Here is a 141460-nt window from a genome sequence, read left to right on the forward strand (position 1 = left end):
GGAGTAGAAAACAGCTGGGGCAAATGACAGACCAACCAAAAAGCTTAAAATGAAAAGTTGGGGAATAGGATGTTTACAGGGGGCATTGAAAAGCTCTGAAATATTCCTGGGAATCAAGAAGGTCATGTTCTTGTGTAAGGCTGTGAGCATGCCCAGGATTGACCCGAAAAAAACCTGAGAAGGTCCTAAGCTCTCATCTCTGGCTCCCCTGAGACTCTGTGCAATCAGGAAGTGAAGGCTAAGGCAGAATTGTAAACTGCGTGGCTGAGGGTTGCAGGCACACCTAATGTACACACAGAGCCCCCCCAGCAAAGACTGGGAGACTTATTTGTTTCAGATGTTTCTAGGAAGTCTCTGTTCAATCATTAACCGATCACTAGGCTAAATGAGCAGAGACTTCATTGCTACATACAACAAAGAATACAGACTATGCAGAATTAGTTAGAATTAGTTAAAAAAAATACACTAAACAGGCTGGGTGCAGTGGCTCATATCTACAATCCCAGCACTTTGGGAGGTTGAGGTGGGTGGATCACCTGTGGTCAGAAGTTCAAGATCAGCCTTGCTAACATGGTGAAACCCTGTCTCTACTAAAAATACAAAAATTAGCCAGGCATGGTGGCACATACCTGTAATCCTGGCTACTCGGGAGGCTGAGGCACAAGAATTGCTTGAACCTGGGAGGTGGAGTTTTCAGTGAGCTGAGGTCATGCCATTGCACTCCATCCTGGGCAACAGAGTGAGACACCATTTCAAAAAAGAAAGAAACAAACAAAAACCCCCAAAACACTAAACAAAATGAAAACAACTACAAAAAACAACAAAAACCACAAACCTGGGAGAGAGAATTTGATTTTCAGAGCTGCCATAATATATTATTTAAAATGTCTAGTTTTCAACAAAAAATAAGAGCATGGAAAGAAATAAGAAAGTATGGGCCATTCACGGGAAAAAAACAATCAATAGAAACTGTCCCTGAGAAAGCCCAGATGTTGGACTTACTAGACAAAGACTTTAAATCAGCTACTTTAAATATGTTCAAAGGATTATATATACAAAAATATGCATTTTATACATATTTGGTTATATATAATATATACAATTATATTTTTTATACATATATAATATATATTATTTATATATATATTATATATACTTGGCTTTATAGATATAAAATCAAATAGAAATTATGGAGTCAAAAAGTACAATAACTAAGAAGAAAATTCCATCAGAAGGCCTCAACAGCAGATTTGAGCAGACAGAAAAAGAATCAATGCACTTGAATATATGTTAATTGAGATTATCTAGTCTGAAACATAGAAAGAAAAAAGAATGAAGAAAAATAAACAGAGCCCCTGCCAGGTGCAGTGGCTCATGCCTGTAATCCCAGCACTTTGGGAGGCCGAGGTGGGTGGATCACCTGAGGTCGGGAGTTCGAGACCAGCCTGACCAACATGGAGAAACCCTGTCTCTACTAAAAATACAAAAATTAGCCAGGTGTGGTGGTGCATGCCTATAATCCCAGCTACTTGGGAGACTGAGGCAGGAGAATTTCTTGAACCCAGGAGGCAGAGGTTGTGGTGAGCCAAGATCAGGCCATTGCACTCCAGCCTGGGCAACAAGAGCGAGACTCCATCTCAAAAAAAAAAAAAAAAAAAAGAAAAGAAAAAGAAAAAGAAACAGAGCCCCAGAGACTGAGACCTACGGGCGCCATTAAACACACCAATGTATGCATAATGGGAGGGAAAAGGGCAGGAAACATATATGAAGAAATATTGGGTGAAAAATTCCAACATTTGATGAATAATTGTCTATACATCCCAAATGCTCAACCAACATTAGAAAAAATTCAGAGTGAACCACAGCTAAACAAATCACGATCAAGTTGTTAAAAAACAAAGGGAAAAATCTTGAAAATGGTGAGAGAGAAATGACTCATCATGTGCAAGGGATTCTCATAAAATTAAAAGCTGATTTCTCATAAGAAACCATGGAAACCAGGAAGTAATGGGATGATATATGTAGAATGGTAAAACGAAAAAAAAACCTGTTAAACAAGAATTATATATTCAGCAAAACTATTCCTTAAAAATGAAAGGAGATGAAGACATTCCCAGATAAACACAGGGAATTCATCACTGGGAGAGCTGCCCTGCAAAAGATATTAATGGAAGTCTCTCAGGCTAAAATAAAAGAAACACTAGACAGTAACTTGAATCTATGTGAAGAAATAAGGAGCATTGGTAAAAGTAACTACATAGGTAAATATAAAAGACAGTATAAGTGTATATTGCTAGTAATTCTTTTTTCCCCGTCTCATCTGAAAGACAACTGCATAAAGCAATAATTAGAAATCTATGTAGAAATACTTTCAAATAATACAAAAAATATTTTCTCCCCCAAACAAAATAAAATTAAAATCAATAACAAATGAATTTGAGAAATGCAGAAATATGTAGAAATTAATCATATATGCTCAAATAAGCAATAAGAAATAAGTACAATCTATAGAGACATTGATTATTTAATCAATGGCTCAAAGAAGTAATTACAAGATAAATTAGAAATACCTTGAGATAAATGAAATAAAGATACACTATACCAAAACTTATGGGAAACAGTTAAAGCAGTGCTTAGGAAGAAATTTATAGCTGTAAACACCTATGTTAAAAAACATGAAAGATCTCAAATCAACAACCTAATCTTCCATCATAAGACACTGGAAAAAGAAGAGCAAACCAAACAAAAAGCAAGGAGAAGGAAGAAAGAAATTATAACAAAAATCATAAATACATAATGTTTTCAAGGTTCATCCATGTTGTTGTATGAATCAGTGCATTTTTATGGCTAAATAATATTCCTTGTATGAATATACCACATTTTGTTTATCCTTTTATCAGCTGATGGATATTGGGTTGTTACCGACTCTTGACTAATATAAATAATGGTACTATGAATATTCATGTAAAGGTTTTTGTCTGGGCATGCTTTCATTTCTCTTGGAGGCATGCCTAAGAGTGAAACTGCTGGGTAAAATAACTAATGTCTCGAGAAACTGCCAGACTATTCTAAAGCGGCTGCACCATTTTATGTTTCCACCAACAGTGTAAGAGGGCTTCAATTTCTCCACATCCTCATCAACACTTGTTATTATCTGCTTTTTAAAGTCTAGCTATCAGGATGGGTGTGGTGGCTCATGCCTGTAATCCCAGCACTTTGAGAGGCTGAGGCAGGTGGATCACCTGAGGTCAGGAGTTTGAGACCAGCCTGAACAACATGGAGAAACCCTGTCTCTACTAAAAATACAAAATTAGCCAGGCGTGGTGGTGCACGCCTGTAATCCCAGCTACTCGGGAAGCTGAGGCAGGAGAATTGCTTAAATTCGGGAGGCGGAGGTTGCAGTGAGCTGAGATCATGCCATTGCACTCCAGCCTGGGCAACAAGAGCAAAACTCCATCTAAAAAAAAAAAGAAAAACAAAAAGAAAAAAATCTAGCTATCCTATGTGGTTCAATTTATATGAAATATCCAGAATAGTGCCATCTATAGAGACACAAAACAGATCTGGAGCTACAGGGGATGGAGCGATTGGGAGGGGTACTGGGGATGGAGCGATTGGAGGTGGTTTCTTTTTGGAGTAATGAAAATGTTATAAAATTGATTGTGGTGGCGGTTGCACAATCGTGTGAATATACTAAAAGCCATTGAATTGTACACTTTAAATGGATGAATTGTATGGTATGAGAATGATGTCTTAATAAAGCTGTTAAACAATACATGTGAATACCTTTAGGAGAAAACTTGAAACTCCAGGAAACCCTGACCCTGTGGACGGCCCTGTCAATGTGCATGTCCCATGCTGGGACAGAAGTGAGTCCAGAAGTCCAGGCAAAGTTATCAAGATGAGGGTAAACTTTCTACTGCTATGCAGCCCTTGGGGGCCGTGGTCCCCCAAGCTGTCAGGATGCCTCAGCCCAGACCCTTGGAATTAAAGAGGCCTGTTGGCTGGACGCATTTCCAACTCGGGCACTCTCAGAAGAGGCTTCCTGGAGCCCCTCGGCTTTAATCCCCGGCTGCAATGTGAGCCGGGCTCACTTGCTAAGCTCAGGAACTAAGCAGGGCAGCACAGCTGAGGGGCCAGCTCATCTTTCCCCCAGGACGTGCAGCCACAGGGATCCTGGGTCCTCCCTGCATGGCATGCCACTAAGAATAGCGAGAGTACAGTATGTGTGTCTCTGAAGATCTTCCTGCGAGTCAGGAGTATTTACAGCCTTTCCTGGAATAGAGCTCCTCCATCTGCAGTACTGCTTGGGAGTGCCTTGTGGTCTCTCCCTTCAAAATCCAGCCTTAAATTCCCCTACTCCAGGAAGCATACCTTGACTTAACCAAACCTCCCTGGTTGAATTTTTTGAATGACTAAACCTGAATTAGGCTGATGAACAGGTCAGTGCCCTTTGAGAAGCAGGTTTGTTGGGCTGTGAGGAAGGGCTCCGGCCCCAGCATTTCCTCTCTAGCCTACCCATCCTCTTTTTGGACAACCTGATGCACACATAAGTATTAGTTACAACTCTTTGGTTGCAAGTGACAGAAACCCAAACCAAACCTGGGTAGTAGCCAGGGTGATGGAACCAGAAACAGTGCTACCAGCACACCATCTCCCCTGTGGCCTGGATGTTGCCTTCTCTTCCATGGCACACTGGGCTTTTCCATACAGCCAAGGAGACGGCTGTAGAAGCTGCTTTGCCTCCTCTTGTATTGGACGCCTAATGGGCTTTCTCTTGGCTCCCGAGCTGGAAAATCCCTGGGAAGAGCTCTAATTGGCCCTACCTGAGTAAGGTGCTCTCCTTTGAACCAATTGCTGAGCTCAGGAGGTGGGTCAGACTACCTGGTAGAGGGGAGGCCCAAACCCTCGCAAGAGGGACGCCTGGTAGAGGAGTGAGAGTGGGGCTGGGTGCACCGGCGACGGTATTGGTGTCTGTGCCGTGGAAGCTGTTCGGGATGTTAAACTCCTAGGAGATTAGGCTGAGGACGACAGTCACTACTCGTGCCTGCGCAGCATCCTCTTTGCCATAACAACAACCCCAGTTTCCTCTGGAGACAACCCTGTTGGCAGCCGTGTGTTCATGGGGCCTAGGAGTAGAACACGTGGCCTGGACCATCAGCCAGCACAGTCCCTTTCCTGTGACCACAGCCCCGGTTCGCAGCAGACTGCCAGCACCTTGAGGGCAGGGTCTGCATGCCACTCAGCTCTGGGTGCGGCACAATGGTGGCTCCCAGACCTGGCCTACCTGACAAACCCCCAGGGGCCCCTGCCCAGGGCTGGTCCCAGGCATTTATATTTTTAATAAGCTCTGTAGGGAATATGAATACTTAGTTTTGGGAATGGTTGCTCCATGGTTTTTGTATACAGTAGGTGCTTTATAGTTGCTGGGGTAATTGGAAAGACTGGAGTCAGCTTTCCAGGAGTGATCATCCTGGCTGTCTTTGAGTTGCCCGTGGACACAGAGCTGCCAGGACCCTCTTTGCATGTTTTGAGGTGATCCTGTCACTCTGGGCGGGCAGACCCTGGCCCTCCTTGTTGGTGAGATGGCACTTGCTGACAGGATCAAGACCTTCCAATTCCAGGAGCTGGAAGAACCCCAGAGGGTTGGGAGACTTGAGAAGACAGCCAGCTTGAAATGGGCTCACCAGATTAGTTCCAATCAGGCCACCTCAGGATGACTCAGTTAGAATGTCAGGGCCTTCTAAAATTAATCACAGCCACCTCTGAAATCAGCACCTTGCATGAAGTCCCCAGCCCCTCTTGGCCCCACAGAGGGCTTGGGAACTTGAAGGAGCTGGTTCTGGCCCAGCACCATCTCTCAGCCCCTCAGACATTCATCTGAATTTAGATTTGCTAACAGGCAGTTTTCCTTCTGCTTTTCCTTTTTTTTTCTTCTTCTAATCCTCTCCCTTCTAACTGCAAGCAAAGGCTATTTTTATGACAAGGGGTTTCATTTCTCAAAAGGAGGATGACAGGAGGTGGATATTTTAGTACAGTGTCCTAAGCTCTCATTAATGGAAGTTGGGTACAAATTTAATCCAATATATTCAGTTTTTTTTCCTCTCAAGATGGGTTTTTATTTCTTCTGAATAAAAAGGTTGACTATGAACATTGTAAATTCAGGCAATACAGGAAGTTCTACAGAAAAAAGGAATAATTGCTGGAAATCCCTTATCCAGAGAGAAACACTTGTTGGCATGTTGATGCATACTTTTAAAAAACCCTCCTAGTGCTTTTCAAAAAACCCCCTAAAAGTCCATAGACTTTGCAAAATAAAAATGCATAATTTGCATATATGGAAATAAATGGTAATTCCAAGAAAGTCTTTGGCTTCTTTTTGACAAGAAAGTCTGTTGGAGGAAAGAAATCAGCTATTTGGAGGCTCTACATCAATGTCACTTTTAACCTTTCTCTCTGTCTGATTGTTAGATTATAAATTTAAATTTAATTCTTCTGGAAGACAGTTGGATTCATGTATATACACAAAAAGACAAACTTGCCTCTGCTGCAGCAAATACAATGGTAGGAATTTATCTTAGAGCAGAGTTTCCCAAGCTTTCTTGGTTCTTGGTGCCTTCAGTGTTTCAGAAATGTTTTCATGGCTTTTCCTACGCCAAACGAAGCACCTAATAGTTCCATTTAAGTAGTTAGGTCCAAACAACAATTCAGTAGTTGTTTGAAAAAGTAATACACAGAATTTGAAAGAATTTTTTTAATTTCATACTTAAGTAACATCAGAAGGCAACAATGGCCAATAGGAGGCAATGGAACAATGCCTTCAGTATTTTGAGGGACAGAGATTTGCGGCTTGAAGGACTGTTCATCAGAGGGCAGTGCCTGCCTCATCTGCATGCTGCCAGCACTGCCCCAGGGCTTGGCTCAGCCAGAGTAGATGCTCAATGCATCTGTGTTGAATAAGTGAATGAATAAACAAATGGATGAATGAATGAATTTTTAGGGTTGTCACACTTTCCAGTTTTTCTTCAAAGTCCTTGGAGAAGAAGGCGTTGGTCCCTGAAGCCCCAGCCTTGAAAGTTTCCTCTGCATCAGGAGCCAGGAAGGCCCTGGGGCAGACGGCCCAGGAGAGAGGGCTGGGTGGGCAGGCCCAGGAAATCAGTAGCCCTTTGCTTTCAAAGCCTCGTTTGGAAGAGAGTATGATTCAGTGGTCAAGAGGCCACAGACCTGACTCCAGAGTCTCCCTCTGTGTCTCAGTTAAATCATCTGCAAAACAGGAATAACACTAGTCTCTGTTCTCATAGTGAGAATGACCTGTGTGTGTCTAACAGCTTCCTGGTACACAGCGTTCCTTAAACACCAGCTATTAATATTAGTGGTTGATCTCTTAGAACAACTTTCTGCTCTCTAAAATGGAAATGACAACATTGAGCTCTCAGTGAGAATTAGAGACAACACCTGTGGGTCGGCCTCGTCTCTCCTCCGCCCGCTGTGAGATGTGAGAAGGCTGTGATGGGCCTGTCTGTGCTTTCCCTGCGAGTCCCTGTCTCTCACTGAACTTTCTCTCCTGCCCCTCCTGGTTTCCACACTAAAGAGGAACAGGAAGTGAAAGCAATAAAAGTGGGAAAAGAAAAGGGCCTTTTTCTTTAAATTTGGGATGTGCTCTGATGTTCACCTCCTCTGTGATTTTTTTTTTCTTTTTGAGACAGAGTCTTACTCTGTGACCCAGGCTGGAATGATCATGGTTCACTGTAGCCTCAACCTCCTGGGCTCAAATAATCCTCCCACCCCAGCCTCCTGAGTAGGGCTAAAGGCAGTGCCACTACACCTAGCTAATTTTATTTTTGTAGAGACAGGGTCTCACTATTTTCCCCAGGCTGATCTCAAACTCCTAGGCTCAAGCAATCCTCCCACCTCAGCCTCCCAGTGCTGGGATTACAGGCGTGGGCCACCGTGTCCGGCCTGAGAATTGGTCTTGATTTGGGTTATTTGAGAGCAGCCAGCAGGCTGTGCTGTGTCTGCTGTGCAGAATTCCTGGATAGCAAGGCTTAAGAAGCAGGAGAACTAGCTCTTGTAAGATCCTGGCTCTGGCCACTCTTCTTCATTCCAGAGCTGAGGGGTCCAACTGACCCTCTCTCTCCACTACCCTTGACTGCTCACTCCTGGAAATTCACCAGTCTACAGATGCTCTGCAGAGGTGAGAGGACCTTTGGAGGAGCAGAAGGATGGTGGCTGTGGAAAGCTGGTGACCCTCAAGTCCACCTACACTGGAGATGGCTCTGTGTGTGACGTCCCCTTAGTGCTAGACTCAAGCAAATCCTTTGGGGAATGTTTGAGGTGGACCAGGGGCCCTCATTTTTTTCTCTTTTATACTAGGTTAGGACTCCTAGGACGTCAAGTGGTAACTCATCATTATCACCATCACACAGCAGCTGGAACCAGCAGCCTCACCAGGCCTTTCTCCTTTAATAATGACAAACATGGTGTGCAGTCTGGGCCACTTAATCCTGTTCTGCAGATGGGGACTCTGAGACATAAAGAGGTAAAAATCATGCAGGTGACAAAGCTGGCTGAAGATTAGTATTATGAGACATGAGAATAGTAACTGAAGGGTTGATTTGTAAATGTGAAAAATTGGAAATCAGCCTTGATTTCCAACAATAGGGTATTGATGTGTAATACAACCACACAGTAGGGTATTGTACAGCGATTAAGAATGATGCAGCAGTATTTGTTGACATGGGAACATTTTTCACAGTATGCTTTAAAAAAAGATAGATAAGTGCTTATTAATAATATAGGTACAGGGACTCAAGTCAAAGTGGGAATATATTCTAAACTCTGGCGACCAATTTCCTAAACCATGTAGTTTTTGCTATAGAAAACATCTAGCTGTGGGTCTGCTTGTAATACTCAGTAAATTACCTTATTTCATATGCCATTTATTTCTTCTTTATGAAAATGGTATCATTCATCTTTATTAACGTAGTTGAAATTCATAAACTTTCTGTGTGAATCATTTAATCAAGAAAAACATGTTACGGGGATAGAGTTTATATAAATGAGAATGAAATGAATTGTTTCATTAAAATATGTAAAAGTTGCCCAGTATATCTTAAGGAGAAATCGTATATATATAATATTATTGTATTTTTGTAAGATAAAACAAATGTTGTAAGACCTTAAAATATTATTAGGAGAAAAAAATACATGTACGCATAGAAAAATGTCTAGAAGGATAAATGCTAAAATGTTCATCCTGGACCTCTGCAAGATGGGGCTATGGGTGATTTTTTACCCCTTTATTGTTCACCTGTATTTTCTAATTTTTCAATAACTTTCATATATTACTTATTTAGAAAAGACAGGGGATGAATGTTTGAAGTGATGGATATGGTAATTACCCTGACTTGTTCATGATACAATGTATATATGCATTGAAACATCACACTGTACCCCATAAACATGTATGGCTATTATGTATTAGTTATAAATAAAATATTAATAAGAAATAAAAATATAAGGGGGGGTACTGGGCTGGGAGTAAGGAGATTCTGCATTCTGATGGCAGCTCTGCCTCTAACTGACTGTGTGATCCTGGGCAAGTCCCTTCCTTTCTGGTTTTGGAGTCTTCATCTGTAACATGAGGGGTTGTTAGCAGACAGGAAGTTCCGTGAGAGCTGGGACCATGTCTGTTTTGTTCTGGCAGTGTCTGTAGCACAGGCTATGCTCTGTGTATACTACATCAACGAGTGTGTGCATGAGTGAATGGAATTAGTGGCTGTGATGGGTGGGAGAGTTTTGGAGACATGGCCTGCTGCAGTGGTCCTCCAGTGTGTTCCAGAGGCAGAGGCCTGGGAGGTTGTAAGGCTTTTTCTGGATGCTTTGGAAAAATCATGGGGCAGAGCTTTGCATTCGACTTAACCGCATTGGACGGCAGTGGGCTTAGTGTTGAACAGAGTTGAGTTAGGGACGTAGTGCTGCTCTTTGCCGGCAGTGAAATCTTGAGAAAATTTTGTATTTTTTTCTCTAAGCTTGTCTCCTCATTTGCAAATTGAGAATTATTACTAATACCTAGCTCATAGGGTTGCTCTGAGCACTCGAAAAATCTATTTAGAAATTAGCTAAAAATGGCAGACTGAACCCCAGCCACTTTTTCATGTCCCAAACCCTTAGAAATACCAGAAAAGATAAATACATACCATCCAAAAATGTTCTAAGAGACGAGAAGGGGCCTCGGTGGATTTAAAGTTGCGAGGAATTCTTGAAAGAAGAAAATTGGTGGGGTTGAAAGGAAGAAACCACTGCCCAAAATACGTATAGGGAGACCTGCTGTCATAGGCAGTTTTGAAGGGAATTTAAGCTTGAAGATGGTGAATGGGGTGGTGGTGACTGATAGGTCATGGGTTAGGATGTTGCAGTAGGAACCACAAAGCCAGCCAGCTACCTGCTCCTCCCACCACACCTTTCCCACTTAGCCAAACAGCAGGCAGCAGGGATCTCTGTCTCCCTCATGCCAGTGCGGGTGCCCAGCCTAGGGAGGCAAGGCGACACTCTGGACAAACGGACCTCAGATGCAGGCACACCATGTCCACCAGCTTGTTTCCCACCCACAGTCATCTCTCCCACACCGTGGCTGGAGGCATCATCCATAGACTGGGTAACAAAGAGCCTTAAACACAAGACGAGCACACACCAGAGCTGCTGAACACTGAGGACAGCACTGCCATGACCGGGATGCAGAGCACAGGAAACAGACTGACACCCAGATAAACAGCAAGTAGAGCACACGGATGAAGCACAGTTAATCTCAGAGAGCTGTGAGAGGAAACGGTGTGAGGCCTTAGAAATAAAAAAGAAGACGCTCAAAGGTATACTCAAAAAGGGGCTTTTGGAGTATGATCAGACTGGACGTAGGTCAATAATAGCATATTAGTGAACTGGAAAATCAAATTGAGGACTCCATCTAGAATGCCCTGCAAAAAGAAGAGATAGAAAGCATAAAATAAAAGTGAGGATGTATGAAGAATAGATTCAGAAATGTTAATACCTTTTAAATAGGAGCTCCAGAAAGAGGGACTAGAGAGGTTGGATGTGGGGAACGCTAAGATTAATAGAGAAGGAAATTTCTCAAGTCTACAAAAGACAAAAGTCCTCATCCTGAAGGGGCCCACTTCATAACAAGCAAAACAGAAAATGATAGACCTGCTGGGCTGAAACTTAGAACATGAAGGATGGAGAAAAGGAAAACAGATTACTCATAAGAGAAAGCAGACTAATATTAGATTTAGCTACAACACTGCATGTTGGAAGATCTTCAGAGACCCAGGGGAAATATTTTTAGAGATCTAAGGGACACATGTTTGAATCAGCTAAAGCTATCATTCAAGTGTGAAGGTAAAATATGTAAAGACAATTTTGGACATCCACAGATGAGAAAATGAGTCACCTTCCATCTTACCTGTAGGAGGAGGTACTTCAACACAATGAAAATAAATCCAAGAGAAAGCTACAGATTCAAGAAGCAGTGGTGAGTAAAGGAATTAGAATTTGCTGCTAAGTCTAAATGGAACTGGAACTAAAAGCTCAAATGGTATTAACATTGCAGGTGGGGAGGAGAAGGAGGGGAAGGAAGTCCAAGTGGGCTAAGGTTTGTGCTTTGCTGAGCATAATGACAAGGGGCACTATACTTACACAGGCTATAAGGGAAAATAAAACAATGGACAGATGTTGGAGTTAAAATTTAAAGGTAAGCACTTAATCAGAAATCAAATGAAGAAGAGCTGGTCAATTGATAAAAAAGGAAAACCATGGGGAAAAGTAGAAAGCATGGTACATATATTAATAAACATAAAACAATATGGCAGAAACAAGCTTTGACATGTCAGTAATCACAATAAATTGGAATGGTTTGAATTGTCCCATGAAAAACAACAAATCTGGAGGAAAAGAAATCCCTAAAATGCAGCTACATGCTATTTCTGAGATACAAAGAAAAAATGACAGAAAAATTGAAAACAAAAGGATGGAAAAAAGGTACATCAAATATATATTAACAAAAAAGTAACAAGTTTAATAATGTCATAAAAATGGAATTCAAGGCAAAACAAAATTAAAAGGAAAAAATAAAATATTTCATAATGATATAACAATTATGAACTTTCATTCACCTAACAACCTAACATCAAAGTATTGGGAGAAAAGCACACCATGCTGTTTTGTTTACTATAGCCTTGTAGTATAGTTTGAAGTCAGGTAGCATAATGCCTCCAGCTTTGTTCTTGTTCCTTAGGATTGTCTTGGCTATGTGGGCTCTCTTTTGGTTTCAGATTGGCTCACAGGAAACTGGTCACAGTGCCTACTCCCAGGGAAAGAATCTGGGTGATTGGGGGATGAGAAGAGACTGTTCTTCTACTCTACGCCCATTGGTACCTCTTAAAATAGATATTCCTTTGACCCAAAAAGGAGACAAAATGCGTAGGTACTGGAAAGGAAGAAAACTGTTTTATTAGCAGATGGTACAACCTTCTACCTGGATAACCCAAGAACATTATTTGGCAAATGATTAAAATTAATGAAGGAATTTAGCGTGCTGGCTAGGTTACAATAGCAACAAGCTAATGTAGGCCTTTCCTATGTTCCAGCAATAATCAAGTTGAAAATGCCACCACCACCACCACAGTCCACTGTTAGGGATTTACTTTCTTGAGCAGGCTGCTCTTTCAAAATGAAACTCTCCGGAAAAGCCGTCTTGAATCTCCTGATGCCTCAGCTTGAATGTCTGTCTCTGGGGTGGCTGGGGCAGATGGGAGAGCCTAGCCCAGGGTGGAACCAGGGAGGAGGGACGGGGTCCAGAGAGGATACAGCCAGGGGCTTTGAAGACCTTGTTTCTGCCTTGAGTCTCCCTCGCCCTGGAAGAGTTGCTGTTTTAGGCGGGACTAAGTGCTGGTACACAGAGTGGGGGGTCTGGGAGGCCCCCGGAGGAAAGTGAAGAGGGCATGCAGCTGCAGTCATGGGACCCTGCTGTTGGGCAGTAGGAAAGGTGGCTGTGGCCAGTCGACCCTCCAGGACTCCACCTGCCCGAAGCGCATGGCTGAGCACAGGGCAGAGTCCGAGGAAGGGAAGGTACATCCCAGCAGAAGGGTTAATGCCTAAACCAGTGGCTCTCAATCTCTGGTGCCCCCAGGGCCACTGTGGGGTGGGGGGTGGAGGTGGGGTTGAGATGTCTGCCTAAAAGGCCAGCGGGCAGCCCCAGAAGCTGACAGTGAGAAAGGCAGAGCAGAAAGATGTGCAAACCCCCAGGGTTGTGCCCCCCACCCCACCGCCCTCGCTCCCGACCCTGCCCCCTCCCGCACATCCACCCCTGGCGTCCTGTTGCAGTGAGGCCAAATGCCCTGGTGCTTGAAGTCCATTTGGGCGAGAGTTCATGACAGGATGTTCTCAAAGGTGCTCCTCCTCACCTGCTCGTGCTGCTGCCTAACTGGGCTCAGCCTGCCTGCTGGGCGAGTGGTGGTGACCAGAGACCTGCGTCCCGCCCTGAACTTGGAAGACAGCTGTCTGCGAGCACGGCTGAGGAGATGTGCCCAGCACTCTGTCCTGTGGCCGGCAGGGCAGGCTGTGCCCACACCCCTACGCGTGCTGAGTGGCTCTATGGGAGGTGGCCTTAAGGAATGGGTCGCCCCCAAGAAAGCTGATGTGACAGACACGCCATGAGTGGCAGGCCTAGTCCGCAGACACGGTCCTTGTCACACCCTGCCATCTAGGTGGATGCGAGGAATGGAGCTGAAGGAAGTGTGTGAAGAAACCCTGAGAGGGAGCGTCAGGATCTGGACGTAGCTCCAGGACAAGTGCCGTGGAGTTTGGCCAACCATTGCCCTTTGCACTGAGTTGGTGTCACTCATAACTTCCGAGTTGTCCTCTGGCTTCCTGTGGCAATGCCCCTGCCGCGAGAGGACACGGCAGCTGCAGAGAGGGGGACAGGCCCCCAGCAGCAACATTCTGTCAGTTCATGCACTGGTGTCTGGCTGGTGTTTGCGTTGTGATGAGCCCCGGGCCTGTCCCCTGGGACTGGTTGACATCACGGGCCATTTGAGCTTGCCAGGGTGAGCCCTCCACATGGCATGCTGCCCACTCCCAGGCCAGTCCATCTTCTTCTGCTCTCCCAGCACCCCTCTGTGGGCTCAGGCCTAGGTGCTACAGGGGCTCTGAAGGAGGAGGGTGCTTTGGCCCTTGAGTGGAGGGGCAGGTTCCTCCTCAAACTGTCTCCAGTCTTTCTGCAAGAAAAGCAGCGGCAGCCCAGCTCTGCAGGAGATCATTAGTATGTCAGGGACTTCAAAGGCTGAAGGGAAAATTGCCACAAGCCCCATAGCCAGCCTCCACTGCAAATTAGGCCTTGCTGGTGACCTAGGCATCGGGGACAGGCAGGTCTGAGGCTCTCAGAGGCTGCCCATGATGCTGCCCTGGCTTTCAGACCAGGACTGCTCCAGTATCTCCCAGGCTCATCCTGGGAGTTAGTCAGGGCAAAGGTGAGATCCCTCAGCTCCCACACCCCGTCCACACTGACCAAGCAATGTCCTTCCTGCCCTGTTTCTCTTCCCTCCCCAGGGGGCCTAACACCCCTCCTGCACCCCTGGAGCTCCTGTTCCGTGGCTAAGATGTGGTTCCAGCATTAATCTTTGGGCAGACTTCCAAACCTTCCTTCCCCTATGGGTGGAAATGGACACTAGACCTTCCTGTAAGTCCCTGGGTCACCCCAGCCCCGTCTGTTCCATCTTGGGCATGGAGATGGGGTCAGCAGACTCCAGCTTCCCGCATGGCCCCTTTCAGGCCTTCGCTCTTCCTTCCTCATTCCTCCCTACTCCTGTCCTCCTGCACGCGCATCCCACCCCAGGATTCCTCCTCTCTCCATCTTCCCCCATCTCCCACCCCATGCCCTTCTCTGCTCCTGGATGCCTGGGCCCCTCCCACCCCAGCATCAGGGGCCAGCATGGCAACTGCTCACGTGGCCTCTCTGATGCCACAATTCCCTGACTTCCCACCTTGTACTGGGCACTGGCAGGCACTTGCCCGCCTCATCTCATTTCTTCTGCATCAAAGGCGGGCCTGCTCTGCCCTAGGTGGCGACTGACAGGGATCACCGCATGAAGGGTGAGGCCTTCATGCTGCTGGGGACTCTCAGGGCCTGGGTTTCACGGGAAGAGGATGAGCAGGCCAACTTGTCAGGACAGACATCCTGCAGTCCTGCAGCATAGTTAGGGGTTGGTGAGCTGGCTGTAGGATGCTGGGCATTGTCCATAGGTATTTCCTGGGCAGGCAGCTGAAATCTCCTGAGCCCTTCCCATCCTTCTGTCTTTCCCTCCCCTCATCCATCCATCCATGAAGCCATATAGCTTAGTGCAGAGTCACAAACCCCTGTTCACAGGGCTACGTGGATACCATGAGTGAATGGAGTGGACCAGGAAGGGGGTGAAAAGTGGCCTTTGATTCTTGTCTTTGGTGTTGGAGGTACAATAGGGAGTGGTGAGGACTGGGGCAAACAAGGCAGAAGAGTCTGATGTAAAGGGGTCAGCTGCTACCCAGCTCAGCCAATTATTCCCAGGAGGAAACATAAGCCCAGTGGAGCCTGACGTCCTAATTTTTCTAGAGAATTCAGAAATGTGAGATTTAATGTTAACTCTTCTGATTGCTAAATGTTGACAACAAATCAAATTAAAAACTCTGAGGAGGCCCCACGTGTGTGAATCAAGTGAAACCTGTGTACAGGCTGGAACCGGCCTGGGGCCAGCTTACAGCCTCTGGCATGGGGCCCAAACACTGGCATTGCAGTCAGATTTAGACTTGTCTGACAGCAAGTCACTCAACCACTCCAAACCCCTGTTTCCTCCTCTGTAAGATGAGGTGAGATTCACCTACCCCACAGGGCTGGTGTGAAGGTTAGGGTAGATTATGCTTGAAAAGCACTGTGTACAACAGTCACCTAGAGTGCCTGCTCAAACGCGGGCAGCTGTCATTCTTATCATCTGTCATAAGTGTCTGCTCTGGGCCTGGCCCAGTGGCAGGTGTGGCCTGTGAGGACCCTCCCAAGGCAGGGGCAGTCCCTGCAAGCCGGAGGCCGGAGGACGAGGGGGACTTGCAGTCAGCATTGAGACTTCCCTTTTGCCTCTCCCTCCACCTTCCCGTTCCATCCTGTTTCTAGTCTTCTCTGGTTCCTTCTTCTGAAAGTAAAAAGGGGAAAAAGGTATTTTTAAGAAGCAGAACAGAGATTTCTTTCCTTTTTAAAAAATCCTATTTAAAGTCCCAGTTTCCAGAAAAGTCAGCGTAAGTCACTGGCTATGCGTAGGGAATAAAAGAAGTCATCTTAGTGGGGCTCAGGGGCTGGGGGCGGGGGGTCCCCTGCACTCAGAATACTTTGCCCCTCCAAGTGTGTCTGCTCGGAGGATGCTCTAGGGGATGAGGCGCTGCAGTTGGGGGGCAATTAGGTGAGTGCAGGGCCAGGAGGCCCCTCGATTCCATCTGCACCCGTGGCAGGCTGTTCCCTTGCTGCTGGAGTTGGCCTCAGTTTCTGTTGTTTGCAACCAGAGGCACTTGTTTTGTTTCAGGGAACAGTGAGTGGCCCACATCCTCACAGACCGAGGAGGAGGTCACTGTGGCTCCACTCTGGGTCTGAGCACCTCTGGGTCTCTTCTTGCCTGTTATGGTTTCATGGGGTCCATCAGGCAGGGGTGGGGGTCCTTGGACCTGCTGCGCTCCTGCCTGTGTGTGCTGCTCACTCCCACACTCTCTCCTGTCTCTGTCTGTCTCTCTCTCTCCCACTCTCTCTCTCTGTCCATCTCTGTCCCCCAGCACTCTGTTCTCTCACTCCGGGGGTGCCTCCGCTTCCCAACTTCCACTTCAGTGTCCCTTGCCAACCAGCTGATTTTCTTTGAGCTTCTTATTTAAAGAAGAAAGGAGCCCGAGGGGAAGAGGTCTGTAGACACGTCTTATCATTTGGGCTCAGTGCCATCATAAATCATGTCTGGTGCTGGCCTGCTCATGCATCGACTGCCCCAGACAAGAATATTTATTTTACAGAATTGTCTGAAGAACACACATTTACTGCTAGCCCCAGTGCATTCATGTCTGTATCCTTAGAGTCAGGTTCACATCAGTGTTCAGTAATTATCTGTTAAGTGGATTTGTTTGTGAGTGGTGGGTGTAAGCATCAGTTAAGAATGTTTTTGCTACAAGAAACAGAAAATCCTTTTGCTAGAGGCCAAACCTGCGAACTGGCTACATTGGTTCAGCAAGCCCTGATGTCCGTGGAGCCTTGTCTGCAGGCCTGTTGGGTTTTGCTCTTGCTTGTTGCCTCATGATTACGAAAGGCTTGCTGTAGCTCCAGACATTGTATTTGTGTTCAAGGCAGCAGGGAGGGGGAAGAGAAGGTGCCAGCTGCATATTTCCCTTTAATCAAGAAAAGCAGGCCAGGTGTGGTGGCTCATACTTAAAATCCCAGCACTTTGGGAGGCCAAGGTGGGAGAATCACTTGAGGCCAGGAGTTCAAGACCAGCCTGGACAGCTTAGTGAGACCCCATCTCTACAAAAAATAAAAAAAAATTAGCTGGGTGTGATGGCATGCACCTGTATTCTCAGCTACTCAGGAGGCTGAGGTAGGAGGATTGCTTGAGCCTGGGAGGTTGAGGCTGCAGTGAGCCATGTTTGTGCCACTGCATTCCAGCCTGGGTCACAGGGTAAGACCCTGCCTCTTAAAAAAAAAAAAAAAGGAAAGAAAGAAAAAACAAACCTTTCCCAATCTTGGAAGATTTTCACTCAAGTCTCATTTCCCAGAGCTGTGTCAAATGTCCACTCCGTTGCAGGAGAAGCTAGTAAAGCAAGTCTCTACCTTTCCCAGGCTCTTTAGGGGAGGTGGCAAGGGACAGGGGATGAAATCCCCACTTTTCTACCTGCAGTCTGCCTTAGGTTCTCCTGCCCTCCTCTTTCTGATGGGACTGTGGGGTAGAGGCATTTTGGGGGCTTATCAGGAATGTGCCTGGAATACAGTACACCAAAGAGGAAAGCCAAGTGTGGGATCTGGGCCTGGAGCAGGAGGTTTGTGTTATTAGAGGTGTGACCCTCAGCTAGTTCCTTCCCCGGACCTTGGCTTTTGTCTCCTTACCGAGCTGTCGGATGGGGTGGTGTCTGAGAGCCCCTGTAGATCTTATGGTCTGGCTTCGTGAGGTCCTGTGTGGAGGCCAGAGGGAAAGAACAGAGCGAAGGACAAAGAAAAAATTAGCATGTATCTGAGGATATATGCGTTGATAGAGATATATTTGTAGGCAGCTGGAACTGAAATGTTAGATTGAAGCATCCTCCCTGCTGGGTCAACCAGATGGAAGTGAGCAGGCTGTGGTTATGTGTGTGGCCTGAGCAGCAGCGCTCAGCACACTTGGTGTGGCTGTCAGGCTCAGGATGGCTGTAGCGGCCATGGCTGTGCCAGGGTGTTGGGGGGCACAGGGCAGCATGGGCAAGCCCTTCATTCTGTCATGGGAATGCATCAGGGCATCGGGGCTCCTTCCTCTCTGCCTTTTCTATTTTTTTTTTTTGAGATGGAGTCTCGCTCTGTTGCCCAGGCTGGAGTGCAGTGGCACGATCTCGGCTCACTTGCAAGCTCCGCCTCGCGGGTTCACGCCATTTTCCTGCCTCAGCCTCCCGAGTAGCTGGGACTATAGGTACATGCCACAGTGCCCAGCTAATTTTTCGTATTTTTAGTAGAGACCGGGTTTCACCGTGGTCTCGATCTCCTGACCTCGTGATCTGACCGCCTCGGCCTCCCAAAGTGCTGGGATTACAGGTATGAGCCACCGCGCCCAGCCTCTGCCTTTTCTTTCTAGGGAGGTGCTGATTTATTATTAGCCCTGAATCAGAACATCTGTTCTTTACTGAGCTTGTCTGTGTTTTCTGCTCTTTCTAAAATTGGACATGTATTACCCAAAATTGCAAAAAAAAAAAAAAAAAAGCACAAACACACACACACACCAGAAGATATATATGTAAAATAAATCAAATCTTACCCTCATCATACGTTTAAATACCACTCACCTTCGGATCACTAGTTGACTCACAAAAGCCAAGTCTGGGCCTGTGTTAGTATTTGTTGTCTTTTAGAGGAAAAAATTATCACTTACCCCAAATGTGGAAGTGTGGGCTTAAATTATATTTTAAAAATGGCTTGCTAAAATATTATTATTTTTAATTTGTGAGAATGATACAAGCTTATTATAAAGAACTCATTTATAGAAATATTAAGAAACGAAATTTGTAAATTTTTAAAAACTAACTTTGTACATTTTCTTGCTATTCAGGAAAGAAGACTCTACAACAAACTTCACTGTGACATGTTTACTTGAAACTATGGCCTAAATGGTTTTGATTATTATGTCTTTTAAATGTATACAAATATAAAATTAAGCATAAACTTCTTATGCTGATAACTCTTATAATACTATAAAACCAAAGCAAATTTAGAAATCATATATAAAAAATTATACAAAACCAATAAAATACAAAATAACATTAATTTAACATGAGGGCTGATAATGTTTTAATGAAAATGAACAACTTATAGTATCACTAGCAGGCATAAGGCTTTCTTTTATTTATTGTTTTGTTTTTGTCTTTGTTCAGCAGGTTTAGTATTCTGACATATTCTAAGGTCAAAAAAATGAAAAACAAGTCTTAAACTTCACTTGATAGTTTTAGTCCTCCAAGTAATATCAGAATTGTAATTTTGAAACTATTTGATACATGTTGTAGGTGAAAGTAAATAAGTAAAAATACTAACTGAAACTAAGATTTTTCAGCTTAAAGGAAAAGATATATGAAGATAAAATTAAAAAAAAGTTAAAGGGAAAAACCCTATTATATTACAGCTGAATTGGAAATATTAACATGGTTTTTTAAATGTCAATTTTCTGCAAACTACCTGGACTGGGTGGCTCATAAACAACAGATATTTATTTCTTACAGTTCTGGAGGCTGGGAAGTCCAAAATCGAGGCACCAGCAGGTTTGGTGTCTTGTGGGGGCCCACTTTCTTGTTCCTAGACGGCCGTTTTCTCTCTGTGCCTTCACAGATGGCAGAAGGCAGAAGGGAGCTCTCTGGGGTCTCTTTTGTATGGGCACTAATCCCATGACCTAATCACCTCCTAAAGACTCCATCTACAAATCCTCTCCATGGGGGGATAGGATTCTAACGTGAATTTTTTTCAGGGAACACAAACATTTAACCTATATCAATGAACCTGAAGTATGTCAGGAAAAAAGGGAGCATTCTGTGTTGGAAAATTTCGTGTGTCACCTTAGACTATGGTGCCCAGTAGTTTTGTCAAACAGGAGTCTAGATGTTGCCATGAAGGTGTTTTGTAGATGTGATTAACAGCTACAATCCGTTGACTTTAAGTAAAGGATTTTACCCTTGATAGTGTGAGGGTGAGGGGACCTCATCCTATCAGTTGAAGGCCTCAAGAGCCAAAACTGGGGTTTCCTGGAGCAGAAGCCATTCTGCCTGATTGTAGCATAGAAACCCTGCCTGCATGTCCAGCCTGCTGGCCTGCCCTACAGATTTCAGACTCGCCTGCCTCCATAAATGTGTGAAGCAAGTCCTTAAAAAAAAAGTGTATATATATGTGTATATATATATACATCTATCTCACACACACACACACACACACCCCTCCTTTGGGTTCTGTTTCTCTAGGGAACCCTCACTAAATCACTTTCAAAGACTAATAGGGACATACCACATACCAAAAGGACAAGGAGCCAGCTAGAAGGGACTCCCACTGGCCAGATTTGAGATAATATGAGCATCAAAAAGAATAAGGACTGAATTGATTGGAAACATTGAATAAATAGAAATCCATGAGTCCATAGCAAGTTTAAAAAGAAAGAAAGAGGGGAAACCCGTCTCGTTTGCCCCCATCGATAACTATTCTATCAATTCCTTATTCTGGAAATAAAGAGAAGGAATTAAGCATTTATACTATATTTTTAGCAAGAATGCTTTTTAGAAGGATTGACAGAATTAGAAAATAACCACTTGGCAAACCCCAGTGAAATAACTGATTTGGAAATCGATCATCCAGGGATGGTTAAGCCACTAGTTAGAGCTTGCTGGGGATCAGGATACTTGCATGGTGCCAAATGACCATTCCGCAGACGATGGAAGGAGCAGGTTGTCACCAACTCTGCCAAGTTATCAACCCGAGTCTCATTAACAATGGGACCAGCTGACATTAGGCACCTCTTGTTGTGATGCAGTGTGAAGTGTGTCTGCTGAAAAGGATCCAGAGCTGACTTCCAGTTTATGATAAGTCCAGGGGAACAAGTTAAACCAAAGGCCAAGGAAACAACATTCAGAATATGGAACATTCTTTAAGAAAACTGACCTGGTTTCCTCAAACAGGTAATATCATGTCATCTTAAAAGCTGGTGGGGGCTGTTCAAAACAGCCTAAAATATCCTAGCAACAAATCCAATGTGTGAACCTTAACTGAATCCTGTTTTTAACACCGTTAAAAACACCAGTGTGACAACTGGTAAAGTTAAATTAAATTTAATGTGGATTAGATATTAGATAATAGACATATTGTTAAATTTCTAAGGCATGATAATGGCAATGTGTTTATGTAGAAATCCTTATTCTTAGGAGATGCACACTGAAATCTTTATTTATGTATTTATTTTTTTTGAGACAGAGTCTCCCTTTGTTGCCCTGGCTGGAGTGCAGTGGTGCAATCTTGGCTCACTGCAACCTCCACCACCCAGGTTCAAGTGATTCTCCTACCTCAGCCTCCTCTGTAGCTGAGATTACAGGTGCACACCACCATATCAGGCTAATTTTTGTATTTCTTAGCAGAGATGGGGTTTTGCCATGTTGGCCAGGCTGGTTTTGATCTCCTGACCTCAGGTGATCCACCGGACTTGGCCTCCCAAAGTGCTGGGATTACAGGCGTGAGCCACTACACCCAGCCCACACTGAAATCTTTAGGAGTAAAGTGTCACCTGCAATGAACTTTCAAATGGTTCGTATATATGTTTATAATAAATGTATTATTTTTCACCACAGATATGTGTGACAAAGTGGCCACAACTGCTGCATGGACATCATGGGTATATGAGTGTTTGTTGTGTTATTTTTTCCATTTATTTATGTTTGAAATTTTCCATTAGGAAAAGTTGGAAAACAATTGGTAAAACTCATAAAATAAAATTAACAACATAAATTGAATGTGATGAAGGTTATTGCTTTATTATCCTCTTTGCAGGGGTACAGGCTGTTGCTCTGTTTTAATTTACAGGTTTAGCTGGCATGCCCATAGAACTTGGTATCAGGAGAAGACTCAATTCTCCAACTACTTTACCCAAACTATTGTGAAGCCTTTTTTTTTTATGGGGCATTATGAAGTTGTTTGGCCTTCTCTCGACTTGACGCCAACTTTGACATTATGAAATATGCCCTGTTCTCTTACATTTACCTGGAGACACAGAATTCTACTTGGTGCCAGTATGATCTTAAACAGAAACTGAAATTCCACGCAGATGTGGCCAACAGGACCTCGCTGTCACGTGGTCAGGCAGGTAATCCAGGGCGCCTTCACCAGTTGCCTGCTTTGCCTCCACACTGGCAGCAGGGTGGTCAGAGTGCTGTGTCTGCTTTAATACTCACTTTCCCAAATCTCCTTGTTGCTAAGCATGGTGCGTGACCCAGTTCTGGCCAACAGGATGAAAGCAACAGTCACTCATTGGGCGGGACTTCTGGGTGTCTGTACAAGGGACACTCTTGGGGAGCTGTCACTTCGGCTCTTTAATTTTGCCCCTCCCCTTCTCCCTAATTAATGCAGGAGGCACAGCAGCTGTCCTGCAGCTGTGAGGACAAATCTGTCACAAACTATTCTCAGAGACACTGAGTTGGAAAACAGAAAGAACCTCTGTCCTTGGTGACACCCTTGCACAATTGCATCTGTCCAAGGCTACCTTTCTGCAGACTTATTATTATGTGGGAAAAATAAACTCTTGAGTGTTTAATCCAGTGTTCATTGACTTTATTTACAAAAAAGATGCTCTCAAATGATTCATTCAGAAAATACGGATGTTAAATGTTTAGATGATTATATATGGCATGAATATGGATGCAAAAATTCTTAACAAAAATATTAGCAAATAGAATTCAGCAATATATACAAAGATTATACATGATGACCAAGAGGGATTTATTCCAGCAAGGCTGGTTTAATATTCAATCATATGATCCTATCAACTGATCTAGAAAAAGCATTCGGCAAAAATTCAACACTAGTTTATGATGAAAACTCTCAGAAAACTAGGAATTGAGGAGAACTTCCTCAACTTGATAAAGAACATTTACAAAGAACCTACAGCTAATATACTTGGTGAAAGACTGGTGCTTTCTCTTTAACATTGGGAACCAGGCAAGGATGCCTACTCTTACCAGTGCTATTCAACATAGTACTGGAAGCTCTAGCCGAGGCAGTAAGTCAAGAAAAGGAAATTAAAGGCATACAGATAAGAAAGGTAGAAATAAAACTATCCCTATCTTTAAATGACTTGATCATCTAATAACAAATTCTAATGAAAGTAGTTAAAGAAAATCTAAATAAATGGAAGATATATAGAGTTCATAGGTTGGAAGATTCAAAACTGAAAAGATGTCAGTTCTCCCCAGACTGATATACAATGCAATTCCTATCAAAATCCCAGCCGGAAATTTTGTAAATATAGACAGAATTATCCTAAAATTTATATGGAAAGGCAAAGGGCCTGGAAAAGTTACTGCATTCAACCAACCCAAACTATTCTGACACCAGTGAGGTGTACTGCAGGACAATTCTGGCAGAAGCTATCCAGAGTTAGCACTGACCTCACAAATTAAAGGGCATGGACCACAACAAGGACTGCTTTCTTCCAGACACCAGCCACAGTGGGGTTCCCAGGACACCTGCACTTCTGATCAACTGGCTACAAACCTGGGGGGTTCCCATGACCTCCTCAGGTTCAAGAATTCACTAAAATGGTACTCAGAACTCAGAAAAGCACTATATTTATGATTACTGTTTTTTAAATAAGGGATACAAATCAGGAAAAGTCACATGAAGAGACACATGCGGAGAGGCCTGGGAGGTCCTGGATGTGGAGCTTCTGTGCCCTCTCCCTGTGGAATCGAGATGCATCACCATCCTGGTACACCAATGTGTTAACCAATCTGGAGGCTCCACTGAGCTTCAGTGTCCAGACTTTTTTTGGAAGTTTCATCACACAGGCATGACTGATTGAACATGGATCATCTGATTGAATGCACTCTCCAGCCCCCTCCTTTCTGTGGAGGTTGGGCTGGCTCAAAGCCTGGACCCTGTAACCACGTGGTTGGCCTTTCTGGTGACCAGCTCCATCCTGAGTCATTTCATTTCTCATCATAAACCCAGGTGGGATCCAAGGCGCTCATGAATAACAGACATTCCCGTTCCTTGGAAAATTCTGAGGAGTTAGTCTCCTTCCCAGGAACCAGGGACAAAAGCCAATCGAATTCTTTATTATACAATAGCTAGAGCAACTTCAAAAAGGAAGAATAAATTGGGGAAAATCTCTCTACCTGCTTTCATATAGGTACAGTAATTAACTCTACATGGGATCAGCAAAGGAACAGACACATAGATAGAGGAACAAAATAGAGAACCACTCCCAAAAAAGAGAATCCAGAAATAACCCCTCAGAAGTGTTGCCAATTGATTTTTGACAAAAGTGCAAAGGTTATCAATGGAAGGATGATAGTCATTTCAATGACTGGTGCTGGAGCAATTAGGTATTGAGAGGCAAAAAAATAAACCTTGCCCTAAACTTCACATCTGTTGCAAAAGCTGACTCTAAACGGATCATAGATTAAACGTAAGTTATAAAACTAGAAATCTTTTAGAAGGCAATATATGGAAAAATCTTTTGGACCTAAGGCTTGGTGAAGAGTTCTTAAATATGACATCAAAAGTACAATCCTTGAAAGAAAAAAAATGGATCAATTGAATTTCATCAAAATTAAAAAATTTTGCTCTTCGAAAGACCCTCTTAGGTGGATAAAAAGACAAGCTACGGACTGTGAGAAAATATTTGCAAACCACATTTCCTACAAAGGACCATTATCTGGAATACATAAAGAGCTCTCAAAACTCAACAGTGAAAAAAAGAAGCAATGCAATTAGAAATTAGGCAGAAGCCATAAAGAGACATTTCACTGAAGAGGAGATACAGATGGCAAACAAGCACGTAAAAAGATATTCAGCATCACTAGCCATTAGGAAATGCAAATTAAGACCATGATGAGATATCACTATATGCTTATTAGAACAGCTAAAATGGAAAACAGTGACAACACCAAATGCTGGTGAGGATAGAGAGAAACTAGATCTCCCATACTTTGCTGGTGGAAATGGAGAATGGTACAGCCAGTCTGCAAAAGAGTTTGACAATTTCTTAGAAAACTAAACATATACTTGTGATATGACCTGGCAATTGTACTCCTGGGTGTTTATCTAGAAAAATGAAAACTTATGTTTACACAAAGGTATGTACACCATTGTTCAAAGTAGTTTTACTTGCAATAGTCAAAAATTGTAATCAATGTACATGTTTCCCAATAGGTGAATGGTTAAACTGTGATCCATTCACCTACACCACGGAATACTACTCAGCAATGCTGAAGAATGAACTACTAATAGATACAACAGCTTGGAGCTTGGATGGCTCTCAAAGGTATGGTTTTCAGTGAAACCACATACTCTATGATTCCATTATACAACTTTTTTTTTTTTTTTTTTTTTTTTTAAGACAAGGTCTTGCCCTGTTGCCCAGGCTGAAGTGCAGTGGCATGATCATGGCTTACTGTAACTTTGAACTCCTGGGCTCAAGGGATCCTCCAACCTCAGCTTCCCGAGTATCTGAGACTATAGGTGCATGCCACCATACTTGGCTAATTTTTAATTTTTTTTGTAAAGGTGAGGATCTCACAATGTTGCTTAGGCTGGTCTCGAACTCCTGGGCTCAAGTGATTCTCCTGCCTTGGCTTCCCAAAGTATTGGGATTACAGGCACGAGCCACTGCTCTTGGTCATACAACATTTTTTTTTTTTTTGAGACAGAATCTTGCTGTGTTGCCCAGGCTGGAATGCAGTGGTGCAATCTTGGCTCACTGAAACTTCTGCCTCCCAGTTTCAAGCGATTCTCCTGCCTCAGCCTCCCGAGTAGCTGGGATTACAGGCACGCCCCACCATGCCCGGCTAATTTTTGTATTTTTAGTAGAGATGGGGTTTCACCATGTTGGCCAGGCTGGTCTAGAACTCCTGACCTCAGGCGATCTGCCCGCCTTAGCCTCCCAAAGTGCTGGGATTGCAGGCGTGAGCCACCATGCCCAGCCCATATAGCATTCTTGAAATGACAAAATCTTAGAAATGGAAAACAGGTGAGTGGTTGCCAGGTAAAGGCTGGTAGGGGCAGATGTGACTGAGGGGTAGCACCAGTCCCCTTGGGGGGTGGTATTTCCATCGTGGCAGTGGTTACTATTGTGGCAGGCCAGGTCTCACTAATGCAGGCCTCCATAACAACTGTTTCAGTACTGAGTGGTTAAGTTGAATATTAAAAGCCAGTGCCCTTATGAAAAGGCTGGAATGTAACAAAGAGCCCACCAAGAGTTTTGCCTAGGCCTTTCCTGGGCCTTAACGCATGACAATGTAATGAAGGAATTCTTAACAGGACCCATTTAGGATTAAATACGTTTTATCGTGGGTCTGAAGAAACTCCCCAGGCCTCCACAAACAAGCTTATTGAGAGTCTGAAGGAACTCCCCAAACCTCCGTGATTCAGCAGGAGACAAGATAAGGGTAATCACCCCAACACCTGGACCCATTTAGAGTAAGTAAATTTACTGAGGCTCCAGAGGAAGTCCTCAGGACTCAAACCTTAGTTATAGATTAAAAGAAGTTAATCACTTATGTCTTTAGGTGAATGCACACTTACACATAGACATATAGCTTAGAAGGTAGGCTGGGCACAGTGGCTCACGCTTGTAATGCCAGCACTTTGGGAGGCCGAGGTGGGTAGATCATCTGAGGTCAGGAGTTCAAGACCAGCCTGGCCAACATGGTGAAACCCTGTCTGTACTAAAAGTACAAAATTAGCCAGGTGTGGTGATGGATGCCTGTAATCCCAGCTACTCAGGAGGCTGAGGCAGAACAATCGCTTCAACCTGGGAGGCAGAGGTTGCAGTGAGCTGAGATCGCGCCACTGCACTCTAGCCCAGATGACAAGAGAGAGACTCTATCTCAAAAAAAAAAAAAAAAAAAAAAGAAGATATATAAGTTCTGGAAAACTTTGTAATTTTGAGTTGGTCTGGTGATAATTTCCAGACCTTCTTCCTGTAACCGGTTGCAGAAATAAAAACTTTCTTCCCACCTTGGGAGGCTGAGGCAGGTGGATCACGAGGTCACGAGATTGAGACCATCCTGGCGAACACAGTGAAACCCCGTCTCTACTAAAAATACAAAAAAATTAGCCAGGCATGGTGGTGGGTGCCTGTAGTCCCAGATACTTGGGAGGCTGGGGCAGAAGAATGGCATGAACCTGGGGGGCAGAGCTTGCAGTGAGCAGAGGTTGCGCCACTGCACTCCAGCCTGGGAGACAGAGCGAGACTCAATCTCAAAAAACAAAACAAAACAAAACAAAAACCAACTTTCTTCCTCCCCAGTTCATCTGCATCTCATTATTGGGCCATAAGACATAGCAGCCCAACCCTCACTTTGGTCTAGGAAATGATCTACACATTTGATAAAATGAAAAAGACCTATACACATATATTGTACCAATGTCAGATCCCTAGGTTTTATATGATACTGTAGTTATGCAAGGCATCACCATTGGGGGACACTGGGTGAATGGTACACGGGATATCTCTATATTATCTTGCAACTTTCTGTGAATTTGTCATTGTTTCAAAATAAAAAGTGAAAAAATATAATGCAAAATAAAGACTTCTTGGCTGGGCACGGTGGCTCACACCTGTAATCCCAGCACTTTGGGAAGCTGAGGCGGGTGGATTCCCTGACATCAGGAGTTCCAGACCAGCCTGGCCAACATGGTGAAACCCGGTCTCACCCTGTTTCACAAAAGGTGAAACCTTTTGTATTTTGTAAAAATACAAAAATTAGCTGGGCGTGGTGGCGCTGCACCTGTAGTCCCAGCTACTCGGGAGGCTGAGGCAGAAGAATCACTTGAACCTGGGAGGTGGAGGTTGCAGTGAGCCTAGATCGTGCCACTGCACTCCAGCCTGGGCAAGAGAGCAAGACTCCACCTCAAAAAATAAATAAATGAAATAAAGACTTCTTCAGAAAAAAAAATAATAGAGCATATGGGCCTTTCTGTGCATCTCCGTCTGCCTCCAAGGCCCGCTGTCTGGTTGATGTTGAGGGTGCACTGGGGAAATGAGCGGCACCCTCCCCATAGAAGGGCTTCATCCAGTTGGAGAAGGTGCAAGGAGAACAACCTTCCTTCCTCCCTCCCTCCAGCTCCCCTCCTCTTCTCCCAGGATGCACATTTGAGTGCACACACGCCAGATGGATATCAGTGATAAATAAGGCGGCACCTCCTTGTTGGGAGAGACAGGGGCTAATAGGGTGGAACAAGTGCTGTGAGACCTCATGACAATGGTGCTGGCCCAGCTGGTGAACCTGAAAGTCTTCCAGGATGGCAAGGATCTTGAACTGGATCTAGAAAGATGAGCGGGAACCAGTGAGGCAAAGTGCAGCTTGTGCAGAGGCCTGCAGGTGAGGGTTGGCAGGCAGGGCTGGGGCTGGCTTGAAGCTGAATGTGCAGGGAGAGGGAGGGGCAGAAAAAGGAGGGAGCTGGGCCGAGGATGGGGCTGGGGGTGGGCGTGTGGGAGGAAGGGCTGTGTACTAATCTAAGATATTAGGAATTTATCTTAAAGTCTCCTTGGGGAGGCAGTGAAGGGCAGGAGAGTTGCATGGTCAGATGGACATTTTAGAAAAATCTCCTCTGAGCAGAGGAGAGTGCGGGTTGGAGGGCGAAGGCCAGGGTCCAAGCAAGAGAGCAACGCAGGCAAGAGTTGGGGACGCCTAAAGGAGGGCAGGCTACCGGCATAAGCGCAGCTCAGGAAGATAGCCTTGGAAGGAGGTGTAGATGCATGCAGCTCTAATGGGGAGTGCATTACAGAGCACCATGGGAGCTAAGTGCCCCAGCCAGGGCTCCTCCAAGAATCCTGGAACCCAGCTCCCTCCAGGCTGCCAAAATGACCCCACCTGGACCCTGGGGCAGGGTGGGCCTAGGCCTGGGCTGCCTCATAACTCTCCAAGATGCGCCGCCAAGAGCAGGCTCACTGCTTGGGAATGCCTTAGTTCCTGCAGATGGCCTGCATGAAGGCCAGCCTTTTAGAATGGTAAGTCACAGTGTTGGCTGCAGGGACTGCCCCACCCCGAGGAAGGTTCAGCTGCAGTGAGTGAGGCCCCGGAGAGGTCTCACACGAGGCAGTTGCTTTCCTCCAAAGATGCTACGTTTGTGGGCCAATTTTAGATGTCTACCCTTGCTCAGGGTGCTCTCCTACTCGTAGGAATTTTGGCAACAGGCAGCACTTTATTCTATTAATGATGATCATCTGTCTCCTTCCAGACTGTGGGCTGTATGTGGGCAGGGACTTAATGGATTCTCTTTTGTGCATGTCCCCAGTGTCCAGGCTTGCTCAGGGCTCAGTGAATGCTGACTGGGGAGATTTTACTGCCTAGGAGGCAGAATTCACATCAAACAGCTGTTTTTGCATTTAGAGGCAGCCTGCACTAGGTCCTAACTAGATTGCAAAAAACACCATCATCTTTGAGTTTACAGTGGGGTTTGCATAAATGATCATGTGTAAATATAGCTATACACAGAATAGTATTTGGAATGCTAGCCAACAAGTGGTCTCCCCTCCCGTTTCCTGTTACCTCTACCCTCCTTGTTCAAGCCAATGAACTCTCTGCCTTCAGGGCCTCCACGAATGGATCAAAATCTTGGCTTTTGACTTCTAAACGCCCGGCCTGGTTTATAAACCAGCAGACTGGGGGCAATGCCGGATGAGTTATCCCAGAGGAAGGTTTCCTCCTGCCTGACCAGAACTGCATCCTGAGGGCAGGATCTTTAAGAATCAGAGAGGAAGGGAAGAAAACTTGGGTGTTTCTAGGTTCCCAGGGGAGACCCTAGACCCAGGACCAATCCCCAGGGGTGGAGAGAGGGCGACAGAAATCCCAGCTAGGATTAGGAGAATCTGAGAGCAGACAAGAACTTGCCTGGAGCTGCCCCCAGCAGTCCTACAGAAGGCAGGAGAAACATCTGCACCAGTCTGGGCAGTAGGCTTCAGGAAGCCTCGAAGTGTTGTCCTCAACTCCAAACTGGAAGGAGAAGCAAAATGACTCCTTATGTCTGTCTGCCACCTACCTGAGACACCCACCAGAGTTGAGCATCCTAAGGCCTGAGGGATGTAGACTGTTTCCCCATACCCTGAAACAGACCTGGGGTGCAGCTGTATAGGTGACACATGAGCTTGTGGGAGGGCCGAGGAGGGAAGGAGCACCCCAACATGCCACGCATGGAGTATCGGCTGGGGGACAGACTGGAGGACCAGCGCTTTCTAAGAATGGGGGCAGGGGGCAGAAGTGACCTAGGGTGAAAGAAGGACTTGAAAGACAAGAGTCGAGGAAGTCAAGTGTTTCTTGCACAGCCAGGATTGTGGGTGGAGATGCATATATTTTCAGGCATTTTTAAGGCAGCATTGTTGTGTTGTGGGACAGAACCCATTGAATCGAGCATTGTCAGATGTTTACTGAGAATGAACAAAAACAATGATTATGTTCAGTGTCCTCTTCTGTAAAATCTAAAATGCGAGAAACATGATTTCACTGCAAGAGTGATGTGGACCACCTGCGCCCTGGTGAATGTTCATCTCTGTCTGTCCTGCCACGCTGCCACCCGAGGTCCTGCCAATCAGGCTCACTGGGTCCTGTGCTTCCTCCCGTGCCCAGAACACAATAATGAGGTGGTGTGTAGATAGAAGCCAGCTTTGGAAGCAATACAGGTCGGCAGGGAAAAAGTGAGTTAAATATGTCCAGTGACTTATAAAACCCTAAGATCACACACATGCCAAATGTCAGTAACAGAGAGAGACAAGGTGACAGGGCAGGACATAAGCAAAAACACAGATAAGTGGGTGACTTTGGAGGATGAGTCCCCAGCTCCAGGTGGGCCCCACCCTGCTGGTGCTGAGACCCTTCCCTGAGGTTGGGTGGAACACGTCCATACGTTTGTTGGGTGCCTGATCTGCGACCCGCTTCAGGGAGGGCACTGGGGGTCAGAGCTAATCAGACCCAGCCCTGCCCCCAGGAGCCACAGTTGGAGGCCGCGGTTCTGAGCATCACATCTACTGAAAGGCAGCCCACATTCTGTACAAGGAGTTGTCACTTCTTAACATGGCCTCTGAGCAGGAGGTGATTTCATAACCTCCTCCCCCAATGCCGATCCTCACCAGGCAAAGGGAATCCCAGTGGATGTACCCTCGTTCACTGCCAGAGTTAAGAATTGGGTCCCAGGGCACTTTTCCCCCACTATTGCAGAGTGACTGTTTTGGAGCGGTGCTGGGTGTGTGAGATAGGCAAGCACAGGACCCCGGGGGAGGATAGACAAGGGCCACTTAGCTCCACCTGAGATGAGTCAAAGAGATCTCCCTGGAGGAGGTGACACCTGTGCGTGTCTGTAAAGGTGAGGCAGGTTGCCAAGTTGCCTGGTGAGGAAATCGGGGAGGAGAGTTGGGGAAGTCAGATATGTATGCCCATGTCTTTAGGAAGGATACATGCAAAGCTCCGTAGGTGTTGGGGGGCTGTCTGGGCAAGGCTGAGGAGGCCATGTCGGCTCTGGAGTTGGGGAGCCCTGTCCATCCAGGTATTCATTTGTGGTCACAGGGACACTCATGGGATAAAACAGCAGCTGGGCCCACGATCAGATTTCAGATATGTACAATGAACTGGGGTAGGAGATGGCGCAGGAGGAAAAAAGAAAAGCAGAAATTCATCATGACTGAAGGAGGACCCTGCTATAAGGGACAGTGGCTTTGGGGAGAGCTCCAGTTGCTCCCACTCCCACCAGCGTGGGGTGTTGTCAGCCTTTTAAATGTAACCATTTTTGTGAGTGTATGGCGTTAACTCATTGTGGTTTCAATTTGTATTTCCCTAAAGACTCATGAAGACTCATCTTCTCCCATGCTTACTGCCATTTGTATATCTGCTGTAGTGAAGGGTCTTTTCAAATCATTTGCCTTTAAAAAAAAAAATTACTTTCCTTATTGGGTTATGACAATTCTTAATTTGTTCTTGGATACAAGTCCTTCATTAGACATCTGTACCATGAAAAGTTTTATCTGAGTGGATTACCTCTTCATTTTCATAATGGTGTCTTTGGAAGAGCAGGCTTTAAAAATTTTGAAGTCTCGGCTGGGCGCGGTGGCTCATGCCTGTAATCCCAGCACTTTGAGAGGGCGAGGCGGGTGGATCACAAGGTCAGGAGATCGGGACTGTCCTGGCTAACACAGTGAAACCCCGTCTCTACTAAAAAAACCCTGTCTCTACTAAAAATAAAAAATATTAGCCGGGCGTGGTGGTGGGCACCTGTAGTCCCAGCTACTCAGGAGGCTGAGGCAGGAGAATGGCGTGAACCTGGGAGGCGGAGCTTGCAGTGAGCCAAGATCGTGCCACAGCACTCCAGCCTGGGTGACAGAGCGAGACTCCGTCTCAAAAAAAAAAAAAAAAAGAAAAAAGAAAAAAGAAAATTTAAAGTCTCATTTATCAATTTTTAATGGTAGTTTAATATTCAAAATACAATTGACCTTTGGTCAGTGTGGTGGTTGGGGGCACTGACCCCTCACACAGCTGAAAATCTGTGCATGACTTTTGGCCCCCACAAAACTTAACTACTATTAGCCTACCGTTCATCAGAAGCCTTGCTGATAACATAAACAGTTAATACACATTCTGTATATGTATTATATACTGTATTCTTACACTAGAGTCAGCTAGAGGAAAGAGAATGTTATAAGAAAATTGTAAGTAACAGAACATATATTTACTATTCATTCAGTGGACATGGATCATCATAAAGGTCTTCACGCTGAGTAGGCTGAGGAGGAAGAGGAAGAGGAGAGGTTTGTCTCGCTGTCTCAGGAGTGGTAGAGGCGGAAGGAAATTCACGTATATGTGGATCCATGCGGGTCAAACTCATGTTGTTCAAGGATCAACTGTATGGATAAACCAAATTTTAAAATAAGCAAGTTTAACAATCCATGCCTGGAAATTTAGATTGTGTCCAACTTTTCACTATTTCACTCGTTGTGAGGACATCACTGCACTAGTGACTATATTCTAAGGACAGAATCTCAGATGCATATGTTTGTCAGGCTTTGGTTAAACACCTGAAATTGCTCTCCTAAAATGCACCTAGTAACTTGTAAATGAAGCCCAGTTTCAAGGAACCGGTCAGTCATCTTAGTAGCTTCATAGCTTGTGAGTGTGTTGATAAACAAATGAGACTTTAGAAATGCTTAAACACGGAGATGTGCGATCTTATCTCAGCACTCTGTTTAGAAAGCCATTTTTAAATAGTTAATTAGGGTAAATTTCCAGTGAGTATTTCCAAAGTCTGGAATCTTCTACAGGAACTAAGCAGTGATTTATTAAAGAAGGAGTGCTGGGCAAAGGGCTGTTTGCTTTTTTGCACCTTTATTTGACCACCTGGAGAGCCAACAGAGGTCTGCCCCCTGTGTCTCACCAGCAATGCGGGCACATACTAGATTAACTAAGGGACTAACAGCCACTGTGTCATAATGGCAACTATGCTTCACCAAGCTCAATCAGCCCTTACCAGGGACTGCCTGGTACCCCCAGTCCTCATCAGCAGCCTTTCCTGGTGAGTATGAAGGCCCCACTTAAAAGAAGCAGGCAGTGACTGGCCCAGGGCCACAGGACTCATACCGATGGAGCCAGGGCCTTTGGCCTAAAGCCTGTGTTGTCGTCGTCAGCATCTCAGTCTACTACCTTTTAGCCGCAGCATACACCACGCAGGGGTTAAGGTTTAAAGACATGCATGACAAATGCAAGCAAGCTGATTTTTCCTTTCTTTCTTTCTTTTTTTTTTTTGAGATGGAGCCTTGCTCTGTCTCCCGGGCTGGAATGTAGTGGTGTGATCTCAGCTCGTTACAACCTCTGCCTTCCGGGTTTAAGCGATTCTCCTGCCTCAGCCACCCAAGTAGCTAGGATTACAGGTGCACACCACCACACCCAGCTAATTTTTGTATTTTTAGTAGAGACCAGGCTTCACCATGTTGGCCAGGCTGGTCTTGAACTCCTGATGTCAGGTGATCCACCCTCCTCAGCTTCCCAGAGTGCTGGGGATTACAGGTGCGAGCCACCGTGCCTGGCTAAGCTGATCATCTTGAAAAAGGTTTTGCTTTTGGAGACTTCGCTTGCTGGTGGTAAAAGGAAGTAACTCATTGCTGGAGGCCTTGCTAATATCCTGGAATTAGTTGGGGGATCCACTCACTGGCTCACTACACAGGTCTCTCCTACACGGCCTGGTGAAATTGGATCTAAACATCTGGGTCCCTTAGAAGCCCAGGGACAGGGCCTTCCAGATGGTTCTGTGGGGAGTTGTCTTTTTGTCTCTGCAAGGATCGCCTCAGGGAAAGCTGGACAGGCTGGGGAGTCTGCACAAGCCTCAGTGTTCGGTGCCAACCCGAGCACGATGTACCATGTCCTTAGCCTCTTTGCCAACCTTCATTCTGAATTCCTACCCCTTCACCCAGCTACTCATACATCCATTTGCCCAGGACAGTTCTGCCTTACACCTGCTACCCAGGTGTAATTATTTTTTTCCCCTTTCACTCAAAATCGTCCCAGTTTGGACACTCCATATTAATACAGATGGGTCAGGTGCAGGCATTCAGGAGAGACTAGCTTGATGATACCTATAGCACAACGAATGCATTAGAGTTGTCTCTCTGAAGGTCTTTATTAAGATAATGGTATATTGGCTGGGTGCGGCAGCTCTCGCCTATAATCCCAGTACTCTGGGAGGCCAAGGCGAGCAGATGATCTGTGGTTAGGAGTTTGAGAACAACCTGGTCAACATGGTGAAACCCCATCTTTACTTAAAATACAAAAATTAGCTGGGCATGGTGGTGGGAGCCTGTAATCCCAGCTGCTCAGGAGGCTGAGGTGGGAGAATCAGTTGAACCCAGGAGGCAGAGGTTGCAGTGAGCTGGGTTAGCACCACTGCACTGCAGCCTGGGTGACAGAGTAAGACTCCATCTCAAAAAAACCAAACCAAAACAAAACAACAGCAACAAAAAGATAATGGTATATTAGTCATAACACTTCTTGCAAGTGGCCTCAAATTGGCTTTAGCAAGAAAAAAATATATTGGTTCCTATGGCTGATAGTAGGTGGCAGGAGTGGGCAAGAATTGGGGGTCACTGGGACCAGGTTCTTAAGAAATGTCATTAATTCTGTTTCTCTCTGTCCCTGTTTCTCCATCTCTTCACTCGTCTTGACCTCAGCTTCTAGGCAGGTCTTCATGTAGTGGGCAAGCTGGCATCTGGTAGCTCTAGACTCACATCCTCCCAACTCTCCTAGTCTAGAAGAAAAGGGAACTTATGGGTCCTACAAGTATAGAGCATCCCAGGAAAGCTCTTCTTGGGCTTTTCCCAAGAAAGCCCAAACTTCATGTGCTCATCCTCAAGCCTGGACTATGTGCACATCACAGTGTAAGAGACAAGGCTTATCAAAGCACACCCACCGAGGAAGGAGCTCCAAAGGAAAGCAGGACAATGAGCAGGGCACACCACAGTTATAGCATCTGCTACCCACTATAGATAGCCACCATCTACAGAGTCACTTATGATATTCCAGGGGCTGTAAATATAGTGTTCATTATTTCCACAATAACCTAAAGAGGTTAATTTACCCCCACATTATAGATGAGGCTTGAACAGCTTAAGTAACATATCCAAGGATGGAAAAGTGGTAAATAGAGTAGCTGATTACTTTTCTTTTCTTTTTTTCTTTTTTTTGCAAGACAGGGTCTGGCTCTGACACCCATGCTGGAGTGCAGTGGTGCAATCTTGGCTCACTGCAGCTTCTTGGGCTCAAGTCATCCTCACACCTCAGCCTCCCAAATAGCTGAGACTACAAGAGCACACCACCACGCCCAGCTAATTTTTTAATTTTTTGGTAGAGACAGGATTTCACCATGTTGCCCAGACTGGTCTTGAACTCATGAGCTCAAGCAATCTGCCTGCCTCAGCCTCCCAAAATGCTGGGAATACAGGCATGAGCCACTGCACCCAGCCGAGGAGCTGATTTCTAAACTCGGGTCTATCTGCCTTTTCCAAAATATCATGGAACTTGAGAGTAGTGGCATTTTACATGTGAGAAAGATGGAAGACAATTTGAGTCAGGGAGCCCTTCCTGAACACCACATCACACTTATGCTGCCCTGAAATAACTGGTGCTGCCTTAGAATCTTCTGCATCCTGAGCAAGACAGCCCCCTCCCTGTCTCTGTAAGAGGTGAAGTCTGCTGTCTCAGGAGGGAGGTACAAAGCTGGTCTGTTCCAGATGCCACAGATGACCAAGTGCTAACTGATCTCAGTACAGGACCCACCAGCTGAGTGCCTTCAGGTAAGCCCACTTTTTCCAAGTTTCCATCTATAAAAGGTCAGCAAAAGTTCTATCAAATGCAGGACTATTATGATAGCCAAAATAATATAAACAAAAATTGTTTCGTAAGATAGAATGGTGATGAGGTTAGTAATATTGCTAGCTTGGAGCCTCTTAATCAATTCTTGAGTTGGAGAAGAAAATGGGGCAGGTGATCTTTTCTCTCCAAGGGATAGGAGGACTGGCCTTTGCTTGCCTCTGTTCTTTGTGGTTTTAAAAAAATCATTTCCCAAACGACAATGAGATATCATTACATACCTATTAGAACGGCCAAAGTCCGGACCACCAAATGCTGGCAAGGATTTGGATGGAGCAACAGGTACTCTCATTCATTGCTGGTGAGAATGCAAAATGGTCCAGCCACTTTGAAAGACAATTTGACAGTTCCTTACAGAACTAAGCACACTCTTACCATACGATTCAGCCTTCGTGCTTCTTGATATTTACCCAAAGGAGTCAAACACTTATGTCCACACAAAAACCTGCACATGGATGTTTATGGCAGCTTTATTCATAATGGCCCAAACTCAGAAGCAACCAAGATGTTCTGCAATAGGTGAGTGGGTAAATAAAGTGTGGTGCATCCAGAAAATGGAACATTACTCAGTGCCAAAGGAAATGATCAAGCCATGAAGAGACATGGTGGAAACTTAGATGCATATTGCTAAGTGAAAGAAGCCAGTCTGAAAAGGCTACAAACTGTGTGGTTCCAATAATACAGCATTCATTCTAGAAAAGGCTAAACTACGGAGACAGCAAAAAGATCAGTGGTTGCCAGGGGCTGGGGGGTGGAGGGAGGGATGAACAGGCAGAGCACAGAGGATTCTTAGGGCAGTGAAACTATTCTATATGATACTATAACAGTAGACACGTACCATTGTACACTTGCCCAGATCCATAGAACGTACAAGCCAAGAGTGAGTTCTCACATAAACTATGAGCTGTGGGGGATAATGATGCATCAACGGAGATGCCTCAGTTGTAACAAATGTCCCACTGTGCTGGGGATGTTGATCGTGAGGGGGGTTGTGCATGTGTGGGGCAAAGGTTATGGGAAATCTCTGTACCTTCTGCTCACTTTTGCTCTGAACCTAAAAGTGTTGTAAAAGCCTGGCCAACATGGTGAAAACCCATCTCTACTAAAAATACAAAAATTAGCTGGGTGTGGTGGTGGGCGCCTGTAATCCCAGCTACTCGGGAGGCTGAGGCAGGAGAATCACTTGAACCCCAGAGGCAGAGGTTGCAGTGAGGTGAGATTGAGCCATTGCACTCCAGCCTGGGGTACAAGAGCGAGACTTCGTCTCAAAAAAAATAAATAAATAAAAATAAAGTCTATTTAAAACAAACAAGCAAACAAACAGAAACATGGCTTCTCCAGCCCTCACCGTTTAGATGCACAGCACACACCCTCTGCCTGTGTGCTTTATCTTTCTATTCTGCCACATTGAGGTTTCCCAACTATTGCCCCAGGGGACATTGCCCTCATTTCAATTTGTATTTTTCATAGCATTTCTTTCTGATGACAAAAAGAGTACATGTACAAAGTTTGGAAAATAAAAATAAAAAGAAGTAGGAGAAAAAAACCCACCCCGAATTGCTCCACCCGGAGATATCAATCACATTTTGGATAGTGGCTGGCACGACACTGTTTATATTAAACTGTATTATCCTGTTAACACCACATTTCCCTATCATGAGAAACTTCAAGGACATATTCTTTTGGTAAACATTTCATACACGGCCATACCATAGTTTAGTTAGTCATTCGGCATTCAGGTGGTAATATTTACATGTGTTCAGTTTTGAGTTATTATAAATAATGCGATGAACATCTGTGTGGTGAAAGCTTTGCCAAATTTTTGAATTATATCGTAGACTTGGAATTATAAGGTGGAAGAATGTGGCTATTTTGGTTATCCTTATTCTATTACAAGATTGCTTACTAGAAATTCTGTTATCTGTTTACACTCTCAGAAGTAGAATGTGGGAGTTTCTGTCTGTATGGTTTTATTAAGTAACATAATTTAAAAAATAATTTGTTGATTTGATGAAAATGAAAACAGAAATGGTATTTCATTGATTTAATGAAACTTTCTTTTTTTCTGGTAAGTCTGACTTTCAAAAACCTATTGATTAATTATTTGAATATCCAATTTTATAAATTGTCCACTACATATTGGGGTCTTAATGTTTTTCTTATGAATCTGTAAGAGTTCTATTTTATTGCCAAAAAAATTTTCCCTAGTTTCTTACAGTTTAATTTTTATGTCAAACTTATTTTCAAAATGGGAATAACTCTTTTCCTGGTAATTAAAATAATGGGCTGTCATGGTAAAAAAAAATAAAGTACTATAGAAAATTATACAGAAAAAAGTAAAAATCTACAATCTACCCCTTGAACTTGTACTAACATTTTTAGATCATTTCCTCCCAAGCTTTTATCCTATGTTTTTATGGTATTTTCTGAAGATTAAGAATTCTAATTTTTATGTACCTCAAAGCAAGCATTTTAAAATTTCAATATATTCTCCAGTGCTTTTGTATTTAGAAATGTCTTTCTAATCTAGCGATCTGATAAAGAATCACCTCTAAAAAAACAGAGCTGTGATTCTTTTTTTTGTTTTGTTTTTTGAGATGGAGTTTTGCTCTCGTTGCCCAGGCTGGAGTGCAATGGTGTGATCTTAGCTCACCGCAACCTCTGCCTCCTGGGTTCAAGTGATTCTCCTGCCTCAGCCTTCCGAGTAGCTGGGCTTACAGGCATGCACCACAACGCCTGGCTAATTTTGTATTTTTAGTAGAGACGGGGTTTCTCCATGTTGGTTAGGCTTGGTCTCGAACTCCCAACCTCAAGTGATCCGCCTGCCCTGGCCTCCCAAAGTGCTGGGATTATAGGCAAGGCACTATGTCATATTATAGAATATTTAGGAAATTAAGGGGGAAAGAAGTCAGCCTTAATGCCTGGACCCTAACACATCTGCTGCCTTTATGCATTGTTCTTTCAAGACATTGATCATGAACTTTTAATTTATTCTAATTTATTTTTATATGGTTGCAAGTACAATTTCCTATCTTTTCGTTTCCTTCATAATTATGCCCTAAGCATTATTTTCTTGTTGCTACACAGTCTCGGTAATGGTTGTTTTAAATGATTCCCAACGGCCCCTCCTGTGGCTGTGCTGTCACAGCTGACCCCATCCCGCTAATGAACACTTCCGTTGCTTCCAATTTTTCTGTCAAGCGATATTTAGAAACACCAGAGTCCAGTGAAGCAGAATCTCCCACTGTTCCCTGGGGGCTGACTGTAATGCAATTTGACTTGGCTCATTTCCTCCTTTCCTCAGAGGAGTATTGGAAGAAATCACTTTTAGAGAATGGTTAGAAAAACGACCAACAGAAAACGAGGAGGAAGGAGATCATGAGCTGAAAGCATGTTGAACTTTTAGGAGGAAGCTGCTTTAGAAGCCCAGACTGTGTAGGTTTTGCTTTTGTGACTCACGAATCGGGCATGAGTTTATAATAATTTTGACAGATGCTTTTCACTCATGCAGCGCTTGGTGCTTTTGAGGGCTTTGGCGCAGGAAGTCTTGATGCAGAATCTCTGATTATCATTTGCTGTCTGTGTGACCTACATCAGCGGCGCCTCAGTCTGCCTTTCTTTAGAATAAGAATACAGTCAGCCCTCTATATCTGTGGGTTGGGCATCCATGGATCCAACCAACTGTGGATTGAAAATATTTGGAAAAATACAATAAAAAGTAAGACTACAACAATAAAATAATATAAATAAAAAACAAGGCCGGGCGCGGTGGCTCACACCTATAATCCCAGCACTTTGGGAGGCCGAGGCGGGCGGGATCACGAGGTCAGGAGATGGAGACGGAGACCATCTTGGCTAACACGGTGAAACTCCGTCTCTACTAAAAATACAAAAATTAGCTGAGCATGGTGGCATGTGCCTGTAGTCCCAGCTGCTCGGGAGGCTGAGGCAGGAGAATCATTTTAACCCGGGAGGCGGAGGTTGCAGTGAGCCCAGATCGCGCCACTGCACTCCAGACTGGCGACAGAGTGAGACTCTGTCTAAAAAAAAAAAAAAAAAAAATACTGCGTTAACAACTATTTACATAGTATTTAAATTGTATTAGCTATTACAAGAATCTAGAGATGATTTAAAGTATTTTGGAGGATTTGTGTAGGGCTATATGCAGATACTGTGTCAATTCATATGAGGGACTTGAGCATCCCTGGATTTTAGTATCCACGGATGTGCTGGAACCTGTCCCCTGGGGGATACCGAGGGACATCATGATAATAGGCCCGGAAGAGGACAGATGAATACACTGGGCCATGGGGCAGCACTGAGCAGTGGTGGAAGAACCCCGAGTAGCCGGAGAAAGAGCAGGAGGGCCTTCCAGGGAAGAGGGAATGGCCTATGCGAACCCAGGCTGAACCTCTCATTCCTGGGACTCGGTTTCTCCATTTGTACAAAGTGTTTGGTTTGTGGTCTGCAAGAGCCCTTCCTGTTCCTCCAGGAAGCCTCTCAGGGACCTCTGTCCCTGGCCAGCTCTGCTCCTCTGACCGCTGCGGGTCCTGCAGGCCCTAGCCCTAGCTCCTGTGTGTGCACCAGGCACGTCTGGGCCTCTTCAGCGGGACCAAGCTCTCTGCTCAACTCAATCAACAGTTCTTGAGAAATTTCCAGGGGCAGCAAAGTGCTGTAGCCCCTGACATGCTTTAGGGCTGAATGGGGGTGGGTAACAGCAGACTCAATACGTATTTATTAACTTAAAAGAAGTGTCATTAGTCTATTGGCAAAGCTGGGTAGCAATAATCTTATCTTCTCCAGGAATAATGATCATTAATCATTCCCTCCTGCTGGGTGTAGGAGACAACCCGGCGTATGGTGGTGCAGCACCTGGGAGACAGAGGCAGAGATCTCGTTCCCTGATCCCGGCGCCTTGGTTGTAAAGTAGGAACAGTAATAGCACCTACCTCTAGGGACACGGAGACCGAATGAAATAATGCCTGTCAAGTCACTTAGTACACAGTAAGCACTCAGTAATGCTAGGTTGTTGTTATTATAATAAATTTTTAGCGAACGGGAAGACCAAGCACCAGTTGGTACTGGGCTAGGCGCCGAAGGCAAAGATGTGGAGATGTCCCTGAGGCGCCTAGGGGATCCGGGCGAAAACCCGAGCGCCGAAGGCTGGGAGGAGGCGGAGCGTCGGGCACCGGGCGGGAGGTGAGCCCCTGGAAAAGGAGGGGGCTCCGGGCGCGCTCTCCCAGCCGCCGCGGCTCCTCTGTTCAGGGCCGCACCCTCTTCGCCGCACTTTCTCTTTGATTTCGAAAGCACTCCTCTTCTCTACCTAGTCTCCTTTCCTGGGTTGCAGGAGGTTACTGCTTGCGGGGAAGACCAAGACGCCAGGCCCGCGGATTAGTCCCCGCCCCGGGGCGGTGTCGCTGGAGCGTCAGGGGAGTCCCGCTCGCCGCAGCCCCAGCGCCGCGCGCGCCCCTCCCTCCTGGCGGACCTGGAGGTGCCGGCGCCCGGAGTGGCTCTTTAAAAGGCAGCTTATTGTCCGGAGGGGGCGGGCGGGGGGCGCCGACCACGGCCTGAGGCCCGGCCCCTCCCCTCTCCCTCCCTCTGTCTCCGCGTCGCTCGCTGGCTCGCTCGCCGGCTCGCTCGCCCGTCCGGCGCACGCTCCGCCTCGGTCAGTTGGCTCCGCTGTCGGGTGCGCGGCGTGGAGCGGCAGCCGGTCTGGACGCTCGGCCGGGGCTGGGGGCTGGGAGCGCGGCGCGCAAGATCTCCCCGCGCGAGATCGGCCCCTGCCACCGGGCGAGGCCTGCGCCGCGATGGCAGAGATGGGCAGTAAAGGGGTGACGGCGGGAAAGATCGCCAGCAACGTGCAGAAGAAGCTCACCCGCGCGCAGGAGAAGGTGAGCGAGCCGGGGGCCCAGCCGCCGCGGAGTCCCGGCCACCTGTCCCCCTATCCTCCGACCCCGGGGCCTGGTCCTTCGCCAGGTTCTGGTGCTGTCACCTCTAGAGGATCGCTTTCGAGGGGCTTCGAGGTCCCCAGGCTGCGTCCCCCGGCGCTCTGGGTGCCCTCTTAGGTTTGCGTCCTCTGTCTCCCCACACCCGGCCGGGGCAGGACAGGGCCCCGCTTTGCACCTTCTTGGCTCGGCTGCACAGCAGTGGCCGGCCCTGCTCCAGGCTCTTCTCAGGCGCGCGCTCCAGGCTAACCCGCTTTGGAGGCCAAGGGCCGGGAGGCTGGGAGGCCAGGTGGTGACCCTCAGCTCTCCAGGCCCATGCAGGCAACCCAGGCGGGGCCGGCGCTCGAGGCGAGAGGGAGTATGTCCCTCTGCCCCCTGGGTCACTATTCCCCCGGACTCCCAAGGCTGCTTCTCGAACCGGCACCCGCAGTTCCTTCCTTCCCACTGCTTCTCCACTTTCGTTCTCCGCGGGCCGAAGGAGGGATTGGGTTTCCTTTCCCTAGAGGTGCCTGCGGCCTGGAAGCTCCCGCCCAGCCCGGCCCCACCGGGAGCCCAGGGCTGCGCACCCCGCAAGGAGGTGCCCTCGCACCAGCAGGGGCTTAGCGTTTCCGGCGGCCGGGGAGCGGGTGGCGGCACTGGCTTTGGGAGCCCACGGCCGGGTGGGGAGCTGGCCTGGAGGAGGGGCGTGGAAGGCGCCACAGGAAACTCGACCCCTCCTCGCGGAGAGCTGGAGTGGGGGATGGAGCCGGGGCCTCCCAGGGTGCCCAGAGCGTGCAGGAAATGCAGGGATTGAGGGGCGGGGGTCTGCACCCGGTCAGCTGTCTATCCCAAGCCACCTCTGGTTTATTGAATTGGATCACGCCAGCTGCTGACGCCACTTCCCCTGCCGACTCCAACTCTGAAATCTGAGATTGCAGAATCTGCGTTTCTGCCAGGGTGGCCCCCGCAGTGCCCCGCGGCCAGGTCTGCCCCCTCTCCCACCCGCTGCACGGCCGCCGGGTGGAGGCGCAGGGACAGGCCGGCCTTCCCCTGCCAGGCCTGGTGGCTGTTTATAAACAATGACTTTTGCTTCTGAGACCCGCGGGCTCCCTAAGGATGCAACCACGTGATTGCTGGGGGAGGGGGGAGAGGGGGGCGCCTAGAGCTTCCCCATACCTCCCTCAGAGTCCTACTGCTCATCCCTGTGTTTCCTGGCTAAGGAGGTGGGTGGGTGTGCATTGAAGCAAGGGCCCTCAGCCAAGCTCCAGATTTGCCCAGACCCAGCTCCCCAACCCCCCACCCCAGGGAAGGAGGAGGAGGAGGAGGAGGAGGAGGAGGAGGAGGAAGGATTAAAGCCCCAGGAATAGCTGGCTGGGGGCTGGGAAGACTTCAGGTTGTGGGGTGGAGGGGGGGTGGCAGCACAGATGCAGCCACCCCTGCTCCCAGCTGCCATGACTGGGTAATCCATCTGGGTGCCTGGAGCAGGCAGCCCTGGACCAGAGCCTGCTTCCTTCCCTAAAGGGCCAGGGAGATGAATGGGAAACGAGGTTAGCTGAGATGCGTTCCCTGCCCCCATCCCACCGGTGTCCCACCCATTCCTGGCTCCCCAAGACTCTTAGTGTGTCCCCTTTGCCCTGGTTGTCTTTTCTCTGCAGCAGCATCTTTGATGTCATTCTCGGGGCAGTAGGCATGGGCTGTGTCCCCTCCAAGGAGGTGGTGATGTATCACTGAGCTCCTGAGCCACCATCCCTCTCTCTTGAGCCCCTGTTCTGTGGCCACGGGCAGTTGGCTGACAGCTGGTCAGCTAGGCATGCTGGTCTTGGCCAACAGCTGACCTTGCCCACGCCGGGCTTCCTGGGACTGGAATTTAGTGTTCCAGCTGCTCTCTGCCTGCTGGAGACTAGTCAGGGACCCTCCCCCCATCAGAAACCAAGGCAGCATGACCATCACAACAGGCATCCAGGCCAGGTCTCTGAAAGTAGCCTTCCCCTCCCTTTGGGTTGCAGGCCCATGCAGTGGCTCCCAGGAAGCCCCATGCCTCAACCCACAGCAGCCTCTGCTGTGTGCCTTCCTGTAGAGTCTGTGCCATCATTGGAGGTCATCCTCAGTGTCTTCTGTTGGTGATCAGTGCCGCCTCTAACTCCCACTGTCAATGAAACTGGAATCCTAGTCTGTTACAGGCAGCCCCACCACTATACCTACCTTGCCTTGGTGAAATCAGTGGGTGATGGGGCAATTCCAGTTTCCCTGTGGCCACAGGAAGGCGTTTCCTGAGCAAGGATGGCAGGAGCTGTGCTGGGAGGCCGGGCAGGTCCTGGTGTCCTGGCGTAGGAAGAAGGGCCCGTATCTTACATCCACCCTTCTCCCCCAGCCTTCCCACATCCACTTCCAGCCCAAACATCCAGACTGTGAGGGTGACAGTGTGGTCAAGGGCAGCCTGCACTCTTGTACCCTGGGCCCTAGGGTCCCCAAGCCAGCTCTTTTTTGACTGTTGTTACCTGTTGACCCTCCTGCCTCCACCACTGTTCTGGCTGCTCCCTGAGGGCAGGGCAGGGCAGGGCACATCCAGGTGTGGGCATTGAGGATGTTACCTGGCCCCAGTCGGTGCTTAGTGAATGTTTTTGAACAAGGGATTTGGGCCCGACGCAGGCTGATGGTGGATTGATTTGTGTTGTTTGTTCTCTGCCATCACTCATTCATCAAATCCTGCCTGGACACAGGCCCGGTGCCTCCTGGGCTGAGTCCCCGATGCTGTCTCAGGCAGGGTGCATGTGACTCTGGCCTGTCTGGAGCTTTTTCTTGAAGGTCCCATGGTCTGTGGCCTTGGTGCGAGGAGGGTATGAGAATAAATTGGAAGGGTTGCCAGGGCCTGCCAGCATGGCACCATTGCTCCTGGCCCCCCGGCCACTGCCCCCGGAATGCCTGGGGTGCACTGTGTGTGCTGGGAGCTTGAGCCTGTGGGCGCTGTGAGGTCATCTTCCCATTGCGTTTGGCTTGTCGAACCCTCTATAAATGATTGTGTCCATTTTTGGGCCTCAGAAGGGTGGCTAGGCGAAGCCAATGTAGGGTGGATCCTGGGTCAGATGACGGGTAGGATTAGAGGTTGGCAGGCTGGGCCCCTGGAAGGATGGGGCGCCTGGGGAGAAGGACAGCTGAGGGGGTGGGGATCTGGCCTGCTGGCCTCTGAAGGCCCACGGCTTGGGAGTCCTCATGGAGCCGGCCTGACGGAGCTGGGCCTTGCTCTGGCCACGTTGGGCTGACAGTGAGCACAGGAGGAAGGCTCTGGCAGAGTGGGAGCGTGCATGCTGTCCCTCCCTCCCGGCAGGTCCTGAGCATGCTGGAGGGGTGCAGGCTGGACAGTGGGGAGGGCCAGCTGGGCGGAGGGAGGGCCCAGGGTTGTCAGTGCGCAGCACAGCGCTGGCATGCCGAGAAGAGGCTCGCTAAAGGAAGGTGCAGTGGTGGCGATGCCTAGAGCCTTGATGCATGGCCATGAATTGCACTATGCTCAGCTGCGTGGTCAAGGTCTCCTCACGCAGTAGCCACCTTAGCCTCCTCTGGAGGAGCCAGGCCTGTACACCAAGCCTTATCTTTGCAGCAACCTTAGAAGCAACAGTGCTACACCTGAGAGTGGGCGCATGGTCCCTGTAATAGAAAGGACAATGGGGGCATAGGCAGGCCCAGCCACCTACCCAAGTCACCCAGGCCCTCAGTGACAGCACTGGGAGCCCACCCAGAGGCCCTGGTCTCCTCACCTTGGCCACTGACTTTGCAGGGGTCCTGCCCCCTTCCCAGGCCCTAGCACAAAGCTGACCCCCTCTACCCATGTTCCCATCTCTGTCCATCTTGGGGCCCATCCCTGTCCTTCTGTCCTTGAATGTCTGAGGTTCTTCCCTGCCGGCTGCTGTCTTGCCTTTTTCTCTGTCTCTGTCTGTACCTCCCTGCTCTGGACCTCTTCCCTCTGAACTTGCTCAGGCTCTTCCTGTATCTCTCCAGTCTCAGCTTCCCCTGGACCCGAGTTACTTATGTAGATGGTTCATCTCACCCTGCAGGGAAGGCTTCTGAGCTGGGCATCTTCTGTGGGTGGGCCCAGGTGTGTGGGGGTTCTTGGGTGTTCGGTAAAGGCGTGTGGGCATGGGAGGTTGGAAGCATGGCTTCCAGACTTCCCCAATCCCCCAGGGGCCCTGGATGGCCTGAGTACAGCCTTCTGGCTCATGCAGGGACCAAGCCAGGCACAGGCTACTTGTCCAGGGAGAGAGAGAAAGGGAGCTTGGTAGGCTGCATGGGGCATGGGGAAGGAGAAGGCATTCCAGGAGGTGCAGGCATGGTCCAAGGTGTGGAGAGAGGGGTGAGGACATTGAAGATGCCAGCTCTCTGAAGAGAAGGGGTGCCTGGGTGGTAGATTCCCTCCAGACTTCATGAAGTTGTGAAGGCCGGGAAGATCTATGGATCGCCAGGATTCTCGGAGAAGCTGAGGCTTGAACTCTCCGCGCCTTCTTCAAGATCACCACATCGGGGCTCCCTTCTCACTGGCATCTGACCAGGTCCTTGTCCCTGGACTCAGCGTACAGCCCAGCTGGTCCCTTACAAGCTGTGTGACTGTCCCTGAGGTTCTAGAATCCCTGAGTCCTACCCTTGGAGGTAGGCCCACTGTCCTCATATCTCAATAAGAAACAGCAGAGCGTGTACAGGCTCTGGGTTTCCCTGATGTGCTGCGGACCCTTCCTGAGCCCTGTTTCTTCATGTATCAAATAGGGGATAAGAACAGTTCCTCTTCACACATGTGTTGTGGAAAGTAAAGCTCTAGGCAGGTGCTTGGGGCATAGCAAGTGCTCGTTGAATGCCAGCTCTGTGGCAGAGCAGCACCCTGAGCCCACATGCGGCACCCTCTCCCCGCATCGCCCCACTTCCTAGCCCTTGTCCCCAGAGTGTCCATTACAGGCCTCTATAGACAGCTAATCCCTCCTGAGCCTGGGGCTGATGAGGCTTATGACGCTCACAGACCTGGGGCAGTGAGTATACGTGCATGCATGTGTGTGGGTGCAGTGTACAGGGGTGGAGGGTTTGGGCTTGGGAATCAGAGAGCTTTAGAGTGAATCTTGACTACTCCCACCAGAAACTGTAAGTTTTTTCCTGTCTCTGGGCTTAACTTTTCACCATTGGCATATGATGAAGTTTATGTATTCATTCCTTTATTCATGCAACAAATATTGAGCACCACCATATACTGGGCACTGTTCTAGGGAGTGGGGACCCAGGAGTCAACAGAACCAAGCCCCTGCTCTCCTGGAGCTGATATTCTCACCAGGGGAGATGGTGAAGAAACCACCAAGTATAGTGGCAGGTGCTTAGAGGGGTGGTGAGGCAGGGACTCACCTGCCCTCAGGACTTTCTGCATGTGTCCCGTGTGGGAGGAGTGTGCTAGGTTGAGGATTGAGGTGTGGACGTGACTGTGGGAGCTCACACAGCAAGTGGATCGGGTGGAGAGAGGCAGGTGGGCAGCTCCCATCCCAGGTGAGGGGCACCCACGGGAGGATGGCTTCCTGTTGGATGCCGCCCTGGTTTGTTGTGTTTTCCTAAAGCTGCCTCTTTGGCAAGCCTCCTTTTAGGATTAAGAGTGCAGATGTGCAGCCTCGCTGGGTGTTTGTGTAGGGCAGGCGGGCAGGGGACTCCTGCCCAGGATGGAGGATGGGGGAGGCAGGAGGGGCTGCTAAAGGAGAGGAGGAGGGCGTCAAAGATGGCCTTTGCTGCGCAGGGCCACTTGTAAGATTCTCATGCCAGGCAGCAACTCTGGGTGCGGTAGAAAGCTCTAGACAGCTGAGTTTGTCTTTCCCCCGCACATTCCTACCCTTGGGCAAGTCTTACTGAATTCTTGGAATCCCAGTTTCCTCATCTGAAACAGGGGTCATGATCTCTGCCGCTGGGGCTGTGGTGAAGACGAAATGGAAACGTGCTGGAGAGGCTGCCCGCTCAGGTGGGGCTCCAGGTTCTGCTCCTGTGGAGACCACTGGAGGGACTCGGCCTACTGCTGTTCTTGTGCTGTGGAAGAGGCCCAGCACCCGGGCTTCTGAGAGGCTGCCACCTCCTAAAGAGGCTGCAGGGTTGTGGACCTGCCAAGGGCTGAGAGGGGTCAGGGCTGGGGAGCCGAGGAGAGAAAGGCAGGCTCTTCCTGCTCCAGGGAAGCCTTTGTCAAATATTAACTTAAACATAATGGCATTGTTTCCTGCATACCGGCTGCATGCCATCATCACTGTGGACGGGTGAGAGTGTTATACGTCCCATCCGCAAAAGAAGAAACTGAAACTGCAGTGGTTGTGTGACTCCCCAGTGGACTGTCTGGGCTTCCACCTCCCTTGTGGTCAGTAGGATCAGTAGCGGGGTCTGGCCTGGGGCAAGGCCTTGGAGACAAGCAAATGAGATGGAGACGTCCAGCGGACTCCCTGCATAAAGCCCTGATGGTGAAGGGGTGTCATTGTGACAGACTTTGGTCCCCAAGACCCTCCCCTATTTAACAAGACTTGGGGCCCCTGTCAGCCCCCCAGCTCCACCTGGGGTCTAGGCTTGCACTTTGGAGTGTGTGGTAGACTCTGGGGTGATGGGAACACCTGGGGTTTCTAGGTGCAAGTCCAGAGATGAGGGTTCATGCACGCAAATGAGGACAGACAGGACCCTGCGCTGTGTGTTTTTTCCCAAATAGTAAAAGCTGTCTCCAGTTTATTCCAGTCTAAAAGAACACTCTTGGCCGGGCGCGGTGGCTCATGCCTGTAATCCCAGCACTTTGGGAGGCCGAGATGGGTGGATCCCCTGAAGTCAGCAGTTCTAGACCAGAGCTGGCCAACATGGTGAAACCCCGTCTCTACTAAAAATACAAAAATTAGCCTGGCATGGTGGTGGCGCTTGTAATCCCAGCTACTCGGGAGGCTGAGGCAGTAGAATCGCTTGAACCCGCAAGGCGGAGGTTGCAGTGAGCTGAGATCACACCACTGCACTCCAGCCTGGGTGACAGAGCGAGACTCCATCTCAAAAAAAAAGGCCAGGCGCAGTGGCTCACGCCTGTAACCCCAGCACTTTGGGAGGCCGAGGTGGGCGGATCACGAGGTCAAGAGATCGAGACCATCCGGGCCAACATGGCGAAGCCCCGTCCCTACTAAAAATACAAAAATTAGCTGGGTGTAGTGGCATGCGCCTGTAATCCCAGCTACTTGGGAGGCTGAGGCAGGAGAATTGCTTGAACCTAGGAGGCGGCGGTTGTAGTGAGCCCAGATCGTGCCACTGTACTCCAGCCTGGTGACAGAGTAAGACTCTGTCTCAACAAATACATAAATAAGTAAATAAAAATAAAGCTTATGTCCCTCTAATTTTGTTTCTGTTATTGCTACAGTATTTCTTTAATGAGATGACGGTCATACTAATTTTTTTTTGATGTTCCTGGGGAGGAAAGAACCATGCTGCTGACACTGCCCGCCTTTCACTCACACACACGCACCCTGGGAAGACTTCCTGGAGGGAATCCCATGCTCTGGACACTTTGCTTTGCTTCCTGACCCAGGCAGGCCCATGTGTCTCTGGTCCCTGTGGTCACCAAGGCATCTCATCCCCTCAGCTTGGCTCACAGTAGGTGCATACTTGTCGCACATGTGGCTGCATGGATTCTTCAGGCAGTGGGGAGATAGCACTGATGGCTGACAGAGGCCCTGGAGGCTCCCTGGGTTTGAGGGTGCAGGGTGGGGGGGGAGGGATGCTGTGTCTGCAGGATTTAGGTTGGGGCTAGGCTAGAGGGTGCAGATCCCACCCTGCCCCAGCCACCCTGGAGGGGCCCAGGATCACTCCTCATCACACTCCCCTGTGGTAAAGCAGCCATGGTCAGCTTCTCAGGGCTGTGGTGGGGCCTAACCCAAGCTGGTGGCTGGAGTGCTTGGTGCCCACGAATGGGGTTCTTGTGATTGGCCTGGGCCCAGCCGAGGAGTCCTGCTTGATTTTAGGCCAGATGCCAAATAGGGCTTGGCCTCGGTCCTCTGCAGGGGCCTGTCCTATAAGAGAAAGCTTTCAGGTGACAGCAGTACTGGGCAGTGCTGGCTAGGGGTTCAGTGTGATTTGCTGGACCCAGACATCACTGTGAGAGCTGCTGCCCTTGGACACATTTTACTGGTTTTTTGCAAAGCCTCTTCCCTCTGCTTCCCGGGCCTGCACCTTCAGCCCCTGTCATGACCCAGATCCCAAGTGCGACAGCAGGTGGGGTGGGATTGGGGTCATAGCAATAGCATGGGGTGTGGGGGTGGGGCGGTTGGGCCTTGGAGCCTGGGGCCACAGTGGCCTTGGGGCACTGAGGACTGTCCTGTGGTGCCCCTGGGAGTGGGCGTTCGTGACCCCATACTATGCCCAGCCCCCACTGCTGCCTCCAGCCTGCAGACATCTCCCCTCTGCAGTGTGAAGGCCGCAGTGTCGGGTGGCTGAGCCCGGATTGTTACCAGGGAGTGAGTGGGCGGCTGCAGCAGCCGCCACAGGACTGGGTTGGGGGCGGGGGAAGGATTTATCACTACCAGGGTCTGTGGAGCTCAGGCCTTCCGTTCCCTGCAGGCCTCCCCATCCTCAGAGCCCCTGGGGCATCCCCGCTGGCTCCTGAAATATGGTCCTTGTTTTGTGGGTCAGCTTCTTACTCTGAATGAAGTCCCCCGAGGAGCCTGCAGATCATTTGGGTAGAGGCTGCGATGGCTTTGCATTTAAACCCTAAGTCATTCTGTCGTCTGTGGCCTGCCCACTGTGGGTGCCTGCTCTCAGGAGCTCCCAGCCTTGCACACAGCATGTATCCCAGGACTGTGGGTTGGGGAGGGCACTGGAGCCTGAGGGGCTTTCCCTCAGGCCCTAGCTGTCAGGGAAGGCTCCTCAGAACCTGAGCCAAGTTTGGAGGGCAAAGGAGGCAGGTGGTAGTGTGGGGAGTGATGCTTGGATGGCAGCGGGAACAGTGCTTGTCAGGGGCCATTCACGGCCTGAGTTTGAGAAGACGGGAAGAGGCTGGGCCTGGGCTGTAGCCTGGGGCCCCTGGGAGAGGCGGGCCCTGCCCTGGGCTCTTCAGCTTCCCTCCTCAGGTGTTGCCTGAACTGTTCTTCTGTCTCCTGGTCTGGCCTCAGCCAAGGACTGTATCTTAATTGTCCTGGGTTGCGGGTGAGGGGATGAGCCTGGAGTCTCCAGAAGGAGTGGCCTGGGCCAGATTAGAATCCAGCCATGCCCAGGGTCTGGGGCAGGGCTTGGGCCTGGAGTCCGCCCCTGTTAGGGCTGGGGACACAGGGGCCAGGTGACACCTGTTGCTGGAAGGGCAGGTGGAAAACATCCTGTACCTGCCCTGTCCCATGCATGCCTGCTTCTCCACCTGCTGCACAGCCCAGGGTGACACCAGGAGGGCTGACGCTGCTGGGCCTGGAGGAGTGACGCTGCTGGGCCTGGAGGGCTGACGCAGCTGGGCCTGGAGGGATGACGCTGCTGGGCCTGGAGGGATGACGCTGCTGGGCCTGGAGGGCTGACGCTGCTGGGCCTGAAGGGATGACACTGCTGGGCCTGGAGGGATGACGCTGCTGGGCCTGGAGGAGTGACGCTGCTGGGCCTGGAGAGCTGGCGGCTGGGAGGTCTATCAGTGGATCTGCTCACCCTTTTTAGGGCGCCCCTGTATGCACGCCCTGTGTGGCCAGGCCATTGACTGGGATGGCCATGGGGGTCCTTTTGTTCCAGAGCTGGGTCAGAGCTGGGGAGGGGCCTCAGAGGAGTGGTCCTGCCAGCTGTGGGGATCCCTGGCTCCAGGGCAGACCCCCGAGTGGGGAGTGGGCACAGTAACGTGAATGACGCCGCAGTCTCTGTTGTGTGGATGGAGATGGCGGCAGTGGCTGGCAGCGAGGGGTTTCCACCAGGCCCGTGGCTAGAGAAGCTTTGTTGAAACTACAGGGCTGGCAGGAGTGGGTGCCAGGAGAGCCTTTGCCAGCCCAGCCCTTTTTTCCAGCAGCTGCTGCTACTTTCTTTGGACCTTTGCTCAGCTCGCCATCTCTCTGGGGCTGTGGCCAAGATGCCTGAGTCCAGGGCAAGCAGGGGCCCTTCTGGCAGAGAGAGGCCTGGGTGGGAAAGACTCCTTGAGGGTCTTTGGCCTCCTATCCATTTGGCCCGTGGCAGCTCCCCTTTTTTCTCTGGCCTGAAGTGGCATAAGCTGTCTAATTACGTGTCAGGGGCCAGATGCAGGTGATGGGGTGGATGGAGCTCGGAGCTGGACCCTGGGACCACAGGCAGATGGGCAAAGGGAGGGGAGACACTGAATGAGAGAAAGGGGAAGAGGAAAGTTAGGATGTAGGGAGGAAGGAATTCATCCCCTCGGGGTCGCTCCCCCGCTGTGTGGCGCTGGGCAAGTCACTTGCCTTTGGCTTGTTGGAGGGTCCGGGAGGATGTGTGGGGAAAGCACGCAGCTCTGCCCTCCCTGGTGGGTGGGTGATGCAAACGCTCTTTCCCAGGGAGCATCTCATGACAGCCCACAGGCGTCATTCTGGCTTTTGTGTTTTGAGCTTGTTGTCTGTGCTTATGACAGGTTTCTTGAAAGTGAACTTCAGTGAGCTTCCCCGCCATTCTCTCCCCACCACCTGTAGAGGCTGAAAAAGCTAAATTGGGAGCTGATGGTCTCACCTCCCCGGGACAGAAGTCAGATCTCCTTTGACTTAGACCCTGATAGAATGGGGAAGAGAGGGTGAAAGATTGCAGGTGGGGCTGAGGTTGGAGGGGGCCAGATGAGGGGCACAGAGCTGGGGGTGGAGGTGAGGGTCTGGCATCATTTACTCATTCACTCACTTGCTCACTGGAGGAACCTGCTATGGAGCAGAAGACCACAGGCTTCAGGTGGGCCACCAAGCCTCAGTGTGCCCACCTGGGAACCGGGAAGTGGGAGACTCCTCTCTCAGCAAAACAAGGTGAACTCCCGACTCCTGTAAGTGAGAATGGCAGCAGCTGGGTTCCTGCTGGGTCCGGCTGGGTCTGGAAGGTTCAGGGGGGCAGAGCCATTGCACCTCTGTTGCATTATGTAATTTACTAAGAACCATCACACCCGCTGCTTTCCATTTGTTTCTCTCTGTGCCCTGTGAGGTAGGTGGGACCAAACTATGGCCCCATCTGGCAGATGAGAACAGAGGCTGGAGAAACTCTGGGATTCCCTCCCTCCTGGGCCTCAGGCTTGGCCCCAAGTTGGCCTTTCCCAGGCGCTGCCACCCCCATCCCTGAGTCCAGGGAGTGGGAAGGAGGTGGTAAGAAGAGCTTGGAAGGGACTGTTAAGGTGCAGATGTCTTCATTGTCTTCAAATGAAAATCAGTGTGGGGGCTGCCTTTGTTGGGAAACACCTGGCATATGTTTGGGGGTGGGAGTGGGGCCCCTGGGTGGCTCCAGGAGGCTGGCACACCAAAGGGAAGGTGAACCCACAGAGCCGGGCCCTTCACCTTGGGATTTCCACACTCCCTGGATCCACCAGTGACCCCGCCGGGGAGACATGGTGCAGGGGACCTGGGTACCCACAGGAATCCAGGGACCTGGGAGGATCAGATTTGAATGAAGCTGTCCTGACTGTGCTCCTGAGAAGCATACCTCCCACCTCCCACGAAGAAAGAGTTGCAGGGATCCTGGGGGATGTTAGTGGCTTGGGGGTGGGGGGACTCCAGGACGAGGAATGAGCTGACTCTTGTTCTAAACTGAGAAACAGAATCCACAATTAATTGGATGCATTTGCTGAACCTGGGACAGGACCCAAATCTTGTTCTTTTTCTGAAATGTAAACCAAGCCAGGAGTTTATTTATTTGTGTCCCCATCTCCCTGCAAGGACTCAGTGAAGCAGCCTGTCCTGGAAGGCAGCCTGGCTGAGCTGGAATGTCACCGCCTTCCCTAAGTTGACCCGCCCACCCTGTTCTCCTGGTCTGGTGAACCATGGGCCTGGAGGAGGCCCCATTTGAGGGGGTCCTTCCCTGAGGGCATTTGGGGCAGCACCACCCGGGGGCTGGTGGGCAGGGTCTGTTGATTCTGGGCTGGTCTGGCCTGGAGCCAACTTCAGAAGCCTCCCTGAGGAATGGGTGTGGGCTGCAGGGCCTGGCAGGGGGAGCTGAGTCAGCGCTGTGGGAGCCCTGATCACAGCAAGGACAGAACCTGATGCCAGCGTCCGGCTTTGTGCCACTGCGCTTGCGGGTCACCCTGCCTGCTGCGCTGCGAGAGACTAGGGAGGCCTTCCCCACAGTCCGCAGTCGGCTCAGCGCCACTCCAGTGCTTAGATTGTGTGCCTGAGCCATGCAGGGAGAGAGAGAGGGACCTGGAGCTCCCAGGTTGCACTGGCCTCCTGGCTAGCAGGCAGCGGGAGCCCCCAGGTTCCTGCTCCTGCTCTCCCTCCTCATCTCCTTTTGACTTCCATAAAATGGGCTAACAGCCCTGCTTGCTGGTCTCAATCCTGAAGGGGGAGGCTAGACCCATCGTGCCTGTGTTCCTGGCTTCTGGCACATAGTAGGCACACAGTGCCAAGTGAATTGGCATGTGAGGCTTCGGAGGATAAAAGCCTTTGTATAAGGCTTTGCAAAGCACCATACACAATGCCGCAAGGTGGAAAGAATATGATTTTCAAGTCTCAGAGCCCCAGGTTCAAATCTTAGCTCTGCTCTTCCTAAGTGCTTTGACCTTGGACAAGTTACTCCCCCTCCAAGTTTCAGTGTCCCCTTTTGTGAGATGGGATAGTATCCTGCGTGGGAGGGTTGTCATGAGGATTAAACGGAAGAACAGGTGTCTCCATTTCACACACGAGGACCCTGGAGGTCCGGGTGCCGGCTCATGGACTAGCCCTGCTCCAGGGTGGGGAGCGGTGCCTCAGGCCAGTGGGGGGTGTCCAGCTGCACCCATGCCCTCTGTGTGTATCCTCTAGGGCCGTCTCATCTGAGTCTAGGCCTGGGCCCCCCAGCACTGGAGGAGTCCAGGGAGTCCAGGCCTAGCTCAGGATCCAGATGGTAGGGCTTGAGGCCTTGGAAAGGAAGGAAGGGGAGGGGATTGTCCAGAGAGAGCTGCAGGGGCGGAAACGTGTGATATCGTTCTCACCCATCATAAGGGCCGCAGATGACACTGCTATAACGAAAGACAGGTTTCCAAGAGCAAAGCATCACATTTCTTTAATCAACATTTTACATGACATGGGAGCCTTCAACAATGAAGACGCAAGGACCAGAGAGAACTGTTTTCAGGCATAAGTTGGTGAGGAATGGACAGCCGTGTAGACACGTGATGGGACAACGGGTGTGACCTAATGGTGACAGTCCGAGGGGGAACCCAGCAAGGCCTGTCGGCTTCTTTCCGGCCTCTCTGTGTTGTGTGGCTTCCTCCCACATACAGTGCAGGACCCCTGTGGAATGAGGGTCTTCAGGGGTGAAGGGAGTGGGAGAGAGTGAACTGTCTGGGTTTCATGGCTGGCTTTGGGGAAAAGGGGTTTTGGTCTTTATGCTTCACCTTGGGAAAGAAAAATTCCAGTTTTGATGACTCACCTGGGCAGGGAAAAAGAGGAGAGAGAGACAGAAGGGCGGGAGAAGGTCACAGAGAGCTTACCTCTGAGGCCTCTCACATGCCCTTTGTTCAGAGTCTGTGGTGAGCCACAGCACCACACTTTGGGGTGCTGTGTTCTTAGCCCTGACACGGCCTTGTGGGGGCCAGGCTCCAGGTGATACTGTAAGCCCCCACTTCCCCTTCCGCCCTCCCGCCCTCCGTCCCTGACCCCTCTCTCTGTGGACAGCCCTAGCATGGGGGGGTGGCCGGGGGCTGACCTGGCATCTGTGGGGGGGCCCCCAGGCTGTGCCCCACTCCTTTGGCTCCCTCCTGGGATTTTTTCTTTTTTAGAGGGATTGGCCCCTCTGTCTGTCTGCTTAGCCCCTTACTGTTGAACTGTGCTGCTCTTGGTGGAGACAGCCCTTGGGGAGGAGGGGACAGTGCAGGAGGAGCTCCTCTTCCCTTCGGGCACAGGAGGTGCAGGTGTGGGCTGTGGCTTCTGGGACCTCTGTCCTCTCTCCTGCATGGGGTCCCTGCCTCCCCTTCCCAAGCGCACTGCACTGTGTTGGCTCTTCCCCGGGAGCTTTGGAGGAGGCCTGGATGTGTTAGTGAAGGGACCTGAGCACATTCTGGGGACCTTTCTAGATGATGACTGGGACTGCAGGGCGGATCCTCTGGAAGGCTGGTGACTAGCCCAGGGCTGCGGGTCAGTGGGAGGCCCTTGCTGCCCCCTGCAGTGTGCCCCCGAGCTGGTGGCTGGCCTCAGGGCTGAGCCTGGTGGTGCTAGGGACTGCGGGCAGGTGTTTGGGCCTTTAGTCGGCAGCACTGCCTCCCACACGGGGCAGCCAGCGGAGCAGCGGTCAGCCTCTCTGGGCCCTGTTGCTCCTGTTACCTCCCTCTAAGGTCAGTGGGACCTGGATTATGCCCAGGGAGGGCTGGCACCTGCTAAAGTCACACAGCCCATTAGGGTGGGGCTGGGCCATGTCCACTTCTGTCCCACTGTGTGCTGACATCCTTAATCGGGTGGGGAGGGGGCAGTGCATTTGTCCCCCACATCCATGTCCCTCTAGCCCTTCACATTTATGTCATTCCACTCCTCCTTACCACACAGCACAGGACGGGCAGGGTTAGGGGGAGGAAGCCCGGAGCTCCTCTGCTCCCCTGAACATTCATTCCACCTGCCAGGACCTGGGCCAGGGGCAGGGACAGGGGGTAGGGGTGGGTGTAGGGGTGTGGTGGAGGGCGGTATGTGGGGTAGGGGCCAGGCGGAGAGCTGGTCCAAGAGCCTGGGGAAGGGGCAAGGCTGGGGGCAGGGCCAAAGGTAGGGACCATGGGGGTAGGGCAGGGGTAGCCACGTGACTCCCTCCGCATGTTCTTGTCCCCTCTGGCTCTCCGTTCCATTCCCCCCACCCACCAGCCCCTATTCTTTTGTTGTTTTTTTGAGACAGAGTCTTGCTCTGTTACCCAGGCTGAGTGTAATGGCACAATCATAGCTTGCTGCAGCCTCCAACTCCTGGGCTCAAGCAATTCTCCTGCTTCAGCCTCCCGGGTATCTGGGACCACAGGTGCATGCCACCACACCTGGCTAATTAAAAAAAAAATTCTTTTTTGTAGAAATGGGGTCTCCTTACGTTGCCCAGGCTGGTCTTGAACTCCTGGCCTCAAGCAATCCTCTGACCTTGGCCTCCCAAAGTGCTGGGATTATAGGCATGAACCACCACGCCCGGTCAGCCAACCCTTATTCTTGATCTGATTACCTGTTGATCAAACACCTCGTCCCCTTCTGGTTCCTTCCCAACTTCCCTCCAGCCTTCATTTCCTACTTCTGGGGCCAAATACAGTGGAATCAGCCTTGGACTCAAAGTAGGTCCATTCTCCTCTTCTCTGGGACTCAGAACCTGCCAGCCTTGGCTTTTGTTTCTGCATCTGCAAAGAGGGGGAGCCCCTGTGGCTGAGAACAGCACTCACACTTGTGTGGAGGGGCAGGGCATGCTGGACAGGCCAGAGTGAGGCAGGGAAGCCCCTAGAACAGCACTGGGCAGAGGAAGGCCTGAGAATGCCCTGGGGCTGCAGTGAGGGCAGCCTCCTCAGTACTGTGCTGCGTGGGGGTGCCTGTTGGTGCCTCAGTGGGCACTTCTGGGTGGGCGCTATCTAAAGCTGACTCTGGGCATTCACTCCTTTGAATAGCAGAAATGACAACAGTACTGTTTGAAGTAATACCAATGATGTGTTTGAGATAAACACATACCTCCCATAGGCACCATTTACTAGTTCCCGTGTCATAGATGTAGAAACCGAAGACTTTGATTAAGGAATGAATAGCCTGGTTGCATGTTTAGGTTGAGCTTCTCAGACAGGAGCAGACGTGTAAGAACCTGAAGGCATCCAGAAGAACAAGTCAGCCCCTGTGCCTGGAGTGGAGTCGGGGAAGGCTGCCTGGAGGAGGTGATGTGAAGGGCCAGCATAGCCTGGCATTGCTAGGGAGGCAGAGTTTCCTAATGAAGACTGTGGGAGTGTGTGGCGACCCGTGGCCGGTTGCCCTCCCACCCAGCTCAGACCTTCACTTGGCCCCAAGGCGGGTGGGTGCTAGCCAGACCTTCCCCCTCCCCTGCCCTGGCTGCTGGGAGCTGTTACTGCCCCCCACCCACAGCTGTGCTGGGGCTGGGCTGGTGCTCTGCTCCTCCCAGCACAGGCTGTTCCCCCACTGAGCTCAGGAAGCAGGTGATGAGGGTGGGAGGCGGGTGGGCTGGAGAAGCAGATTCCACCCTGTGTTTATGGCCAGTGTCCTGGAGCTGGGCTGAGAATAGCACCCACACTTGTGTGGAGGGACAGGTGGGCGGAGGGCTGGGGCCAAGGGTGGGGTGTGTGCCTGTGGAGACAGGCTGTCCTCAACGAGCCCCACCCAGCACAACTGAAGTGGTGGAGGGTCGCCCTGTGTCACTGATGCCCCGCGGCCATGCCCTTGCTGCCGGCCTGCTGGGGTGGCACTGGGATGTGGAGTAGTAGCAAGGCCCATCAGGGCTCCTCATGTGGCCACAGCGGGTTGCACCAGGCTGGCCTTGCTGCGGTGGCCACTATCTTCAGCTGTTTGGTTGATTTCCATGGGGCCTTTTGTCGGTTTACCCTTTTCCCAAAGGGGCCCAGGGTAATGGGGTGGCTTGCAGGGTCCTTGCAGAGCTGCAGGCAAGGAGGCCGCAGAGGGGAGCTTGATTGGAGAGAGGAAGGGGGGTGGTTGGTATATGCTGTTCCAAGGAACTGGCCATGCTGCAGTGGACTGTGAGCCGCAGGAGCAGGTGCACTGGGCGGCAGGTGCGGGGAAGGCTTGTGTGGGCTGGGGGTTGGGGGAGTAGGGCATTGGGGACTAGGGTGGGAAGACTGCAAGAACTTTCAGCCCTGGGTCGGGGGAGCAGGGGGGAATCCAGTGCCAGCAGCTGGGCCCTCTTACCTACATGATCATACTTCACCCTTAAACACCCTTGAGGGAGTTCTTGGCTCTGACTAAGTGATGAGACCCAGCAGGTCAGGGAGGTGAGCCTACCTGCCCAGGGCTGCACAGCCTGGGCCTGCTCCCGGCACCTTCTGCCCCAGCAATGTCTCCTACCAGAAGGGGTTCCTGGCCAGCTGCCCCGACTAGATGCCCTGAGCTGGTCATCCAGAGTGGGCAGTGGGAGGGACTGAGGGGCAGGTGGGTGGGGCCGGGGTGTGATAGAAACCTGACGGTGGGGTGTGTCCAGTCCACCCCAGGGTTCCTGGCCATTGTGTCCACACCTTCCTCCTGGACATCTCTGGGCACTGCAAACTCACTGTGACCCCCAACTGTTACCCCAACACATGTCCCCATCTCAGGTGATGACCACCCCTTCCCTCTAGTAGCTCAGATCACAGAGTCCCCTTGCCTCCCACTTGGGTCAGTGCAGTCAGCTTCTGAACAGGCACCCTGCCCCACTGCGCTCCTGAAGTGTGCACACACGCCAGCCTGGGAGCTTTGCAGGCTGCAAAATCAAGTCTCGGCTCAGAGCTTTCCAGGGTTCCACGTTCCACGCTGGGTTTTAAGGGCCAGGGTCTTCCAGGGGCCTCTGTGGTCCTGGGGGCCGAGGCTGCATGTGCAGTGGTTAAAGCTCCTCAACGCTGGACCCAGGCCTGGGGTTGGGATCCTGGGCCTTGCTGCGTGACCCTGGGACGTTGTTAAGGCAGTGCCTCAGTTTCCTCACCTGCAAAGTGAGGATATAATAGTATTTCCTTCATGAGGTTATGGAGGGGTTCACCATGAGGCTACGGAATCATGCCCAAGGGCTCAGCATGAAGCCTGGCACCTGGTGTTTCAGGGCCTCCTGGTCCTCCCTGCCCCCTGCCACTCTCAGCCACGCCGGCCTTGCTGTCCTGTGGCGTCCCCCCTATCCACCTCAGGGCCTTTGCACTCATTGAGTTCTCTGCCCAGTGAGTTCTACCTTCTTCTTTCTTCCTGGTCTGGTTTCTCGCTCCTTCATCAGGTCTCTGCTCAGCTGTCACTTCCCTGAGTTCCTTCCTAAGAGCAGCCGCCCTCTTCCCTCACCCCCAGCCCTTCAGTGTCTCTCTCTCTCTCTTTTTTTTTTTTTTTTAAGAGATACGGTCTTGCTCTGTCACCCTGGCTGGAGTGCAGTGGTGCAGTCCTGGATCACTGCATTTTTTGAACTCCTGAACTCAAGCCATCCTCCTGCCCTAGCCTCCCCAGTAGGTAGGACTATAGGTGCACACCATCACACTCAGCTAATTAAAAACTATTTTTGGTACGGGTGGGATCTCACTATGCTGCCCAGGCTGGTCTGGAACTCCTGACCTTAGGTGATTTGCCCCCCTCAGCCTCCCAAAGTGCTGGATTACAGGCATGAGCCACCGCACCCGCCCCCCACCGCTGCATTTTTGTTCGGAGGCTCACAGCACCTTTCAACATTGCCTCCCTCCTAGAGCGCTGGCTCCTCCAGGGCAGAGACCTTGCTTGGCTTCCCATAGAGCAGGGCCAGGCACACTGGCACCAGGGCACGTTGCTGAGCCTCCAAATGCCTGTTGTGAGGTGAGAGTGCAGAAGAGGAAGCTGCCTTCGTCTTTGGGTGGGAGTTGGCAGGGGAGGCTCTGATTCTGCGCCTGTCCTGCTCTTGGCACCCCTCTCAAGGAACTGAGATATGAGAAGATCCCTCCTGCGTCTGGCCAGCTCACCCACAGTGTGACCACCACAACCACCAGCCTCTACAGCCGAGAGGCCACGTCCCAGAGCCGGGTGGGGACTCTTCACAGTGGTGGGGCTGGTGGAAGGTTCCTTTCTTCCACTAAGTGCTGGCTGAGTGGGGAAGAAGCTGGAGGGGGAGGCCTGGGCAGCTGGCTGGGCACTCAATGATGGTCTGGGTGGGCCTAGCCCTTCTAGAAACTCCTCTATTTGCTGGTGGACACCTGGTTCTGCTGATAGCTAAGAATGGACTCAGCTTGGCGGATGGTCCCGAGGGGAGGGGAGCCAGTCATGATCCAGGGGGTCCTCCAGCCCTCCTGGGTGGAAGGTGGTGGCGTGGCTGATAAAATCCATGGGCTTGGGAGTGGTGGGCCGCGTGCGGATTCTAGCTCATTGCTTACTGACATGGGAGTCTCGGTTTCCTCACTGTGAAACGCCTCCCTCCCCTGCCAGAATTTTGAGCACGAGTGACCTTTGGATGAGCGGTTCCTGCTATGCTGTCCGTCCTGCACTGCCCTTAGCTGGTCCAGCCCCACCGGCCACTCTGAGAGTGCTCACCCCAGCCCCCTCCCAGCTTGATTCTGGCCCCTGCTGCCTCCACTCACGCTGTGTGCTCTGCTCGGGGCTCCCCAGGCCACCGCAGCCCACCCTGGCTTCCTCTGGGGTCCACGTGGCACCACTCTGGCTGCAGGCCATAGGCTTATCTACAGAACCGGCTGGAATTTCAGACACCCTGGGAGGGATGAGAGACAGGACGGGGAGGGGGCCTTCCTGGCCTGGAGTCAACTGGACACTCGTTCTCTGGGGCGGGACCCTTCCCTTCCAGCTGCAGAGATGAGTGTGCAGGAGGAGACCCTGCAACTTCCCTTCCCCTCCCCCTTCTTTCTCAGGGGCAGGGTTGGGCTGCCAGCTCTGATGCAGAAAGGACCTCCAGGGGCCAGCCGGGCTGGGAGGGCTCTCTGTGTTTTCGTTTTTGACCAGCAAGGCATTGTTGTGGGGCTGACGTAGTTGGTTGAGTTTTTATTGTCAGTTAAGGATGTAAAAGAGAAAACCCAACACCACTTTTTGCTCTCACCAGTATTTCACAAAGGAAAGGGAAAATCACGAAAAAGAGGAAGGAGATCATCATTTTAGAGTGACGACCTCCCAAGAGAGGCCTGGCAGCTTCCTCAGTCAGCCGTTCTGAGCAGGGGACCACGGAAAAGTGTGATGAGTCTTTGTGGACTGGTGTCAGGGGACGGAGCATGGGGGCTTGTTAAAAAGGCAGATCGCCATGTGGGGGCGGGGCCAGGCGCTTCCTGGGGGTCACGGACTTGTTAAAAAGATGGATCACTGTCTGGGCGCGGTGGCTCATGCCTGTAATCCCAGTACTTTGGGAGGTCGAGGTGGGCGGATCACGAGGTCAGGAGTTCGAAACAAGCCTGGCTAGCATGGTGAAACCCCATCTCTACTAAAAATACAAAAATTAGCCAGGCGTGGTGATGTGCGCCTGTAGTCCCAGCTACTCTGGAGGCTGAGGCAGGGGAATTGCTTGAACCCGGGAGGCAGAGGTTGCGGTGAGCCGAGATTGCACCACTGCACTCCAGCCTGGGCAACAGAGCGAGATTCCATCTTAAAAAAGAAAAAAAGAAAAAAAGATGGATCACCATGTGGGGGCGAGGCCAGGCCTTCCTGGGAGGAATGTCTTCCCGGTTTTGTATTTCATAGCGAAAATCTTTGTCAGCTTTGCGTTCTAATCCACAAGCTGTCTATGTTGGTTATGTCACAAAAGTGTTTTCTTTACCAGTTCGATCTTTGGATCAAAGCAAGATGGAGTGTGAATCTTCTTCAGCAAGCTCCAGACACACGCCCGCTCCCCCCAGTGTCTGTGTGCCCCAGTTTGGGAGTCAAAAGTTGAGTCTGGGCTTTGGAACTGATCAGGTGTGGCATCCTGGCTCTAGTGCTCATTAGCTGAGTGACCGCCCTGACCCTCGGTTTCTTCATCTGTAAAATAGGACCAACAGTCGTCACCTCAGGGTGGCCTAGGGATATGAGCCCAACGGGAGGGGGTTCAAGGGTGGTGGGCCCCCCAAGGTGAGTCCTTGGAGGAGAGATTCACTGGTGGTCATGCTTTGCACTGTGAGCTTTGTGGAGCTTACCTGGAGGGGCACATGTGGGGGCCTCAACTGGGCTCCGTAGGGAAGGAATTTGATGGGGACGGGGTCCCCTCTGAAGTGAGAGCTGAGCTGGCAGCATCTCCCTCGAGGGAGGGCAGGTTGACAGATGCCTGTCCCCAGAGCCAGCCCCTCCTGCCACCACCTCATATCCAGCCCGGGGTTCATGGGGGCCCCAGGTATGGGGGCACAGAGGAGCCAGGGAAGGGGGCTGAGGCCTGGCTCAGCTTCCCCTTTCGGAGCAGCCCTGAGGGTGTGAGCTGAGGGGGAGGACCCCATTCCGCCAGAGGTGCTGGGCCCTTCCTGCTGGCGGTGCATCCTGCCGCCCTGGGCTTACTCTTGGTTTCCCCATCTCTGGTTTTCTTTCGGGCTCCTTCCTCATTATGGGCTCTGCCCGGGCCTCCCTCTGCCTCTTCCTTGTCTCTGGCATCTTCGTGGTTCCTCCACTTTCCTACTGTGCCCAGGAGGGCCACGAACAGGTTGCTCTGCCAGGGAGGGTGTGTGTGAGCGTGTGTGGGCGTCATCTCACACTGGGGGTGCTTGCTGCGTGTACATGGCCGAGCTTGTACTGCTGTGTGGGGCCCTGAGGGCTGGGGAGCATTCTTGCCTCCGGATGGAATGCACTTATCTTTAAAGTCATTGTGCCTTTGAGAAGTTGGAAGGCATAGCCTGAAGGGTGGCTAGCTGCTGAGAAGTGTGCTGTGTGTTCTGGGCTTGCTTCCTGGGACTCAATTCCCAGTGCCCCTGGGCTCTGCTCTCCAGCAGGAACCTGGGCCACTTCTCCCCTTTGCAGCCACAGCTGGGGCTGCTGCAAGGGGCCCAGCTGCCCACAGCCTTCCCAGGGAGTCTGGGACCCTCATTCTAGCACTCTGTCCTTGGCTGCAGGTCTGGGTGCCCTCCCCTCCCAACCTGAGGGTGCAGCAGCAGCTCTGGGGCGGGGCGGGGGGCAGAGGGAGAACAAGGCCTTAATCGTCACCAGCAGAGTGCTAGCTTCTGGGTTAAGCACTGCTGCTCTGAAGACACCTCTGTACGTGTGACTTCACTGGGTTCTGAAGAGGGAGAGAGTTTCCCTGGGCTGGATGAGACCAGGAAGCTGCCCCTTGTGCAGTCACCGGCCTGGGGCAGGTGCCTCAGCCCACAGTCAGTGTGGCCTCTGAAGAAACACTGCAATGGACTCAGAGGGCAGCTGCTAGGCCGTGGGTCTGTCTCCTTTCTCACTTCTTGAAGCAGACAGACCTGAGTGATGAGGCTTGTTCACCACCATCACAAAGCCACAGAATCTGAGCTCTGCTGCTTCTTAGCTGCAGAGCCAAATCCTTTAGTGCCGCAGCCTTTCCTTTTTTATCTCTAAAGTAGGGGTAATAATCTGTGGCTCTGAGCACGATGGAAAGCTGAAATGCCTAAGAGCAATGAGCATGCCTTTCCACTAAAGGAAATCAGGGTTCCTTGGAGAAATGGCTGATTCCAGGGCTGGGGCAAGGACAGTGCAGGCTGAGCCTGGAGCATCTGCTAGTGCCAGAAAGTAAGGAAGCGCCTGCAGATGAATGAGGATGTGTCCGAAACCTCCCACTGGTCACACTTGGGATGTTTGAGCATCAAAATGAATCACGAACGCAAAACGAAGGACTCACGATATCCTCACCGCCCTCCTCACACAGGCAAGACCAGGGGAAGCTCGTCTTTGTGGAATGCCAGGTCACGTGGAGGAGATTGGGTAACAGTGGGTTCCAGCCAAGATGATATTGCAGTGCTTCTCAGACTTCACTGCGCGTACGGTGTGCCAGGGGGACTTGTCAAAGGGAACACTCTGGTTCAGCAGGTCTGCAGTTTTTTCTCTCCTTCAGGCTCTTGGAAGACTGTGATGCAGCTGCCCACAGACCTCACACTGAATAACAAAGAATGATGGATAGTAAAGGCACTGTGCAAAAAGTTTAACAACTTTTTGCCTTGCCACAGTGACTGTGATTGCCCTGCAGATGACTAAGAGAAAAGTGACCTTTCCAAGAGATCTGGCAAACACGACTCAGACACGGTGGTCAAGCCTTACACAGCTGTGGTGCAGTGGGAAGGCTCAGCCTCCCTCTGCAGGACTCTTGCCAAAGCAGCCTTTAACCTGAACTTCCTCACAAGGAAACAATCAGATGGATCCAGAGTGTGGGACATTCTCCAAGTGATTGGTTTGCACTCTTAAAAAGATACCACTATTACGAAAGAAAAAAAATGGGTAACATTGATAAATAGGCATACGGGGAATATTCTGGACTAAAGGAACAAGAGACCCGACAATCAGAAGCAATATGTGAACCACAGTTGGATCCTAGATCCAGACATAAAGGGCATTTGGGGGACACCCAAGGATATTTGAATGTGGACCGTATGGTAGATGGTATTTTAAAATACATATTGGATGTATTGGGGGTGCTTATGGTATCATGGGCATTTTGGAGCATGTTCTTGTTCTTAGGAAATCTGTTGGAGTATTTAGGGGTGAAGTATTCTGGAGTGAAGGTCATCCCAGTGACCCTTGTGCTGCTTACCTTCTGTTGGCTGGGCAAACATACAAATGCAGGAACTGTTTATATATAGAGAAAAGTGACTGGGCATGGTGGCTTGTACCTGCAATCCCAGCACTTTGCGGGTGCTGAGGTGGGAGGATCACTTGAGGCTAGGAGTTCGAGACAAGCCTGGGCAACATAGTGAGGCCCTGTCTCTACAAAAAGTAAAAATACTAGCTAGGTGCAGTGGCCTGTAGTCCCAGCTACTCGGGACGCTGAGGTGGGCGGATTGTTTAAGCTCAGAAAGTCTAGGCTGCTGTGAGCCATGATTGCGCCATGTACTCTAGCTTGGAAGACATAGCAAGAAAGAAGAAAAGCAAAAAAAAAAAAAAAGAAAAAAGCAAATGAATGTGGCCAAGTGGTAACAGTTGACTGGTGAATCTGGGTGAAGGGTAGATGATAGTCCCTGTAGTATCCTCTCCACTTTCTTTGAGGTTTATACTTTGAAAATAAGGAGGTGAGAGGCACATGAAATGTGGAGGTGAGTAGTGGGCTTAGAACCTCTTTTCCTCCCTCTGCTCTCTCGTCAGGGCTACCGTGGCTTCCTGCATGGCACCTAGATTGTTGGAGGCCACCGAGACCCTCCACCCAGAGGTGTGGAGCAGGCTTAGGTGGCTCCACTGTCGGAGTGGGGATGGGGAGGTGTGAGCAGCAGCCGGGAGAGGGCTCCTGTGTGTCTAGTTGCAGGGACAGCTCGCATTTGAGAGATGGGCTTGGAGGAGGGGTTGTGTGCTGGGGAACTAGGTGACTATGGGGTCTGCAGGACTGTCCTCAGACTGGCTCCCTCTGCCCCTGGGGGTTTAAGACTCCCCTTGTACCCCTTCACCACTGCCACCCCAGCCTGATGTGTCAGACAGCAGGCAGCGTTTCGGGGCAGGAGAGGGGAGGCAGAGGGCCTTGTACCCCTTCCCCTGCCTGGGCGCCCACCATGGCCTGCCCACGCCAACCCTGGTCTCGGTGCAGACTTGTCCTGCAATGTCCCTGGCATCCCCAGCTGAGTGCCTGCAAGGCCTCAGAGCTTGTGACCGGGGAGGCCTTCAGCTGGCCATCCTGCCCTCTGTCTCCCCTGAAGGGGCCCCTGGAGCACCAGGGCAGAAAGATCCCCGAGGCCAGCCCTGTGTCATCAGCCACAGCTCCCCAGCTTGGCTGACCTGAGCTGTGTGTGGGAGACGACGGAGGAGGAGGGGAAGGAAAGACTGACAGACGGACAGCCCCCGGGAGTCAGTGTGCGAGCCTGGACCCAGAGGTGGGGGGCGGGGGTGGGGAGAAGTCTCGCCTTTGTCCTGTTCTAGGGGCCCTCCTCCCTTTCGCCTCTTGGGGTGTCTGCCTTGGGACTGGGCCCAGAGAAAGCCTGGCCGGGTGTCTGACAGTGGCCTTCCCCCTGCCCGCCCGCCTGTCCTCTGTCTGTGTCTGCCTGCCTGGGGAGCCTCGGTGTGAGAACGCCGGGGCACGAGGGTGTGCATCCTGTCTCCGAGGCCCCTGACCGCAGGCTCTGCTGGGAGGAAGGGGCGAGACAGGGCTCACTTCTCAGCCCGCCCTTCCTGTGCAGGCAGGTGGGGAGGAGATGATGCGGAAGGTGAGGCCCTTATGCGTTTTCTGGGGTCTTAGCAGCTGGGTGGGGGGTGCCTGGGAGGGAGATTTGCTGGATGAGGCCCCCCTTCCATGTATGTGGTGGGGTGGGGTGTTGGGAACTCTGCTGCCACTGTGGGGACGAGGGGTGCCGCTGGCTGGTGGAGGAGCCACTAGCTTTCTGCCTGGCCCTGGCCAGGACCAGAGTGACTGGGAACGCGGCCCTCACCCCTCTTCCCTTGGGCTTTCCTCCTGGGCCCCTGGGCTGGTCCTTCTGATGGCCTTGGGAAGTGCTCATCCCTGCCCTGGGCCATGCCATTCAGACTGTGGGTGTGTGTCCTGCAAGTGCAGCGGGCCCACTGGTCTCTGGGGCTGAGGGAGGGATCAGAGACCCCAGGAGGGGCTGCTGGGGCCCAGCCGGGTGAGCCCGAAGACCCGGCCCTCCTCACTGTGGCGGCTAGAGCTCCCGGCCCCTCCTGACTGGACGGTGTCAGGCTGTGTCCTGATTTGTTCGTGTTTACCTGCCATCTGTCACATGGAGATGAGGACACTTCCCTTCTGAGGAGGCGGCCCTGGTGACTTGAAGTGCGTGCATGGTGGGTGGGTGCTGTACATGGTGAGCTGCTCCTGGCTCAAACAAGACAGGCCTGGGCGCCCTTCCTCCCTCTGGGTTCGGTGGCTGTGCACTGACTGTGCCCCATGACTCACGCTGTGGGTCAGGGCCTTGCCTGCCATGCGGGGGCTGTTGGAGGGTGGCAGGACTCCCTGTACTCACAGGGAGCGGCTGATGCCAGGGCCTTCTGCCCTCTCACTGAGCCATGACAAAGGCCTTGGTGGAGGGCTGGGGAGGGGCACCTGCCCACGGGATGATCCCACCGAACCCCTGTGGACCCTGGTGCCGGAGGCACGGCGCCAACTCAGTGAACCAACCAGCCTTTCTAGGGAGGAGCCTGGGGCCAGTTTCCTTCCACAGCCGAGGCCCAGCGAGGCTGAACCCTGTGGATGTTTGCAGGAGGAGGTTCTGGAGCTGGCCACGGGTTCACACTTTGTCATTCCTGCCACCTGCCCCCCCACCCTGCCCTGCCCTAGGGTGTCCCCTCCAAGGCACTTCAGCTCCACTCACATCTGGCCTTGGGTTGAGGACATGGTGAGAGGAAGCTCTGATAGGAGGTGATTGGGTGTGTCACTGATAAAGCTCCTGGGACTGTTGGCTCTGTGGCCGCCTCTGCTGCCTGGGCCTCTGTGTGTCTCGTCCTCTGCCAAGTTTTCGAAGGCTCCCCTTTGTTTATCACAGTGTGAGTGTGCATGATAAGTGTGTGATGAGTGTCAGTGGAACTGATTGTCTAAGGCACCCTTACCCAGTAACCCTGGACAGAGTGCAAATCCCAGCCTGTGCCGCCAGACCCTCCTCCTCACCCAACTCCTGCTCATCCTTCAAAACCCAGCACAACTGTCCTGCCCAGCTTTCCTGAGTCACTGCTGGGCCAGCCCCTCCTGGACACCTGGAGTCCCCTGTGTCCCTCAGTGGTCTGCCTGTGAGCTCGGCACAGGGGAGGCCCCACTAACCAAGTGTGGAACGGATGGGGTGGGAGATCTGTGTCCCAAGGCTCACAGCCTTGTCCCAGCTCCTGTTCTGGGGTAGGGGGTGCCCCGATTGTTTTTCCCTGTGGTAGCCACACCAGGAGCTCCTTGAGGATGGGGACCCCAGGCCACTTGCCTGCCTTCCCTCATGGATGAAATGGGGGTAGGTGCAGTGAGGATGGCATGTGGCCAAGGCCAGCCTCGCCCATGGGTCTTCCCTGGGCCTCGGCCATACTGTGGCCTTGTTGTCCCTCCCATTTCCAAGGTGGGGGCGCTGGAGCACTGAGAGCTTCCGTAGCCTGAGGTCCCGCAGAGTGGGGAGACTGGCTCAGCCTCAGGCTTCCGTGCTGTCACACCATCACGCCTTCCACCCCTCAGGGCTGAGGGCTTTCTGTACATTACCCTTCCATTTTGCCTGGGAGGAGCCTGAGACTGAGAGGCGGGGTGTTTTGTTTAGGGTCATCTCTCTGCCCTCAAAGCCCACAGCTCAGATGAGCAGCAGCCGCTGAGAATGTCTTGTGTGTCTGTCCTGTGCTTAGCCCTGTGTGGGTGTCGGGGGCACAGAGATGACTGGAACACTGTCCCTGACCTCAGGCTGTTCCTTCAGGGTGAGGGTGCCAGGCACACAGGCACATCACATAGCAGTGAGGAAAGGTCCCAGGCTCTAGTGGTACAGGGTGTTTTAAGGGAAGGAGAGATCAGGGACAGTTCACAGTGATGTCACCTGAGTGAGGTTTTGAAGGATGCATAGGAGTTTGCCATGTGCAGGTAGAGTGTGCACATCTGTGACTTCTGTCTCACATCTTGGGATGCCGTCAGCCTGGACCCGGTGTGAGGGCTGGCGGTGTCAGTCAGGCCCAACCCCCAGCTGTGTGAAGGCTGCTCTGAAGGCCTTTTAGAGATTTGCCATTTCTTGAATATCATGGGCCAGGTACTGCTCCGCACTTTATAGACATGATCTTTGTAATCCTTGAGGAGGGTGCCAGTGTTCACTTCATTTTGTAGATTGAGGCTCAGAGAGTAGTTGTCCCTTTTCCCAAGGGTCTTTTCACTGCTGGGTGGAGTCTCACCTGGGCTGGTGTCTCGTTCTCAAGGCTGGAAGATCTCTCCAGTTCTCCAGCTGTCTGTGCAGAGCACACAGCAGTGTTTGGGAACTGGGTTGAGTGTGTGTCTGTCTCTGCACACCTCGGGAGCCCTGGTGGACCTTTTGCTGGCTGAGTGTGTCTGTCTTCCTGTGGAGAGGGAGAGCAGGGCGTGGAAGGGGCATCCTTCCTAGTGCTCCTGCCTTGGGAGCTGGCCAGTCCCTGCCCTGTTTCTGAGAGCTTCTGGCTCTCTCCAGTGGCTCTGGTAGACTTCTGGGAGTTCTTTTCCATGTGGTGGTCTATTCCTCTCTTTGGAGGGCGTGGTGCTGTGGGGTGGGCACCTGAGCAGAGGGGCTGAGTCACCTACCCAAGCTCTGTGCAGAGCCGGGCGAGGTACCTCTCCAGCTCAGCCCACTTTCTGGGGGGGTCCCTTCTGGATATGGCTGCCAGGGAGGGGCAGCAGTGGGGAGCCTGCAAGTTGTGCAGTGTACATTTTCTTGCTCATGTGGGGGTTTTGTTTTGGTTTTTCTCTCATCCCAGTGTCAGCCCTTGGCATCCAGCTGCAGTTGCCCGAGGGGCTGTGTCCTGACTGCTGTAGCACAGCATCATCGGTGGCTGCCTCCCGGTGCTCACCTGCCCCCTGCTGCCACTCTCACTTTCCCACACCATCCTCTGTGACCTCTAGTCACCTTGAGCAATTCAAAACTCCCCAGTAAGATGCTCCATCTTTCTGGTCTCCTTACCTTTGTTGCAACCTCTCCCCTCTGTGACCTCTAGTCACCTTGAGCAATTCAAAACTCCCCAGTAAGATGCTCCATCTTTCTGGTCTCCTTACCTTTGTTGCAACCTCTCCCCTCTGTGTGAGCTGCTACCCACTCCAGGAAGTCTCACTGACTGCCCAGGCTAGAAGAGATCTCTACCCCCAGGGTCCCACAGCCTTAAGTGTTCCCCCATGTCAGGACAGAGACCCACATATGATTCCTCTCTGCTGTACCAGCCAAGGTGCCCAAGGCCAGGCACAGAGCAGGTGCTTGGTGAGAGATGGCCAAGAGCAGCTGGCCTTGCCAAGGCTCCTGGGCCGGGCGGGGGAAGTGCAGCAGGGCAGCACAGGACCTGCAAGGGCTGGCAGGGTGGGAAGGGTCCTGGCTGTGTCCTGGTACCAGGCATCCCTTGGTCCAGGACCCTGGCCTGGGCCCTGGGCCCTGGGCCCCAAAGCTGATGTTCCTGGCAGCGTGGGCTGGCTCCGGGTCTTGGAAGGGAGGGATGTCTGCAGACCTGCTGGCTTTGGCAGATGCTGGGCTGGCCCCTTGCTCCTGGGGCTCCCCACCACTCCTGGGCCCACCTTTTTCTCCCTTTGCTTTCCACTCCCATCCCCTACCCCCGTTTCCTTCTCATTCTTGTGAGGTGTTGCCCACTGCCTGGGAGAGGCCTCTGCTGAGACATCAGTGTTGGCCTTTCTGCCGCCCTGATGGAGGTGCCTCTTGGGCTGCAGAGGGGTGTGTCCCGCCGCCACCCTGGTCTTCCCCTCTGCTCTCCTGCAAACCCATCTGGCACTCCTCATCCCTTTTCTGTGCCCCAGCTCTTTGTCTTTTTCTTCTCATGCTCTTTCCTACTGTGCCCCCCCACCCCTCCTTGCCTCTGTATTTTGTCTCCCTGCTCCCACCTCTCTCTCCGTCATGTGGAGCTCTGGGATTGGAGGAGCAGGGCCCAGAGAGGGAAGTCTGGGAGAGCGTGGTGGTCAGCATATGCTCTCAGGGTCCTGGCCAGCGCCCTCCTTTCCTAGAGCTTTCCCCTCTCCTGGTGTGGCTCCCCTTCTCTGCCCTTGCCCACCCATCCTTCACCTCCCCCTCCCCCTCCCGACACAGCTGAAGGAGGAGGACAGCTGCCACTCATCGTGGGTGGTTGAGGGGGGTCCACTTCTGAGACTCGGGGTTGGGAGCAGAGCTGTGAGCTCATGTGTGTGCCCTTGTGTGTTGTGTGTGTGTGTGTGTGTGTGTGTGTGTGTGGGCTGTGCAGAGCAGAGTGCCTGGGGCAGGTCACGTCTAAAAACCCAGTCAGATCAGAAGCAGACTCTGCGTGGCCCCTGGCAGCTCCTGGCCACCCCTCGCTGCCCTCCTTGTTCCGGGATGGCTCCTGCCGGTTCAGGGCCTGCTCTGCTGTTGCCTGTGGCATTCATGGGCCTTGGGCCCAGGGAACAGAGTCATGCAGAGAAGTGAGGCTGCTCCTGCTTGGCCCCTCCCCTGCTTGGCTCACTTTTCAGCTTCCAGGGTGGGGGCGGAGCACCCAGGGGTGCAGTGTGAGATCAGCAAGGAGGGTGCCTGATCCTTCTTGCCATCTTTGAAGCCTCCCTCCTCCTGGCTGTGGTCACTACATCAAGCCTGTCCTAAGCTCCATTTTTGGCCTATTGTCGAGCCCTGGGTAGAGGAGGGTGGGGAGGTCTGAAGACCTGATGGACCCAGCCATGCCCTGGGGGATTGCAGCCCTGGGTGGGCACCCTCGGCTGGGTGATGTTGGCTAGAGGCTTCCCAGCCCCTGGTCTGTGCTGTTGGTGACTGAGCACTCTTGGTTTGACTACTCTCCTCTCCAAGGTAACACTCTCCCCTTATCTCTCGGCTTCGGCAGGTTCTCCAGAAGCTGGGGAAGGCAGATGAGACCAAGGATGAGCAGTTTGAGCAGTGCGTCCAGAATTTCAACAAGCAGCTGGTGAGTGTGGGTGGCCCTTGGCCTTAGGGAGTTTGTGAAAATTCGGCTGCCAGGTGAAAAATGGCACGAGCTGAATTTGTGGAGTACGAGAGCTTGGAGGAGGGTAATCAGTGTGGGCTGACAAGATCATGTAAGACTTCCTAGAGGAGGGAGCACTGACAATCCATGTTGGGAAAGAAGAGGGTTGGGGTATGTATGCTTTAGGTCCTTGGTAGGAGACATAGAAAGGGTAGTTGGGGGAGGGGGAGGGGGAGGGTGGGATAGGAGCAGGCGATAGATTGTGGCCAGACTTGGGGTAACTTTGCATGCCAGGGGCAAGTGGGAGCTATAGAAGCTTCTTGCCAGGAGAGTGGCATCTGCAGCAGTTAGCGTGGGGGCGGAGCAGGCTGGATTTGATTTGGGCATCTGCTGAGCACGGTGTGTGCCTGGCTCTGTGGCAGGCTCAAGGCTGGGCTGTTGGGAGGCGTCTGCAGCCATCTCCAATTGGCCTGGGAACATTCTGAGAGAGGGCTGAGGGCAGCTGGGAGGGCCGGGGAGCAGCTGGGAGGGCTGGGGAGCAGCTGGGAGGGCCTGGGAGCAGCTGGGAGAGGACCGGGAGCAGCTGGGAGGGACGGGAGCAGCTGGGAGAGGAGTGGGAGCAGCTGGGAGGGCCGGGAGCAGCTGGGAGAGGGCCGGGAGCATTTGGGAGAGGGCCGGGGAGCAGCTGGGAGAGCTGGGAGCATTCTGGGACAGGACCAGGAGCAACTGGGAGGGCTGGGAGCATTCTGGGAGAGGGCGGTTGGGGGCAGCTGGGAGGGCTGGGAGCATTCTGGGAGAGGGCCGGGGAGCATTCTGGGAGAGGACTGGGAGCAGCTGGGAGGGCTGGGAGCATTCTGGGACAGGGCTGGGGAGCAGCTGAGAGGGCTGCAGAGCAGCTGGGAGGGTTGGGGAGCAGCTGGAAGGGCTGGGGAGCATTCTGGGAGAGGGCTGGGGAGCAGCTGGGAGGGCTGGGAGCTTTCTGAGAGAGGGCTGGGAGCAGCTGGGAGGGCTGGGAGCATTCTGGGAGAGGGCTGGGAGCATGGGGGAGAGGCCCCAGGGCCAAGTCGGCCTTGGCTTGCCAGAGGGTCTCAGACTGATAGGCTTCCCTGGACAGGGATTGGGGAGCCACCTTGGCTGCTTGTCCTTTAGGCCAGTTATGGGAGGAGTTTCAAGGCCCAGGTAGACCCTGTGGCAGGGATATCTACTGCCCCTGCGGCTCTGGGCAATTCCTTCCTGGAGCCCATTGGGCCTCAGTTTCCTCACCTGCAAAATAGAGGCTTGAACAGGAAACCTGGTCTTAAGTTCTGATTCCATCTCTGGGAAGCCCCGGGGCATGTCCCTACTCAGCTGGCTTCATCAGGCTGTGGGTTGCTCTGAAGGCCCTTTAGGGAGTTGCTGTGGCCATGGGCCAGAGCTGCTGTGTTTGACAGACATCTATGCAATCCTTGAGATGGGGGCTGATATTCTCCTCATTTTGCAGATAAGGCACTTGAGGCTCAGAGAAGTTAAGCACGTCTTCCAAGGCTATGTAGCTGGTGTGGGTGTTGGGGATTGAAATCCAGGCTCTGTGGCCTTTGACTCACTCTCGAGTTTCCTCTCTGGAGCTGATCCCTCGTTCTAAGGGCAGCTGGCTAGGCTGGGGAGACAGGTTAGGGGTGGAGGTGGCGGGGGCCCCTTAGAACAGGCTGAGCTGGCCGAGCACTGTGGCTCACGCCTGTAATCCCAGCACTTTGAGGGGCCGAGGCGGGCAGATCATGAGGTCAGGAGTTTGAGACCAGCCTGACCAATATGTTGAAACCCCGCCTCTACTAAAAATACAAAAATTAGCCAGGCGTGGTGGTGTGTGCCTGTAGTCCTAGCTACTTGGGAGGCTGGGGCAGAAGAATCTCTTGAACCTGGGAGGCAGAGGTTGCAGTGGGCCGAGGTCATGCCACTGGACTCCAGCCTGGGCTACAGAGCAAGACTCTGGTCTCAAAACAAACAAACAAACAAACAAACAAACAAAAAACAGGCTGAGCTTTGGCAGGGTGAGGGAAGCACAGTTGGGAGCTGAGGCTCTGTGTAGCCTGGCCCCAGGGCTGAAACCACAGTGTTGCTGTCTCCACTGTCCCTCAGAGTCATCCTCTCTGGGTCTCTGACTCTGGGCAAGCAGTCACTCACTGCTCCTTGGACAGAGGAGTTGGGCAGAGAGTCCAGGGCTAAAGATAGCCAGTGCTGCAGGCTGCCAGGTGGCTGCTGGGCTGTGGGTGTGGAGCAGTCCTGAGCTGGGCCTCTCTCTGCCCTCGAGCTCGGGTTTGGTGGGGTGGCTGGCTTTTCAGGGGCCAGGGCTGGTAGTTGGGGTGGGGGTTTTAAGGTCTTGTTCAAGGCTGGGGCTAAGGCAGCCAGTTCTGGATTTGATTGGTGTGTGGGGATGGCTGGGTGTGGGGGTGGGGGTGGGGACCAGAAGGAATGGGGTGAAGGTCACTGTTGTTGGGGGAGTGAATTCAGGAGGCTGCAGTGGGCTTGGGGGCCCTGGGAAAGGAGAGAGAGAATGGGGCGTGGGAAGCCTGGAGGTGGAGCTTTTTCTTGCCCCTGATTCAGTGAGCCCCAAGCCTAGTGGGCCCAGCACTAGAAGGGACAAGGATGGCAGGTGATTTATTCTTTAAAGAAGCAAACCTCCCACCCCTTCTTATGGGGTGGGGGGCCCTAGGAGAGGGTGTAGATCAGCCTGCTGTCACCTGCTCTCACAAGGACCCAGGTGCACAGCCCGTCCTGGGCCCACCTGGCGCTGATCACAGTAGCATCCCTGCCTTCTGCCCTGCTCTGAGAGCCCATGGGGGCCTGCTTGCCCCTCCCCCAGAGTACTGCACACCTGGCACAGGCCCTTCTGGAAGCCATCCTGGGTCTCCAGGGCATCCCAGCTCTTCTTCCTAGGGTCCGTCTGTAGCTCTCCAGGCTGCAGGGCTATCATTGCTGTTTGTCTGTCACTGAGGTGGGGCAAGTCTGATTCCTTCTTGTCCCCAGTGCCCACCCAAGGTTTTGCTCAAAATGGGCATCCCTGACTATTGAGTGAAGGTCGCCCCCCGAATTGATGGCCAAGGGGCGAAAGTCAGAGCTGGAGCCAGAGGGAGTCCACATAGGAGGGCCATCCCTGCCCCCTAGACCCACTGGGAGCACAGGGACTTGTGTGCTCAGGCCACCTGTGGGGACTGATATCCAGGGAGGCGCAGCGAGGGCTTGGGGTTGCTGGCTGAGCCCAGCCGCGCTGGAGCTGCTCCAGGCCCTTCCTGACTCCCCCAAGTCCTGTAGCTGGGACACAGGCCGAGGTAGGCAGTGGCTCCCGAATCTTATCTTCCCCCAGCTGGGCTCTGTGAACTCTCGGACCTCCAGAGAATTCTTTCTCAGATCCCTGTTTAGGGGTTGAGGGAGCCGGTTTGGAAGCAAACACACACTGCTCTGTACTGGCCTGGACGCTGCCCTGCAGGGGGTAGCTGGCTGGGGCCTCCATCGGGGGAGGGCTGTGTCTACCCTGGGGACTGATGAGGAGCTTAGGAAGCCAGCTGCAGTGGGCACAGGGAGGCAGTGCTCCGGCTGGCCCCTTGCACATCTGCGTGCCACGTGCCGGCACACAGCCCAGCGTTGTTTGGGAAACACAAGGAGCCCTGGTACGGCCTGAAGCCCGCCCGGGGGAGCACAACGACCCACCCCATGGGGACCCCTGCTGCGGGGGGGGGGGAGGTGGGGAGGGCGTGAGAGGTGTGGCTGGGATGGTGGAGGCTTGGCAGGGAGAGAAGCTGGATCTGGAAGATTCTGTGACATCAGGGGACACAGTAGCATCCCATCATGAACACACTTTAATCCTCATCTCAACCAACAAAGCCTTTAATTATGAAGACTTAGGGTGGCTGTGTCAGGAGTGAGGTGGACCCTTCCTCATTCCTCGGCCCCGCGGGGTCTCCCTCCGACCCCCTGATGGAATTCCAGAGAGGTCTCAGTGTCTGTGGAGTGGTCTTCTGTTTCTTCACTCAGTCTCACATCAGTGGGGCTTGGACTTGTATGTTCATAAAGATGATGATTAGCCAGTGTTATACCCCCTACTCTATGGGAGATTAAAGGAATTTTAGAGATTTTTTTTTTCACACGTCCTCTCTTTAAATTATACATCTTATGTGCTGCTCTGAAGCTCCCCCTGTGGATGTCTCCACTGTCACACAGAAGCATTCATCATAATAGGCAGATCTGTGGGTTCTCAGGGCCGCATCACTACCCATTACCCACAAAACACGCTGCGGGCTGCGTGCCCAGGCTTGGAGGGTCTCGTGGGCTCTCCCAGTCTCTGTGTGACTGGGCTGGTTGCTGACCCTCTGTCCGATTCTTTGCTGTCAGGTGGGGCAGTGGTATTGAGAAGACTGCCTGGAAGGTGCTGGCCCCTAGGGCACCAGGGCAAGAAGAGCGGCCCTGGCTAAGGACAGGGAGAGGCCTGTAGTGGGGAGACAGAAGAGGGTTTGAGGGTGCTGGGGGTGAGCCTGTGGAGGTGGCCGGGTCCCTGCTGGCCTTCACCTGGAGATGGACCTGAATGGCTGGGGCCCATCTTCCGGCTCTTGGGCAAGCATGAAGCTGGCCAGACTGGAGCTCTGCAGGCGTGCTGGGTCTCCTGGGACCATGGCCAGCTGCCCCTCTTTCAGGGCAGGAGGTGTCTGGAACATGGGTGTCCCTGAGGCTTGGGCTGGCAGCAGGCAGGGGAGGCCAGGAGGGTGCCCTTCCACTACGAAGGTCAGCCTCAACCACTGCCGCTCTCCCAAGTCCCCTCTCTGCCTCGCGTTCCTGTCCTTAGCATAAAGCCCATCTCCTGAGGCCTGCCTTCAAACTCCAGAGTCTGGCCCAGCTCACTGGATCTGAGGAGTGCCAGGCAGGGATCATTCACCTTCCATTGAAAGACAAGGAGACTGAGGTTCAGAGAGGCTCACTAGCTTACTTAGGGCTGAGTGGCTAGTAAGGGACACAGCTGGGTCTGCATGGCCTCAAAGCCTGTGTGCAGCCCACTTTTTGCACATGGCTTCTGGAAACTTCCACAGCTCACTGAGCGTGGTCTCAGACCTCAGTGCTGGCCTCGCCTGTTGTTCACCCCTCCTGGAACCTGGAGTTCTCCACTCAGCTTTCCTGGTTCTGGTTTGATGTCCCAGAGGGACTTGAGGCCTGGCTCAAGTCTCTGCTGGTCCTGCTGTCTCAGGAAGCCCCAGGAGGACACTCTCCCAGCTCAGGGAGCTTCACCACCCAGCCCACTGCCCCCTCAGCCTTTTCCCTCTATATCCTATGTCGCTGCTCTCAACTGGGCCAGTGATCCTGGCCATGGCCACCGCATTCTGCACCCCTGCTCTAATGCCGTCTCTTCTGTAGGTCTTCTGATCTGATACACTGATACAGGCTCGCACCAGGCCTTCTTTTCCTAGTATGAGGCAGTGGGAGCTCTCTGTCCTTGGGCACCACCTGAGCTTGTGGAGCAGGGGGCCTGGCGGTCACCACACCTGCCTTGTCCATACTCCTGTGCTCGTTGGTCACTTGTCTGCAGGTGTCTGAGGGCAGGTCTGTGAGTGCCGGGGCTGCTGCACACTGGTGCTGTGCTGTTTGTGTGTCATTCAGCCGTACCCCCAGCATGTCATCCCAGAGGGGGGTCTTTGTCTTCCTGCCTTCCTTCCTGGGCTGAGAATGGCATCTGGAAGAGGGCAGGTGCCTACAAGCATGGGCAAGGGTGCCTATGGATGCAGGGCTTCTGAGGCAGGGGTGGTGACCGTAGCTGCTGTCCTGTTGGGAGGTCAGCTGATCAGTGGCTGCTGTCAGGAGAGCAGCCTGGTTCATTCACGTGAGGGTGGCAGGAAGGAGAGGGTCAGGGACCGGGTGTGCCACCAGTCCCTGACCTGGTCCTTGTCCTTCTCTTTGCAGACTGAGGGCACCCGGTTGCAGAAGGATCTCCGGACCTACCTGACCTCCGTCAAAGGTAGGAGGCAGGCAGAGCGCACCTGGCCCGTGTAGAGCTGGTGGGTGCAGAGCTGGGGAGGGTGGGACAAGCGCTATCAGTGGGAGGCCCACATACTTCCTTTCTGCCCCACAGCCATGCATGAGGCTTCCAAGAAGCTGAATGAGTGTCTGCAGGAGGTATATGAGCCCGATTGGCCTGGCAGGGATGAGGCAAACAAGATCGCAGAGGTGAGTGTGGGACAGGTGGCCCTGCCCTTCTCAGAGGGCCCTCTGGTCTCAGCTCCTGTCCCACTCTGCCGTGCCCTCTGGGACAAGCCTCTCTGGTTCTTGGGCATTCGCGTGCTGTGTGCCCTGGGGCAAGCTGCCCTCCCTCTCTGAGGGCCTTTCTCCTGACACGCCCTCACACTAAGGTGGGTCAGATGGTGGGTCGTGGTCGTCCTTATTTGTATGTTATGGCTCACAACTCACAAAGCCTCCCTGGCTGACCCCAGTCCTCAGTGTATCAGATCCTCACAGTTACCCCAATAGGGCAGGAACTTTTGCCCCCATCTTACAGATGGGGAAACTGAGGCTCTGAGAAGCCACTGAGCTGTGAAGAGATGGGGCTGGGGCTGGTCCCTGCGAGGTGAGCGCTGGGGCGGGTGTGGCCCAGCGCTCCTGGTGGCACTGTCGTGCTCTTGCCTGTCTCAGAACAACGACCTGCTGTGGATGGATTACCACCAGAAGCTGGTGGACCAGGCGCTGCTGACCATGGACACGTACCTGGGCCAGTTCCCCGACATCAAGGTGAGAGGCCCACTTGCAGATCTGCCTTGCTCTGGCCTAGGGGGAACTGGAGAGAGGACAGGGCCTAGGGCATGTGGCTCAGGCCAGGAGGAGGCTGTCCTGGAGGCAGGAAGCGCCTGGCCTGGTGTTTCATCCCTCCGGGGTTGCTCCCTCTGCCGCCAGCCCACCGCCCCCCATTCACCAGACCCGGGCCTTCCTGTCCCTTTGGGTCTCAGGGCTATGGGAGGAAGCCTCACGGCACATATGTGTGTGTGTGTGTGTATGTATGTGTGTGTGTTGCTGCGGAGTGGCTGGCTGTATGATTGTGGAAGGTGTAGAAGGGTGAGTAGGGCCTACGCATGTGTGTGCCTGCAGGTCCCCTGTGTTTACACCATGTGTACTTGGAAGGGTATGTGTGCATGTCACCTGTTGTCTGAGTCTACATGTGTGGGTGTGTTTGTGTGGTTGTGTGCATTCGCAAAGCCTGCTGTCTCTGCTGGGCCTGGGTTGGTGCTAGGAGCTGGCAGTGTCTCTGGTATCCACCGAGGCGAGTGGTCTCCGGTAATGTGCACACGGAAGCCTGGGTTGACCATTGGGTTGGATGAGATCCCCTTGGTGCGCAGGATGGGGGTGTCATGCTTATGCTAGCCTCAGGGGTCCCCAGTGCAGATGCCTCAAGCTCCCTGAGTCTGATGTTGGTGGCTCTGGAGATGAGAAGCCAGGGGCCAGGCCAAGGAAAAGACTTGGCTGACACGTCACCAGCTGGTGGACATGGACACATGGGCTCATGTGCAAGGAAGTGGTTTCACACAGTGGGGCTGGACTGCTGGGAGGGGATGAGCTCTCTGCCACTAGGAGGGTTCCAGCAACAAGGGCTCAAGGGTTCCTGTGGAGCTGGGGTCTCCTGCCTGCCCTGCGGGTCCATCCAGGGTCCACTGCACCTGGAGTCCCAGCAGGGGTGCCAGGCACCGCTCAGCGCCCTCCTCTGTCTGCCCCAGTCACGCATTGCCAAGCGGGGGCGCAAGCTGGTGGACTACGACAGTGCCCGGCACCACTACGAGTCCCTTCAAACCGCCAAAAAGAAGGATGAAGCAAAAATCGCCAAGGTAAAGGCTGGAGGCGGGTCGGGGCAGCGTCTGCAGGGGACCGAGAGAGGGAGGGTGTCTAGGACCCCGAGGGTGGAGCCTTCCTCCTGCCTGGCCCCAGGTGGCTGAGCTGCGGGTGGGGACGATGCTGGGCCCAGGCCGGTGAGTGAGAGGCCCTTGTGGGTGCCTGGGTGAGGTCCACCCTAGGCCCATTCCTGCCCCTCCGTGCCACCCTGGCCCCTCAGCCCCGATCCAGGCCACCTGCCAGCCTGAAAATAGGCCTCCTGGGTTTCCCTGGAACGGCGCCGCCTGCCTGGCGAGCCGGGTGGAATTCGTCACGCGATCCCAGGTGACCTGTCCCTGGCTGGAGCGAGCCAGTAGGTGCACAGCTGGCCCCACTCATCCTGTGGCGAGGGGCTGGGGTGGCCCCGTCCTCCGGGCAGGACCGTGCTTGCTGGGCCCCCTGTGCTGCTAACCACGCTCACCTTTTGCCTCTGCAGTTGGAGTTCACCCCCTTTCCTTACCCCTCGGGCTCCCCCTAATTCCCTCGGCCTCAAGGGCCCATATCTGCTTGGGGTGGCCCCCGCGCGTGGGGCGTGTGGACGTGCATTTAATCTGTGTGTCTCTGTTTCTCTCTCCCCACCTCTCTGGTCTCTCCACCTTCCTTTGCCCTAACCTCCCCACCCCAGCCTGTCTCGCTGCTTGAGAAAGCCGCCCCCCAGTGGTGCCAAGGCAAACTGCAGGCTCATCTCGTAGCTCAGACTAACCTGCTCCGAAATCAGGTGACACTGGCTTCTAACCTTGCACGTGCTGGCGCCTTCCGGTCTGTTGTCCTGTCCTCTCGCCCTGCGCCCTGCGGTGGAATGCAGGGCTGGCATCTGAGCCCGGCTGGGGCAGGGTTTTTCAAAGGCCTCCGCTGGGAGAGCTCTGCTTCAGAGGAGACCTGAAGTCAAATGTAGGGGTCAAAGAACCGGCTGAGGGGCTCTGTGTGACCTGGGTGGGGGCATAGCTATGCCCGCTCCATGGCTGCGTCTGTGGTCATTCCTGGAGACTCCTCTGAATCCTAGTAGTCCAGGAATGCCTTTGAGCCATTTGTCCTCTGTGAGGGCTCCTTTGGGGAGGGAGGCGACATCATCAGGCCCCTGTACTGCCATGCCTGTCCTTCAAGCCTCATGACAACTCTGAGATCATCTTGAATTTACTGAGCAGAGAAAGCTGCTCAGAGAGGCACATCACAGCCTCCTCCCAGGGCCCCAGAGCCGGTTAGGGGCAGGGTTGGGGTTCTCCTGACTGAAACCCCTTCGTCATTTTCCTGGGACTTGTGGTCCCTGTGGTGACTCTGGAGGAGTTACTGGGAGGACCCTCCAGTCTGGCTGGGATGCTGAGACCTGGAGGGGAAGCATGGGTCCTCCGCCTTTGGGGATTCATGGAGGGCAAGTGACCAGCACCACGGTGTTCCTGGGGGGCTTCCTGGAGGAGGCTTTTTAACAAAACTCCTGGGCCATCTCACCATCCTGGCCATAGAGGCTATGGTCTTCTCAGCCCCCTGTCCTCCGAATGGGTTACAGTGTGGCCAGGAACCGCTGGATGCAGTGCCCTGTGAGAGGTGGGTCGTGTGGTTTTCTCTCCAATGAAACTGAGGCACATTTCGGGTCAGTGTACTCACAGCCTGGATGTGGCCCTTCCACATCTTCATATTCCCGAGGGGCCGGCGATAGGGGCCCGGCCCAGGAGGTTGGGTTTCTCTCTGGGCAGCTGCCCCATTTTTTCCAAGCCTCATCTTGATTTCGTCATTTTCATTGAGTGCCTGCGACGTGGAGAGCTCTGGGTGGGCTTGGCATGGCTTGCTGTCCAATTTCTTTTTCTGTTTTTTTTTTTTTTTTTGAACGGGTTTCGCTCCGTTCCCCTGGCTAGAGTGCAGTGGTGTGATCATGACTCACTGCAGCCTTGACTTCCCCAACTCAAGCAATCCTTCTGCCTGAGCCTCCCGAGTAGCTGGGACCACAGGCACGCATCACCGTGCCTGGCTAATCTTTAAGTTTTTTTGTAGAGACTGTGCCTCATTATGTTGCCCAGGCTGGTCTTGAACTCCTGGGGCCGAGCGATCCACCTGCCTTGGCCTCCCAAAGTGCTGGGATTACAGGCATGAGCCACTGCTCCTGGCCTGGCTGTCCAATTTCTCACCTGATCTGCTGCCTGATTTATTTTAGGCCAAGGCTGACTTTGGAGACACTGAGTGTTGACAGCCTCATCCTGAGGTCAGGGTGCCTATGGGGAACCAGGAGCTGGGGGTGATGCCTAGGGGGACTTCAGTAGGCCTGAGACTTCATCTGCCTCTGGAGGTAGAGGAGGAACCAGGGGCTGGAGTGGGTGTGCCCTGCCAGTCAGTTCAGCACTTGGGCTAGAAGGGAATGGGACTACTGACTGAGGGCCGGGGTTTCTGAATAATTTTCCCTGAAACAGGTGAAACATTTTTTTGTGGATGGGAGAACCTCTTAGGAGGCTATGGGGCCTGCCCACTGCTTTTGGGCTTCTGGGACAGGTGTGGTTGGGATTCTGCTGGGAGGGCCTGCCTCCACGCCCACCCTGGGGGAGCAGCGAGAGGGTGAGGCAGGTGATCACATCTTTGGGTGCTGGGCTGTGGGTGTTTCACATTTTGGCCAAACTGGCTGTCCCATTTGGGTCCCATCTTTATTTGAGCACATCCTCCTTGTCCCCACCCCACTTATACCTGGCTGGAGGCTGGAGAGCATTTGGAGTGGCCTGTGGGCAGCTGGCTGGCTGTGAGATGGCACAGCTGGGACTCCAGGGCTGCCCTGCTGGGGAACTTGACTTTGGGGAGACAGTGCATCCTCTCTAGGCTGCACCAGGGGGGCTGGCCGGCTCCATGCAGACCCTGGGCTAGTTCTGAGCTGCTCTCCACACCTGCCTCAGCATCCTGAATGCTGTCCTTGGAACCCCGGGCCCATGTGACTCTGCTCTCCCCCACTGTTAGCTTCAGTGGAGCTGGGGTGGGGGCACTCTCTCCTCACGGCAGACAGCCCTCACCTTACTCCCTGCCCCTTCCACATGCTTCTGAAAGAGCCAGAACATGAGGAATGTCACCCAAAGGGAATACAAGACACGGGTCCTGACTTCCAGGAACTCAAGCAGAACTGTCCCCACTCTTGCTCTCGGCAGCGTTGCTGAGTGGTGAGAGCACGGCTGGGTGCAGATGTGCCCCTAGACAAGCTGCGGTTCTGTCTTCACTGCTGTCCCCACCGTTGCCATGTGGGGAGTTGTGGGGGTGGTGGCTGCATCATCATGGAGAGGGGGTCCTAGTGGGTACAGGAGCCGGGTGGTCCAGGCAGGTTCTTATGGAAAGTGGGACTTCAGACCCACTGTTGGCAGTTGAGGGCGGGGGGTATGTGTGATGGTGCTCAGCTCACAACAGTACCCCTAGGAGTCACTCATTTTATGAGTTCCATAGAACCATGGTTGGCAGCTCCCCTGCCAGGTAATGGGACACCCAGAGGAGTAGGGCAGGGATGGTCCAGCCATAGCCTGGAGAGGGAGGAGGGGCAGTATTCCCCTCCTAGTGTGGGGTGCCCAGGGCCCCTGGATCCAAGAGAGGTGTGCATGTTGGAATAGACATTCTTACCCCCGCCCGGCTCCCCATTCTGCCTTTAAATTTTTAGTAGATTCTGAAAAGTCAGGCAAGGAGCCCACGCCCACTCTAGCGAGTAGCTGGAGGTAACTTGTCAGAAGCCATGGTGGCCCCTCCTCCAGTCCCAACCCAAGTCACTGGGGCTAGGGGCTGACCTAGGCTAGTCCTGGTGCCTGAGGCTGGATGGGACAGCTGGCTTGGGGCAATCGTGTGCTTTGTGGTTAAGTGGCCTTCCGGCCATCTGGCTGCCTTTGCCAGAAGGCGGCCCAGCCCGGGCCCCTACCCTGGCCTGAGAACGTGAGGCTGCTGGCGGGAACTTTCCCTAGGCGGGGCCTGACACGTTCCTGGGCTGTGACTCAGACCCCGAATCCCTGAGTCACTCTCACCGGCAGTGTCTTCCCGCAGTGAGCCAGCAGAGCCCCTTCCCTAGGCGGGCTGGGCACTGGGCGGGGTCTGTGACTCACCTGCGGCCTGCAGTCCCTTCCCCAGCACTCTGTGGCCATGAGATGGGGCCTGAGCGCCACCGCCTGGTGGGTGTGAGCGGCCTGGAGGGCTCAGGGCCTGCCCTGGGGAAGGTGTGGGCCAGGAGTGGTACCAGGCACGGCCCAGCTGCCTGGCTGCCTCCTCCCTGGCCCTGCAGCCTCCTCTAGGGTCCCCCTGACATTCCTAGAGGTGCCTGAGTGGCTGCCTCTGGTCTCCCTCTGGTGGGGACAGGTCCCAGGAGAGGGCTTTGTGGGAAGGACCGTCCCTGGGAGGTGAAGTGAAGGCTGGTGGCTGAGGCTGCCAGGAGCTGGCCCTCAGAAACGGGGAGGGAGCCCTCAGGGGTGGGGGCGATTGGGGGCAGCGACATACGCTGCCCTGAGAGCCAGAAGGCAGCAGCAGGGCTGGCACCCATCCTGAGGAGGTTCATGTGGAAGTGGGCAGGGTCCCCACTTGGCTGGGTCTGGGGTCTGCCTCTGTGCATGTCCTGTGTCCAGCTCGCCAAGCCCCAGGCTTGCCCCTCTTGTTGTGCCCTACTCAACGCTCACTGCCCTCCCGGCCGCGTGGGCCTCTCTTTGGCAATGGCTGCTCAGCCCTCCCTTTCCCAGATGTCCTCAGGGTCCTGGAGGGCTGCAGGGGGAGGTTGCCAGCGTGGGTGTCCACATCCAGTTCAGCCTCTGTCTTGCCCAAAGCCCTGGTCCCAGCGCACTGGCCAGGAGGAGTGGGCAGGAGGTGGGTGGACTGGCCATGAGGCTGGGCTGGCTGGGACACCCAACAGAGAGGAATGACCTGTGCTGCCCCCCAGGCCGAGGAGGAGCTCATCAAAGCCCAGAAGGTGTTTGAGGAGATGAATGTGGATCTGCAGGAGGAGCTGCCGTCCCTGTGGAACAGGTGAGGCCCGGCACGGTGCCCAGCCTGCATGCTGTGGTGCCCAGCCTGCGTGCTGCAGCGTCCAGCCTGAGTGCTGCGGTGCCTGGGCCCTCTCTGGTTTGTGTCTCTGATGAGCATGTATGGTCGCTCGTGGGTGGGTGTTTCTGAGTTGCCGTCCTGACCTGCCTGTTCACCTGGCCCCATTCTTCCGCCCTTCTGTAGCCGCGTAGGTTTCTATGTTAACACGTTCCAGAGCATCGCGGGCCTGGAGGAAAACTTCCACAAGGAGATGAGCAAGGTAGGCCCTGGGGACCCCTCTGAGGGGCCACACCCCACCCTGGCCAAGGGTCAGAGTCAGAGTTGTGGGAGGGGCAGCCTGAGCTCCTCCTTCCTTGCCAGGTTCAGCACACACCGGTGACCACAGGGCTCCCTCCCGGCCCTGTGGAACAGCCCCCTTCAGGAGTGCCTGGGCCCAGGAGGGCAGCAGGGCATGCCGGGGAGGCTTTGAGAGTGTCCTGGGTCCTTGCCTGGGTGACCACCTGAGAAATGTAGAGCAGGCCCTCTCAAACTGTGAATGTGTTCTCTGGCAACCTTGGCCCAGGGCGTGCAGTGTTAGACAATGGTGGCAGTTTCTCAGTTTGTAGGAAAAAAATTACTAGCATTTTCTCAATTTTAATTTTTCTCCCATGTTTTTGAGACATTTAAATAGGCTGTTTCGTCTGCGTGAATCCACTGTGCGACAGGGTCTGGTCTGATTAGTGTACCTTTCTCTGTTGTGTTATTTTCATTTTAACCTATCTGGCAACTAAAACGCAAAGCTGTTGAACTTTGCAGTTGGAGAGACCCAGGGCTGGCACCCCCGCCCCCAGTGGTGGGTCTGACTTTGTCTCTTGGGCCCAGATGGATGAAGTGATGATGGTGGATTCCAGGCCCAGGGTCGGAGGAGGAAAAGCAGCTTGGGGCCTCCCCTGACTCACACTTCTAAGTACGGTTTCCTGCCTTTTAGACTTTCTCTTTCCTTCTTAACTTTTCCTCTTTCCCTTTGAAGATTTGAGACAACTTATGAAAAGTTTAAAAAAATAGAGAAAGGTGTTTTAGAGAAGGAACATTTATATAAAATTAGTCCATAAAAATATATGCCACAGGTCATAGTTGTTTATAAATAGGATGAAAATTCGGCTCTGAGCTCCCTAGTGGCCAAATCAAAGAGAGGAATATTCTCAGTAATGAGTAATGAGAATCACCATGCGTGAGGAATAAACCTCCTCTCGTGCCTGTGCTTTCAGTGAAATATCTGGCAGTTGTAGTGTGGTCTGAAAGCATCTTGGCAAAATGACCTTAACAATTAAGATTAACGGTCTGCCAAAACAAGTTTTAAGAGAAAAATGTAAAAACAGGGCAAGCTCTATGTGGCATTTTAGGATATCCCTATAAGTAGGAGGGGAAAAGATGGCTTCCAGAGACAGCAGGCATTAGTGATGTAGCCCACTTGCCCCGTTTTGTTGCCCCCTTGGTTTTTCCGGGTTTGGTGTGCTGGTTCCTTGCTCTCACAGATGGGGAAAGAGGAGCTTATTCCTGGCAGGGGCTGGGGGTGGTGGGGAGAAGCAGAGGTGTTTGGGGAAGGTGGGGCTGTTTGGTGGCCCTGGAGGCCCCCCACCTCCTCACTGTCTCTCCCGCAGCTCAACCAGAACCTCAACGACGTGCTGGTCAGCCTGGAGAAGCAACACGGGAGCAACACCTTCACGGTCAAGGCCCAGCCCAGGTGCGTGTGGGGAGAGCCCTGGTGCCCCTGACCGTGTGCATGGCAGGGGCAGGGCTTCTTCCTGTGACCCTGTTGGTGACCTTGGTCCCCCATGGGTTTGGCCTTGGGGGGTCTAGGGATCTTCCTGTCTTGGCCTCTCTGTGCTCAGGGAAGCAGGTGAGGGCAGGTCTCTGTCTCAAATGTCCTTGCCCCTCTGGCTGTGTTCATCGAGGAAGGAGCACTCTGGGGAGTCCGCGGGTCCCTGAGCCGGCTGACCCCCTCATTGTGGAGCACGAGCATCCAGGGTTGGGGTGGGCAGCCTGCTCAGCTTTGGGGACTGGGGGGTGTGAACAGGACTGAAAGACTCCCGGGTGTGCAGTCCTCTCAGAGCAGGGAGATAGCACCGCCCTTCCCTCTCCTGCTCCTGGAAAAGCTCATGTCCCTGGATGGCAGCATTCTGCTCACCCGCACGGGCGTCCTCTTCCTGTCCTCAGCCTCAGCCCGTCCGGGAATCCCAGCTGCAAGGAGGTCTCTGTTTCCTGAGGGGAAACCACTAGGGAGGAGGGAAATGCCTTGCTTTCCTGGCTGTGGATCAGAGGAAGCAGCGAGCCTGGGACTTCCCCTCCTTTCTGGCCATGTGTGCACGTGTGTGTGTGAGGGGGACTGTGTGTGACAGGTGTGAGTGTGTGCATACCCACATGCATATCACAGCAGAGCGCAGAGAGCACCGATGGACTCTGTAAAACGGGGCGACTGTCTGCTTCTTGGGGTATTGCCTGGGATGATGAGGGTGTTGGGTGGTGGTGATTTCTCCCTCCTTCCGTGAACATAAAATAGTTGTGGCTGAGAGAGGGGCCGTGGTGGCCTGAGGCTGGGAGCGGGGAAGTTAGGACGGTGGCGTTGTGGCGGCGTGGGGGTAGGGGGGTGGGGGTTGTGGAATAAAGGCCAAAAGGTGAATCCAAGGTCGGGCAGGGAGGCACAGCTGCCTGGCCTGTAGGCACAGGTGGGAACACTGGGATGGGTCAGCAGGGGGTAAGTGGGGCCGTCCTGGCCAGAACCATGGCTCCCCTCAGGAAGGAGATGGGGGGAAGAGAGAGGGGCAGTGGAGGCCCAGGAGTCTCCCTGCCAGCAGAGAGGCCTCTTGTGTACTCTGCGCTCGCCTGGGGGCCTTTTCTGGCACTCAGGGCACACCTGGAGCTCCTGGGGACTGGGACCATGGGCAGGCTGACTCTCCACTGCCCCGAGCCTCCTGCCCCTCACCAGGTCCTGTTAGCATCACCCCGGGCACCTGGCCACAGCAGGGGCCAGCCAGGGCACCCCGGGATAGCAGGCCCAGGCCCTCTGCAAGGCCTCTGGCACTTAGGAGAGGCTTTTGCCCCTTTGTCCTCTGAGCAGAAGGGTTGGCAAAGAGGGAAGGGGACAGGCCAGTTCTGCACCTGGCCTTTCTCCAGAATGAAGGCCTCCACCTCCCGTCCGTCCCCACAGAAAGAAAAGTAAACTGTTTTCGCGGCTGCGCAGAAAGAAGAACAGGTACTGGCAGTGAGTGCTGCGGAGGGGCGCAGAGGCCCGCGCCCTGGCCGGCCCTGTGCATGCGCCTTGCGCCCTGCTCCCAGGCGCCACTAACCCATAATCTGGCTCTGTGTGCAGTGCTGCCCGGCAGGGCTGTCGTGTGTGTGTTGGGTGGGAAGGCGGAGGCGGCGCGGGACGGGCAGGCCTCTGAGCAGCTGGCTGGATTTAGCACGTTCCTCTGGGCGCCCCACACTTGTCTAGCCCTGGTGGTGCCCGGGCCACCAGCGCTCTTAGCAATGGAGGATGTGGCTGGGAAGGAGGCCTGGGGAGGGCCAGGGAGGTGACACTGCAGCACGGTGGGGTTTTTTGTTTTTTAAACAATTCTATGTGTATACTATATACTTATACTGATACATATTCTTTAAGGAGAATACATTCCCATAAAACACAAATTCCAGAAGGAAAGATGGTGTCAGCGACATCTCTTACACTGTTCCACTGTTTGCCCTCAGGTGACTCGGTCACTGGTTCCTGCTGGATGCTTCTAGATCTGCACTGTCCGGCACAGGAGCCAGTTACCCCATGGGGCTATTGAGCACTTGAAACTGGCCAGTGTGACCGGGCAGCGGAACTTTTCATTTGAATTACACGTAAATTTCATTGCTTTGAGTTTGCATTGCCGCCTGTGGCTAGTGGCAACCGTATTGGGCAGCACTTTTCTAGGCGTCTCTGTGCAGCTTCTGGTAGAGAATTTTCTCCCTGCACCTCCGCCCCTGTGCCTGGGGTGTACAGCATCACACCACCTCCGCCTTGGGTTCTGGCACTGAACACCATGGCTCAGGACCTGTCCCCTCCATTGCCAGCTGCCCACTCCTCTGTGATGAGGACGCCTCTCTTAGTTTGTCCAGGCCCTGCTTGCGGCCTCCAGCGGCCGAGAGGACAGGAGAGCCAAGGTCTGGAGACGTGTACCAGGGTGCTATGATGGACAGGCAGGGAGGGCAGACGGCTGGGGAGCAGCCCCCAGAACAGAGGGGCTCATGCGGTGGTATGTGGTGTGGGAGACTCACTGTGCCTCTAGGATGTCTGGCTTTCTCCTGCTGTGGATCTTGGGCTGTCAGCATGGGCCCTGGTGGACCCCATGGAGCCTGTGGGGTGGTTGGTCTGGCCTCTGTGACAGATGGTTCCAAGGGACCTGCCTGCACTCCTGGGGACCATAGACCTCCAGCCTGGAGTCCTGCCTTGTGCTGTTCCTGTTTCTGAGGCAGGCTCCCCACTTCCAGCCCCCCAGGCCCAGGTCCCTTGGCTCCCCCCACCCTCCTGCTCTCTCTCACATACACACACACAGTTTCACACCTCCATATGCACACATCTCTTCACACAGACGTCAATACATTTGCCCCTCCGTCTCCTGTGCCTGGGCCCCCCAACACTGGGCTCCCTTTCTTGTCCTGCCCCCACAGTGACAACGCGCCTGCAAAAGGGAACAAGAGCCCTTCGCCTCCAGATGGCTCCCCTGCCGCCACCCCCGAGATCAGAGTCAACCACGAGCCAGAGCTGGCCGGCGGGGCCACGCCCGGGGCCACCCTCCCCAAGTCCCCATCTCAGGTAGGAGTGATGTCTTGGTAGCAGGTCCCCAGCCCTCCCTCCTTCTCCTCCGGCTTTGCTGTTGTCCCCCATCGTCCCACTCCTCTGTCCCCTTTCTGGCCTGGGCAGCTGTGGACCCGATGCTTTGCCCAGTGGGGGTTGGGCCTGGACCTGGGTCTCCTTCCCCGCACCCAGCCTGGTGTGCTTCCGGGAGGCATCTGTGACTGCTCGCTCCTCCCCAGCCCCCACCCCCACTGCAGCACCCTCCCCTTCCCTCTCCCTGGTCTTTTGTCTGCTTGACTCTTTCTCTATCTTCTTTTCCTCCCTAGCAGAGGCTCTGGGCCCTCAGCCCACAGAGCATCCAGATCTCCGGAGTGGGCTGCCTGTCCCTCTTCCTGGCCTCTCTCTTAAAGGGGCCTGAGGGAGGAGCCCAGCCAGGTGGCCATGCAGGACCTTTAAAGGGATAGAGAGAGGAAGGGCTCAGAGGAGAGTGAGGGGTGGCTAAGGGGGCAGGTCCTGGGCTTCCGGACTGTCCCTGTCTCCACCCCACCTTCCCCCAGCGGGCCCTCCAGGCGTCTGCAGGGCCCTAGGTGCTGGCCGGCCAGGAGGGGGTGTTCTTATAGCTGGGGCTCCTGCAGCTCCCCATTTTCTGCTGCCACCCTGCTCTGCTGCTGACTAGGATAGCAGGGCTAAGGACATGGTGGGAGCCTGTCCCGAACAGCACTTCCCCTGGCCTGGACTTGGTGCCAGTGCCTTCTGTGTTTTCGTTCACTGAGTCCCCACAACCCCCCTGTGAAGCAGGCGCTGTCATCAGCTGATGCATGAGGAAGCCCAGCCTCATGGGTGTGTGACCTGCCTGAGGTCCCCCACCTGGTGGGCAGGGGTGTGGCCTCTGCCCCATCCTGGTGCCACGCTGGCTTCCTCTGGGATACACTCGTCTGAGCTGGGCTCCCTGTGGGCAGCCCTGTGCCCTGGGAGGTGGAGAGAGGGGCCTGCGGGAAGGGAGAGGTGGGCCGGGGGAGGCTGGGGCCCGGCTGTCTCTCAACAACTGTTTCCTTCCCCAGTCTTCTCACCAGGCCAGTGGGAGCCAGACCCTCCCACAGTTGGCCAGTGGGCAGCCTGGGGCCTCTCTCTCTTCTTCGCTCTCCTCCCTCCTCTCCCCTCACCTCTCTATCTCTTCTCTCTCCACACAGCATTTCTGGACCGCCTGCCTCAGTGTCCTTCTCGGGGGTGGCCTGGGGTCTTGGTGTCTATGTTGGGGGGCTGGGAGGGCAGTGACTCTTCATTTGCTGCGTCCTGCTCAGTGGCCTGGGTGGGGCTGTGGGCTGAGGTGTGACTAACCGTGGCTTTGTCTCTGTCTGTCTCCCCCAAACCCCGCGCTCTGCTGTGCCTTCCCGCGCGGCCCCTCACCCGCCGCTGACCCACAGCTCCGGAAAGGCCCACCAGTCCCTCCGCCTCCCAAACACACCCCGTCCAAGGAAGTCAAGCAGGAGCAGATCCTCAGCCTGTTTGAGGACACGTTTGTCCCTGAGATCAGCGTGACCACCCCCTCCCAGGTCAGCCGCGGCCGCCGCGGCCCAGCTCTCCTCTCTTCCTGCCCTCTCAGGGCGTGCATGGCCTTCATCCTCTATGCTTCTGTCTCAAGAGCCAGGAATCTGGCCAGAGAGAGTGTCAGTGTCCCTCTCTCACCCTTCCTTCCATCATCCTCCATCATCCTCCTCACCTCATCATCCTCCTCACCCATCTCTGAGCATGTACTAAGGCCAGATGCAGGGCCACAGAGGGGAAAGGTGCCGCCCCTCCCGGCGCAGCAGTCACGTCAGCAGCGCCCTCGCGGCGCAGTGGGTGCTATGGCAGAGGGGATCAGGGAGTGTGGAGGACCTGTGGCCGTCAGGGAAGGCTTCCAGGGGCAGGGAGAGTTGGAAGGTCCTGGAATGGCTGAAGCACCTGGACTTCAGCTCCCATAGCTACTGTCAGCCACTCGAGGGTGGGGGCAGTGGCCAGGCTGCAGGGCAGAGCTGCTGTGTGCACACTCCCTAAGAGGCGTGGAATGCCCAGATACAGCAGGGAGCCACCCAGGGTGGCTTGGGTCTCTCCCGACGGGCCCTTGGCTCAGCAAGGAGCCACGCAGAGGGTCTTGGGTCTCTCCCAGTGGGCTCTTGGCTCAGCTGTGGAGGTGCCTCTGAGGAGCCCGGCCCACAGCCCCACATCTCACGTCCTTCATGGTGGAGGTTGGGCTGGAGTACCTGTGCTGGAATCGCGTCTTGCCAGTGCTGGAGTGGGCTGATGTGTTGTCAGATTTGCCCAGAGGTGGCCGGCCTTCCCTGCACTCTCCGAGAGCTGACTGCCTTCTCAAGTCCAGCCCTCCAGGCCTCAGCCTCCCTCCTGTGGGTGAGCCAGGACCCTTCCCACACGGAGCCTCGCCTGTAGGGAAGGCTGTCCAGTCCAGGCTGTGGTGGCCTCCAGCAAACCCCTTCGCACAGCTCAGATGCCTAGTGGGGATAGGTCGGAGGGTGTGTGTGGGGAGTGGCCGCTGGGAACTGCGAACAGTGGTTGCTGCTAGGAAGGGTTGGGGATGGTGGGCCTCAAGCCCCTATGCAAAGACTAGAGCTAGAATTAAGGAACTTTAGATAGGAGGCTGCAGGTGTCTGGGTGGGTGATGCCCTAGTTCAGGGGCCTGGCAGCCGCGGGATCCCCTCTCTGTGGGATAGTGGCAGAGGGTGATGTAGGAAGAGCAGTGTGGGGCTGGGGCTGAGGACCTCCGGGGCTGCTTGCTGCTGGCCTCCCTGGCTCGAGCGTGCCTCCGCCCTGGGGATGCCCAGTGTGTGCGCAGGCGAGGGAGACGGGATGGCATGGACACTGGCAAATACTGAGCGGAGAATGGTGCCAGCCACTTCCTATACCCCATTGTTTGGTTTTCAACCACCCTCTGGGAGGGCATCATGCCCCCATTTAACAGGTGAGGAAAGGAACCTAGGGCCTATGCCGTGGGCCCACGCCAGAACAAGGTGTGCCAGGCCAGGAGGTGGCCCAGAGACCACCCGCACCCAGGCTCTGAGTGCGCCTGTCCCTCCATACCATACCTGCCTCCCTGGCCACTGCATGTGCCATCTCCAGGCAACTGGTCTTCCCGGTCTGGTCTAGGGTGGGGGAGCCATGACCTTTGGGTGGGGCATGGGGCAGGGGTGGGCTTGCCCTTGTCTATGACACTGGTGCCCACGGGCTTCCTGGCTGTGGGATGGTGAGTAGCCTATGTCCCTGTATGGAGGGAGAGTCCCGGGCCTGCATGGCGAGGTGCCACCTGCCGGGGCAGGGTAGCGAAGGGATGGTCAGCTCTCTGGCGGATGACCCTCCCCTTTGCACACGACGGGTATTGCTGCCTGGGTTGGCTGACTTCTCTGAGACGGGAGGGAGGGGTGTTGCTGGGGCAGGGTGGGGGCCACTGGGGAGAGATGCTGGCCGCCCGCTGGTGGGAGGCACCTCGAGGCTGTGCACGGGTGTCCTCAGGGCTCCTTCTTCAGAAACGGCCGGTTATGGGGCAGAGCAGTGACCTCCCTGCCCTAGGTTCCCCAGACAGGGCTGGACCTAAAGGAAAGTCAGCTGCTGCTGGGATGGACCCAGGGCAGGACTTGGGGCCTAGGGCCCCTGGTTCCAGGAAGTGAGTCCACTTGGCCTGAGCTGTCTGACACCTCGGCTTGGCCATGTGGATTGCTCCACGCCTTGTCCCCTGAGCTGCAGGACAGCTGGGTGCTTTTAGGACTGACGGCCTTGGGTCTCTCTCAATGGGCCCTCGGCTCAGCTATGGAGGTGCCTCTGGGGAGCCTGGCCCACAGCCCCAGGTCTCACATCCTTCATGGTGGAGGCCTGGTGGGAGGGCGCCCCTGTCAGTGCCCTGTGCCTGTCAAGAGCGTGTAGAGCCGGGAAGCTGCTGGCCTGGGCTGCGGGGCTGGGGTTCTTCCAGCACTGCCTGAGGGCCCCGGAGGGGAGCATGCCGGCCACGTCCCTCTCCTTTTAAACTTGGGCAAAGTTCTCTCTGGCCCCCAGAGGGAAGCCCCAGGTACAAGATGGAGACTGCAGCTGAGCCAGTCCCTGCTCCTCGGAAGTCAGCTTGTGCCCTGGGCATGGGTGCTGTCCCATGGCTCACTGGAGTCATTGTCCCCACCCGTGCTGGGGGCTCTAAGGAAGCCCCTTCCTCCCATGCTAGTCTGGCCCAGCTTATGGGGAGGCTTGTCACAGTATGGCCAGGGCCACCATGTCCCATCCCTGGGGCCATGCTTGTCACATGCCTATTCCTGGGCTCACTGGAAGGAGATCTTGGCGGGGGGCTGCTGGGAGGGGTCAAGGGCCTGCAGTTTTAACCCAGGTGCCCCAGGTGGTTCTGAAGCCCCCGAATGTTGAAGACCCCCACTTTGAAGCTTGGCCTCTTGGGCTTTGTGGGCTGGCTCCACCCTTTCCTCCATCCCTGGAGCTGACTGCTGGTGGTGTCGCCAGAGAGTGACCTGCCTGTCTGGGGTTGAGGAAAAGCCAGTGTGAAGTCTCTCCCTTTGGAACTTTCCCAGTCGGGAGCACTGAGGGTGGCTGTGGCGTGGTGTTACTCTTGTCACTGGGGGGTAGCGAGATCAGCAGAACTCTTGGGGCAGGGAGCGGAGAGGAGGTGCGGGCATCGGGGTGGGGGGGCCTGTCAGTCTGTGGATGGAGGCGGGAGAGAGCTGGGGCCTGGCGCTGGCCCTGTGGGGTGGTGGCCATGGGCTGGCCTATGACTGGGAGTTTGAGGCGGGCACTGGGGTTGTCCTCCTGGCGTGGGCGGGAGCCTGTGCCGGGGCGCGTGGCTTTGGGCAGTGCTCCCATGTGTGAGGTGGATGAGCTGGTGCCTGGGCTGTGTGCCAGCGTGTGTGCGTGTATGTGTGCTTGTTCTGTGCATGCGTGTTGTGTGTGTGTGTGTGTCCACGCGTGTGCCTGTGCCTGCAGTGTCTGCCTGGGGTGAGGGCTCCCAGCTTAACACTAACTGCTTCCTCCTCTGCTGCTGCTGCCAAGTTTGAGGCCCCGGGCCCTTTCTCGGAGCAGGCCAGTCTGCTGGACCTGGACTTTGACCCCCTCCCGCCCGTGACGAGCCCTGTGAAGGCACCCACGCCCTCCGGTCAGGTTGGTTATGCCCACCACTGCCCATGGGCCCACCAGCTTCCAGGTGCCCAACCCTGGGCTCATGTTGCCTATTGGCCACGTGACCCCAGCTAGGCCTGGGTCACTGCCCTTCCCCTGGCACCTCAGCCTTCAGCCCTCATCACCTCCTGGTTGTAGGGCAGGAAGCAGCCCCTGATCAGCTGGGAGAACTCTCAGTAGGGAGTCACTGAACACTTCCCGGCAACTTTGTGCTCATCTTGCATCCTGGCCTGGGGTCTTGAAGCTCCCTGAGAGGTATCAGGAGCTCAGCCACCTGCAAACCTTGGAGTCTAGCTGGCTCTGAGCCACTCCTGTGCCTGCTGGGCTGGACGCCCCGCTGCTGGGGCGAGCGGGGGTAGGGTCCCTGGGGACTGCTTGCCGCCCTGTCTCTAACCTCTGTGCTAACTGTCCTTCTCACCCTCACTGCTGCGCTCAGTCAATTCCATGGGACCTCTGGGAGGTAAGCTGCACGTCTGCTCTTTGTCCAGCCCCTGGGGGAGCCACTCTTCCATATGTGTCCAGGTCCACATGCCTTGGCCTCCTCCTAGCCTGTTCACAGGTGCATGCACCCCCCACACACACCCCACACGCAGGACACACAGGCACGTGCTCACGCATAGGGAGCTGGTGAGGCCACCCGCCTCCAGCCATTCTGCTGCTTCTCCCTCTGGCAGGCCCTTGGAAAAGGGGATCCTCAGCTTAGCTTGAGACAGGGGTCCCCTGAGATCTGGTCCTGTTTTCACAGCCTGTGAGTATTTGCCTCCAGACAGAAGTGGGCCGGTCACCCAGGATGGACGAGTGTCCTCAGGGTGTGGGGCAGGAGGGCCTCAGGGTAGAAGGTTCTTGCCTTCTCTGAGCTTTTTGGCAGTGGGGAGCTGTTTGGGAGGAAGGGGAGAGGGGAGGAATGGATGGTTTGAGAGAGTCAGGGAAGACAGGTTGTGGCTGAGTGCCTTCTGAGAGCAGGGCCTGCAGGCAGGTGCAAGGACATCTCACACAGGACCGTGTCACTGTCACCTGATAGCTCAGGACACAGAGGCTCAGGGAAGGCTCAGTACTTGCCCAAGAACTGGTTATGGTAGAGCCAGAATTCCAACAGGGTCTCCTGGGCTCTGTCCCTGAGACCCCCTGATACAGGCAGAGATGCTGGGAGGGGCAGGCGGGTGTGCAGGTGCCCTTGGGGCACGCGCTGGCAGCCCAGGCTCCTGGGAGCTCTGGAGGCTCCACAGCAGGATTTCCCTCTGGAGGAAGCCAGAAAAAGCCAGCCTGGTGTGAGCTGGTAGGGCCATTCTGACAAGTGGATTTCGGTAGGTGCTGAGCTTGGGCAACACAGTCACACCTGCCTGTCCCTTTGACAGTGGTAGGAGAGAGGATGTGGGAGGCGGATGGCTGGCCGGGCTCTGCTGGTACCCACCCTGCCCCCACCAACCCCAGCTGCTGGTGACATTTTCTCTTGTCTTTTGATCCTGCCCATTGCCTTTCCACCCCGGCCTCCCCGCCCCCTCCCTGTTCTCTCCTCGTGGCCTGTTACCAGCCCACAGAGAGTCCAGCCGGCAGCCTGCCTTCCGGGGAGCCCAGCGCTGCCGAGGGCACCTTTGCTGTGTCCTGGCCCAGCCAGACGGCCGAGCCGGGGCCTGCCCAAGTAAGTGCCCACCTCCAGCACCTGTCTGGTTTGTCCCCAGTCTCTGGGGGTGCAGCATGGAAGGAGAGCCCCGAGGAGGGGTTGCAGGAGGGACCAGGCCACCATGGATGTGAGGGTGAGGACAGGGTCCTGAGCTAGGCTGCCCCAGCACGGGCTTGTCACCAAGGCTGCCAGGGGTGAGTGAGCGCAGCTGGGCGCATCAGCCCCTCCTGCTCGCCCACCCCAGCCCAGCCTCCCAGCCCAGCCTCCCAGCGCAGCCTCCCAGCCCAGCCTCCCAGCGCAGGAGGAGCATTTAGAGCACCTACTGGTTTATGCCAGGCACTTTCCAGAATCTTCTCATTTAATCTTCATCGTCACTTTGCCAGCCAGACACTTCCTCCTTTTACAGATGAGGAGATGGGGCCTAGGAGGGTTGAGTAACTTGGTTCCAGCACTCAGAAGTGGCCAAGTCTGAGTGTCGGCCCAGGTCAGCCCAGCTCTGGGGTTCCTGCAGGGCCTGCCATGGTGCCCGTGCTGTGGTGCCCGTGCTGTGCCACACCCTTCTTGGATTTGGGCTGTGCACAGGCTGCACAGCACTGCCTGCGCTGGGTTGTGCTCAGGCTGGGACAGTTGTGTGTTGCTGTCCCCTGCCATGGACTATCTATAAGTTCAGCAAGAACCTGCCACCTGCCGGGTCAAGCAGGGTGGGCGGGCGGTGGCTGTGGCTGGGTGAGGTCTTGGTGCTGAGAGGGCAGGGCCTGTGAGGCGGGGTTGGGGGTGGCACTCTGGGGCTTGCACTGGGCTTTTTCACAGCATGTCACTCACATCCCTGGGCCTGCCAGCGCCTACTCTTCAGCTGCTTCCCAGGCCCAGGGCCCAGCCTGTCCAGCAGAGGCTCCCTGGATTCTTCGAGGCACTGGGCAGTTCTAGACCCTGCTGCCAGCCAGGCGATGCCCCCAGCCCTGTCGCTTGGGTGCTGCCCTCCTGTGGCCTGTTTCCTGTGTCCCGGTTGTGTCCTGTCCTGTGTCTGACCCCAAGCCGGCATTTATGTTGCAGCCAGCAGAGGCCTCGGAGGTGGCGGGTGGGACCCAACCTGCGGCTGGAGCCCAGGATCCAGGGGAGACGGCGGCAAGTGAAGCAGCCTCCGTAAGACAGCAGGGACAAAGCCCTGCCTTTTCCTCCCTGCCGCCCGCCTGCCTGCCCGGGGCTCCCCTGTGGCCCCTGCTGGTGCTGGTCCAGGCCTGGCTCCTGTTGAGGAAGCTGGAGGCGGGCCGGTCTGGCACCAGGCGCAAACACTTTTATCCCCTCCCCGCCCCTCTTCTCCTCGGTGGCCCTGGCTGTCCCTGGACCACCTCCCTGCTCAGCTGACCCGTACCTCTGCCACCAGAGCTCTCTTCCTGCTGTCGTGGTGGAGACCTTCCCAGCAACTGTGAATGGCACCGTGGAGGGCGGCAGTGGGGCCGGGCGCTTGGACCTGCCCCCAGGTTTCATGTTCAAGGTGAGCCCACAGCCTCTGACTGCTGCAGTCCCTCGGTGCCCTGGTGGGCAGATGAGAACCCTGAGCCTCAGGAGGCTCTGTGGTTTGCCCAAAGTCGTGCAGGTGCTACTAGGTCACTCCCAGCCGGCAAGGTGGCATCTGAGCCCCACACTGTCCTGCTGCTTTTGAGCACTCCTGGTCTCCATATTGCCACCTGCACCTCCCACACGCGAGGCCTGTGCTCTGTGCAGGGCTGGAGGTGGGACAGAAGGTCTGACTTGCCATCCGCATCCTCTGCAGGTACAGGCCCAGCACGACTACACGGCCACCGACACAGACGAGCTGCAGCTCAAGGCTGGTGACGTGGTGCTGGTGATCCCCTTCCAGAACCCTGAAGAGCAGGTGAGGGCTGGGTGGGGCCGCCAGAGTGCAGGGGGACCACAGGCATCCTGGCTGCTGCTGGCACCGCCGTGGCGGGGACAGGCCAGCAGGGGGCAGCAGAGGCCAGCGAGCACCAGGGCTCCTGTGCCAACTGCTCCTCCCCCGCCTCCACGTCTGGCTTTTTCCTCTCTCCCTTCCTCTCCTCTCCCTTTCCTTGGCCCGTCTTCTGTTAGGCCTCTCTCTCTTCCTGTCCCCATACCCTCTTCTTCCTGTAGCCTCTGCTTCTCCCCACATCCCCCTTTGCTCAGGCGCTCTCAGCTCTGCCTCTGTCTCTCCCCTCCTCTTCTCCTGGCGGCTGTGCCTGAGGCCTGCCTCCCTCCTGGGACAAGATGCTTGACCCCTCCTGCCGTCAAGATGCTTGACCTGTGGTCAAGATGCTTGACCACAAGGTGCCTACCCTGCAGCCGGCCGGAGCACTGGTTGGGCTCATGAAGCCCCGTGTGCCGTCCCTCGAGGCGGGCCCTGCCCTGTGCACGCAGGGCCCTGGGCTTCCCAGCTGTGTCCCCAGCTGAGGCTCACCCACGATGCCTTCCAGACCCTTCTCCTGGTGTGGCTTCGTGTTAGTCTCCTGGAAGTGAGGGCTCCTGTTGAGCCTGGGCGGGTGCTAAGTGTGTCCCTCCTAGGTCTGGGACCCTCCTGGATCTGGGTCAGTTGCCCCTCCCAGGGGGCCGTGGACTCTTGGCAGGAGCCTCCCTGCTGTGTAGAGCCAGCTTTGCTTGTGGGGGGTCGGTGGTGCCACGTGGGCATCTGGCTCCTTCCACGGCTGAGCCCCTGAGCACCTCGGGCTGTGCACAGAGGGCCTGGCCGGCTTCTTCCTGCTTCCAGAGAACATGTTTAGCCATCAACGCATCTGTATGAATGGGTTATCAGAGCGGCTGAGGGTGACAGTGGGTCTGCCTGGGTCTTGGATGAGGCGGACCCTACTGGGAGTTCTGGGCTGGGATGTAGGGGTACCAGGTACTTACTGAGGTTCGGGGCAGGAGGCCCGAGTGATGAGGACCTCCTGGGCCTGGCACTGATTCGGCCCTTTCTCCTAAGCCCCAAGATCTTCACGGACCTCCTAGTGGGCCAGCCCTGGCTGGGTAGGATTTCAAGCAGACTCCTGCCCAGAGCCCACAGTGAGAATTGCCCTGGGGCTGCTGGAAGGGGCTCAGATAGGGCATGAGTAGGGTCTGTGACCAGGCTGACAAGGACACAGAGGGAAATAACAAAGACCCAGGTAGGCCCCAGGCACAGCCCAGCGGCAGGGGCAGCCTCAGCCCAGCCACTGGCAGGAGTGGATGGCCATGCAGCTCCCCGTGACCCACCTGGGGCCAGGGGCCTGTCAGCACCCCCAGAGAAGGCCTTAAGGGGGTCAGGATTGAAGCAAAGGGCAAGTCGAAGTTGGAAGGACTGGTGGGATGGCCCCAAGTCCCTCTAGAACTTGTAACTTGTCACTCCCAGAACTTTCTGGGGTTGTTTGAGAAGCCTGGAAGCCTGGAAGGGCTGATGTGCTCTGCATGCACATCATGCATGCAGTGGGCCTCACCAGAACCAGCCACGAAATGTTAGATCCACCTGCAGACGACAGGCTGGCTCCTGTGGTGCCTGTGGGCAGGAGCCTCAGCCAGCAGCATCAGGAAGTGCTGCCTGGAGGAGGTGTTCTCAAGGTGGGCTTGGCAGGCTGAGGGGCCAAGAACAGCAGGAGGAGGGGCCGTCTTCCCAGCAGGTTGGAGTGGGATGCGTGCCCTGTGGCGTCGAGCCCCTTGCTCATTCCTGTGCGACCCGGTGCTCTGCCTCTCAGGATGAAGGCTGGCTCATGGGCGTGAAGGAGAGCGACTGGAACCAGCACAAGGAGCTGGAGAAGTGCCGCGGCGTCTTCCCTGAGAACTTCACTGAGAGGGTCCCATGACGGCGGGGCCCAGGCAGCCTCCGGGCGTGTGAAGAACACCTCCTCCCGAAAAATGTGTGGTTCTTTTTTTTGTTTTGTTTTCGTTTTTAATCTTTTGAAGAGCAAAGGGAAATCAAGAGGAGACTCCCAGGCATAGGGGCGTTCTCCCAAAGATTAGGTCGTTTTCCAAAGAGCCGCGTCCTGGCAAGTCCGGCGGAATTCACCAGTGTTCCTGAAGCTGCTGTGTCCCCTAGTTGAGTTCCTGGCGCCCCTGCCCATGCCCGCATGTGTGCCTGGCCGCAGGGCGGGGCTGGGGGCTGCCGAGCCACCATGCTTGCCTGAAGCTTCGGCCGCGCCACCCGGGCAAGGGTCCTCTTTTCCTGGCAGCTGCTGTGGGTGGGGCCCAGATACCAGCCTAGCCTGGCTCTGCCCCGCAGACGGTCTGTGTGCTGTTTGAAAATAAATCTTAGTGTTCAAAACAAAATGAAACCAAAAAAAAAAATGATAAAAAACTCTCAGAAAACGTGTGTGTATTTGTTCTCCCTCTTCTTGTCTGTGAATGCGGATGGAACCGTGTTATCTGTGGCTTTCTTACCGAGATGGTCTGCCCCCGAAGGCCCGCTGCCCTGGGCTGGTGCACCACAGGGCTTCAGCCCCTGTCCCCTGGGGTTCTTACAGGTGGTCAGCTGGAGGTCAGGGACTGGGGGCTTGGGTGAAGGGGCTTGGCGAGCCATCTCTGTCCGAGAAGTCTGCTGAGTGCTATCCTAAGTGACCTTTTTTATTTTATTTTATTTCGTCGTTTTGAGACAGAGTTTTGCTCTTGTCGCCCAGGCTGGAGTGCAATGGCGAGACCTTGGCTCACTGCAACCTCCCGCTCCTGGATTCAAGCGATTATCCTGCCTCAGCCTCCTGAGTAGCTGGGATTACAGGCGTGAGCCACCACACCGGGCTAATTTTCTATTTTTAGGAGAGATGGGGTTTCACCATGTTGGCCAGGCTGGTCGCAAACTCCTGACCTCAGGTGATCCACCTGCCTCGGACTCCCAAAGTGTTGGGATTACAGGCATGAGCCACCACACCCAGTGACCTTATTTAATGCGCATGAGAACCTGTGGTTCAGGTACCAGGACTCCCTTTCACAGATGAGGAAGCTGAGGCCCACGGAGGTCCAGTTACCGGCAGGTAAGTGGTGGCACTGGGCTGTGGGTCTGAGCACTTGACCCCAGACCAAGGGCAATGCTTGTGTCTGGTGGGGTCTGAAGGGCCTGGGTGGGGGGCAGGCATGCTGGCCTGGCTTGTCCCTCATCTCTTGACCCCTACCGACCCCGCCCTGGGTGCTTCAGTTCCATCGGCAGACTTGGACAGGTCTGAGCAGCGGTGACACACAGCAGTGGAGCAGCAGCAGCTTTCCAGGAGCTGCGGGGGCTGTGCCCACGGGCCGAGGGAGCAGCCTGCACTTCCAGGTGGAAGGAGCTCACGGCTCCCTTTAGTAATAGTTAAAGCCGGTGAGTGAGGTGACTGTCAGAGTCTGAGCTTTATTTTGGGGTAAAGCCCCTGGGCTTTGCTTTAGGTGGCAGGATTGTCATTGCTGTGGCCCTGCCTGGTCCTGCGGGGGGCAGATAGTGTTGGCTCTGCCATCCGTGGCTTCCAGGAGCAGGGGAAGTCGTAGCAGCTGGGACAGAGCCCCTTTCTGGTTGCCCCTGCTTGGAGATCTCCCACCTTTCCTATCTTCCTTCACTCCCTCCTTCATCCCTTCCTCCCTGACAGCCTCATTTCCCCTGCCCAAGGTCCATAGTGCATTGTGGGTAGAGCCGGCTTGGAGCCCAGCCCACTTCTGAGCCTGGGTGCACGTGCCCTGGGCTTTGTGAGGTGTGCAGCCACCGTGCCATCATGGGAAGTCTTTGCTTTTATTTCAACCTGAAAATTCAAAACAAAACAAAACAAAAAAACAAAAAAAACCTCACCTCATCTAAAATACATTATCCAGGAGAAAGCATTTAGATTAGGTTTTATGACAACATAAAATTCCAAGATAGGTTCCATGGTAGCTTTCAGCTTTACCCCCAGCCCTCGCCACTGGGGTAAGGAGTGGCCCTACTCTGTACCACAGGGTCAGGGCCTGCAGGGAGCTTCTTGCCAGAGGGAGCAGGGCCAGGATCGGGGCTGGGGAGCCTGCGGATCCAGAGGGAGGGAGGCCAGGTGTGAGGTTCCCACCCAGCTGGGGAGGGGCAGCGGCCCAAAGTCTGAACTGAGATGTGTGTCTGGGAGCCGGGGTGTCACTAGATTCATGGCAGTGCAGGGGGCATTCAGAGCCAGGCAGCGTGAACGAACAGGCCAGTGAGCTGAAGGGCCGGGCAGAGCAGAGGGTCCAGGCCAGGATGGGATGGAGGAAATAGCAACAGGTGGGGTGAAGGTGAGCCATGGTGGGGCCCAGGAGAGGTGTGGGCTTCTCTCCATGCCTGGCAGCTGGACGTACAATGTCCCGGAGGGCTTGGCAATCTGGCTTGATTTGGCTGACTTGGCCGTGGAGGCCCAGACCCTGGGCAGGGCTCCTGACTCTCAGAGCAGGCAGGCCAGGGCTGTGGGTTCTGGGACCCAACTGAGGCTGGGGGCTCTTGCAGATCCCATACCCTGGGAGGGCCGAGCATGAGCTTGGGAAGAGGCCCACCCCGGGCAGCCCTCTGTGTGGCTCCCCTCCAGCCTCCCGGAGCCAGAGTGTGGTGGGCGCGACAGTGGCAGTTTGGAGCCAGGACTGGAGAGAGTGAGATCTAGGAAGGCCGCCCCTTGTGTGGGGGCTGTGGGGTGGGCTGCAGCACCCCAGGTGCCTGAGGGAGGGCCAGGCCCTGCATGGAGGCATTCTCATGGCTTCCTGGAAGGTGTGGGCCACTTTTGAAACCCCATGAAAATCTTTAGAAAATCGGTTTACTTATTTATTACTCTGTGTTACAAACTCGTTTGCTGGCAGGAGCAGGATTTTGAGTCATGGGACTTGGCAGCTAAGATTATCACACACACACCCTGTCAGTGCAAATGGCCCCGAGGCCTCAGGCTCTGCACCAGCCCTGCCGTCAGAGTCTCTCAGAAGTGTCCGTTCCGGTGCAGGAAGCGACCGTGCTCCCCGCCCTCCTGCCAGCTCCCCGGTCTTCCACCGCGGCCCCAACACTGGCCCTGCTGCTGGCCCGGCCTCTTGGCCCTTGTCCTTGATTGAATATGGTAATCATGTTGGTGTCGCTGCACTCAGTTTTGCTGGCCTGAAGACCCTTGGCCATGCCTATGGGGTTTTAAGTGCCCATATTCCTGGCCTCAGTCACCCCAACACCAGGCTGCATGCGGGGACGTCATGAGGGGTGGCCAAACACTGGGTCCCTCTGCTCAGCAGCTGTAGCTGGTGTGCTGGGTGCTGGGTGGCTGTGGCTCAGGCCCTCCGAGATGCTCTCGGCCTCCTTGGCCTCTGGGCAGCAGCTTCATCTTGGGGCTGAGTAGTTGTGAGTTTGATGCCTGCACACTTCCTTCCGAGAAGCACCCCGGAAAGTTTTTTTTTTTGTGTGTGTGTGTCATTGAACCCTGAGCCAGTTGCTGTGGCCTGGGGTGGCACTTGCAGATTTGCTTAAGACAAATAGAGTCTGGAGCTGGAGGTGGGCTGAACTGGGTTAGGGAGGGCTAAACATCTGAATGAAAATCGGGGTGAGGCTTCTGAGGAGAACGGTAGATGAATAGGTTCTAGGAGCTTAGATCTGGGAATGTGTACTCCACAGTGGCTTCCAGAAAGGGCCCTGAGCCTAGGGAGCCAGCCTGGATGCGAACTGTGAGGAGATGTGTGAATGTGTGTGTGAGTGAATATGAATGTAAATGTGTGTGGATGTGTGAGTGTCAATGTGTTAGTGACTGCAAGTGTAAATGTGTGACTGTGTGAATGAGTGTGACTGTGTGACTATGTGAGTGTAAATGTGTGAGTGCATGGGTGAATGTGAATGTGTGAGTGTATGAGTATAAATGTGTGAATATATGTGTGTAAATGTGGGAGTGTGAATGTGTGTGTGAATGGGCAAACGTGAATGTGTGTGCATATGTGAGTAAATGTGTGAATGTGTGTGAATATGTGAGTGTGAAGGTGTGAGTGTGAATGTGTGAGTGGTCAGGGAACGTGAGTGTGAATGTGCATATGAATGGTGAGTGTGAATGTGTGTGCGAGTGTGTGTGCATGAGAATAGGTGTGAATGTGTGAGTGTGAATGTGTGTGAATGTGTGAGTGTGACGGTGTGGATGTGTGAATGAGTGTGAATGTGAATGTGTGAGTGTGAAGGTGTGGGTGTGAGTGTGAATGTGTGTGAACGTGTGAGTGTGAAGTTGGTGTGAGTGTGAATGTGTGAGTGTGAATGTGTGTGAATGTGTGAGTGTGAATGTGTGTGAATGTGTGAGTGTGAAGGTGTGGATGTGTGAATATGTGTGAATGTGTGAGTGTGAAGTTGGGGATGTGAGTGTGAATGTGTGAGTGTGAATGTGTGAACGTGTGAGTGTGAAGTTGGTGAGTGTGAATGTGTGAGTGTAAATGTGTGAATGTGTGAGTGTGAAGGTGGGTGTGAGTGTGAATGTGTGTGAATGTGTGAGTGTGAAGGTGTGGGTGTGAGCGTGAATGTGTGTGAATGTGTGAGTGTGAAGGTGTGGATGTGTGAATGTGTGTGAATGTGTGGGTGTGAGTGTGAATGTGTGAGTGTGAAGGTGTGGGTGTGCGTGTGAATGTGTGTGAATGTGTGAGTGTGAAGGTGTGGGTGTGAATGTGAATATGTGAGTGAAGATGTGGGTGTGAGTGTGAATGTGTGTGCATGTGTGAGTGTGAAGGTGTGGGAGTGTGAATGTGTGTGAATGTGTGAGTGAATGTGTGGGTGTGTGAATGTGTGAGTGTGAAGGTGTGTGAATGTGAGTGTGAATGTGAATGTGTGAGTGTGAAGGTGTGGGTGTGTGAATGTGTGTGTGAATGTGTGCTAGTGTGAGTGTGAAGGTGTGGATATGTGAATATATGTGAGTGTGAATGTGAATGTGTGAGTGTGAAGGTGTGGGTGTATGAATGTGTGTGAATGTGTGAGTGTGAAGGTGTGGATGTGTGAATATGTGTGAATGTGTGAGTGCGAATGTGAGGGTGTGTGAATGTGTGTGAATTGTGAGTGTGAATGTGTGGGTGTGAGTGTGAATGCAAATATGTGTGAATGTGTGAGTGTGAGTGTGAATGTGTGAGTGTGAAGGTGTGTGAATGTGTGAGTGTGAAGGTGTGTGAATGTGTGAGTGTGAATGTGTGAATGTGTGAGTGTGAAGGTGTGGGTGTGAGTGTGAATATGTGTGAATGTGTGAGTGTGAATGTATGTGAATGTGAGTGTGAAGGTGTGGATGTGTGAATATGTGTGAATGTGTGAGTGTGAATGTGAATGTGTGAATGTGAAGGTATGGGTGTGAGTGTGAATGTGTGAGTGTGAATGTGTGTGAATGGTGAGGAGAATGTGAATGTAAGTGTGTGTGCATGTGAATAGGTGTGAATGTGTGAGTGTGAATATGTGTGAAAGGGTGAGTGTAAATATTAGTGTGAATGGGTCAGTGAGTGCGAGTGTGCGTCTGTGTGTAAATGTATGTGAATGGTTGTGTGAGTGTGAATGTGTGCACGAGTGTGTGTGCGAATGTGTGCACGTGTGAATGGCTGAGTGAATGGCGAGTGTGCATGGGAATGGGTGAGTGTGAATGGGCGAGTGCACGTGTGACGTTTCTGGGACCCTTGCTTGGTTCACTTTATCCAGCCTATAGCTGGCCTAGGGCAGTGTGAGGGCAGAATGCAGCCGTGCAGGTTTGCTCCTTAGTGTTCCAGGGGAATACTCACCCGACGGCCCCTGCTCCTGGTCTCAGAAGCTCCTCCGCTGGAGACAGGGTAGACGGCTGAGCCCCTCCTCAGCTGCGCTGTTTGGAGGCTTGTGCGCTGGGGAGGTGCTGCATCTGTAGATCCAGTGTCCCAAATGGTCATTCAGTCACTCCTGTATCCATTCATTTACTGGCCGTTTCCCAGGCAGGCACTGAGCTACAGAGAAGATTAAAATGCATTCCTCAGTGGACTTGGGACTGCTAGACTAGAGAGGATGGAGGCGGCAGAGCTAAAAAGCTCCCCATTGGGTTCAACGCTCACGACTTGGGCGATGGGATCAACCATACCCCAAACCTCAGCATCACGTAATACACCCGGGTAACAAATCTCCACGTGTCCCCAATTCTAAAAGTTGAAAAAGAGAAAATAAAATGATAAAATTTGGTTCCTACCCCTGATGCGCACACAGCATGGGGGAGGCAGAGCAGCCGCGGCCACAGCGGTGCGTCTGGGTGGTGCATTTGAGTTTCCGGGGACAGAAGTGGAGCCGCCACCTGGCTTCGCACAGGGTAGGTGCCCCGGTTGAGGGGCTGGCACCTGGGAGGCCGCCTCGGGCAGGGGCAGCCAGTGGAACAGGCAAGGGGACACCAGGTTGCTTGAGCTGGGGAGGCCTGGAGCTCAGGAGAGAGACGGGCCAGGAGGAGGCGAAGGTTTTGGGAGAGCATGTAGAGGAGGCAGAAGGAGGGCCGGGGCAGCTGGTGACCACCACATTTAAGAGGAAGGAAGCCGGCCAGGCGCGGTGGCTCATGCCTGTAATCCCAGCACTTTCCGAGGCCGAGGCGAGTGGATCACCTGAGGTCAGGAGTTCCAGACCAACCTGGCCAACATGGTGAAATCTTGTCTCTACTTAGAAAAAAACAACCAAAAAAACCTCAAAAATTAGTCTGGCGTGGTGGTGCATGCCTGTAATCCCAGCTATTCAGGAGGCTGAGGCAGGAGTATTGCTTGAACCCAGGAGGCAGAGGTTGCAGTGAGCCGAGATCAAGCCACTGCACTCCAGCCTGGCTCCATCTCAAAAAAAAAAAAAAAAAAAAAAAAAAAAAAAAAAAAAAAGGAGGAGGAGGGAAGCCTGTAATCCTAGCACTTCGGGAGGCCGAGGTCGGCGGATCACCTGAGGTCAGGCGTTTGGACCAGCCTGACCAACATGGTGAAACCCTGTCTCTACTAAAGATACAAAAATTAGCTGGGCGTGGTGGCAGGTGCCTGTAATCCCAGCTACTCAGGAGCCGAGAATCTCTTGAACCAGGGAGGCAGAGGTTGCAGTGAGCAGAGATTGCGCCACTGCACTCCAGCCTGGGCGACAGAGTGAGACACTGTCTCAAAAAAAAAAAAAAAAAAAAAGGACGAGGGAAGCAGGAGATTTCACAGGCACTGCCAAGGAGCTGTTCAGTGCCATCCTTAGGAAGAGCTCCCTCCTCAAGAAGCAGCTGTGGTGGATGGGGCCGAGAAGGCTGGGAGACTGAGGACAGTGGCCTTGCCCACCTGCTCTCAGGCCCTGGGGATCCACAGAGGGGCCGCTGTGGGCAGCCAGGGAACACAGGCAGGCTGCTGCCACCGGTACTCCTCACCCTGATTATGCAGAAGAGCAAATCACTAAGGAAAGGCCCTTCTTAGCGCAATTAAAAAGGATAATTAACAACGGGTGAGAAAGCTGCCTTCCTGACAGCCCCCGATGACAGTGAGGATCCGCTGCTGGAGGGAGAAGGACAAAGGCATGCTCCTCTTTTCCTAGACAGCCACGGCCAGTGCACAGGGGCAGAGAGCGCCCTCCAGGCTTGTCACGGAGAGGCTTTGAATCCCAGGCTGGGCAGAGACTTAAAGGGCCCTGTCAATCAGCCTGGGGTGCTTATCTCGTGTCCCTGCCCTGTGTGAACTGCAGGGGGTGGCTGGAGAGGGGGCACAACTCTTTTTGAAGGAAAGGATAGGCTGGACATGGGCCGAGGTTGGCACACAGATGCCATTCAGAGCTAAGGCGGCAGGCTTTTGTCTCCCGGAAGCTGGTGCATCTCCACTCACTTGCAAGCTGCTGGGTCTAGAGGACATGCACTTTCCATGGAGCAGAGTCACAGATGGCTTGGAAGCTCCTGGGAAGCCATCCTTCATTAGGAATTGAGGGCCCGAATCTGTGGCTCAGGGCAGTGTTCTCACCTCCAGGTATCCAGCTGCCCATCTTCCCCCATGCCCATGGGCACCTTGAACTTGAAATGCTTCTAAGCTGACTTGTCAAGTGTGGGCCGTCCTCGGACTCATTCCGCACCCTCCTCCTGGAGCAGACACTGCTAGGTGCCCACCCAATACTCATCCCCTCCGCCTGCCCAACTGAATCCTGGTTTTGTTCAGGGTACCAATGCAGTCTGCTAAAGTCAGTCATTTTCCCAGCCTTCCTCGCAGCTGTGGGTGGCCTTATGACATAGTCCTGGCCAATAAGATGGGAGAGGGCATCCCTTCGCAAAGAAAACATCAAAGCCTTGCTAATAAAAAGGGCTTTGGACCGGGTGCAGTGAGTCACACCTGTAATCCCAGCGTTCTGGGAGGCCGAGGCAGGTAGATAACTTGAGGCCAGGAGTTCAAAACCAGCCTGGCCGACATGGCGAAACCCCATCTCCACTAAAAATACAAAAATTAGCCGGGTGTGGTGGTGCGCACCTGTAATCTCAGCTACTTGGGAGGCTGAGGCAGGAGAATTGCTTGAACCCGGGAGGCAGAGGTTGCAGTGAGCTGAGACCATACCACTGCACTCCAGCCTGGGAGACAGAGCGAGACTCCGTCTCAACAACAACAACAACTGAAAAAAAAAAAAAAAGAAAAAAAAGAAAGAAAAAGAAAAAGGCCTTTGCCTCCTTCTCCTGCCTGGAATGAGGGCTGGAGGTGCAGCAGCCGTCTTATGACTCTGAGGCCACACTCAGGAGGATGAAGATCCACTCACTGAGGATGGCAGAGCGAGAAGGTGGGGTATGGCTTTGCAGAGAGTGTGCAGTCCAACCCCGTTGCTCTCCTTCTGGCTTGTTTTTGTATGAAACAAATAAAGGCATCACATCTGGGGGGGTTTTGCGGCTTGAAGCCTCCCTGATTGCTGCCATGTCCTGCCTGAGTCCTCAGATTTGGCCTCTTAGAGAGTTCTGCATAGGTTTCTCCCTCTGCACCAGCCCCTCCTAGTTCAGGCCTGGTCAGGCCTGCAGCCTCTGAGGTGTCTTCCTGTAGGCCAGTCCCTGGAGGGCACCGTGGCTGCTGGGGCGGTTTTCCTGAACCTCCTTTCTGGCCTCATTGCCCCGTGTTTCAACCCTCCAATAGCCTCCATTTCTCATGCAAGTCCAGATCCCTTAACCAGCCTCTTCAAGCTCTGGCCCCTGAACAGCTCTTCAGCCCCATCTTCCACCACCCCCTGTCTGGAATGGCCTGTCCTGGTAACCCAGATGAGCTTCAGGTCTGCTTCCCAGTGTCTGCCTTTCCTCTGCCATGCATCTGTGGTCCCGCATCTCTGAGGTGCTCTCCCCCTCCCAGCTGAATCTCCCTCCCTTCCAGGGTGCATGGGCCCAGCCCGAGGGGGGTCTGCCTCCTCCAGGTGTGCTGGTTTGTCCACCTGTCAGTCGCGGCACTGGTCGCACTGCGTGTACCTGCAGTTGAGCTGCCCATTTTTTTGACCCCACCTGGACACTGCCTCCTGTGCAGCTCTGTGGCCCAGGTCAGGGTCCAGGCTCAGCATGAGGATGACAGGGTCCAGGCTCAGTGTGTGGATGACATGCTCTGCCTCACTCTGCTTGGGCCCCTGCCACGTGGCCACTTGCTGCTCACTGCAGAAGCCACAGGGCACAGTCCACTAATAACTAGAGAAAATGAGTCATAATTCCCTCGCCTCAACCAGCAATCTTTTTCTTTTTCTTTTTTTTTTTTTTTTTGAGACAGGGTCTCACTCTGTCGCCCAGGCTGGAGTGCAATGGCCAATCTTGGCTCAATGCAATCTCTGCCTCCCGGGTTCACACCATTCTCCTGCCTCAGCCTCCCGAGTAGCTGGGGCTACAGGCGCCCACCACCATGCCCGGCTAATTTTTTGTATTTTTTTTTAGCAGAGGCGGGGTTTCACCGTGTTAGCCAGGATGGTCTCAATCTCCTGACCTCATGATCCGCCCACCTTGGCCTAATCTTTTTCATTTTTGTCTGGGTGAATTGAAGCTTTTAAAAACTCAGGGGCAGGCTCTGGCATTTCTCCTGGCCACATTTCACCTGGTTAGAGTTGACCCGGCAGTTGGGCGTTGTTGGCTCTCTGCACGCTGTGAGTTGGCCATAGCAGCCTGTGTCCTAATGTGGTCCAAGCCTGTCATCCAGACTGAGCCCAGGTGGGTGGACAGATGGAGGGACAGGCAAACCCACTATGTAACCTCCAGTAGCCTACTTACAGACCACAAACCCAGCTTCCCTATCTTTTTTTTTTTTTTTTTTTGAGATGGAGTCTCGCTCTGTTGCCCAGGCTGGAGTACAGTGGCAAAATCTCAGCTCACTGCACCCTCCACCTCCCAGGTTCAACTGATTCTCCTGCCTTACCTCCCGTGTAGCTAGGATTACAGGCACATGCCACTATGCCTGGCTAGTTTTTGTATTTTTAGTAGAGATGGTGTCTCACCACGTTGGCCAGGCTGGTCTCGAACTCCTGACCTCAAGTAATCTGCCTGCCTCGGCCTCCCAAAGTGCTGGGATTATAGGCGTGAGCCACCACGCTTAGCCCAGCTTCCCCATCTTTAAGTGAGGAGGTTGGATGACATGATGCACTGTAATAAAATCATTAAACTCCACCCACAGAGCCTAGGGCACACCACGATAGACTCTTGCCCTTCACTGTCTTAGATATTCTCTTTCAGAATGTTGATTTTTCCAACTTTTATCCCCCCCCCCTTTTTTTTTTTAAATTTCAGATAGGGTCTTGCTCTGTCGCTTAGGCTGGAGTGCAGTGGTGTGATCATAGCTCACTGCAGCCTCAACCTCCTAGGGCTCATGTGATCTTCCTTACTCAGCCTCCTAAGTAGCTGGGACTACAGGTGCCCACCACCACACCCAGCTAATCTAATGTCTCCTTGATGTCCTCCAATCTGCTAATCTTTCTCTCTTTTGTTCACAAGAATTTTATGAGAGACCACGAGGTCCCACAGCAGGGATCTCACATTTTAAGATGTGTGTCCATAATTTTTTGAGCCAACAGAAAGCATCCACACAAATGTGAGCATCTTTCGAGGTGGTGTGCCATGTGTGTGTCCTTATTCTAACAAAGGCTGTGGCTGTGCAGCGAATTCTAGAATTTCCTCACTGGGATACATTTTCAGGCTAGCGGCAGTGTTGCTCAGATACATTCCATGCTAATGGGGTAGGATCTTCTGTCAGGGAATTTGATGTTTGTGTAATAATAAGAAAATTTCTGTTCGAAAAGTTGCCTACAGGTTGAAGTTGGAATGGATTAGAATAGAAAGAAGCAAAACATTCCTCTGATGGAGTCACAAGGTCATTTGTTGGAAAAAAATGACCTTAGAGAGCATGATTGGTTCTGAAAGCTAATCCACCCTCCCCATGGGCTGGGTGGAAGAAACCAAAGAGGCGACTTGTTCTGTCTGAAAAAGGAATGACAATTTTGCCCTGCCTGTGGGGGACAGACGAGGGAGGTAGGTGGAGGACCCCCAAAAAGGGGTGGGGTAGGAAGAGCATGAGGAGGAGAGTGTGGAGGGAGAGAGGGGCCTGAGGAGATGGCCTTTGGCCAGGCCTGAAGATGGGCCAAGCCTTGAGAAATCTCCCGGGCAGCAAACAGCGGGTGAGTCTGTAGGACACCCACAGCTCCTACTCAGTTGTAAGTTACTTCTAGTTCTTTGCTGGGCTGAACATCCCACCGTTAACCCTACGCCCTGAGCGTGTCTGTGTTCCTTCGAAGGGCTCCAGGAGCTGGCTGACTTCCACACTAGGTCTGACCCAGAGCCAAGAGGAGAGTTGCTACAGGAGAGGAGAGGGTTTGACCGAGCAAAAGGAGAAATGCCACCTTCCCCAGCCCTGCCTGGAAAAGGTCCTAGGAGGGAGAGGGGCAGGAATTGAAGTCCTCACAATATATGGGAAGGTACCTTGAGCAGTTTTATTTGAGAGCAAAAAAGAGGATGATCCCAGAAGATACAAGGGCACAGGGCCAATGAAAAGGCAGATATTTGGGTTGCATCCAGGAACTCAGAGGCAGATGTTGAGTTGTCAAGAGCTGGGCTCTCCAGCTGGAAGCATCTAATCTTTATGGTGAGACATTGCCTTGGGCTGCAGTTTTTCTTCCTATAAGATGGTGGCCATAATACTTAACTCACAGGGTTGTTGTGTGAAGTAAGAAGTATTACAGGACAATTTTCAAAAAAGGTAAAGTCATTTGGCAGGGCACAGTGGCTCACACCTGTAATCCCAGCACTCTGGGAGGCTGAGGTGGCTGGATCACTTGAGGCCAGGAGTTTGAGACCAGCCTGGCCTACATGACAAAACCCCATCTTTACTAAAAATACAAAAATTAGCTGGGCGTAGTGGTGTGCATCTGTAGTCCTAGCTACTCGGGAGGCTGAGGCACAAGAATCACTGGAACCCAGGAGGCAGAGGTTGCAGTGAGCCAAGATTGTGCCACTGTACTCCAGCCTGGGTGACAGAGTGAGACTGTGTCTCAAAAAAAAAAATTATACATATACATATACGTATATATACGCACACATCTCATACAAAGAAAAGCTACACATTTTATTTTAACTAATTAACAAGGAAGCAGTAAGATGTTACAGGCAGTTTAAATGAGAACTGGATTTACAGAGGTTTATATTCTCTACTGGACAAGATGCATGTGTGCTGCTTTGGCCCAGAATTACGTGCATAGCTAGGAACAGGAAACTTCCGCATCTTCAGCAGCCCCACACAAGCTGATGCTGTCTCTGCAGAACTGCAGAAAAACCCTGCCCAGAGAATTGAAGGCATGTGTCCTCATGGAATCAGACAGTTCCTGAGGGTCCCTAGCCAGTGCCCAGAATCCATCAAAGGGACACTGAGTTTTTCGCCCATTTAAAGCCTGTCACAACTGAACAATCTTCGTCTCCCTGCTGCAGGATCACAACAGTCTCCAAAAATGACTCTCGATCACAAGACAATGGGTCTCAGTTTGGCCTATTTACACAGGTGCAGTGAGAATGTTCTAGACTTTCCAGAACTCCTTGGGTTAGCTTTCTTATTTTCTTAGATAGAATCTCGCTCTGTTGCCCAGGCTGGAGTGTAGTGGCACGATCTCAGCTCATTGCAACCTCTGCCTCCTGGGTTTAAGTGATTCTCCTGCCTCAGCCACCCAAGTAGCTGGGATTACAGGCGTGCACCACCATGCCTGGCCAATTTTTGTATTTTTAATAGAGATGGGGTTTCACCATCTTGGCCAGGCTGGTCTTGAACTCCTGGCTTCAAGTGATCTGCCCACCTTGGCCTCCCAAAGTATTGGGATTGCAGGCATGAGCCACTGCGCCTGGCCCGTAGCTTTCAAATCTAGAGTGCTGTGTGGCATTGAGCAACTGCCATGGCCCTGGAATTCGCTTCTGTCTGTCTGCACAGAAAATCTTAGCTGGGATTTATAAAAGCCTCTTTTATCTGCTAGGAAACCGAGTTCAAGGAACTGTCGCCACCAGATCTCACCTATGTACCTGTAACTTTGGATGGCTTCCTCGCTTCTCAAAGTTCCCTACATAGGTTGATACTCCTGGCCTGCAGGAAACCACCTTTCCTACCACCAGTGAGGCTAGGACTCAAGGGCCCGGCATGTTCTCCTGCAATAGCTTTGTGGCATCAATTCTGTATAAAAGTGGCTTATCCCACCTGATTAAATGAGAATTGCTTCCAAGTATGACAACCCCGCAATAACCCTTATTGTGTAATGCTATTTTATCCCAGCAAAAGAAAAAAAGTTCTCCATTGAATTTATGAAAATATATTTCCATGAAAAGTTAAGACTAAGTCATTTTCTGAGTTCTGGAGGGTTAGTGAAAATAAGAAACTATTTAAAAATTGTTTCTTTTCAATTGACAAAAGCAAAGTCTATTAAATTGTAGGTTAAGAAGGAAGAGAAGGAGCTTCCTCACATATCTAGAAATGAAAGAATACCAAAGCAACATCAGCAATATTCCAAAAAATAACCACAACAAAAGTGCCGCATTCAATCCTAAGTAATAATTCCTGTTCTCTGGATCCAGTCAAGAGAAAACTTTTAGGGAGCCTCTGCTCTGAGCTTAGAGGCCTAGAAGTCATGACTCCATCTGATAGATGATCTGAAGGTGGCCTAAGTGAGGTCCGCTCAGGAGCGTGTCCCCGCGAGGTGATTCACTGTAGCATCCTCAGCTCAGAGCCCCTGCACGTCCTCCTGAGCCTCCGAGGCTGCCCCTTGTGGAAGGCACAGCCGCTCGCCAGCGGCTTACAGCAGAGTCCCAGGTGCACATCAGAGTAAATACAAAACTACTGGTAGTTGACTGTTGGTTAATTTATTACAGCAACCAATAAAACAAAACCGCAGGAAAGTAAGATTCTCTACTGGGAAATAACTACTTCATAAGCATTTTGATCAGTGTCTCACTAAAGGTAAAGCATACAATGGACGGCGACGAGGGCACTGGCAAAGCTTCAGGGCCTTCCTACAAAGTGTGCAGTGTCTGAAATATTTATACTAATGACAGTTTACTGATACAAACTTAACCTAGGGAGGCTCAGCATCTCTTCAGATGCTGATTAAAGAATAACAAACATAATTACTTCTGGCCTCTCTTGCTCTTGTTTCATAGGGTGAAAGTACAAATCTTTGTGAATTTCCAGGAGCCCTCTGGGAAGTTTCAAAGAATGTTTTAGTTCAAGATAAAAAGTTTTCTTTTACTCTTTCCATATTTAGGATCTGATCTCTGGGAGGAAAAATCAAAAGAGTTGTCAGAGAAGATTTAGGCACTTGACTCAGAGTGTATCATGGATGCTCAAGAAATAATTCTTGCTTACTCTTTTAGTAATGCAAAAAAATGTAAAAGTAAACAGAAGGTGACATGAGTTTAAAGAATCATCTCTTTCACAAGTGAGTTTTTGTATTGTTTTGTTTAAATACTCAAGGACTGAATAAAGTCAGCATAAGGCACAGAAATTTTTCTGGCAAGACACACACTATTGCTGTCAGGCAGACCACAAGGAAGGTAAAGAATAGCCTTCGTGCTGCAGGTCGGCGGTCCCCAGCCTTTTTGGCACCAGGAACTGGTTTCATGGAAGACATTTTTTCCACGGACCGGGGTGGGGGGATGGTTTCTGGATGATTCAAGCGCATTACATTTATTGTACACTTTATTTCTATTATTATTCCATTGTAATATATAATGAAATAATTATACAACTCACCGTAATATAGAATCAGTGGAGGCCTAAGCTTGTTTTCCTGCAACTAGATGGTCCCATCTGGGGGTGATGGGACACAGTGACAGATCATCAGGCATTAGATTCTCATAAGGAGCATACAACCTAGATCCCTTGCATGAGCAGTTCACAATAGGGTTCACACTCCTGTGAGGATCTAATGCCGCCGTGACAGAAGGCAGAGCTCAGGCAGTACTGTGAGTGATGGGGAGTGGCTGTAACCACCGCTTACCTCCTGCTCTGTGGCCCGGTTCCTAACAGGCCATGGACTGTTGCTGGACCATAGCCCAGGGACTGGGGACCCCTGCTGTAGATGAAGGCAGTGACCAGTAAGCCAAGGCGGCAAGCCCATCAAAAGTGAGGAAGCTTTGCTAAGATCTAAGATACTTCATGTCTCTTTTCAGACTCAGGTATTATAAACCAAGGCAAATAACATTCACTTCTTTAGACCTTCACTCACTGTGTTCATTCATATCCTGGAACAAAACTACTTTTTATTGCGTGACAAAACAGAATTTTATTTCTTTGTCACTATTGCTTCGTGTATCAACCACCTATATGAAAGATAACTTTCATCCAAAGTAACCAACTTCTATTTCACAGAAAAAGCTGAGGAGGTGGCAGAAAATTGAGAGCTGCCCTACGCGAGCATTTCTGCAGGTGAGCAGATTGCAGGAGGGCACAGCCACTTGCTTCCAGATCCATACGGGCCTCTTACTCCTTCAAGTATTCAACACGAATACGTCTGTCAACACAACTCAAAGATCCAGCCTTTCTGCAGAATATAAAAATAAGAAGCAAAAGTGGATAAGCTAAAAGTAGGCTTAGCGATCCATGTTTTAGTGTTATATCTTACTTCGTTTATCTAGGTATCTGATGATTATCTATTAATTAACTCCATTCAGGATCAGGTTCTGATTTATCTGAAGATTCCATGTTCTAAGTTATCTAAAGATCTTGGAAATTTATTTAATTGGATAAATTATACTACAAAATATAGGTTGAGGTAACAGATGTGTCTAAATAGTGATTCAATTTAGAGTAATACCAATATTCAGTTTTCATAACAGTGACATTGTATTAGACTAATGTTATCTTTTTGATAAACTATTTAAGAAGACCAGATTATTCTCTTCATGAGAGATTCGACCAAATACACAACTGAATTATACTTAACACTGTAAATCAAAGACAAGACCTATCTGTTTTTTAAAAACCAAAATAATATAAGCTAATTTGACTTGCCACAGATTTACCTTAGTTACAGGAACTTGGATTTATAAAATGTATTTAAGGTAGCAGTTTCTGTATGAAGGATATTTTAAAAAGCCTAACACATTGAAAGCACTAGAAGCTAGAAATATGAGATATATAAGATGTATAAGTGCCTTTTTTCCTATAAACTAGTAAGAACAGAGCTCCTTTGATTTGAGACATAACTAATTTATTAATTTATTTCACACTCACATATCGAGGAATCAAGGCTTTTCTCAGTTATAGACTTGCAGACACGTGGATCACAGATCACAGAAATACGGAGAGATTTTGGCTTTGGCCCTGCAACTTCAGCCACAGGCCAGAAGTAAGCAACACACCATCTTACCAATCCCAAGTCTCAAAGAGCTGTGCTTTGCAGCGGGCAGTAAATTTCTAACTGACTGGAGCTCAAAATAAACAAACAAGAAAGGACCAACAAACCGGATTTCCTGTTGTCTCTCACTCGAAAGGAACTAGATCTATGTCATCCATCTACAGACATGACTAAATGGTCAGGCCAAAAACCAAATTCTCAATCATTGTTGTCAAGAATAGGGAATAACTTATAATCAGGAATAAACCAGAAATAAAACCACAGACACAAATTCAGTAAAGATTAGAAAAATAAAACTAGAGAAACAGAGAGTGAGTAAAATTAAAGTTCTGTGGCTGCTTGGAAGTCACCCTGGGAGGTGAGGGAGGACAGAGCTTAGGCTCTGGTGGCATCTGAAGTGCCCTTTGGCAGCTGTGCAGCTCATCTGGCTCTGGCTGGTGAATCTACTGTGTATCTCATAGGACCAATACAACTGCTAGAGGGTAGCATTTCCAAAAAGGTAGAATTATGACTCCCCTATAAATATAGAATGAATACATGTCAAATATTTTGATTAACTAGTAATTAACAAGAGAGCCCGTTCAAATATTTATGTTCTCTGTTGGATAAAATCCATTTGCATTGCCGTGAACACCTTTTGCATTACCACGGACAGAAAATGTCTGTATCACCCTCAGCCCTCCACAAGTTAGTTTCCGTCTCTACAGTGTTGCCCATTCGCCCAACTAAACAGTCAAAGTTGCGCACCCCCATAGAATCAGACAATTCCTGGAAGGTCCACTAGACAACAGCCGAAATTCCATGGAAAGGATCCCTGCTATCTTTTTTCTCCATTACAAGGTCTTTTTCCTGGGACGAGGATGTTAGAAGTGCATCAGTCACCGAGCAGAGGCCAGTAACTAGGAGTGGCAGCTGCTTAACAATTTTTTTTCATACACGTAGGTGCCATGGCTCTGGAGTGTTGTCCAGAGTGGGCTGAATCCCTGGCTCCTCCGAGTTGACCTCTTTCTTCCTGGGGAAAGAGACTAAAAGTGTTAGTGACAGTGGGGTCAGAGATGGGTGGTAGTGGAGGGGGACATTGTCTGAGGACACAGGCTTGCGGCTTCCTGTAGGAATGTACACTTGGTTTTTCTATTTCCCCAGTTTTTCTGTGAAGTTGCCTGGAATGTTCACAAATAAAATTTTATCTTGGGCCGGGCACGGTGGCTCATGCCTGTAATCCCAGCACTTTGGGAGGCCGAGGCGGGCAGATCACTAGGTGGGGAGATCGAGACCATCCTGGCTAATACGGTGAAACCCCGTCTCTACTAAAAATACAAAAAAAAAACTAGCTGAGCGTGGTGGTGGGCGCCTGTAGTTCCAGCTACTCAGGAGGCTGAGGCAGGAGAATGGCTTGAACCCAGGAGGCAGAGCTTGCAGTGAGCCGAGATCGCGCCACTGCACTCCCAAAAAAAAAAAAAAAAAAATTAATCTTGAATGTGTTGGAGGAGTTGGCACAGAATTAAATACTATAATGATTTTCAAAAAAATGAATATGCTTTTTTTCCTTCTTGCAGAAATGATTTTAAAAGTTCTCAACAACCAAAACAGCACAGGCAGCGACAATCAAGCTCCAGCACTGACCAATGAGAATCGATGTGAGCTGTGAGTACACTCACTCAAGTCCACTAGTCTATTTCCTTCCTGTAAATTTCAGCTTGCTCCTTCCAGGAAAACCAGAAAATGCCCCAGCTGAGGACAGCCTTGGTAAATATCTCCTCTATGTTCTTTGAGGTCTATTTATCTATATTTTACTGTATATTTTAAAATATGGATTAACACTTACCTGCTAGTTTGCAGTTAAAATGAAGTATGGTGAATATCAGTTAACGGCATGTCTGAAAACCCTCTCTTCAGACTGATCATCTTCTATGCGCTGTGTGACTCTCTTATCCCCTATTGTCCACTCTTGCACTGTTTCCAGTTTTAACTATTACAAATGTCACATCTGTAACTTATTTTCTGTTTACGTCTTTATTTATTTCCTCAGGATAAATTTTCCAAAATGGAATTGCTGGAACAAAGGGCATACATTTAAAAAATGTAACCATTTTATTTTAGAACACTTTTACATCTGTAGGAAAATTATGAAGATGGTATGGGAGCAGTCCCAAATAACCTGCATCCAGTTTCTTCTCTTATTTACATCTTTTATTAGTAGGATTCATTTGTTACAATTAATGAGCCTATACTGATACGTTATTTATTTATTTGACACCAGGTCTTGCTCTGTTGCCCAGGCTGGAGGGCAGTGGTGCGATCTTGGCTCACTGCAATCTCTGCCTCCTCTGCTCAAGTGGTTCTCCCACCTCAGCCTCCTGAGTAGCTGGGACTACAGGCCTGTGTCACCATGCCTGGCTAACTTTTATATTTTTTATAGACATGGGGTTTCACCATATTGTCCAGGCTGGTCTCGAACTCTTGGGCCCAAGCAATCTGCCTGCCTTGGCCTCTCAAAGTGCTGGGATTACAGGCGTGAGCCACTGCACTGGGCCCTGATACATTATCATTTACTGAAATCCATACTTTATTCAGATTTCCTTAGTTTTTCTTTAATGCTCGTTTTCTGTCCCAGGACCCCATCCAGGATCCCACACTATGCGTAGTCATCACTTTTCCTTAGCTTCTCTGGGCTGTGATAGTTTCTCAGACTTTCCTTGCTTTTGATGACTTTGATAGTGTTGAAGGGTCAGGTCATTTTACAGAATGTTCCTCAAGTGGGATTTGTTTGGTGTTTTTTCTCATGGTTAGGTTGGGGTTTTGTGTTTTGGGATTGAAGACCACTGAGGCAAAGTGACATTTTCTTCCCTCCTATCAAGGGTGCACAGTGTCAACATGGCTCTTTGCTGTTGGTGTTGACCTTGGTCACCTGGTTGAGACAGTGTCTAGTTTTTCCCTCTCTACCCCTTTCCACCCTGTGCTCTCCAGAAGGAAGTCACTACGCACACCCACACTTATGGGGTGGGAACTTAACGTTCCATCTTCTTGAGGCAGAGGTATTACGCAAACTTTTTGGAATGTGTCTGCGTGATGTTTCTCTGTTATCTCTCATTTATTTATGTATTCAATTGTTCATTTATATCAGAATGGACCCAGGGTTATTGATCTTATAGTCTGGGTTATAATTGAATGCTTTTTTTTTTTTTTTTGCTTAAATTGTTCCAGCTTTCACAATGGGAGCTCTTTCAATTGACTCTTTCGTCCCTTGCCAGGCCCGCATCATTGTGGGATATATATATTTTCTTACTTTCTGGCACTATAACATGCTCCAGGAAACATATTTCTTGCCTCAGTTCTAGATACAGCCATTTCTCCAAGGAGCCCAGAGTACATCTTTTTAAAGGTTTTTGATACACGTTGCCAAATTATCCACCAAAAAGCTTACAGAAAGTGAACATCAATGTGTGAGTGCTTATTTCTCATTACACTGCAATGATCTAAAAATAATATTTTGTCACTCCTTTGATTTGATTCCTTTAATAATTAGTGACTCTCTTTAATTTTTTAAAGTTTATTAGTGATTTGTAATTTGGTAAATTGTCTTTTCAGGTTCTTAACCCATCTTTCTCTCAGAGTGTTCACTTGTATCTTAACATTTTCATAAGAACTCCATATCTAGAATGTATATTAACCTGTGATTATCACATAAAATACAAATATTTGTCCTAGTATCTTATTTGCCTTTTGAAATTACAGACTTTCATTCTACTATAAAGGCACATGCACACATATGTTTATTGCACAACTATTCACAATAGCAAAGCCTTGGAACCAACCCAAATGCTCATCAATGATAGACTAGATAAAGAAAATATGGCAAATATACACCATGGAATACTATGCAGCCATAAAAAAGGATGAGTTCCTGTCCTTTGCCAGGACATGGATGAAGCTGGAAGCCATCATTCTCAGGAAACTAACACAGGAATAGAAAACCAAACACCGCATGTTCTCACTCATAAATGGGAGTTGAACAGCGAGAACACACGGACACTTGGAGGGGAACATCACACACTGGGGCCTGTCAGGGGGTGGGAGGCAAGGAGAGGGATAGTATTTGGACAAATACCTCATGCATGTGGGGCTTAAAACCTAGATGGCGGGTTGATAGGTGCAGCAAACCACTATGGCAGATGTATATCCATGTAACAAACCTGCACATTCTGCACATGTATCCAGAACTTAAAATAAAATAAAAAAAAATTATAAATTTTTACAATTTAAAAACAATAAAAGGCTTTTAATTGGGACATTTAAAACATATACAAAAGAGGATAACGTAATGAAGAACCTCATGTACATATTCCCCAAGTTCAATAATCATAAACATTTTGTCATCTTTATTTGAGCTACCTCTTCTCTCACATTATTTTTTTTAAACTGGAGTCTTTTCAAGTAAATCCCAGACAGTATGCCACTTTGCTTGTAAATACCACAGTATGTATCTTTAATTAACTAGAGCATTTTAAAAACAAGACTACCACACATTATCACACCTATCAACATTAAATTAGTTTCTTAATATCATCTAGTACACATTTAGTGTTCAAATTCTCAAAAAGGTCTTTCAGAGTTATTTTGTCTCAATCAAGATCCAAGCAAGACCCATACATTGTTTGGTATATCTTAAATATCCTTTGTTCTTTTTGCGTTATTCTTTATTATTTGTAGATGCCACTGGTTCACTGGAGAAACTGGTTCATTGGATCTGTAGAATGGCCCTTATCCTGGATTTTGCTGATTGCAGCCTAGAGGGCTTTTAACACTTATTCTGCTGTCCCTCATATTTCCTATAAATTGGTGATTAGATCCAGAGACTTGATTAGATTTAGGTTCACTTTTTAAGGCAAGAACACTTCATAGGTGGCGCTGTCACTTTCTAATGGGTCCCATCAGTGAGACTCATCATATTTGTTCTACTTTTAGTGATGATAAGATTGATTAGTAGGTTCAAGTGGGGGTCCACCTGTCCCCCCATTGCAAGCTTCTTCATCAAATTTACCTAATTGGCTGGGTGTGGTGGTGCACGCCTGTAGTCCCAGCTACTTGGGAGGTTGAGGTAGGAGGATCCCTTGAGCCCAGGAGTCCTGGGCGAGCCTGGGCAACACAGTGGGACCCTGTCTCTTAAAAGAATTTTTACCTTATCAACTCTTTGTCCCCTCTAAAATATAATTTTGAAGAGGAGGACAGAATGAATGCTTGATTTTTGTCCCTTCACCAATTTTTAGAGTAATGTGTTAATGTCCTAACAAATTCCAGTGATGACCAAAGAGTTTTAGAAATGTTATTATAACCCACAGAGTTTTATATATTTGTTATGCTTCATTCCATTTCAATCACTTGACTTTTTGGTGCTCAATGATCCCATCTTAGGGCAGTGGGAGCCCTTTCAAATTGAATCGTGTGTGTGTATGTGTGTGTGTGTGTGTAGTATGTGTATGTCTGTGTGTGTGTACGTATATATATGCATTCAAAAATGTATATGGAAATGCAAAAGGCCAAGCCAAGCCACATTTTAAAAGAATAAGGTGGGAGAATTGAATCACCACACATCAAGACCTATTTTAAAGCTATGATAATTAAGCAGCATGATTGACTCAAAATATAGGCTTCTGATACAGATCCACACATTAATAGACCTTTGGTTTATGATCTTGTAAATTACAAGCTTCTCAATAAATTGACAATTAGAAATCCATGGGAAAAAACCTGGAATCCCAACTCACGTCATAATCTATTCTAGATGTATTAAAGGCTTTAACATGGAAGGTAAAGCTAAAGATTTTAGGGAAAAGGCAGAATATCTTTGATATCTTTTAGTATCTTTGATATTCTTTTTTTTTTACTGTCTTTTAATAGTGAAATATTTCTTAAACAAGAAAGATAAAAGGTATTATTAACTCTAGAGGGGGAAAATAAGATAAACTGAGGTATTTTTAAAGTAGTATTGAGAGACCTGAGAACAGTGCCATCTGCACACTCTGTTTTCAGTTCGTGACTGGGCAAGTAAACGCATTGAAAACTCAACTTTTAGAAACTTTTGTGTCAATTTGACAATGTATTTTCCTTCCCTTCCTGCCTGCCTGCCTCCCTGCCTCAATGTATCTTATGTCTGCTTAATCTACGATTAAAAAAATGGGGTTTAGCCTGGGGCAGTGGCTCATGGCTGTAATCCCAGCACTTTGGGAGGCGGAGGCAGGCGCATCACTTGAGGCCAGGAGTTCGAGACCAGCCTGGCCAACATGGTGAAACCCCGTCTCCACTAAAAATACAAAAATTAACCGGGCATGGTGGTGCCGCGCCTGTAGTCCCAGCTACTCGGGAGGCTGAGGCAGGAGAATCACTTGAACCCGGGAGGCAGAGGTTGCAGTGAGTTGAGATTGTGCCACTGCTCTCCAGCCTGGACGACAGAGTGACTCTGAAAAAAAAAAAAAAAAAAAGTGGGGGAGGGTGGGTTTAGATTGCGAATGCCATTAAAATTTTTCAACAGCTTAATGTTTGAGCATTTCAGTGTGCCATTGATTGAAATAAAACAAACAGACAAACCAAAACTGGTCCACCGTCACAGATAATTTAAGACATACTGAAATAGACAACATGAAATTCAAGAAATCGAGAAATTGAGAAATGCTACTAATGAAAAAACAACATAGATGTGAAAATTGCAACACATTAACTTCAAGAGAATAGAAGAATCAGTTCAAATAAATCAAGAAAATGGGCAAAAACAGCGAACAAATACTTTACATAAGGACTTCCAATACCCTATCAGTGCTATCTTCCGGGAAATGAGCAGAAAGCCACAGGAAGCTGCAGCGTCTGCCGATCAGCAAGGGTTAAAGACGTCTCGCAATTCTGAAAGTAAGCAAGTAGGCTGACCACGCTGTCTCTAGAACGCGCTGATTGGAGAGTGAGCCACTCAAGACCTCTAAAAACCACTCAAGGCCCGGGCAGCATCCACCCACGCTAAACCTTTGCGCGCCCCTAGTAGCAATGCACGCCTAGTCCTGAGCACCAATAAGGATGCTCACGCAGGACCCGGATGGCGAGGCGGGGACCTTCGTAGCGGCGCCACTGGCGGTGGCTGCACAGTGAGAACAAGCAAACGCCCCCCACCGGCAGGGTGGACGGGAAATGGAGTGCGTTGGCGCTGCGGAGGAGTCACTGCGGTGAGGATGGCCCGGACACAGCTTCGGGCGGCCCGGACATAGCTTCGGGTACCCGCAGGCGCAGCTAGCCGGTGGGGCGCACCTGGGTCCCCTACGGCTCCCGCGGGATATCTGCGGGGCGACTCCCTCCAGATTCAGTAAACGTCCTGCTGGGGGAGCCCTTCCCATGCAATAGGCCAGCCCCTGCCTCCCATGTCGTGGAGTAGAGGCAGGGTCCCTGAAAGAATCTTGGGGTGGGAGGAGTCCTGTGAGGTCACCGAATGAGGCAGGGTCTGGCCTGGGTCCCAGGCCCAGGGGTCCCGAGGCCCTGGGGCAGCTGGGTAGCCCTGTTGGCCGCCCTGTGCAGGGACTCTCTATCTATGCAGGTCTGGTCGGAGCTGGAGGCAGCGGGTTCTGCTGCTGCGAACATTCCCAAGGGCTGGTTGGGGAGGGGCTGCACAACCCTGGACCCCGCGGGAGTACAGGACCCGGAAAGGCAGGGAGTCGTATCATGTGCCAAGAGCATCCAGGGGTCCCGGCTGCTGGCTTGGCTGCCCTGGTCATCGCTGCGGTTATTTGCCGTTGCTACCGCAGAGCAAGCGGCCCCGGTTCTTGAACCACAGCTGCACTTGATGCTCCTGCAAGTTGAGTCTGACAGCCAGGGCCCCCGCTCCTCGTGGACCTGCTCTTCTCAGAGCCTGTCTCCAGCTCCGGCTGCTGTCCCTTACTGTATACTGCGCTTCCTGCCACTGCCTCCTGGGAGAGCGTGGGATGGTGGGGGATAACTAGGTCCTGGCATCCTCACTCCTGTCTCTGCACACAAGGCTCTGCCCACAAGCGATGGGATTTAAATTGCACTCTCCATGCTGTGCTCATCGAGGCCCACCCTGCTTTTACTGGGACCCTCCCTGCAGTCCCCACTCCCTCCTCCCCACGAGTCTTGCAGTCATCGGTTAATCCCTTCATTATTGACCAGCTGCTGCAGGCAGGCCCTGTGTCGTCCTGTATCACTTTAACGTGACCTCATTAGTCTTTGATTTCTCCTTCACTTTCTGGTACAATAAGAGACTTATATCCGGTCTCCTTTTGTACATTTTTTGCCCTAGACTTAGAATCAGCTAATTTCATTGGTAAATGTTATCTAGAGAGTTCAGCCGTGGAAGTGTGCTCCTTGTTACTGGGTTTTCATTGCTTCTGGGTCTTTTCAGTGGACAGAACTAGAAAATATGAATTTTTTAAAGAGTAAAACATAATGTGAGTTCACACTGCAATTTCCAATTCACTTTTAAGGTTACAAGATTTTTACTTAAACTTCCTTGATTTTATACTATGTCATTTTTATGCTGAAAATTATGGTTCCTAATGATGGAAACATAGTAATTTAATAAAAATGTCAATACTAATATATGGCTACTGAATGCCGTTTATGATTTCTTTCCTTTTTTCTTTTCCTTTTTTTATTGTCCGTAGCATATCTCTCACTTGGGATGTATAGTCAAAATGCTGTGTTTTAAAGCCACTTTAAGTAATTGTATTCTTTATGTGGTTACGCCACACACTTTATATGCAGGAAGGCTCATTCATTTCAGTTTACTTTAATTTTTAAAAATCACATAAAACATTTATCGTCCTCCCAAACTCTCTATCCAGTTACAGTCACAGAAATCTTGCTTCTGTAACTTCCCGTTCACCCTGTTTCTTTTTCCTCCCAATAGATAACCATTAAAACAGTTTGGTTTTGGGTTTATCTTCCCATGGTTTCTTTTGATAATATCAATTAATATCTATCTATCCACTGTGCACTGAATTGTATTTCCTCAAAATTCATATGTTGAGGTGCTAAGCCCCAGTGTGATGGTATTAGGAGGTGGGGCCTTCAGCAGGTGATTGGGGTTAGATGAGGTCATGAGGGTGGGGCCCTCATATTGGGATTAGTGTCCTTATAAGAAGGGACACCAGAGAGCCTGCTTGTTCTCTCTGTTTACCATGCGAGGGCACAGTGAGAAGGCAGCTGTCTGCAAGCCAGGGAGAGAGCCCCCATCCAGGAACAGAATCCACCGGCAGCTTGATCTTGGACTTTCAGCTTCCTGGACTGTGAGAAATAAATTCCTGTTGTTTAGGTTACCCAGTGTATGGTGTTTTGTTGTGGTAGTCCCAGCTGACTAATGCTCTACCATCTAGCTACCTCTCTGTTATCTACTTCCCCATCACTTACCTAAAAATTACCAATGATAAATATTACTCTGTTTGCTTCTTTCCTTTGCTTATTTATTTTTCCCCATATCAGTATATAGAGACAGTTCTCATTCCTAATTACAGCTGCTCCATATTCCATTGTGTGGATGAAGGATAGTTTATTTAATCAGTCAGTCCTGTGTACTGTTTTAAACCTTCATTGAGACTATTTTTCTTACCATTTCAGTCATTTAAATAATTTTTTAAAATGAAAAACTCAAGTAAATAATAAAAAAATTCTCCCACAGTTTATTTTTTAAAATTTAACTTTTGTTTATCAGAAGTCCTTAAATGAGGCATTTAAAAAAATTCCGAGAGCCCACAGTTATGAGCGTGCATGAGGCAACCGCAGTTGCCATCAGATGAGAATGCCCCCTGCTGGCTCTTCATGTATGACCCCAGGCCCCCTCAAGCCCCTCACTGCTGTGCGGAGTGTTCCCCGGCCACCAGTTATCTGCCCCGCCGTGCGCTGATAATCTCACATGGTACAAATATACTGTTGAGCCAAATTAGGGTCTTGTAGAAGGTGCAAAGTTTTGTGAAGCAGTTAAATGTGACTTTGGTGAAATCCTCTGTGGAACAGGCACATCAGAATGGAACAATTTGGGCCAGGTACTGTGGCTTATGCCTGTAATCCCAGCACTTTGGGAGGCCGGGGCGAGAGGATCACTTGAGGTCAGGAGTTTGAGACCAGCCTGGCCAACATGCCAAAACCCTGTCTCTACTAAAAATACAAAAATTAACCTGGTATGGTGGTATGTGTCTTTAGTCCCAGCTACTCAGATGGGTGAGGCAGGAGAATTGCTTGAAGCCAGGAGGTGGAGGTTGCAGTGAGCTGGGATCATGCCACTGCATTCCAGCCTGAGTGACAGAGTGAGACTCCATCTCAATTAAAAAAAAAAAAAAGAACAATTTGAATATCAAAACCATGAGGCCTGGGATAGAGTATGATTGTACAGGACAAATTGAACACGAAGCCAGGAACACTTGGTCACACTCAATACTGTCTGTACATACTTTGTAGAAAAAATCATATCTTGACTCCGTGTTCATTCTAAGAGTTAAATGTAATCAACTCATGAGCTCTAACTTGCAGTTGAAAGGAAATACAGAGTAGAGGAACAAATTAAATGACATTGTGAAGAAAGAATCAGACAAATCCAGAAGGGGGCATTCTACATAACAACTGGCCTGATGTCCTCACCAGGTCAATGTTACGTAGTACCCCATGTAGTACCCCCTAGGGCCAGGGGAATGTTCCAGATCAGCACTGTCCAGTAGAATTTTCTGTGGTGACAGAAATACTCTATCATCTAAGTACTACCAGTAAGCACTGGAAGTGTGGCTATGAGTCTGAGGAGCTGCATTTTAAATGCTATTTATTTATTATTTATTGATTATCAATGACTTTAGATAGTGGCATGTGGGAAGCATCTACCATATTGGGCAGTGGATTATCTACATTAAAAAGGCCTAGGCCGGGCACGGTGGCTCACGCCTGTAATTTCAGCACTTTGAGAGGCTGAGGTGGGTGGATCACCTGAGGTCAGGAGTTCAAGACCATCCTGGCTAACATGGGGAAACTACAAAAATTAGCTGGGCATGGTGGCGGGTGCCTGTAATCCCAGCTACTAGGGAGGCTGAGGCAGGAGAATCGCTTGAACCCGGGAGGTGGAGGTTGCAGTAAGCTGAGATCATGCCACTGCACTCCAGCCTGGGTGACAAGAGCGTGACTCCACCTAAAAAAAAAAAATTGCCTAGAAGTCATAGCAACTCCATGCAATGAGTGGTTCTTGATTGGTTCTATGTTTGAACAAACCAACTATATGACCTTTTGGGGACTAACTGGGGGAAATTTAAATGTGATTTGGGTATTAGATGATATTAGGGAATTTTTTTGTTGATTATCTTATCTGCGATAATGGCTACGTGTTTATGTAGGTAAATGTCATTTTTTTGAAATGATTCATATTGAAGAGTCATAATACCTGTAATTTACCTTAAAATACTTTAGCCAAAAAAAGTAAATGGAGAAAAATGTTAATAACTGAAATCTAGGTTCATTCTCTTTTCTGTTCTGCTTGAAGTTTTTCATAATAAAAAGGAAAACCCCCAAACAGAAGTAAAGGATCATTATAATTATAAACCAGGTTTTATTGAATATAAAATGAAATGCTTTCATAGTCTTCTATTTTATTTTTCAAAATAAAGTCTAAATATAAGCTTTTCTTCCTACTGTTGCCTATGGATTACAGTTCCTGCTTTAAGCAGATTTACCTTTAGTGGACTATTTTTTTGGTGCCAACATCTTTGTGTAACAAGGACCCTGTATTCCTGGGTAAAGTGCTTACAAGCTTTACAGCAAAGAATTCTAAAAAATTCCCTTTGAAAATGAGAGCAAAAACATTCCTTTTGAAAGCAGAGCCAAGGCTGAAGATATAAATTTGGGCGTTTCATATTGCCTTGCAGACTGGCCATGCTGGCCCATTTCCCTGGCGACTCACTCATGTCATCTCCCTTCATAGACGCCGGGTTCTACTATGTCTCTGAGCAGGGCTCCTGGACTTCCTGACTCTCAGATGGGGATAACCCTGGTCTCCCAGGAGGTAGTGAGGATTAAATGAGCTGGTGGTGTCAACCCCACAGCAGCCTCAGGCTGGGTCCTGAGTAGCCACTGATGGAGGTGTCTCCATTGCAGAGAGATGCTGGGTGTGTCACACCTCCAGAGCTTCCTTTGGCTCTCAGGTTCACTGTGCAGGCCTTTTGAAAACCAAAGCCACTGGAGGAATTTCCAAGAGGAGATTAACTAGGGGTCAAGGGGTTTGGATAGCCGGGGTGGTGGGTGAGGTGGTGGGCAGTACAACTGTGGGAAACCAATTGGGCTGAGCACAGAGAAGGGAATGGAGTATTCGAAGATATTATTTTGTTGGGTAAATCCTTTAACTTCCAAGTGATATTGCAGTTCCCTGGGTCGGCTGTATTTTGTGCAAAGAAATGAGCCAGGCTTTATCCTCCTCAGTGCTCCCAACCTTTGCTGAAGGCCATAGCCTTGAATGAACCTGCACCTAGAAGCTGTTTTAAAATGCAGTGACCATGTTTATGCAGATGACTCACCATTTCTTTTAATCTCCAGCCCAGACTCCTCCTCTGAGCTTTAAACCTCAGTATACAGCTGCTTACACAGCTACTAACATGAATTTTGCAAAGGTACCTCCAATCTGGCCCACTATCCAAGACAAAATGCAAGGCTTGAGGCCCCCTGACACTTGCTCCTCCTTAAATGAAAGGCATCATTTTCCACGCAGAAGCCTAAGGCATTCTTTTTTTTTTTTTTTTTTGAAACAGAGTTTCGCTTTTTTTGCCCAGGCTGGAGTGCAAAGGTGCAATCTCGGCTCACTGCAACCTCCTCCCTGGTTCAAGCGATTCTCCTGCCTCAGCCTCCTAAGTAGCTGGGATTATAGGCGTGCACCACCACGCCCAGCTAATTTTTGTAGTTTTAGTAGAGACAGGGTTGCTCCATGTTGGTCAAGCTGTTCTCGAACTCCAGACCTCAGGTGATCTACTCGCCTCGGCCTCCCAAAGTGCTGGGATTACAGGTGTGAGCCACCGCGCCTGGATGCCTAAGGCATTCTGATCCCCTTCCTCCTTCTCTTCCCTCCCAGAGCCAATCTTAACTAAATCTGGTCAGTTTCTCCTCTACTATCAGAATGCATACACTCTTGTTCCATTTTCACCCCCGCCATCTTCCAAACACTTGGCTCTTCATATATCACCCCTCTACATAATGTTTCTTCAACAGCTGTCCATTGCTGTTGGGATCCTTAACAAGGCCAAAACCTTACATGATCTGATCCTTGCCCACTTCTCCTGCCTTATCTTATCTCATTCTCTGCTCTGACTCTAGTTCAACAGTGGAAAATGGACTTGGCCAGAAAGGGGATTATTTAGCACCAGCATGTGGGACACAGACTTCAGTAGAAGAGAAAGTTTGCTCTGGTTTCTTATCACAAATCTACCACCTGAAAACCAGAGGGACACCACTAATATCATTGGGTTTTGACAACCTGAGCTGCCTCCTTTAGCTGCCAGTTACCTCCCTTTTCTGGTTTGCAAAGCTCCCGCCTGTATGCGCAGTTGGTGCCATGGGGTGGATGTGTGGGTTGACCCGGGTGAGAGTGTGACCTGGTTTGAAGCCTACTGGCTTTCCATTGTTCCTTGAACCTGGATAGCAGTTGCATGGCATGGTAGATCAATCTTTAAATCCTGGCTGTTCCATTTAGTAGTTCTACAACTTTGCACAGGATTGGAACCTCTCTGATTCTCAGTGTCTTCATCTATAAAACAGACACAATCTTATGTGTTCTGCCTGCCCCCAAGGGATTGCTCTGGGGCTCAAATAACTCATTCAGCCATCATGTATGGTGATCACGCAGGTTACTGTTCAAACTGGGCCAGTTTTGAGACGGTCAGGGTATGCGCTTCATAATTACACAGAAAGTCACCCTCCGTAGGAAGGACCGTCTTCCTCTATACCTTGAACTTTGCTTACAGGTCATCACCTGGGTGGAGGTAAGCAGGGTTGCCATGCATCCCAAAGATGACGTCAAATGTGCTTGTAAAGGAATATGTGCTTTTGGTGCTCACAGAGATTATTTCAACTCCTCAGATAATCCAAGATAAACAGTGATTGGTTTTTAGAAGCTACTAAATTACACACTTTAGTCCTGCTGAGATGGAACAACCCTCCTCTCCCTTTTAGGGGCCTGCAAACCCACAAGCATGGAAATAAGGAAAATCCCAAAGTTCCTTTAAGAGAAATTACAGGCATCTAGGTAGCCCCAGAGGTATTCTTGTTAAACAAGAATAGTAGCTTAAGAATAATAGCCAAGAGACTTAAAGCTCCAGAGATGTTTGTTTTGCCCATTGAAACTAAAGATAATGTCTTAACATATGTCCCCGAGTTGCCTTTCAGAAGCTTGGACCTCCCTGAGGACCCCCACTGAATGGATCAGCTGGCATAGAGACCCCAGATGAGGGAGAAACAAACTAAAGTTCAACTATTGTCCTTTGTTCTAAGTTTCTTTGTGAGGGTCTTCAAGAAAGTCTCTTTCCCTAGCAAGTTAATGTTTTTCTACTGACTCCCTATTTTTTTAAATTTTACTTGAAGTTCTGGGATACATATGCAGAATGTGCAGGTTTTTTACAAAGGTATACATGTGCCGTGGTGGTTTGCTGCACCCATCAACCCGTCATCTAGGTTTTAAGCCCCACATACATTAAGTATTTGTCCTAATGCTCTCCCTCCCCTTGCCCCTCAATCCCCCAACAGGCCCCGGTGTGTGATGTTCCCCTTGTCTTTATAGTAGCATGTGTCTTTATAGTAGAATGATTTATAATCCTTTGGGTATTGCTGCTGACGCCCTAATGTTTAAACAAAGCTTCTCTTACTTAACTAATTGCAAACCAGATCTTGGTATCTACCCATGATCTGTGAGCCCCCATTCAAGATGTCCCATCCTTTTAAGCTTACACCAATGTGTAACGTCTGTGTATTGATTTAGGATTTTGCCTGTAGCTTCTGTTTTCCTGAAACTTGCCCCTGCCTTTAAAAACACTGGCCTGCGAGCCATCCAGGAGGCCAGATCTTGAGCAGCTAGCTGCCTGGTCCTCCTCGCTTAGTGCTCCGCAGTAACCACCTCCTTTCTACCACGGCAGAAAGCTTGGTGTGAGTATCTGGTTTTATTGTGCAGGGAGAGTGACCACCAGTTTGGTTCTATAACACTGCCACTGTGTCTGGCAGATTAGAAATATCAGTTCTTTGAAGGGAAGCCTGCAAAGCAGGGACAAAGGCCGCATCAGCAGTAGAAAGGCATTGCATAAACTCCCAGTCACCAGCTTGGACCCTAGTCCATTCTGTTCTCTTTAATCTTTTTTTTTGCGGGGGGAGTGGGGGCGAGGTGGGGTAGGAAGCTTCCAGTAGAAACCAGAAAACCTGCTAGACAAATTCTAAAAGAGTTCTTAATATTCTCCACTTCTTTCCACCTTTGTCCTTCAGTTTTCCTCGGTCTCTTTTTCTGTCTTTGTCTCTCTGCCTGGTCTCGTCTTCTCTCCCAAGGCTGTCTTAATAACCTCAGGTGCAGGGCGGTTTGTCATGCATCTTGCAGTGGGACAGCAGGAAACGGCTTGGTGGGACCCCCGTCTATCTGAGGGTGAACCATTCACTACCGTGGCTCTGCAACCAGGCGGGATAGAGTGAGGTGAGTGAGGCACTCTACTGGGGGCAAACATTTTAAAGGCACCCAAAGTACTCAGACGTCAATATTTTAATGCAATATTAAAAAAATAGTTAATGTGAGATTTCCATGGTGAGCAAAATATCAAAAATTCAAATAAGGACAGGATCAGTGCCAGTGCACTGATTTTTTTAAAATTTATTTTACTTATTTTATTGCAACCTGAGGGAAAAGGAAAAATCTGTAATATCAATTCTGTCTTTACTTAGGATTTTGATATATTGTTTATCATGGGTTTTTGGGGGGATTAAATCTGCCACAAGGGCGCTGTAGAGCTGAGTCTCCGTGGGAACTGCCATTCTGCAAGGGTAGGATGTGCTTCCACAAAAGGGCTGGGCCCAAGAAAAACCCATCCATTGCAAGCTACAAGGTGCAGGGGTAGAAGCGGCCCAGATGGAGTTCCCATGGGGCTGCGGAGGGGAGAAGGCTGACCCTGAGAATGAGGGCCGGAGAGGAGGGTGAGCGCGGCCCCTCTTCCAGGCAGGAAGCCCTGCTGGACGCCCGCGTGGTGGTCCCCGAGACTCGCTCAGGGCCACGTGGGAGGAGAGGCTGCAGCCCACACGTGAAGAAACTGCGACGTTGCCTTGCACACGTGGACAGTGGTGGTCTCGAGGCCCTCCGGCTGTGGCCCCTTCAGAAGCACCTGCCAAGCCACCTGTGGCTCCGGGAGTCTAGAGAGCCACGGCCCAGAATGAGCCTACCGTTGGGGAGGGTGGGCCTGGGGACACACACCCGTAGCCCCCTCTGGGGGTAAGAGACCAGAGCTGTCCTCTCGCACCCGCACCCGCACCCGCACCCGCACCCGCACCCGCCCGCTCTCCCTCAGCAACTAAACCCTGCTCGGGCAAGTCGGCAGGGCTGAGGCTGGCAGCGAATTCCATCTCTCTCTAGGGTCTCTTCTCCCAGGCCTTTCCCTCTGGAGCCCTCTGGGGTAGGGGGGTCAGAGTTCCCAGGACCAGGCAGCTGCTGTGGTTTCCACTGGGGCCTGCTCTCTTTGTACCCCTACTTCTGCCTCCCACCTCGGCCTGTTCTCTAAGGCTGCTCCCGCGGTACCCTGTTGTCTGGCCCCAGCTCTGTACTGAAGGGGGCTTAGGCAGCCCGTCTCATGTTTGTGGCCCTACCCAACACTCTGCCCTGGAGGGTCTTCAAAACCCCTTTGTTGGCGCAGAGGAGCCCACGCTTACCTCCCCTCACCCAGGATCCCCTTGTCCCGGGAGGGCCACCCCACAGACCACTCACTCTTATCCCTCCCTCCAGACCCCCACACATGGAGGCACAGGGTAGTCCCAGGCCAGCCCGGCCATGCCATGGAGCACAGTGCTGCTGTGCCCACTTGGGTGCAGGGGTTTTATTTGGGAGGTGATCCCAAAGGAAGCAGGAGAGAGGAAATGGGGCAGAGGGCAAGGAAAGGAGGCAAGAACAATATAAGGTAGGACTCTGAGGTCACCACTGTGGGCAATGGGGCCACTTCCAAGGATTGTTCCCTGAAAAGCCAGGCGCCTTCTACCAGGTCCCATCCACCACTGGTTGGGGTGGGCCCCAGGAGGCATCAAAGACTTGGGGAAGGTGCACAGACTCACAGCTGTTCCTGCTCATTCCTTAGGTCTCAGAGCCTCCTCCACCTGGCCGAGACCTGGAGTGCCCACTGTGCACTTGGAGCTTCCTCATGCTGGGTTGTTTCCACACGTGAGCACCTGTGGACAGGATCACAGGTCTTCCCTCACCTTCCTCTTGTCTCCACCGTAGTTCACGGTCTGACACCCAGATTGGCCTGCATCAGGCCTGCAGTAACTGCTTTTCAGATAAAAGTGTTAACTCACAGAGGACAAACACTTTTCTTCTCTTTTGCCAACTGTTATTAGTCAGTAGTGGCTACTTGGAAGAATGTGTTAGGTGAGATTCTGAGGCTGGATTCAGGTTTGGCAGAGAAGAGTGTCTCTCATGGAGGGCCCTGGTGGTGGCAGCCCTCATGTTCCTGTTGACATTTCTCAAAGTTAGACTTTCTGTAAAGGGAGGCAGTTTTTTAGACACTAGAATATCTTAGGACTTGTCTAAGGAATCAGCGCAGTCTAGTGAACATGCTTGGAATGTAGGTTTTTGTGACAAAGGGAAGAAACCCCTTACAATGGTGATTGCCTATTAGATTCTAGAAACCGTGCTAGGTATTTGACATGTTTTCTCATTTAATCTCCATAGCATCCCCAGAAGTTCATATTATTTCCATTTTTCTTGATGACTAAGTTGAGACTCAGAAATGTGGAGTAAGATGTTACCCAAGATCACACAGTTATGAAGCCGATGTTCTCATCACATCACTATTGCTTGCAGGCAAACCTCTGCAAGCACAAGCATGAGACCAGTCAGCAGTCTGGGGAGTGTACATGGAGGGTTTACTCTATCGCACCCAATGACATAAACAGGGGCAGAGAGACCCAAACGCTTCAAGTGCCAAGAGAAAAGATAATTCAGGCTGAGCTGGTGATCAGAGAAAGCTTCCTGGAGGAAGCAGAGCATGAGGAGAGCCTACAAAGGAGAAAAATGGTTGGCATTTGGGTAGCAAGAGAGTAGGGGATGGACATATTGGGAGGGGCACAGCCCTGGTCAGAGGGAGATAGCCCTGGGAATCGGACAGGCATGTTGGTGACCAGTGTGGATGGCCTGAAGGTTGGTGGAGGAGCTGAGCCTCAAAGCACAGATGGTTGGGGACCTGCAGAACCGGATTTGGTAGCGAGACAGAGCTGGAGCAGACACAGAGGCAGTGTGGCGGCTGCAGGGTTTAGAGGCATTCATCAGGGAGTACCACCTGCAGATATGGGATGAAAGGACAGGAGCCTCAGCAAGGGCTCTTGTGAAGGGTGTGGTGGGCTGGGATGTGTTTTCACCCTCACATACATGCCTACCTCCCTGAGCCCTCCTACGTAAGGGAGCTGTGACCTTGCACAGGCCAGGTGAACTCCTCTAAAGGCTGATGCTTCCTGAACTGCAAGGGTGGTAGTTACTTTCAGCTCCCTGCATTCATTGTTAACTGAGAAGGGTGCTAACCGGGGCTGTTGTTTACATCAGATGATAGTCAATAAACCCTATGAGGGAGCCTGCAGTGTGGCCAGCGGGGGAAGTCACCAGCCTGTGGGGGCTCCATGGTGGGCCCAACCTACCACTTTAATTTCATACTTCTGTAGAGTGATTTCTTGAAGCCTTCTTAAGTGACTGCCTAAACCCCTAGTCACAGAAGGTGTTTCAGCTGCCAGTGGCCAAAATCCCAACTCGAGCAGCTTTTCAGGAGCAGGGGATTGATTTGCCTGGGTGTTGGGCTCAGTTCCCTAGTTCCCACGTCCATTCTGTGTGAGCCTCTTGGCTCTGCTTTCTTCTATCCATGCTGGGAGCCACCCTCAGGCTGGCCTTGAACTCCTGACCTCGTGATTCGCCCACCTTGGCCTCCCAAAGTGCTGGGATTACAGGTGTGAGCCACTGTGTTATCACCTTTAACTCAAATAGTCAATATGCTGTAGCAACATATTTTGGGGTGGCATGTTTTTTTTTTTTTTTTGGTGGAGGTGTTTCTCTGTTGTCCAGGTTGGAGTGCAGTGGTGCAACCATGGCTCACTGCAACCTCAACCTCCTGGGCTCAAGCCATCCTTCTGCCTAAGCCTCCCAAGTAGCTGGGACCACAGACACACACCACCACGCCGGGCTAATTTGTGATGGCATATTCCTAACTCCTTCAGTCTCTTTGCTTCTCCACCTCTCTGCTACTCTCTCTGCCACTCTGTTTCTCTGTCTCTTTGAGTCTCTGTCTGTTTCTGTCTCTTGGTCTCTCCCTGTCTCTTTCTCTCTTATCCATCTCTCTCAGTCTCTCTGTCAGACTCTCTCTGTCTCTCGGTCTCTCTCTGTCTCTCAGTCTCTCTGTCTCTTGGACTCTCTCTTTCAGTTTCTCAGTCTCTCTCTTTCTCTCTCTGTATGCATCTCTCTCAATCTCTCTTTCTCTCTGTCTCCCAAAAACACACACTCGCTTTCTCTGCTCCTCCACACACGTAGGCACACATGGCTGCCCAGCCCAGATACGACTCACTTCCTAGGACATGTTTAGCAGAACTAGAATAGAGCGCTCAAGCTGGGTAGACTAACGTTAGCAGTGAGAAGAACTCGGGAAACATGCTGCTTGGATTTTGACCCCCAGTCTAGCACTTACTAGCTGTACAGCCTTGCACATGTTACCTATTAATAACTTCCCTGACCAAGTGGTGAGAACAATAGCACTTATCTCACAGGGGTTTTGTGATGATTAAATTATGACAGTAATTTAAAAGAGAACCCGGCAGTGGTAAGTACACTGATAATGTTCACAAATGTTATTCTTATTCTTCACCTTCTTGCCATTGTTGTTGCTATCTCTGAATTCCAATGTCAGTTTCTGAGAATCAGAGTCTGAGTGGCTCAGGTTATACTGGACTGTGTGTTTGGTATATTTGGTGCAGTTGGCTGAACAAAAGCCAGCACTGCAGAGCCACCATGGCCCACCCACGAGCGTGGGGGTGGAGTGGGGAGACAGGTGGACCTCTGGAAAGGCAGGGATGGGTTGAACAGCAGCCCAAAGATGGCTCTGAGATCCAGGGTCACCAATCATCCCAGTTTGCCTGGGACTGAGGGGTTTCCCTGGAAATGAGACTTTCAGTGCCAAAATAAAGCAAGTCCTGGGAAACTGGGAAGGTTGGTCACTCTATAAGTCAAAACTGATTTTGATGACTTCCAGATGGGGTCAGCGTGCCCGGCAAAATGTGTGTTGATGAAATCCCTTTTGAAATCCCTGGAGGAGGGTGAAAAGTTGGATGAGGCCATTTTGCAAGTCTTTTTGCAATATGTCCTAGGCTGCTCCCACCTAGGGAGGTTTGAGTCCACCACCCCTCTTCCCTGCCACTCCCCAGCCCTGACCTTGCTTGCTGCTGACATTGGTTAGCTTTTCCAATACTTCTGTAACCGGCAAAAAGGTCTGGCTGCTCGCTGCTTGTAAAAAGGAGCCAATGTAATAAGAGTGAAGTGTGATAAAAAGAGAATGAGTTTTATTATCCATGCTAGCATGGGGAGGAGTGAATGAAATTCTTTCCAAAAATGTCCAGTGTTCAGTTTGTGGAGGGAATGCGGTGCTTTTTAAAGAGAGGGTTTGGAATGAGAGGCGGGGGCGGGGGCTAGGAGGTGCCAGCTGGCATGATCCACTTCTATGGCTCAACTTGAATTATTGTTTTATCTGGTGAAGAGGCCGGCACCATCGTGGCCGGGGGGGTCTGGTCCATATCAGGATCTGGCAGCTGAAGCTTCCACAGGAATATATGACCAGATAAGTGAGTATGGTGTGTATTTAACAAGCATCTAGGTAAATAAATGCGCATAAGACAGAGGAGCATAGAGTGGGAAAAGAAAGGAAGGAGAGGTTCACAGCACACTCCCAGGCTATATTTCAAGATGACAGATAAGGCATATGCAGTTTGTCTCAAAGTTGTATCTTGAAACTGGGGGAGGGGAGGAGGAAAGGGAAAAGGAAAAAGTTTTAAAGCATGGTTTGAGGCTAAGCTGCTCAGTTACACCTGCAGTGTGTCAGCTGTCTCCCAATGCCAGCGCCATGACTAAGAAGCTCTTTCCCACCTCCTAAAACTTCTCCTTCCACCGACCTGCCACAGCACATGAAACCTGACTATTTTCTTCTTTGGTTTAATGCACTCAAGACTGAATTAAGATTCAAGTGTTTTATGGAAGGCAGAGTGCATTAAGCTGTTATGGCTCATTAGGGTCTTAGCCTGGATAACCTCATTGGATTAGTCAGTCCCTGAGCAGTGCTACAGTCTGGGGCACAGAAGACTGATGCTTGGAAGGGAGAGGGGAAAACTGCAGCAAGAGGCTGACCCAGCCAGAAGATCAGGGCCCTAGCGGTGCCAAGGCAGGAGTGGGTGGAGCAGCCCTAGTGCAGAGAAGGCAGGGGGAGGAGGCAACTACTGTCTCCTCAAGTCAGCTGTCCAGTCTGCGCTCAATTGGAAGTGCTTGCTTCTCCCCTATCCAGGGAAACTGGTTGAGAACTTGGACAACTTTTTAAAGAGTTAGGAAGAAAAGGATGGGGCTGAGAATGGCCTGGATTGGGGGCTGGTATGGAACATCCCAAATGCATCTCTAAGGAAAACTGGCTTTCAGGAGTTGCTTCTTTTCTGAGTCTGTTTTTTTTTTTTTTTCCTTTCGGTATCCAGGTATGGTGGGCAGGGGACATTGGGACATGAAGAGGGGAGTTATGTGATATATTCACTCATTCACCAACTCCCTCACTTGCCCACTGATGGAACTGTTTTTAAGCAAAATGACACTTTAAAAATAAGCTTATAAGACTGACCAAGAAAAAAGGAGAGATGACTCAAATTACTAAAATCAGTAATGAAGGTGGGAACATTACTACCCATTCTACAGAAATAAAAAGGATTATAAGAGAGTACTATGAACAATTGTATGCCAACAAATTGGATAATCTAGATGAAATGAACAAATTTCTAGAAACATAAAACCTACCAAGGCTGAATTACAAAGAAACAAAAAATCTGAAAAGACCTGTAACTAGTAAGGAGGTTGAATCAGTAATCAAAAATCTCCTGATAAAGAAAAGTTGTGGATCTGATGGCTTCACTGCTAACTCTACCCAGCATTTAATAAACTAAATGTCTATTATTCTCAAACTTTCCCAACAAATTGAAGAGGAAGGAACACTTTCTAACTCATTTTGTGAGGCCAACATTGCCCAGGTACCAAAGCCAGACAAAGCTATGAACATTGATGTAAAAATCTTTAGCAAAATACTAGAAAACTGAATTCAGCAGCATATTAAAAGGATTATACACTATAACCAAATGTGATTCATATCCAGAATGTAAGGATGGTTCAACCTGTGAAAACTGATCAATATAAAACACCACATTAACGCAACAAAGGAAAAAAAATGACATGGTCATCTCAGTTGATGCTGAAGCAGCATTTGACAGAATTCAATACTTATAATAAAAAGAAGCAGCACTCTAGGAATAGAAGGAAATCATCTCAACATAAGAAAAGCCATGTATGAAAACTGAGGCAACATCATGCTTAGTGGTAAAAGACTGAAAACTTCTTCTAAGATAAGGAACAAGGCAATAATGCCCACTTTTGCCACTTTTTTCAATGTATTACTGGAAGTGCTAGCTAAACAATTAGGCAAGACGAAGAAATAAAAGGCATCCAAATCTGAAAGAAAGAAGTACAGTGATCTCTGTTCACAGATGATCTGATCATAGATCTAGAAAGCCCTAAAGTTCCACAAAACACTATGAGAACTAACAAGTGAATTCAGCAAAGTAGCAGGATACAAAATCAACAAGCAAAAATCAGTTGCATTTCTGCACACTCACAATGAACAATCTGAAAAGGAAATTAAGAAAAGATCCTATATACAATATTATCAAAAG

General features: G+C 51.5%; 1 protein-coding gene and 1 non-coding gene across 13 annotated transcripts; one reads left to right on the forward strand and one right to left on the reverse strand.

The window, feature by feature from the left end:
* The first annotated feature begins 41652 nt into the window (after positions 1–41652).
* Positions 41653–101898, forward strand: BIN1 (bridging integrator 1). Of its 12 annotated transcripts, XM_054549147.2 has the most exons (19): positions 41653–42761; positions 73076–73156; positions 79094–79148; positions 79263–79357; positions 79820–79915; positions 80893–81000; positions 81669–81761; positions 85911–85996; positions 86198–86273; positions 87655–87737; positions 90686–90830; positions 92237–92365; positions 95844–95951; positions 96406–96429; positions 97501–97608; positions 98644–98733; positions 98975–99085; positions 99365–99466; positions 101289–101898. In XM_054549147.2, exons 1-19 carry the CDS (start codon positions 42678–42680, stop codon positions 101394–101396), a joined length of 1782 nt encoding a protein of 593 aa, XP_054405122.2. In that variant the 5' UTR covers positions 41653–42677; the 3' UTR covers positions 101397–101898. The 12 variants fall into 12 exon arrangements, with proteins under 12 accessions (XP_054405122.2, XP_054405124.2, XP_054405123.2 ...); XM_054549149.2 differs by lacking the exon at positions 97501–97608; XM_054549148.2 differs by lacking the exon at positions 81669–81761.
* Positions 101899–133660: 31762 nt separating this feature from the next.
* Positions 133661–133725, reverse strand: LOC112132460 (U7 small nuclear RNA). The gene has a single exon (XR_002914227.2). It is a non-coding gene; the product is annotated as a U7 small nuclear RNA (small nuclear RNA).
* Between the last annotated feature and the right edge of the window lie 7735 nt (positions 133726–141460).

Source organism: Pongo abelii, chromosome 11 (genome assembly GCF_028885655.2).
Source record: "Pongo abelii isolate AG06213 chromosome 11, NHGRI_mPonAbe1-v2.0_pri, whole genome shotgun sequence".
Taxonomy (NCBI): Eukaryota; Metazoa; Chordata; class Mammalia; order Primates; family Hominidae; genus Pongo; species Pongo abelii.

Bases quoted from the DNA above. Each gene is read 5' to 3' on its own strand.
- BIN1 (XM_054549147.2), top strand. From the start codon at position 42,678: ATGGCAGAGATGGGCAGTAAAGGGGTGACGGCGGGAAAGATCGCCAGC. The intron at 97,609-98,643 runs GTAAGTGCCCAC...TTTATGTTGCAG, and splicing joins CCGAGCCGGGGCCTGCCCAA to CCAGCAGAGGCCTCGGAGGT. The intron at 99,467-101,288 runs GTGAGGGCTGGG...TCTGCCTCTCAG, and splicing joins TCCAGAACCCTGAAGAGCAG to GATGAAGGCTGGCTCATGGG.